Below are 144179 nucleotides of genomic sequence, written 5' to 3'. Positions count from 1 at the left end.
CAATCTTCATTCTGGTACTCCCCTAGGGGTAGTATCCTAGAGCCTCGCCGATCCATCCCGACTGGTCTGCTGATGTAACCGTCCTAGGGGGTTTCAACAGGCTCTTCCGTCGCGACGTCCCCCGAAGGCCCTTCTGCTAGCCTGCTAGCCCCAGCCAGCTAGCTGTTTGAATCGCCGTGTCTCCAGCTCGCCTTGCTACTCACTGGACCCTATGATGACCCGGCAACACATGCCTCTCCCTAATGTCAATATGTCTTGTCCAATGCTGTTCTGGTTGGTGATTATTGTCTTATGTCACTGTAAGCATCCAGCCCTGCTCAATATGCCTTAGCTAGCCAATTTTGTTCCACCCCCCACACATGCGGTGACATCACCTGGCTTAAATGGTGCCTCTAGAGACAAAACCTCTCTCATCGTCACTCAATGCCTAGGTTGACCTCCACTGTATTCACATCCTACCATACCCTTGTCTGTACATATGCCTTGGATCTATTCTTCCACACCCAGAAATCTGCTCCTTTTACGCTTTGTTCCAAACGCACTAGACAACCAGTTCTTATAGTCTTTAGCCGTACCCTTATCCTACTCCTCCTCTGTTCCTCTGGTGATGTAGAGGTTAACCCAGGCCCTGCAGCGCCTAGCTCCACTCCCATTCCCCAGGCGCTCTCCTTTGTTGACTTCTGTAACCCTAAAGGCCTTGGTTTCATGCATGTTAACATTAAAAGCATCCTCCCTAAGTTTGTTTTATTCACTGCTTTACCACACTCTGCCAACCCGGATGTCCGAGCCGTGTCTGAATCCTGGCTCAGGAAGGCCACCAAAAATCCTGAAATTTCCATCCCTAACTATAACATTTTCCGACAAGGTAGAACTGGCAAAGGGGGTGGAGTTGCAATCTGCTGCAGAGATAGCCCGCAGAGTTCTGTCATACTATCCAGGTCTGTGCCCAAACAATTCAAGCTTCTACTTTTAAAAATCCACCTGTCCAGAAACAAGTCTCTCCGTTGCCGCTTGTTATAGACCTGCCTCGGCCCCCAGTTGTGCCCTGGACACCATATGTGTATTGATTGCCCCCCATCTATCTTCAGAGTTTGTAATGTTAGGTGACCTAAACTGGGACATGCGTAACACCCCGGCCGTCCTACAATCTAAACCTGATGCCCTCAATCTCACACAAATTATCAAGGAATCCATCAGGTACTACCCTAAATCCATAGATATCATCCTGACCAACTTGCCCTATAAATGCACCTCTGCTGTCTTCAACCATGATCTCACCGACCATTGCCTCATTGCCTGCATGCGTAATGGGTCCACGGTCAAACGATCACCACTCATCACTGTCAAACTCTCCCTAAAACACTTCTAATCGACCTGGCCTGGGTATCCTGGAATGATATTGATCTCAATCCGTCAGTAGAGGATACCTGGTTGCTCTTTAAAAGTGCTTTCCTCTCCATCTCCATAAGCATTCCCCATTCAAAAAATGTAGAACTAAGAACAGATATAGCCCTTGGTTCACCCCAGACTTGACTGCCCTTGACCAGCACAAAAACGTCCTGTGGTGTTCTACATTAGCATCGACTAGCCACCACGATATGCAATGTTTCAGGGAAGTCAGGAACCAATATACTCAGTCAGTTAGGAAAGCTAAGGCTAGCTTTTTCAAACAGAAATTTGCATCCTCTAGCACTAATTCCAAAAAGTTCTGTGACACTGTAAAGTCCATGGAGAATTAGAGCACCTCCTCCCAGCTGCCCACTGCACTGAGGATAGGAAACATTGTTACCACCGATAAATCTACGAAAATCGATCATTTCAATAAGCATTTTTCTATTTTCCCCGGCCAACTATGAGGGTGCCACAGGGTTCAATTCTCGGGCCGACTCTTTTCTCTGTATAAATCAATGATACTTGCTGCTGGTGATTCTCTGATCCACCTCTATGCAGATGACACCATTCTGTATACATATGGCCTTTATTTGGACATTGTGCTAACAAACCTCCAAATGAGCTTCAATGCCATACAACACTCCGTCCGTGGCCTCCAATTGCTTTTAAATGCAAGTAAAACTAAGTGCATGCTCTTCAACCGATTGCTGCCCGCACCCGCCCGCTCGACTAGCATCCCTACTCTGGACGGTCCTGACTTAGAATATGTGCACAACTACAAGTACCTAAGTGTCTGGTTAGACTATAAACTCTCCTTCCAGACTCACATTAAGCATATCCAATCCAAAATTACATCTAGAATCGGCTTCCTATTTCTCAACAAAGCCTCCTTCACTCATGCTGCCGAACATACCCTCGTAAAACTGACTATCCTACCGATCCTTGACTTCGGCGATGTCATTTACAAAATAGCCTCCAACACTCTACTCAACAAATTGAATGTAGTCTATCCCAGTGCCATCCGTTTTGTCACCAAAGCCCCATATACTACCCACCACTGCGACCTGTATGCTCTCATTAGCTGGCCCTCACTACATATTCTTCGCCAAACCCACTAGCTCCAGGTCATCTATAAGTCTATGCTAGGTAAAGCACCACCTTATCTCAGCTCACTAGTCACCATAGCAATACCCACCTGTAGCACGCGCTCCAGCAGGTATATTTCACAGGTCACCCCCAAAGCCAACACCTCCTTTGACCACCTTTCCTTCCAGTTCTCTGCTGCCAATGACTTTAACGAATTGCAAAAATCACTGAAGCTGGAGTCTTATATCTCCCTCTCTAACTTTAAGCATCAGCTGTCAGAGTAGCTTACTGATCAATGTACCTGTACACAGACCAATCTGTAAATAGCACACTCGACTAACTCATCCCTTGTCCTCTTGCTATCTTGCACCCCAGTATCTCTACTTGCACATCATCATCTGCACATCTATCACTCCAGTGTTAATGCTAAATTGTAATTATTATGCCTCCATGGCCTGTTTATTGCCTTACCTCTCTACTCTTCTACATTTGCACACACTGTACATAGATTTTTCTATTGTGTTATTGACTGTATGTTTGTGTATGTGTAACTCTGTGTTTTTGTTTTTGTCGCACTGCTTTGCTTTTTATCTTGGTCAGGTCGCAGTTGTAAATGAGAACTTGTTCTCAACTGGCCTATCTGGTTAAATAAAGGTGAAATATCTATATATATATATATTTTTAAAATTATGCCTAAGTCAGCGAAAAATGTAATTGTCTTGCCTTAGAGCTTTGGTTTTCCACCTGCTGCCCTTCACTTCTATGGTAATAGATTTTCTCCTCCGTTTGTGTCCAATACACGGGTTGTGCATTTACTTGGATAGTCCAAGAGTTTTATGGAAGGGAGGGCCCCTCTCTCATCAATGTCTATTCCATAGGATAGTAGAGGCTACTATATTGGCTTAAAATAGCAAGGATTGAAGTCACCGGAGGGCCCGAGGGCTCATTCCACCAGAGATTTGGCTCCCGCTTGGGCGCAGTTCAAAGACATCTCCTTACAAAGAGATTTGTGATGCTACATGTTGGGCTACCCCTCATACTATGATGTTTTTACCAACTGAATGTCATTGCACTTTCATGGTACTGTTGGAAGACTACCCTGGCTTTGGAGAGCATATCTGAGATACGGGATTTGGCCATATCCCATATGTGATACAGTACATTGAAACAAGTATTTTAAAGAGAACTCAAGGTTACTTTTGTAACCCAGTGAGATATATCACAGCTGGTTCCTCCTCGCAGAGCGCAAGGAAGAGAGACATGCTTGAGAATGACCGGTGTCTCCAATAGACGCTGTGTGATTGGTTACTTCCTGTAGTGAATCCGCAAGGAGACTTCCCATATGTGATACATCTCACTAATATTATCAGAGCCCTCAGGTCTTCATGGGACCTCAGATCCTCAAAAGGTTCTACAGCTGCACCATTAAGAGCATCTTGACGAGCTGTCTCACCGCTTGGTATGGCAACTACTTGGCAGCTGATCGCAAGATGCTACAGAGGGTAGTGCTTACGGCCCAGTACATCACCGGGGCCAAGCTTCCTGCCTTCCAGATCCTATATACTAGGCGGTGTCAGAGGAAAGCCCTAAAAATTGTCAAAGACTCCAGCCACCCAAGTCGGTCTGTTTTCTCTGCTACGGTGCGGCAAGCGGTACCGGAGCGCCAAGTCTGGGACCAAAAGGCTCCTGAACAGCTTCTACCCCAAAGCCATAAGACTGTTTTTCACCCTCTACCTACAGTGCCTTGCCTTGCATTCGGCCCCCTTGAACTTTGCGACCTTTTGCCACATTTCAGGCTTCAAACATAAAGATATAAACCTGTATTTTTTTGTGAAGAATCAACAACAAGTGGGACACAATCATGAAGTGGAACGACATTTATTGGATATTTCAAACTTTTTTAACAAATCAAAAACTGAAATATTGGGCGTGCAAAATTATTCAGCCCCTTTACTTTCAGTGCAGCAAACTCTCTCCAGAAGTTCAGTGAGGATCTCTGAATGATCCAATGTTGACCTAAATGACTAATGATGATAAATACCAACCACCTGTGTGTAATCAACAGAGATCTACAGCTGAGGTGGGAGACTCTGTCCATAGGACAACAATCAGTCGTATATTGCACAAATCTGGCCTTTATGGAAGTGGCAAGAAGAAAGCCAATTCTTAAAGACATCCAAAAAAATTGTTGTTTAAAGTTTGCCAAAAGCCACCTGGGAGACACACCAAACATGTGGAAGAAGGTGCTCTGGTCAGATGAAACCAAAATTGAACTTTTTTGGCAACAATGCAAAACGTTATGTTTGGCGTAAAAGCAACACAGCTCATCACCCTGACCACACCATCCCCACTGTCAAACATGGTGGTGGCAGCATCATGGTTTGGGCCTGCTTTTCTTCAGCAGGGACAGGGAAGATGGTTAAAATTGATGGGAAGATGGATGGAGCCAAATACAGGACCATTCTGGAAGAAAACCTGATGGAGTCTGCAAAAGACCTGAGACTGGGACGGAGATTTGTCTTCCAACAAGACAATGATCCAAAACATAAAGCAAAATCTACAATGGAATGGTTCAAAAATAAACATATCCAGGTGTTAGAATGGCCAAGTCAAAGTCCAGACCTGAATCCAATCGAGAATCTGTGGAAAGAACTGAAAACTGCTGTTCACAAATGCTCTCCATCCAACCTCACTTTTGCAAGGAGGAATGGGAAAACATTTCTGTCTCTCGATGTGCAAAACTGATAGAGACATACCCCAAGCGACTTACAGCTTTAATCGCAGCAAAAGGTGGAGCTACAAAGTATTAAGTTAAGGGGGCTGAATAATTTTGCACGCCCAATTTTTCAGTTTTTGATTTGTTAAAAAAGTTTTAAATATCCAATAAATGTCGTTTCACTTCATGATTGTGTCCCACTTGTTGATTCTTCACAAAAAAATACAGTTTTGTATCTTTATGTTTGAAGCCTGAAATGTGGCAAAAGGTCGCAAAGTTCAAGGGGGCCGAATACTTTCGCAAGGCACTGTACATGTACATAGTACTTCAATCAATCACCTAACCAAACCTACATGTAAATACTACCTCAATCAATCATCCCAACTACAGTACCATGTACCCCACTGACTCGGTTTTGGTTCTCCTTGTATATAGCCTGTATATAACCTCGTTATTGTTATTTTATTACTATTTTATTTGTATTTTTTTTATTTTTTTTATTTTACCTTTATTTTAATAGGCAAGTCAGTTAAGAACAAATTCTTATTTTCAATGACGGCCTAGGAACAGTGGGTTAACTGCCTGTTCAGGGGCAGAACGACAGACTTGTACCTTGTCAGCTCGGGGATTCGAACTTGCAACCTTTCGATTACTAGTCCAACGCTCCAACCACTAGGCTACCCTGCCGCCCCGTATCTGTTTGTTAATTTCCATACTTTTTAACTGCATTGTTGGGAAAGGGCTCGTAAGTCTACACTTTTTGTATTCGGCGCATGTGCCAACCAGGGTTACGAAAGTAACCTTGAGTTTCCTCACCCCTTCTCCATTCATTTCGTAAACTGCTTCCGATTTTAGTCTTGCAGGCATTTGTCACTGCTGGTGCTCTCTTCCAACAACTCTGCACCATCATGGCTCACACAGCCATGCCAGTTTCATAACCAGAGCTGTTTGTCCCCTCTAATAGGCCCTGTGACAACCACTGAAGACTTTAATGTGTTGGTGTCATATCATCTTTGGCATACTATGGCGAGGGGACTGGAAATCTTCCAGCGACAATAATTCTCCTTTGCCGGGGCAGGCACAGAGAGACAGAGACAGTCTGGGCACAGGCGCTGAGGAGGCGGGTGGCTGGTGGTGACACGGGTGGTGCCAATGTTAGCAGACAGGACATGGGCACAGGGGGCAATGGGATGGCAGCAGCGCCCAGGATAGACGCGTGTCACTAACTCGCTGGGTGACGCGTGAGGACACCCAAGTGGAGGGAGACGCTAAGGCTTTGTGAAGGTGGAGGAGGAGGAGGAGGAGGAGGCGAAGGGATAGAAGGACGGAGGGATAGAGAGGGGCTTCAGTTTGATACCAGTAGACATGCCCAGCTTCTCTCTCCTACTGGTGGCCTGCTGAATCAGTCAGCCAGGCATGAGTCAGGCAGCCCATGATAGCAGCAGAGCTGTGAAGCTGAACCGGATATATAACCCTGCTCAGCCAGACGCCCACATGCAGGTACCCAGAGCAACCAGCCACCAGCACACCGCACTGGCGCCTGACCTTCTCAGCAACCCACTTCTCTTTCTCTTGCTCTCTCGCTCTCTCTTTCTCTGTCTGTCTGTCTCTCTGTTTCTCTCTCTGTCTCTCTCTGTCTCTCTCTCACTCTCACTCACTATCACTATTTAACCCTCTCTCCCAGTCTGTCTTTTCTTACACAACCAAGCCGTCAATAACAAAATAACATGAATGCCTTAGTACAGAGTAATACACAAATCACTATATTTTATTGTTTCATTTTACTCATGTCACACGATCCACTATGTCTACTTAGGCACCATGGATGCTGTTGACAGAAGCTGGCATAGTGGTGTGCATGGTGCAGTGTAGTGAGGATGGAGTGTGTACATGCAGGGTGAGAGGGTGCTGTGCAGGGAGCCAGAGTCATGTCAAAAAGGGGGGCAGGCATCACCCAGGGTGTGAGAAACAGGACTGGGACCACATGGCTGATATTAGCTGTGTCAAAACGACATGCACTCCCCAAATCAGATCCTTCGGTCACACAGAAGTCGCTACATGCAGCAGCATTTTAGCAATGCAGAGAAAATGAATATAAATGTAAAATAACTACACACTACACACAGGAACATTTTGAAATGTTTTGCATTGTTTTGAAGAGAGACGGAGTGACCGAAAGAAAGAAACAACTGGAAAATGACTAGCGTGATAAAAAGAGAGCGGAAACGTTGAAGGAAAGTGAGAAAAGTGAGAAATCAGCCAAAGCAAGTGATACTATAGCTGGCAGAGCTTGTGAGGATGGCGCGTGTGTCTCTACATGTCTACAAGGACAGCTCCAACAGCCCCTCTCTGTTTGCCAGCCAGTGTTCTCAATATAAAGTGCTCTAATTGCTCAGAAAATGACAGCTAACGATGATTACACATGGCATCGGCTGACATTACGGTGACACTCTGACGCCTCATGTGTCCCCTCCCATCCTCCTCTTCCCCCAAATCCGTCCCCTCCCCTTCCCCCCGTTCCTGTGTTGTGCCATCCCCCGTTGACCGAAGCCATGCCCCTCGTGACCGCCGGGTGCCCTCTGCTTGTTGAAGCTGTCGAGAGCAGAGATGTCCCAAAGTTCAATCTTGTCATGCTCTGGCATTGCTTCCTGCCACCCCCCATCCATCAGCCAAGCTGTTTTCGAACCGTGTGTGTGCCGGCCCCCCTGCCTCCACTGTGCTCTTTCCCCAGCTGTGAGTCGAGCAATAGATTTTGGTTTGCGTACGCATTGGTATTTTTTTTTAAAGCTTTTTATGTGTGTGTGTGTGTGTGTGCATATTTGTTTTTGTGCGTGAGAATATTTTATATCATTGTGTGTGTATACTGTCTTGAGTGTGTTTTGTGTATGAGTGTGTAGATGCCTGTATGGGTGTTTGTATGCGGTGCATGTGTGTGTATGCATGTGTGGGTGTATCTGCCGCTGCGGGCTGGGATGTGTCACCCCTTTGTCTCGTCAATGTTAATAGGAGCGTGGCCAGCCAGGCGTGGAGCTGTGACAGATCAGCAGACAACCCCTGCCACCTCCCCCACCCCCCTCCCCCTGCTCCCAGCATACAGCTCTAATATCCTTGCCTGCCCGGGCATCACCCCTGGCACACGTAAATCTTAATTTAATTTCAGGTCTGAACCTGCCGGGCTGTGTCTCTGGCACTGGGCTAGGATGCAGCACCATGCAACGCGGTGCCCGGCGGGTACTGCCAGGGTGGCAGGTAGGAGCAGCGATGATGTCTGGGATAACGAGGCACCTTTCGGCAGTATTACTCACCGCTAGGAGCCATAGTGTCACAACGAGCCGCTTCAGATTTTTGGGGTGATAAACTCTCATACAGTAGCGTGCAAATCTATGTGATTGAGAGTGAGCTTGTTAAACAATGCTTTAATAGATATAAACTCAGCAAAAATGAGACGTCCTCTCACTGTCAACTGCATTTATTTTCAGCAAACTTAACATGTGTAAATATTTGTATAAACATAACAAGATTCAACAACTGAGATATTAACTGAACAAGTTCCACAGACATGTGACTAACAGAAATTGAGTGGACGATCAACTGTCTGTCCTGTCTCCCTGTAGCACTGTCTTAGGTGTCTCACAGTACAGACATTGCAATTTATTGCCCTGGCCACATCTGCAGTCCTCATGCCTCCTTGCAGCATGCCTAAGGCAGTCAGTAGAAAGGCCTCTTTAGTGTCCTAAGTTTTCATAACTATGGCCTTAATTGCCCACCGTCTGTAAGCTGTTAGTGACTTAACGACCATTCCACAGGTGCATGTTCATTAATTGTTTATGGTTCATTGAACAAGCATGGGAAACAGTGTTTAAACCCTTTACAATGAAATCTTGGAAGTTATTTGGATTTTTACAAATTATCTTTGAAAGACAGGGTCCTGAAAAAGGGACGTTTCTTTTTTTGCTGAGTTTATGTGTTAGGTACTTATTGGCCTTTAACGAGCAGGTAGGGCAGCCTCAACAGATGTTGCCAGAATGTTTAAGTAACATTCCTCTAGCTCAGGGGTGTCAAAGTCAAATGGACGGAGGGCCAAATAAAAAATTTAGCTACAAGCCGAGGGCCGGACTGTTCGAATGTTCATTGAAAAATTTTTAAATGACGCATATAGTCTAGTGAACCTAATTGAACCTACTGAAAACCTAACAAATATATTCCAATATGATCAGATAAATAAAGCAATATTTTCTTATGGCTCTGTCAGTAATCTTTAATTTTCAACAGACACAAAAGACAAATTTCCTTTATATAAAAATCCCCATAACATGAACATTAAATGAAAGAAACCGGTATTCAAGGCACCATCAGTAGCCTATATTTTCTATTTTAGCAAAAGTGGGCTAAATTTACTTCAAAGAAAAAAACAATAATAGCAATTTTCTATCATCCACTCAACTGAAATATTTTTAAAATATAATTGGATTGAAATACAATAAAATAAAGTGCAAAAATCTATTAATCAAAAACAACACTTTGTTTAAGGAGAAGTAACATGCAGTGAAAACAAATATTAAACTTTAACTTTTAAACTTGAACTGAGTAAAAACTCTAAATATGTGATTTCTTTTCCCTTTTTCACAAGCTGCTCTTTTAGATTGATGGACAACTGGTCTACTCTCTCGGCAATGGTGTTTCTGCTCAGACTCACATTTAAAAAGAGTTGCCTTTTTTCTGGGCAAACTTCGTCACAAACTTTAATCATGCAGTTTTTGATGAAATCCCCTCCGTAAATGGCCGGGCTGATTTAGCGATCTCTTCTGCCAAAATAAAACTGGCCTTGACAGCAGCCTGGCCTTGTGATTTGGCTTTTTTGAACAGAGCCTGTCGAGATTTGAGGCCTCGTTTTAATTCCTCTGCCTTTTGTAGCCTTTGTTCCATGTCCATATTCTTGTTTTTGTCCGCGTGTTTCGTTTCATAATGTCGTCTCAGATTATACTCTTTCAGTACCGCCACACTTTCTCCACACAGAAGACACACAGGTTTTCCAGCTACCTCCGTGAACATATACTCCGACTCCCACCTTGTTTGAAACCCCGGTTCTCAGTGTCCACCTTCCGTTTTGCCATTTTTGATGGGTATCTGAAAGTTAATTTTACTGTGATGCTGACGACTGCTGTGCCAATAAATATTGAAATGAAGCAGCCTACTGCTCGGTGCGTCACCGTTGCATTGTGGGAAATGTAGTATTGGTGCGTGTAAAAGATCTGCGGGCTGCCGGCTTGCTGCGGTCTGCGGGCCGGTTCTAATAATAAATCAAGATCATCCCAGGGGCCGTAAAAAACCTTCTCGCGGGCCGGATGTGGCCCGCGGGCCTTGACTCTGACATATGTGCTCTAGCTCAACCTTTCCAATGCTTCTCTGCACAATCCTTATGCCCACAGTCAAGAGTGTTATTTTGCAGCAATTGGATTCAAAACTGTATAATTCTTGTTGTGCATGTTAAGTTGTCCATGCAAGCCAAGTGTGAGTATAATCATATTCAGATGCAGTATTTCACACAAAACACCACTTAGATATAATTGAGGTCAAGTGGGAACAGTGCAATCCAGGCCGAAATATTACCCTTTTCACATGCAATTCGTTCCTAAATGCTGATGGTAAAGCATGAGCTCATACGAAAGTGTAACACCAGCTTGCTGTTAGAAGGGAAATCCTTGTCATGGAAAGTATTAAAGTGACGCCATTTTAGTCTCCTACAAGATTGAAACGCTGTGGTTCTTTTCACACGTACATTTGTTGTTTGTAAAAAATAAATTACCCACAAAGATGACTGAGTCAGTGGAAGTCGAGGTATTATGCTGTCTTTCCTGCATGAGTAGAGACCTCACCGACATCCATTGCATCTCTCTCAACACACTATGGACTTTCAGAGACACTCTCGGCCTTCCATTTTTATGTTTTGTTCGGACGAACCTGTCTGTGTGTATTCTATGCTGTAGAATTGATATGTTCGTCCATATCATCTACGCTATCCTCCTGTTGAGGCTGTTCATGTTCATAGCAGTTGTTCACCCAAGATGTGAACTTCAGCCCACCTTGACAGTCTGCTCTGCTCTACCCAGTGTCCCCTGATGCTGGTGTCCATATGTATGCAGTGGGGCCCCTGCCATAGTGCTACAGTACACTGTCTGAGCTGTGGTAGCAGTGACAGTGTTGGTGGGGGATGTGTGATATATTGTGACAGCGGGAGCCAGAGCTGGCGGGCGGTGACCGTGCGGCACCATATTGCAAGGCTCCCTGGGGACGGGGGATCAGCGTGCCAGCCTTACCAGGAAGTGCTAATAGGCACAACACGTCTTGCTTTCGCACATTAGGGCGAGCGAAGGGTGACAGATCGGAGCTGTGATACTGCCGTGTGGGAAAAAAAGGGCCTACACCACCCGTTTGCCATGCGGCGCCGCCTAATGATGAAAAGGAACGGCCCTTGTCGATCAACATGCCTACCCGGCAATCACTGGGCTGATGTGTTCTCAGATGGACATTTCCCTATCTCTCTGTTGTCATCATACGTCAGCGGACATGACCCTACTTTTCCTCAAGTGACAGTCACTGACTGTACATACTGTATCTGAGAATAAAGTTACAAGTGTGAGGATAGGCCTACACTCCTGAAAACAAAGTGTTTGACTTCAAGTGCCACGCTTGAGGGTACAACACGATTATGATATCTCTTATTTGATACCCAAATAACGGTCTTTAAACCACTAAACCGTGTTTTTCACAATAGAGAAAGAATGGCACTCCTGGATACAGTATGGAGCTAGTTGTTCGTTTTGGTAGATCCCACTTCTTACACCAATTGTATTTAGCATTTTCACTCCCTCCACTTATTTGGCAATTGTTTTTGATATTAGGAATCTCATAGAGAACTGGGTCTAAGATCATTAGGTAGCTACAGTACCATACCCGAATGTTCCTGACACAAAAAAGATGAGGGCCAATACTAACCTTCTTCATAATTATCATTGGCCGGCAGTGTGATGTACATATGGGGTTGCTGGTGTGTCAATGTGTCATGGATATTGTGTTATTGAGGATACAGCGTTTCCCGGACTCTCTGTCTGTTTAATATTTCAGATAGAACTCTCGAGAATGACAAACATTGCAGCCAGCGCCTAATGCAAAATTTGAAAATGTACATGGAAATACAATTAATGATTCATAGAGAGAGAGAGAGGAGCTCACCTCTCTGTCAACTGTGCTTGTGTAGAGAAGAATCCCTGCGAGTCTATGGCTCTGAGTGGTTCAGACAGGCTAGCAGCAGAACCGACTGCAACAGGCACACACTACATTTACACACACACACACACACACACACACACACACACACACACATGCACGCACATGCACATGCACACACACACACACACACAACTTGTGATCAACCACACTTTTGTCTGATCATCCTAAGGCTATATTTGTTATCTTTGTGCTTGCTATGCCTTTCAAACGTCCTACAGTGCCTTCAGAAGTATTCATACCCATTAACTTTTTCCACATTTTGTTGTGTTACAGCCTGAATTTTAAATAATTACATTTAGATTTTTTTGCCAGTGAACTACACACAACACCCCATAGTGTCAAAATGGAATTATGTTTTTCAAAATGTTTACAAATTAATTAAAAATGAAAAGCTGAAATGTCTTCAGTCAATAAGTGTTCAACCCCTTTGTTATGTCAAGCCAAAAATAACTTCCGGAGTAACATTTTGCTTTACAAGTCACATAATAAGTTGCATGGACTCACTCTGTGTGCAATAATAGTGTTTAATATTTTTGAATGACTACCTCATCTCTATACCACACACATCACTTATCTGTAAGGTTCCTCAGTCGAGAAGTGAATTTCACACAGATTCAACCACAAAGACCAGGGAGGTTTTCCAATGTCTCACTATTGGCAGATGGGTAATGTAAACAGAAAAGAAGCAGATATTGAATATCCCTTTGAGCATGGTGAAGTTATTAATTACATTTTGGATGGTGCATCAATACACCCAGTCACTACAAAGATATAGGCGTCCTTCCTAACTCAGTTGCCAAAGAGGAAGGAAACCGCTCAGGAATTTCACCATGAGGCCAATGGTGACTTTAAAACAGTTACATAGTTGAATGGCTGTGATAGGAGAAAACTGAGGATGGATCAACTACATTGTAGATACTCCCAAATACTAACCTAATTGACAGAGTGAAAAGAAGGAAGCATGTACATAATAAAAATATTCCAAAACATGCATCCTGTTTGCAACAAGGCACTAAAATAATACTGATAAACATTTTGGAAATGCAATTAACTTTTTGTCCTGAATACAAAGCATTATTTTTTGGGAAAATCCAATGCAACACATTATTGAGTACCACTCTCAATATTTTCAAGCATACTGGTGGCTGCAGCATGTTATGGGAATGCTTGTAATCAACGGGAGTTTTTCAGGATAAAAAAATACAAGGAAGGGAGCTAAGCTCAGGCAAAATCCTAGAGGAAAATCTGGTTCAGTCTGCTTTTCAGTCTGCTTTCCAAAGCCAAATCCTGCTTACGAAGAAGACCGTTACAGTACATTGAATGTTACTGAATGGCCGAGTTACAGTTTTGACTTAAATCTACTTGACAATCTATGACAAGACCTGAAAATGGTTGTCTAGCAATGATCAAGAACCAATTTGACAGAGCTTGAAGAATTTTGAAAAGAACAATGAGCAAATGTTGCAAAATCCAGGTGTGGAAAGCTCTTAGAGACTTACCTAGAAAGAGACTTACCCAGAAATTCATAGTTCATATTTCATATTTCATTTTCAATATGCAAAAAATTCTAAAAACATGTTTTCATTTGGTTTTTATGGGGTGGGGTATTGCGTATTGATGGGTGAGGCAAACATCTATTTAATAAATGTTGAATTCAGGCTGTAACATAACAGAATGTGGAATAAATCAAAGGGTGTGAATACTTTCTGAAGACACTGTATGTTCATCCTCTGCTGCAGTATGTATTTCTGCCAAGCTTCCCCTCTCTACCCCTGCACCATAGCCCTGTTTCCTAGCTTTAATTTTGCATTTTGAACTGGGGACAGAAAGGCAGGGCATGAGTTTAAACTGTAGCATTATCCAGTTAACTTTCACTAACCCTGCCTGGGGGGCACATTGTGTGCTCATTGTTCTCTCTCTCTCTCTGCATCTTTTCTCTTTGCCTCAGTAATTATTACAGTGTAAAAACTGAACATATCAACCCAACTCTCCTCCGCTGGCAGACTGGCACTCCTGCCTCTGTTTGTTTTTGACTCGGGCTCATCTCTCTCTCTCTCTCTCTCTCTCTTCTCCATCCCTTCCCCACACGTCTCACTCCCCCTCCACTCTGACACCCATTGCCCCTTGGGCCATGCTGTGCCTGCTGAAGCGCTATGCTGTGAGTGAGCGAGAGCGTGGCCCGCCATCAATAGGGGTGGGTTACACAGGTCGGCGGTTCAAACGCAGGTCACAGCGTCACGGCGACGCTCGACATCTCTACCCAAGAGCTTCTGTGTGTGTGTGTGTGTGTGTGTGTGTGCGTGTGCGTGTGCGTGTGTGTGTGTGTGTGTGTGTGTAGCTCATAATTTATGCCAACGTGTGTTAACTGACTGAGTCTCAGCATCCAGGGTTCGATCCCTTCACTGGGCTAGTTTCCAATTAACATGCAATGAACATGTGTTACGGTTTTCTAGGTGTGAAGGAGAGTCGGACCAAAATGCGGTGTGTAGATTACGATCCATGTTTAATGAACTGAAGAAACACAAATCAAAATACAAACACTACAAAAACAATGAACGTAACGAAAACCGAAACAGCCTTATACTGGTGTAAACTAATACACGACAGCCAAAAGGACAATAAGGACAATCACCCACGAAAACACTCAAAGAATATGGCTGCCTAAATATGGTTCCCAATCAGAGACAATGATAAACACCTGCCTCTGATTGAGAACCACATCAGACAGCCATAGACTTATCTAGAACACCCCACTAAGCTACAATCCCAATACAAAACACACCACATACAAAACCCATGCCACACCCTGGCCGGACCAAATAAATGAAGAAAAACACAAAATACTTAGACCAGGGCGTGACAACATGTGACGGGGACACATCAGAGGCAGTGATTCTCCGATGCTGTGTTGTATATTTGCTGTTCATCAGAGATCTTAGACTTTAAAATAAATAGTAGGCTAACTTTTATAAGAACATACTGGGGGGCGGCAGGTAGACTAGTGGTTAGAGTGTTGTGCCAGCAACCAAAAGATTGCTAGATCAAATCCCTGAGCTGACAAGGTAAAAATCTGTCATTCTGCCTCTGAACATGGCAGTTAACCCACTGTTCCTAAAGCCATCATTGTAAATACACATTTGTTCTTAACTGACTTGCCTAGTTAAAAAAATTTAAATACTGACTGATAAAAGAGCAACGGTCATAATGTGAATGATGATGGACAGAATAACCATCATCACATCTTTCTCATCCTTATTACCATGATCAATATATTTGTGTCCTTTTGCAAATATAACTGTAACACTTTTGGGAAACCCTATTCTCTGATTTGTATAATTACTTTCTCATTACCATTGAAATAATACTGTTTTATATCCTGCTTGAAATTAAATGCTATTTGAACGTGTAAATGCTCCACGATGTACATGTTGTACGGGTTATGTTTGCCATTCAATAGGTTATGATGACAGTGGAGTTGGAGGTTGCCCTGTGTAAGGTGGTTGTTGTGGTCTGGATGGCCACCTAGTGGGCTGTGTGGAATGTTCTGGCCATGGATACAGGACAAGACAGGGATGCATTGGAACAACATCACACTCTTAGAAAAAAAAGGTGCTATATAGAACCTAAAAGGGTTCTTCTTTTGTCCGCATAGGAGAAGCCTTTGAAAAACCCCTTCTGGTTCCAGGTAAAAACCACTTTGGGTTCCATGTAAAACCCTTTCCACAGAGGGTTCTACATAGAGCCCAAAAGGGTTATACCTGCAACCAAAAAGGGTTCACTCTGGAAACAAAAAGGTTTCTCCAATGGGAACAGGCAAAGAAGCCTTTTGGAATCCAGGCATAATGCTGAATATAGCTTAACATTGAGTACATTTCCAGGAGAGTAGTGTACAGCAATCATTTTGCAACTAACTACTCATCTTATTTAACATTTCACCCAGTGTTGATCCCGCAGTGGTTTCTGTTTAAAGGTAGAGCCCAATGTGGCAGAACAGTCATGTCAGAAGTGAAAGAAGGAGCATTAGAGAGCAGAGACAGGGCAGAAACCGCTCACATTCTGCAGTGATAGAAAGTAACACTTTACAGTCCCTTAATTATCTGGAAATTACTTACAAATCAGTGCATTCGGAAAGTACTCAGGCGCCTTGACTTTTGTCACATTTTGTAACATTACAGCCTTATTCTATTTTTCCCCTAATTAATATACACACCATGCCTCATAATGACAGAGCAAAAACAGGTTTTTAGAAATGTTTGCAAAATTCTTATAAATAAAATACGGAAATATCACATTGACAAAGTATTCAGACCCTTTACTCAGTACTTTGTTGAAGCACCTTTGGCAGCGATTACAGCCTCGAGTCTTCTTGGGTATGATGGTACAAGTTGTTACACCTGCATTTGGGGATATATCCTATTCTTCTATGCAGATCTTCTCAAGCTCTGTCAGGTTGGATGGGGAGCGTCACTGCACAGCTATTTTCAGGTCTCTCCAGAGATGTCCGGGCTCTGGCTGGGCCACTCAAGGACATTCTGAGACTTGTCTCGCAGCCACTCCTGCATTGTCTTGGCTGTGTGCTTAGGGTCATTGTCCTGTTTGAAGGTGAACCTTCACCCCATTCTGAGGTCCTGAGCGCTCTGGAGCAGGTTTTCATCAAGGATCTCTCTGTACTTTGCTCCATCCATCTTTCCATCGATCCTGACTTGTCTCCCAGTCCCTGCCACTGAAAAACATCTACACCGCATGATGCTGCCACCACTATGCTTCACCTTAGGGATGGTGCCATGTTTCCTCCAGACGTGACGCTTGGCATTCAGGCCAAAGAGTTCAATCTTGATTTCATCACACCATAGAATCTCTTTCTCATGGTCTGACTCATGGTGCCTTTTGGAAAACTCCAAGTGGGCTTTCATCTGCTTTTTACTGAGGAGTAGCTTCCGTCTGGCCACTCTACCATAAAGGCCTGATTGGTGAAGTGCTACAGAGATGGTTCTGGAAGGTTCTCCCAACCTCTGGAGCTCTGTCAGAGTGACCATTGGGTTCTTGGTCACCTCTCTGACCAAGGCCCTTCTCCCCTGATTGCTCAGTCTATTAGAATACATAGAGAATATGGATGTAACGTAACGAAATGTGGAAAACGTCATGGTGTCTGAATACTTTCTGAATGCATTGTATACTGAACAAAAATATAAACGCAACATGCAAAAAATTCAACAATTTTACTGAGTTACAGTTCATTTAAGGAAATCAATTGAAATAATTTAATTGTGCCCTAATTTATGGATTTCACATGACTGGGCAGGGGCACAGCCATGGGGGGGCTTGGAAGGGGAAAGGTCCACCCACTTGCGAGCCAGGCACACCCACTGGGGAGCCAGGCCCAGCCAATCAGAATTGGTTTTCCCCCACAAAGGGCTGTTTTACCGACAGAAATGCTCAGTTTCACCAGCTGTCCGGGTGGCTGGTGTCAGACGATCCGGCAGGTGAAGAAACCGCATGTGGCTGTCCTGGGCTGGCGTGGTTAGATGTCGTGTGCCGGTTGGACATACTGACAAATTCTCTAAAATGACATTGGAGGGGGCTTTAGTAGAAAAATGAACATCCAATTCTCTGGCAACAGCTCTGGTGGTTATTCCTGCAGTCAGCATGCCAATTGCATGCTCCCTCTGTGGCATTGTGTTGTGTGACAAAACTGCACATTTTAGAGTGGCCTTTTATTGTTCCCAGCACAAAGTGCACCTGTATAATGATCATGCAGTTAATCAGCTTTTTGATATGCCACACCTCTCAGGTGGATGGATTATCTTGGCAAAGGAGAAATGCTCACTAACAGTGATGTAAACACATTTGTGCGCAACATTTTTGAGAAATAAGCATTTTGTCCTTGTAGAACATTTCTGGGATCTTTTATTTCAGCTCATGAAAACATGAGACCAAGAGTATACATTATGATTGTCACGATCGTCGTATGGAGTAGACCAAAGCGCAGCGTGAATCCATTATTTTATTGAATGACGAAAAACACTTAAACAAAACAACGAACGTGATACTATGCCACCGAGTGCAAACACAGGCAACTACACATAGACAATAACCCACAAACCACAATACAAAACAGGCTACCTAAATATGGTTCCCAATCAGAGACAACGACAAACACCTGCCACTGATTGAGAACCATATCAGGCCAAAACACATAGAAACAGACTAACTAGACATGAAACATAGAATGCCCACTCATATCACACCCTGACCAAACAAAACATAGAAACAAACAACTCAAATAATGGTGTGACAATGATTTGTCAATAATTAACAGTTATTCACTAACAATTACTTCTCGGGTACATAGGGACTTTTTGTTGACTCATTTCAAGTAATTGTTAATACCAAATGAGTGTAAAATTAAGGAATGTAAAATAAAACAAAATCATTTTTTTGCTGTACAGCTAAAAGCTAGGGCCCAATGAGAATAGATGATTACTCATTTTTTTGTTAGGCTGCATAGCTCTAAATTAAAACAGTGGCTGAATAAAATTAATATGTTATTGGCTAAGGTGAAATGTTGTAAAAAATGTGTCGAACAGCACAGCTTCTCTTTACTCAGTTCCTGTTTCCTTTTCAAGAGACATAAAAACATGTTTTCCTCCTCTTCTTTCTTTGCCATTTTAAAATGTTAAAATTTGTAATTCCTGCTACAATATTAATTTATTTAAAAACAACAAGTTTACACGACACATTTTATTTAATATATTTGCAATACTTGTGTGTTTCGACCAAATGTATATTTTGGAGCTGTGATCAATTTGGGCCCACATAAAAGTCGAACACTTGAGAAATGGCAATTGTTGTGCTTCGGCCCACTCTGTATTCTTAAAAAATTTGAAGAATCACACTTTTAGATATTCTTCGCACTTTAGGGTGCAAAGCTGACACACCACAACACAGTAAAATACTTTTACCGGTGTTAACCTCACTACGAGGTCTTCTTTAGTTGTTTTTTAAAGGAAATTGTGTAGTTTTAAAGCATCTAACCACAGCACACTTCAAATACAGCATTTTAAAAATGTTTTACAGATTCATTGATGTACTTGTCATACAGACTTTTATGAAGGTATACAAGTAGATAACATATATATATATATATATATATATATATATATATATATATATATATATATATATATATATACACACACACACACACACACACACACACACACACACACACACACACACACACACACACACACACACACACACACACACACATGTATGTGTATGTATATACAGTACTGTGAAAAAGTATTTGCCCCCTTCCTGATTTCTTATTTTTTTTGCACATTTGTCACACTTAAATATTTCTGATCAAACAAATTGAAACATTACACAGAGATCACCCAAGTAAACACAAAATGCAGTTTAAGTGATGATTTTATTTATTAAGGGGGGAAAAAGCTATCTGAACCTTCATGGCCCTATGTGAAAAAGTAGCCCCAGACCATCACACCACCACCATATTTGACTGTTGGTATGATCTTCTTTTTCTGAAATGCTTGTGTTACTTTTACGCCAGATGTAACAGGACGCACACCTTCCAAAAAGTTCAACTTTTGTCTCGTCAGTCCACAGAATATTTTCCCCAAAAAGTCTTGATGATCATCAAGATGTTTTTTGCCAAAAGTGAGAAGAGACTTTATGTTCTTTTTGGTTAGCAGTGGTTTTCGCCTTGGAACTCTGGCCCAGTTTCTTTCTTATGGTTGAGTCATGAACACTGACCTTAACTGAGGCAAGTTAATTTTATTCAGCCACTGCAGTTCTTTTAGATGTTGTTGGTTCTTTTGCGACCTTTTGAACGAGTCGTCACTGCGCACTTGGGTTAATTCTGGTAGGCTGGGAAGGTTCACCACTGTTCTCCATTTGTGGATAATGGCTCTCACCGTGGTTCGCTGGAGTCCCAAAGCTTTAGAAATGGCTTTGTAACCCTTTCCAGACAGATAAATGTCAATTACTTTGTTTCTCATCTGTTCCTGAATTTCTTTGGATCGCGGCATGATGTCTTGCTTTTTGAGATCTTTTGGCCTACTTCACTTTGTCAGACAGGTTCTATTTAAGTGATTTCTTGATTCAACAGGTCTGGCAGTAATCAGGCCTGTGTGTGGCTAGTGAAATTGAACTCGGCTTTCCAAAAAATGGGATTAACCACAGTAAATTCATGATTTAACAAGGGGGGGCAATTACTTTGTCACCATAGGGCCATGCTTTTTTCCCTTAGCTTTTTTCCCTTAATAAATCAAATGATCACTTAAAAACTGCATTTTGTGTTTACTTGGGTTATCTTTATGTAATATTAAAATTTGTTTGATGATCTGAAACATTTAAATGTGACAAATGTGCAAAAAAATAAGGAAGGGGACAAATACTTTTTCACAGCACTGTATATTTTTCACTGGTACTAATATATATATATATATATATATTTATAATATATATAATATAACATATATATCTTAGTACCAGTAAAAGGTTTAGACACACCCACTCATTCGAGGGATGTTCTTTATTTTTACTATTTTCTACATTGTAGAATAATAGTGAAGACATCAAACTATGAAATAACATATATGGAATCATGTAGTAAAAAAGTGTAAAACAAATCAAAATAAACCATCTTAATAAACCAGCTTAATCTTAACCAGCTTAATGAGATAGTCACCTGCAATGCATTTCAATTAACAGGTGTGCCTTATTAAAAGATTATTTGTTGAAATTCTTTCCTTCTTTATGCGTTTGGGCCAATCAGTTGTGTTGTTACAAGCTATAGGGGTGGTATACAGAAGGTAGGGCTATTTGGTAAAAGATATTATGGAGAACAGCTCAAATAAGCAAAGAGAAACGACAGTCCATCATTCCTTTAAGACATGAAGGTCAGTCAATACGGGAACATTTCAAGAACTTGGAAAGTTTCTTCAAGTGCAGTCGCAAAAACCATCAAGCGCTATGATGAAAGGAAAGGAAAGGAAGACGCAGAGGAAAGGAAGGAAGGAAGACGCAGGAAAGGAAGACGCAGAGTTACCTCTGCTGCAGAGGATAAGTTAATTAGAGTTACCAGCCTCAGAAATTGCAGCCCAAACAAAAGTAAGACACATCTCAACATCAACTGTTTAGGGGAGACTGCGTGAATCAGGCCTTCATGGACGAATTGCTGCAAAGAAACCACTACTAAAGGACACCAATAAGAAGAAGAGACTTGATTGGGCCAAGAAACACGAGCAATGGACATTGGACCGGTGGAAATCCAAGACGCAAGGTGAACGGATGATCTCCGCATGTATGGTTCCCACCGTGAATCATGGAGGAGGATGTGTGATGGTGTGGGGTGCTTTGCTGGTGACACTTTTTGTGATTTATTTAGAATTCATGGCACAATTAACCAGCATGGCTACCACAGCATTCTGCAGCGATACGTCATCCCATCTGGTTTGCGCTTAGTGGGACTATCATTTGTTTTTCAACAGCACAATGACCCAAAACAAACCTTCAGGCTGTGTAAGGGCTATTTGACCAAGGAGAGTGATGGAGTGCTGCATCAGATGACCTGGCCTCCACAATCACCCGACCTCAACCCAATTGAGATGATTTGGGATGAGTTGGATCGCAAAGTGAAGGAAAAGCAGCCGACAAGTGCTCAGCATATGTGGGAACTCTTTCGAGACTGTTGGAAAAGTATTACTCATGAAGCTAGTTAAGAGAAAGCTGTCATCAAGGCAAAGGGTGGCTACTTTGAAGAATCTCAAATCTCAAATATATTTTGTTGTGTTTAACACTTTCTTGGTTACTACATGATTCTATGTGTTATTTCATCATTTTGATGTATTCACTATTATTCTACAATGTAGAAAATAGTAAAAATAAAGAAAATCCCTTGAATGAGTCGGTGTGTCCAAACTTTTTACTGGTACTGTATGCGTGTGTGCGTGCATGTGCGGAGTGTAGGAGTTTTTCTTTCATGAGAGAGGAAGGTATGGCCTGTATCACTATTTGAATAGGTCAATACGTGTGGGATTTTTCTTGGTACTGTAGCTCTTCAGTCCAGACTATACATGGGTATGTGCGCACATCCTGTGCTCAGCTCTGCTAGGGGTTTGTGGTTAGTAAGGACCGGATGGGTGGATGCTTTGAGCATGTGAGTTCCTGAGGTATAGCTCGAGGTTAGCGGCAGAGAGCTGAAGCTAGGAAACAGGGCTATGGTGCAGGGGTAGAGAGGGGGAGTTAGGCAGAAATACTTACTGCAGCAGAGGATAAACATACAGTGCTTTCAGAAGTATTCACAGCCTTTGACTTATTCCACATTGTGTTGTGTTACAGCCTGAATTCAAAATGGATTAAATAGATGTTTTCCTCTCTCACCCATCTACACACAGCACCCCATAATGACAAAGTAAAAACATGTACATTTTTTTGCAAATGTATTTAAAATGAAATACAGAAATATCTCATTTACAAGTATACACATGAGTCAATGCATGTTAGATTCACTGTTGGCAGTGAGTACAGCTGTGAGTCTTTCTGGGTAAGTCTCTAAGAGCTTTGCATACTTGGATTGTACATTATTTGCACATTATTCTTCAAGCTCTGACAAGTTGGTTGTTGATTATTGCTAGACAGCCATTTTCAAGTCTTGCCATAGATTTTCAAGCCGATTTAAGTCAAAACTGTAACTAGGCCTCTCAGGAACATTCAATGTCATCTTGGTAAGCAACTCCAGTATATAATTGACCTTGTGTTTTAGGTTGTCGTCCTGCTGAAAGGTGAATTTGTCTCCCAGTGTCTGTTGGAAAGCAGACTGAACCAGATTTTGCCTGTGCTTAGTTCTAGTTTCTTTTTACCCTAAAAACTCCCTTGTCCTTGCCAATGACAAGCATACATATAACATTATGCAGCCACCATCAAACTTTCAAATATTGAAGTGTTACTCAGTGATGTGTTCAGTTGGATTTGCCCCAAACATAACACTTTGTATTCAGGACATAAACTTGATTTCTTTGCCACATTTTTAACAGTTTTACTTTAGTGCCTTGTTGTAAACAGGATGCATGTTTTGGAATATTTTTTATTCTGTACAGGCTTCCTTCTTTTCACTCTGCCATTTAGGATAGTATTGCGGAGCAACTATAATGTTGTTGGTCCATCCTCAGTTTTCTCCTATCACAGCCATTCAACTCTGTAACTGTTTTAAAGTCACCATTGGCCTCATGTTGAAATCCCTGAGCGGTTTCCTTCCTCTCCGGCAACTGAGTTAGGAAGGCCGCCGGTATCTTTGTAGTGACTGGGTATATTGATACACCATCCAAAGTGTAATTAATGCTCAAAGGGATATTCACTGTCTGCTTTTTTCTATATTTGTACCCATCTACCAATAGGTGCCCTTCTTTGTGAGGCATTAGAAAACCTTCCTGGTCTTTGTGGTTGAATCTGTACTTGAAATTCACTGCTCGAAAGGTTAGGTAGTCAATTCAAATCAAAATAAAATACAAATAAATGTTATTTGTCACATGCGCCGAATACAACAGTTGTAGACTTTCCCAGAAAATGCTTACTTACAAGCCTTTAACCAACAACGCAATTCAAGAAATACCGTTGATAGAATATTTACTAAATAAACTAAAGTAAAGAAAATCAAATCAATCAAAAAGTAACACAAGGAATGTACATAACAATAACGAGGCTATATACAGGGGATACTGGTACCGAGTCAATGTGCGTGGGTGCAGGTTAGTCGAGATCATTTGAGAGCTGCTCTACAGATGTTGGGTAGTCATAAAATAAAAGAGCTGAGATATTTGTGGTGTCTGTATATAAATAGGTATATGCTGTGGTGGAGTGTAGGCCTATGTGGTCCAGCAAAGCTTTTTGCGTAGATTCAACAAGAACAAACAATCACATCAGATTAAGAGTTGTAAATTGGAGGCAAATTAGCATAGAAAAAGACACTGGTCCCTAAACCCACTACAAATGCATTGCACTATCAATGCATACTAGTTATCACACAACCTTACTATAACCATAGAGGAATCATCTGAATTGTTTAGTGGGATACAACAGCAGAGCTCTCCTCAAAGTTGATTACTTCTGAAACAGTATGTTTTGGGTGGGGTGAGTAACATGTTTTCACAGTCAGCTCAGCTCTCTCTCTCACAGTATGTAGTCAGCACTGGGCTCGAATGAATGTGTCTGATTACAGCTGCTGATGACCCACTGCTCGTGACAGCTGCATGCACAGTGCAATACAGCCCACACAATTCACCACACCTTGTGTGTGTGCATGTAATCTTGTTCTTCTATCCTCGTGGGGACCTAAAATCCCACCAAAATCTCCACAAGGATAGTATAAAACAAGGAAAATTCTCCCTAGTGGGGACATTTCCCACGTCCCCACGAGGACAAAGGCTATTTTAAGCTTAGGGGTTAGGTTTAGGGTCCAATTAGGGCTAGAATTAGGTTAAGGGGTTAGGGTTTAGGGAGGATAGAAAAACAAGTGTGTGCGTGCGAGAGAGAGAGCACAATTGGGTTCATGCTTATCTGTAGTTTACAAAATAGACAGTAAAGAGAGCGGATTGTAATTCCCAATGTGATTCCGACTGTCTGCTTCCCTCTTGTGCTCAGATTCCGCTCTGCAGTTTGGAGTGGCTCTGGGAGGGATAGATAGAAATATGGGAAATAGACACTACAGCAGCCTGGTAAAGCTTAGCACTGACTGGCCTGGATAACTGTTCATCTCTGAATATTCATCACAGTGGAGATATAATTTTTTGAATGCACAATAAATGCTATCTTGACTACTAAATAGCATTCATTGTGTATCTCTACACATTTATTCTGTATCTCTAATATTTTATCTCCACTGTGGTGAATATTCAGAGATAAACAGTTATCCAGGCCAGTCATTGCTAAGCTTTACCAGGCTGCTGTGAAACCAACCAATTCCAAGAGTAATTTCAGTGCAAGTTACAGTTTATTCATCAGAGTATTTACATACTTACAGAAAAAAAGAAGTCCTTATGCATCTCTTTTTCTTATAATTTTTCACACATTGTTGAAAGTTCTTGAAAGCCAGCAGTGTACTCACAAAATAATGATTATTCTTCCTCGTTAGTGGCCCTTTAGCTTGTTAGACAGATCTGATGAGTTCTTATCAGTCAGTCGTCATGTGGTCCCCAGAGCCACAGAGAGGCCCCAAAGGGGAGCCATATTCACAAAGCTTTGTCCCCGGAGTCTTTCCAGACGAGGGTTTTCTGTTATCATCAGATCAGTCTCAAAGCTAGAAATCACAGGCTGAGGGATTGAAAATTGCTTTTAGACTGTCAACGCCAGAGCTCGATCTGATTTGATTCTTGATGGAGGATTTGAGGAAAAAGGAAAACGAAAGAGGAAATCTTTACATACTGTATCTCCCGAGTTAACTCTTTGTGAATAGTGGCTTGAGTGTCGGACTCCTATTCCAACGAAGTGTCTGTGTATATGTGGCCATTGAAATGACAACATACTGTATATACATTTCACTGCTTAACATTGTGAGCTGATAGGCATGTTTGCTATGTACTACAGCTGCTGGTCAACATATTTTGGCCATGAATGTGTTCGTTAGAACAGTATAATCTATCTATTCATGTCTACTGTATGTATCATCTCTCCATATCTGTGAGCATGATATGATTAGTTGGTACTTAGTCATCATCAAGAGAGATAAGCATGTATATGCTGTAGACATACTGTACAGAGCCTTCAGAAAGTATTCATACATTTTGTTGTGTTGCAGCCTGAATTCAAAACGGATTAAATATTTTTTCTCTCTCACCCATCTACACACAATACCCCATAACGTCAAAGTGAAAACATGTTAATAATTTCTTCTCTCAAATGTATTAAGAATGAAACACAGAAATCTCATTTACACAAGTATTCAAACCCCTGAGTCAATACTTTGTAGAAACACCTTTGGCGGTGATTACAGCTTCGAGTCTTCTTGGGTATGTCTGTGTTAGCTTTACACATCTGGATTTGGGGATTTTCTCCCATTCTTCCTTGCAGATTTTCTCAAGTTCTGTTAAGTTAGATGGGGAGCGGTGGCAAAGTCTTTCCACAGATTTTCAATGGAATTCAAGACTGGGCTTTGGCTGGGGCCACTCAAGGACGAACATTCTTATCCTGAAGTCATTACAGCGTTGCTTTGGCTGTATTATGCTTGGGGTCATTGTCCTATTGGAACATAAATCTTCGCCCCAAGTCTAAGGTTGTTAGAACTCTGAAGCAGATGCTCATCAAGGATTTGCCTGTATTCACCGCTATCCTTACCAGTCTCTGCCACTAAAAAGCATCTCCACAGCATGATGCTGCCACCACCATGCTTCATGGTAGAGATGGTGTTCGACGGGTGATGAGCTTCATGCATTCAGGCCAAATAGTTACATTTCTGTCTCACCAGACCACAGAATCTTTTGCTTTATGCTCTCAGAGTCTTTCATGTGCCTTTTTTGCAAACTCCAGGCAGGCTGTCATGTGCCTTTTTCTCAGGAGTGGCCTCTGTCTGTCCACTCTCCCATAAAGCCCAGATTGGTAAAGTGCTGTAGAGACTGTTCCTTCTGGCAGGTTCTGTCAGAGGTCATTTGGTTTTTGGTCACCTGCCATCCCTGGTCAACTCCCAAGGTCCTTCTTGATCTGCTTCACACAAAACGGCGAGCGTCACAAACACCAGGAATCTTCAACTTAAATTGCTCCAGCTCCATACTTAACGCTACCCCAGGAATCACTCCCTTCAACACTGCCCTGTACCTAAACGCAAAGCAAGATACAGGTCTTTCCTGAAGTTGATCAACAAAAAAGCCCTGGTTCCACCCTCTTCAAAAATCTCACTCGCACTGGCCCAAACGTATCCTTGCCATAACCATGTCCATCAATGCAAAGCTCAGGCTCCGAGCTCCACACAACACCTTCTACCCCTTCCATTACACCTCCAGACCTCGAACTGACGTCCGGCTCACTCCGTTTGATCTTGACACCAATCTTTCTCAACATACCCTCTCCCTTGTTATTGCTAGCTTCAACAGATTCAAACCTATCCTCTGCCTCCCTCAGTCTTTCAACCTCCTCTCAGTTTCCCTGCAATCTTCCTCCCTTAACTAATTACCCGACTCCTTCTGAAAATATTCAACTTTTCCAAGCCAAAATCTATTTTTAGCCTTCTCGAGAGTCATGCTAAACCCTGTACTCCCTCCACTTCAAACTCGAGCCATCCCTAGCAACAAAAAAATTGACCTGCACTGTCAACTGTCGGACCTTATATACATAGTTGTGTTTCATTCTATGAGATATTTCTGTTCTTAATTTTCAATAAAATTGTAAACATTTCTAAAAACATGTTTTCACTTCGTCATATATTTTCAAAATACACTTTGAATTCAGGCTGAAGCACATCAAAATGTGGAATAAGTCAGGGTTCTGAAGGCACTGTATCGGTTATAAAAGAGTAGTGACTGTTCCTTCAGTCAAAAGTAATCAACAGGTATACAATCTAATACGGAATTCTGTACACAGTCAATGATAGCCAATGTTGTCTGTGTGTGTCAGGATTTGGCCAGGGTTGTTCCGGGTTTTGGTCACTAGATGCCCCCATTGTGCTTTTTGACCTTATGTTTTTTCCCTTGTTCCCCATTATTATTTGCACCTGTGCCTCGTTTCCCCTGATTGTATTTAAACCCTTAGTTTCCCTCAGTTCTGTGCTCTGTGTTTGTATGTTAGCACCCAGCCCTAGTGTTCTGTGTTTTCTTGTCGATTCCGGTGGATGCTCTTGTGGAATTCTGTTTTTGAGTATCTCTTGAGGCTTTTTTGTGCTATTCCTACCACCTTTTGGATTTGCCATTTTTGTATTGAAGGACTTCTCCTTTTTACTTTATTAAATACACCGTCTTAAGTACTGCTGTGTCTGCCTCATCTTCTGGGTTCTGCTGACTATTCGTGGCTCAGTTGGTTAAGTGACTGTTTCTCACTCCGGAGACCCAGGTTCGTAACCGGGTCCTGGCAGTGTGGGCATGGAAGTAATTAATACTTTTAACCTAACTCCCCGATCACATATTGTGATATCGTTGTTAGTTTCAAATTAGAATATAGATGTACTATACTACCAGGTGTGGAAGTGGGCAGGAATGTGTGGGAACGGAGTTCTCAAAGTGAAATAATTTTGAGATTTAAAAATGCGTCGTTATTTTGTTTTACATAGAATCATAGGAATATACATCAGTAAATTCTCAGAAGCTGCATTTACACAGGCAGCCCGATTCTGATATTTTGTCCACTGATTGGTCTTTTGACCAATGACATCAGATCTTTTAACATCAGATCTTTTTCAGAGCTGATTTGATTGGAATTTAATTTTCCCACCCCTTTGTACTAGGTTTTAGGACATATAGTAACCAGAGCCATACACATACATATAGAACCAGTCAAATCTTTGGACACACCTACTCATTCAAGAGTTTTTCTTTATTTTTTACTATTTTCTACATTGTAGAATAATAGTGAACACATCACAACTATGAAATAACACATATGGAATCATGTTGTAACCAAAAAAGTGTTATACCAATCAAAATATATTTTGATTTGTTTAGCACTTTTTTTGGGGGGGGGTACTACATGATTCCATGTGTGTTATTCCATACAACACTCACTCTGATTTTTTTGGGTTATATTTGACATGTATATATATTAGATATAAAATGCAAAGTGTGCCAGCTTCAGACTGTAAGATTCAGAAATCTTATAAATACTTTATCAGATGTGTTTGCAGGTCGGATGTTCAGGAAGACTAAAGAGACTCCCAGTTGAATCATTGTTATCATATACAATATATTCCATTCCCTCTTCCATATACAAACTCCTGTCCCACTAGCTATATACAGTATTGTGCAAGCTTAGGAGGGGGAAATTTCACCAATATAAGACATGTTCAGCACAAAGATTTTTTTTTCCAGATTTTTTTGCCTCATTAGTTACAGATATATCAAATGATACATTATATATCAAATTATACATATTCATTATTTCCAGCACCAAACCAGTGTCTGCATATGTGAAAACAGCGCGTTTCTATGTGGTTGAAAAGATAAGAGCAAAGGTCCAAAAAATGCTTCTCTGTGACATCACAGGGTAGCATAAATAAACAAAAAACATTGATTAGCCAGAGGGCATTTTCTTGCTCCTCACTTCACTGTGCATCTCATAGTTGGAACTTTTGATGATGTCATCTGGGAGAACTTTTAAACGTTACATTTATTTCTACAAAGCATAGAAATGCACCATTTTCACATATGTCAACACTGGTATTGTGCTGGAGATAATGACAATTAGGTTAAAAAGTGGTGGAAATTGCCCTTTAACCCATTACAGTCTAAGCCTTGTCTAAGCCGGGGAGGTGGGGTGGGGTGGGGTTCTACTAAGCTACATGTAATTGTTTTAAGAAGGTCATACCAAGGATATTTTTGCTATTTGATTTTGAACTTCCAAACCCCTTGATGTATCCCCAAAAATATTACAAAATAATTTTGCGCTAAAAAATGTTTGGCCTTACTGCTATTAGCCCATACCAACGCATTGAATAACATATTCACTACATGGGACAACAGATAAAGGAAGTTTGTTCTAAAGTGTCTGTCCTATATCTGAAAGATAACATGTATTTAACCCCTTATTTTTGGCACTAAACAGTCTCCAAATATACAGTACTTCCATTTTTTTCAACTGGTACAGGGAGAACTTCAACCGACATGTTCATGAGAGTCTCACCTTTCCACAAAGGGGTCATATTAGCGTGTATCCCAAACTGTTCGGACGCTACAGACAGAAGTCGGCAGATCGGCTGAACCGACTTCAGACCAGTCCCAAGACGCTTGTGGGGGTCGTAGAGCAAAATAGTTCAGATGCTACAGACGATTTTGTGAGAAGACCACTGCTCGAGCTCTGTCACCTTTCACCTCAGATGCAAACGTGTGGCATTGGCTGATGCCGTTGAGACACATCCCATGCAAAAACAGATCTCTAGCTAAAATTGGTAGATTTTTATATGGGGCTTTTTGTATTGTGCCAATTAAATGTCCGTGGGGCGAGGACATCAACTCTAGGGGGTTAAATAAATAATATAGGGGGGACTATAGGCTTATATAGTGTAGGTTAACTTAATGTGCTCAGATTTATATGGATTTCTGATCAGGCCGCAAGATAATACAGATAATCTGCCTATGCGTTTCACCACAGCAAGGTTGTCATAGCAACTACATGCCCCACCCTGCAGGACAACTTCTTCCCTACATACAATCAGTCACAGTCACAACACTGCCAACTCTGAGCTCTGACCGCACATTGTCAAGCCCTGAAGAACAAACAAACTGGATTTATCCATCTGGCCCCCCAGATAATTCCAGGAATTAATTGTAGTTGGTCTGTATTTCACAAGCCTTATACTGTACATGGGTAGAGAGTCAAACTAAAGCAGGCCACTTTACAGCAAGTAGTAGTGGTAAGGTGTAAGATATAAAAACAAATGGACTGCAAGTGGCCTGGAACCCTCAGGACATTGTCTGTCATGAACCTCGAAGCCATCCTTGTCATTCCCTAAACCTTTTCCCATACATGGACTACTAAACACACAATAAGCCCTCTTGTCTTGTCAAACAAAAGGCACCCAGCTATAAAACAAAACCAAACCTAAAATACTCCACAATGTAAGTAAAGAATTGTTGCAACTAAAAAGAGGGTGTAGTGTTGCCGTGGCGATCAGATCTTGCTGTTCTCCAGGTGCGAGTCGATGTGCTTGATTAGGGCGTCGTCAGGGTAACCCATGGGAAAGATCAGCTGGCACAGAGGGCAGCTTCTCATGTCACTCTCTTCTGTCTCCATCCACAGCTGCAACGAAAACACGTGCACACACACACACACACACACACACACACACACACACACACACACACACACATTCAGGTCAACAAGCAGTGTGGGTCTATGGCAACAATCAATGATAATAGTTTGACCATTTAGGTCAGGAAGAAAATAAGCTTATATGTAGAGGTCCATCAGAACATACCGTAATTGCTGGACTATTAAGCGCACCTGAATATAAACCGCACCCACTGAATTATTTAAAAAATATGTATTTTGTACATAAATAAGCCGCACATGTCTATAAGCCGCAGGTGCCTACCGGTACATTGAAACAAATGAACTTGGTCACTATCTTCCTCCTCCTGTGCACTGAAACCACTGAAGTCATCTCCTTCGGTGTCGGAGTTGAATAGCCTCAGAATTGTTTCATCCGATGTTGGATTGTTTTCATTGTCGTTCTCGTCACTTTCATCCGGAGGCAAATACCCCGCTGAGCTCATGCTGCCCCTCCAGCCTTTCGAAACCCGTTGATGATAGTGAATTTTTTGACAATGCTCCACGCTGTCAGGACCCACTGGCAGACTTGACCATAAGTTGCTCTTCGCATGCGGCCCGTTTTAGTGATGGACTTCTCCCCACTTGTCATCCACTGAACACGGAGCACCACCTTAAATGCACGATTTACACTGATGTCGAGTGGCTGCAAATACTTTGGGCCATCTGCTTTTCTTCCCTCTGAAAGCTTTTGTTGTCTTTTTGCACTGAGTCAGTTCCTAACGCTGCTGTTTCCAACGTCTTATCATCGACTCATTAAGGCCAAGCTCCCGTGCAGCAGCTCTATTTCCTTTTCCAACAGCCAGATCGATCGCCTTCAACTTAAAAGCTGCATCATATGCATTTCTCCGTGTCTTTGCCATGATGAGGGTGACAAAATTACTACCGTAATCAGAATGATGGGAAGTTTGAGCGCGCTCGATTTACGTCACATTATGTTCACTTTTTTGGCTGCATGAATCTTGTGAAAGCGGGAAAAATCCATAAATTAGCCGCGTCATTGTATAAACCGCGAGGTTCAAAGCGTGGGAATAAAGTAGCGGCTTCTAGTCCGGAAATTACGGTATGTCATGTTACGCAGAGCATTTCCCATGAAATAGCACAGTGCAGGAAGACATTGGCAAGTCAAGGGCAGTTTATTTTCAAAGAGAGAGATTTTGACTGATCGGAATAGCAAGCTAACTGACCCATTTTACAATTTTAGAGAATGTTTTGATATAATAAATATATTATTATACAGTATATTTGGGATAGTGTGCGTGTGACTCACATTGATGGAGGGCCAGGACTGGGCATGCTCTGTGTGCAGGTAGTCTGGTGGGTGGCAGGTCAGAGTGTTGGGTCTGGATGGGATGGGGAAGGCCGAGCAGGACACTGGCCCCTTCATGACCCCATGAGCTGACACATTGTTGGGCACGCCCAGCGTCCGTGGGGGGCTGATGGGGTGCGGACAGATCCACTCTTCCTCGTCTTCAGAGGACTGCGGAAGCTGGGGGGCGGGCGTAGGGGGTGGCAGGGGCTCAAAGTGCAGGTGAGACCTGGGAGAGACCTCAGACAGGGGGAAGGGCAGCTCTCGAGAGTGGCAGGAACTTTCGTGGAGGCCCACCTCACTCCCTGCCCTCTCTAGCCCAGACTGGGAAGCTCGGAGCTGGCCTCCTCTGTGGGGTGACCCTCCATGCTGGTAGCCGGAGTCCCTGTAGGGCCGGGGCTTGGGCAGTGTGGACACGGGGTCCAGGCTGAAGCGCGGTGGCCGCTGGTAGGCCGAGGGGTCGGCCACCTCGGAGTAGCTCCGTCGGCCCTGGAAGCTGGCCCTTAGGTGGTGGCTGGCTGGCCGGCAGGAGTAGGAGGCAGGCCCATCGTTGACGTCCAGCAGGGGCGAGCGGCGGTGCATGTCCGGGGAGAGATGCTGCGGCTGGAGCACCGGGGAGCGGCACTGGGCAATAGGGGAGTGGTGCTGAGGAGGGATGGGGGAGTGGCGTTGGGGGATGGGGGAGTGGCGCTGGGGCACGGGGGAGTGGCGTTGGTGAGGGATGGGAGAAGGGGGGTGGGAGTGGCGTTGGACTGAGGAGACAGGAGAGACACGGGGAGTCAGAGAGCAGCACACGAGACAAGACTGCCTGTGGCTGTCTCTGGAAGATCAAAATGATAGATTCTCACCAAAATAGGACTAGAGCCTGTTGTTATTCATAATTACATATGAGAAGTAACTAGGGTCGGGAGGAGTTTTGGTCTGGTAAAATCTCTAGCAATATCAGATAGTGTAATATATTTTTGATAATGATGAAGAAAAAGTGTATCTTTCATATCTATTTTCTTGAATAACATTCCTGTACTTATCTCTACTGTGTGTCAGACATGCTGTGTTGCTATGGATTTGCAGTACAAATGTTTGTCTGATCAAGAGATCAATTCGCAAACAAGCGGCACACTCAACAAGATATGCAAAACAGTAACACCCTTGAATAGATTTATTTTCCGCTTTCCGAAGACACAGATCTAAGATGATGTAGACAATTTTTACAGTACATTATGTTGTGCTTCCTGTAATCATAAGATAACTATCAGCCATCTAGCTAAAAACAAGACTTGCATTGGTGAATCAGAAGCATCTCAAAGGTGAAACGTATGGTTCTGTGGTTGAGTGAAAAAAAATATTTAAAAAAGGAGGGGGTTGCTGTGCTCTCAAACTATCCACAGAGACTTGAAATACAGAGAAAACAGACTTAAGAGGATTTCTCTGTTTTGCAGAGTTACTGTATTTGTAACTCTGCAACCCCAGGAGAGTAAAAGAAAAATAGCTGCAGGCCTACTTTATATCCCAATATAGTCTAGTTCATTCTTCTATTTTTTATTATTATCTTGAAACAGGGCTGAGTATGAGCTGAGTATGTAGTTAGAGAGGCAGGCCAGTAACCGGAGGGTTGCTGGTTCAAATCCCTGAGCTGACTGGGGGGAAAACTGCAGGGAGTGAGCTGAAAGCCATAGTATACTGTACTTTGGGGTAACTTTTTGAAAGAAAAGCACTTTTTTTTTGTTCATTAAAATATCATCAAATTGATCAGAAATACAGTGTAAATTGCTTCTTTAATCAGAACAACTTATAAAATGATAGCTAGCTAACACAACGTGCCATTGGAACACAGGAGTGATGGTTGTGGATAATGGGCCTCTGTACGCCTATGTAGATAATCTATTAAAAATCAGCCGTTTCCAGCTACAATAGTCATTTACAACATTAGCAATGTCTACACTGTATTTCTGATCAATTTGCTGTCATTATGAAAATGTGCTTTTCTTTCAAAAACAAGGACATTTCTAAGTGACCACAAACTTTTGAATGGTAGTGTATGTCCCATATACTATCTCCCTCTGTTTTTCTTTACCCCTCATTTCTCCAGTGGTGTTGCTCTGCAGCAGCCAATGTCCTGCTCCCAGCCTGTGATGTGTGTGTTGTGTGTCAGGTTGAGTACTGTGACAGCACAAAATTAAGAATATCTGTGCAAATGGACCAATAAAGCAAGTATTGTATTGTAAGGTGAGCATGACAATGTTGATTTCAAGATGTATGTGTAAAGATTACTCATTTACCAGCCTGTATTTCAGTAGAAAATGCATAACAATATACTGTACAAATCATTAAGAACACCTGCTCTTACTATGACATAGACTGACCAGGTGAATCCAGGGGAACGCTATGATCCTTTATTGATGTCAGTTGTTAAATCCACTTCAATCAGTGTAGAAGAAGGGGAGGAGACAGGTTAAAGAATAATGATTTCTAAGCCTTGAGACAATTGAGACATTGTGTATGTGTGCCATTCAGAGGGTGAATGGGCAATACAAAATATTTAAGTGCCTTTGAAATGGGGTATGGTAGTAGGTGCAAGGTGCACTGGTTTGAGCATGTCAAGAACTGCAACGCTGTTGGGTTTTTCACACTCAACAGTTTCCCGTGTTTTTCAAGAATGGTTCACCACCCAGAGGACATCCAGCCAATTTGACACAACTGGGGGAAGCATTGTGGTCAACATGGGCCAGCATCCCTGTGGAATGCTTTCGAGTCCATGCCCCAACGGAATTCAGGCTGTTCTGAGGCAACAACGGAGGTGGCTGTGTAACTCAATATTAGGAAAGTGTTCTTATTGTTTTGTACACTCAGAGCATGCATTAGGGATAGGGAGCAACACCTTTTTGGATTGGGGTTTGCGGTAAAGAGATAGGTGAGAGAAACGTATTTTGATATGACACAAGAAGAGAAAGGTGTTGCTTGAATGTTTCCAGTGGACAAAACTGGTTGCAACAATGTTATTTTAGCACCTTTTGTGATGTCATGACAAGGTTGTATAGTGATTGTTGATGTTTTAAATATTTTTTAGATGTTATTAAGATGTAAACTTCTATAAGGATGCTGCTAACCTGGGCTAGCCTGTTAAATGTGGGCCATATATCATTTTCCAGGGACGTTACTAACCCGGGCTATGCTGCTCCTGAGAGACCATCCTCAAGATCTCTTTTTGTTTGGAGCTCAGTGCTTGGAGACGTCCCAACTCCTCAGTTAGCTCTGTGTAGGCTAACGCCAAATTCACCCTGCAGGGGGAAAGAACAGAGTCAATCAATCAATTGGAGAGATTGACTGCATCACTTCTAGATTTCATTAGAAATATGAACGTGTTAAATTAAAAATTGTCTATTTAATCAACTAACATACAGCTCTGACAGACCCCTGTCTTAGTCTCCAGTATCTATGCTTCAATAGTCTATGTGACGACTCCTGGCTGTCCCCATTCCCAGTCCACCTCATCGTGCTGCTGTTCCAGTTTCTGCTGTTCTGCCTGCGTCGATGGAGCCCTGACCTGTTCACCGGATGTGCTACCTTGTCGTGCTGCTGTTCCAGTTTCAGCTTTTCTAGCCTGTGCTATGGAACCCTGACCCGTTCACCGGAAGTGCTAGCTTGTCCTGGACCTGCTTTTTCGACCCTCTCTAACCACCCTGATTATTATTTGACCCTGCAGGTCATCTATGAACGTTTCAACATCTTGAAGAATGAGCTGGCCTTAATGGCCATGGACTCTTGACATTGTTACCGGGCACAGCCAGAAGAGGACTGGCCGCCCTCAGAGAGCCGTTATTGGTTTATTGTTTTTGTATGAGGTGTTCAGTACTTTCTTTAATTAAATATTCACTATGAACACATACCACGCCACATTTTGGTCCTCTGATCCGTCTCGCCTCTCCTCTTCAGATGAAGAGGAGGAAGACCGTGACATATCAGTCTAAACACAATACCCCATGAGGACAAAGCGAAAACAGGTTTTGAGAATTTTTTGAAAATGTATAATTAAAAAAAATTAGAAACAAATGATTTACAGGGGCAACGGGTGGTTAGAGCGTTGGGCCAGTAACCGAAAGGATGCTAGATCGAATCCCTGAGCTGACAAGGTAAAAACTGTCGTCCTGCCCCTGAAAAAGGCCGTTAACCCACTGTTCCTAGGCCGTCATTGTAAATAAGAATTTGTTCTTAACTGAATTGCCTAGTTAAATAAAGGTAAAAAACAACAACATTCACATAAGTATTCAGACCCTTTGTTATGAGACTCGAAATTGAGCTCAGGTGCATCCTGCTTCCATTAATCATCCTTGAGATGTTTTTACAACTTGATTGGAGTCCACCTGTGGTCATTTCAGATTTGTCATGATTTGTAAAGCTGTCTATATAAGGTCCCACAGTTGACAGTGAATGTCAGAGCAAAAACCAAGCCATGAGGTCGAAGGAATTATCCGTAGAGCTCTGAGACAGGACTGTGTCGGACACAGATCTGGGGAAAGGTACCAAAACATTTCTGCATCATTTAAGGTCCCCAAGAACACAGTGGCTTCCATCAATCTTAAATGGAAGAAGTTTGGAGCCACCAAGACTCTTCCATGAGCTGGCCTCCCGGCCAAACTGAGCAATCAGGTGAAAAGGCCCTTTGTCAAGGAGGTGACAAAGAACCTGATGGTCACTCTGACAGAGCTCCAGAGTTCCTCTGTGGAGATGGGAGAACCTTCCAGAAGCACTACCATCTCTGCAGCACTTCACCAACCAGGCCTTTATGGTAGAGTGGCCAGACGGAAACCACTCCTTTGTAAAAGACACATGACAGCCTGGTTGGAGTTTTCAAAAAGGCACCTAAACACAAATATTTTCTGTTCAGATGAAACCAAGATTGGTTTCTTTGGCCTGAATGCCAAGCGTCATGTCTGGAGGCAACCTGGCACCATCTCTACGGTGAAGCATGACGGTGGCAGCATCATGCTGTGGGGATGTTTTTCAGAGGCAGATGTTTTTCAGCGGGAGACAGGATTGAGGCAAAGTACAGAGAGATCCTTGATGAAAACCTGCTCCAAAGCACTCAGGATCTCAGACTGGGGCAACGGTTCAACTTCCAACAGGACAACAACCCTAAGCACACAGCCAAGACAATGTAGGAGTGGCTTCGGGACAAGTCTCTGAATGTCCTTGAGTGGCCCAACCAGAGCCCGGACTTGAACCCGATCAAACATCTCTGGAGAGATCTGAAAACAGCTGTGAAGCGACGCTCCCCATCCAACCTGACAGAGCTTGAGAGGATCTGCAGAGAAGAACTCCCCAATACAGGTGTCATACCCAAGAAGACTCGAGGCTGTAATCGCTGCCAAAGGTGCTTAAAGAAAGTACTGAGTAAAGGGTCTGGAAATGTCTAAAAACCTGTTTTTGCTTTGCCAATATGGGGTATTGTGTGTAGATTGATGTGAAAAACAAACAATTTAATAAATGTTAGAATAAGACTGTAACGTAACTAAATGTTGAATACTTTCCGAATGAGTAGATGACGGAATCAGTGCGTGTGTGTAGGGCCCTGTGAGTGTGCATAGAGACAGTGTGTGTGTGTAGGGCCCTGTGAGTGTGCATAGAGACAGTGTGTGTGTGTAGGGCCCTGTGAGTGTGCATAGAGACAGTGTGTGTGTGTGTAGGGCCCTGTGAGTGTGCATAGAGACAGTGTGTGTGTAGGGCCCTGTGAGTGTGCATAGAGACAGTGTGTGTGTGTAGGGCCCTGTGAGAGTGCATAGAGACAGTGTGTGTGTGTAGGGCCCTGTGAGTGTGCATAGAGACAGTGCAAAAATACAAATAAAAGATCAATAAAGATATAAGGTTAACTCAGATAGTCTGTGTAGCTATTTGGTCAGCTACAGTATTTATCAGTCTTATTGTTTGGGGATAGAAGTTGTTCAAGAGCCTGTTGTTCAAGGGCCAGACTTGATGCATTGGTACCGCTTGCCAAACGGAAGCAGAGAGAATAGTCTATGGAGTCTTTAACGATTTTCCGGGCCTTCCTTCAACACTGCCTGATATAGAGGTCGTGGATGGCAGGGAGCTCGGCCCCAGTGATGTACTGGGCTGTCCGCATCACCCTCTGTAGTGCCATGCAATTGATGGCGGTGCTATTTCCATACCAGGCAGTGATGCAGCGAGTCAAGATACTCTCAGTTGTACAGCTGTAGAATGTTTAGAGGATTTGAGGGCCCATGCAAAACTTTTCCAACCTCCTGAGGGGGAGGAGGCGCTGCTACGCCCTCTTCACAACTGTGCGCGTGTGTTTGGACCATTTTAAGTCTTTAGTGATTTGGCCACAGAGGAACTTGAAGCTCTCGACCTGCTCCACAGTAGCTCCGTCGATGTGGATGAGGGCATGCTCACCCCCACCCCCTCCCCATTTCCAGTAGTCCATGATCAGCTCCTTTGTCTTACTGACGTTGAGGGAGAGGTTGTTGTTCTGGCACCACACTGGCAGGTCAATGACCTCCTCCCTGTAGGCTGACTCATTGTTGCCGGTGATCAGGCCTACCACCATTGTGTCATCAGCAAACTTGATGATGATGTTGGAGTTGTGCGTGGCCACGCAGTCGTATGTGAACAGGGAGTACAGGAAGGGACTACGCACACACCCCTGTGGGGCCCGCGTGTTGAGGGTCAGCGTGGCAGAGGGGATGTTGCCTACCCTCACCACATGGGGTCGGCCCGTCAGGAAGTCCAGCCTCCAGTTGCAGAGGGAGGTATTCAGACCCAGATTCCTAAGCTTAGTAACGGATTTAGAGGGGACAGTGTTGTTGAAAGCTGAGCTGTAGTCAATGAACAGCATTCTCACAGAGGTATTCCTCTTATCTAGGTGGGTGAGGGCAGTGTGGAAAGCAATTGAGATTGCGTGATCTATGGATCTGTTGTGCCGGTATGCAAATTGGAGTGGGTCTAGGGTGTCTGGGATGGTGGAGTTAACGCATGCCATAACCAGCCTCTCAAAGCACTTCATGATTACAGAAGTGAGTGCTACAGGGCGATATTCATTATGGCATGAAGCCTCAGAGTTCTTGGGGACAGGAATGATGGTGGTCATCTTAAAACATGGGGGGGTTACAGACTGGGACAAGGGGAGATTGACAATTACAGTGAATATGCCTTCCAACTGCTCTGCACTGTGAGAACACGCCTTGGAATAACGTTGGGCCTTTCTTTGTTATCCGTAATGGACTGTAGCCCCTGCCACATGCAGCAGGCATCGGAGCCTGTGTAGTATGATTCCACCTTATTCCTATATTGTCCTTCTGCTCGTTTGATGACTCTGCGGAGGTCATAGCGGGACATCTTGTACTTATTCCTGTCCTCGGCCATAGCCTCAGAGTTGTCTATGATAGCTCTGTGTGTGGTAACCATGTCCTTTAGTTCAGCTCCAATTTCAGTGTTAATCCAGGGCTTTGATTAGGGAAGCAGCGAACCCTCACCGTGGTGACAACGTCACTGATACATTTTCTATATTCTCCCAGGGGTCTCTTCATAGACCCCAAGTCCAAAACAAATTCAAGGCAACGCACAGTAGTATATAGAGACATGATTGCATGGAACTCCCTGCCATCTCAAATCACTCAAGCAAACAGCAGAATGTGAATTAAAAACACATTAATAAATAGCACCTCACATCGCAACGCCTCTCCCGTTTCTGACCTAAATAATTTGTTTTGTATACTGGTATACAAAACTTTAAGAACACCTGCTCTTTCCATTACTGACTGACCAGGTGAATCCAGGTGAATGCTTTGATCCCTTACTGAAGTCACTTGTTAAATCCACTTCAATCAGTGTAGATGAAGGGGAGGAGACAGGTTAAAGAATAATGTTTAAGTCTTGAGATAATTGAGACATGGATTGTGTATGTGTGCCACTCAGAAGGTAAATGGGCAAGACAAACAATTTAAGTGCCTTTGAATGGGGTATGGTAGTAGGTGGTTGCTGGGTTTTTCCCTCTCAACAGTTTCCCGTGTATATCAACAATGGTTCACCACCCAAAGGACATCTTGCCAACTTGACACAACCATGGGAAGCGTTGGAGTCAACATGGGCCAGCATCCCGGTGGAACGCGTTTGACACCTTGTAGAGTCCATGCCCCGACAAATTGAGGCTGTTCTGAGGGCAAAAGGGGGTAATGCAACTCAATATTTAAAAGGTGTTCCTAATGTTTGGTATATGCAGTGTACTGTACAGTATATGTACTGATATGTACATGCTGTATTTACGCGTGTATTCTTATTTTACATCCATGTAGTTCGGTCCTTGAGCTGTTCTGGTCTATTAATGTTCTGTATTATGTTTTGTGTGGACCCCAGGAAGAGTAGCTGCTGCTTTGAAATCATGCTACTACATTGCTTCAAATGTGTACACACTAATGCGTGAGGTTACCTGACTTAATGCATTCCAGTTTTCAAATGTCTACAGTTATTCACACTTGACGTCTATCCAAGCATCTCCAGATTGACTGAATATCATTACGTAATATAAAGAGTATTTTTAGAATACTAATCATACAAATCACACTCGAATCACACTATTCTGTAGCAGTTAGCCGTACAGTTACTCTCGCAGGGTATATATTGACAGAGCAACTCTATTTCCAGCTGCCTAAATATTACACACAAGAATTTGCTTCACCATGGCAACGAGGCAGCTATTTCAAACAGCTCTGTTACAATGCAACACCAGTGGTAAATGAAAACATAGAGAGAAAGGGAGGTGGTTGTGTCAGATAAATGCCAGCAGTGTGTATCTGATATCCAGACTAAGATTTAACAAAAACATAGCCTATCTGAACTTATAAACCAACTTCCCAAAGCGTTTTGTTATTTATTTGGACTTGAACACTATCATTTCACACATTGATGATGGTGGTAGATAAAGATGGTAAAATGACTGGTAAAGAATGGACACCTTATTGAATAAGGTGCTACAGTAGTAATGGAAAATGTGATGCTCGGAGAAAGAAAGGAAAGTCTCACATTCTATGGCTGTGTTTACATGGGCAGCCCAATTCTGTATGTTTTTTCTCATTAATTGGTCTTCTGACCAATCAGATCAGCTCTGAAAAAGAGCTGATGTGAAAAGATCTGATGTGATTGGTCAAAATACCAATAAGTGGAAAAAAGTTCAGAATTGGGTTGCCTGTGTAAATGCAGCCTATTGGTCTTTGCTGTGTGATTTATTTATTTGATTGTTTAACTTCAGCAGCGTTTTAGTAATATTTTACAGACAATAAATAAAGCGGTGTGATAAATGTGACTGCAGTGAAAATGTTTGTCTCCTTTTCAGAAATACAAGACGGCAAAGAATAGTTTGTTTGGACTGGACCTGTAGAACATCTTTCTTTCTTTGCTTTCTTCTTGGTAAGCAACTCCATTATAGACTTGGCCTTATGTGGTAGGTTATTGTTCTGCTGAAAGGTGAATTCCTCTCCTAGTGTCTGGTGTATAGCAGACAAGCAGGTTTTTCTCTAGGATTTTGCCTGTGCTTAGCGCCATCCAGTTTCTTTTTATCTTGAAAAACTCCTCAGTCTTTGCCGATGTCAAGCATACCCATACCATGATGCAGCCACAACCATGCTTGAACATATGGAGGCAGTTCCTCTGTGATGTGTTGTTGGATTTGCCCCAAACTTAAGGCTTTACATTAAAGCCAAAACGTGTATTCCTATGCCTTGTTTTTTGTTGTTGCAGTATTACTTTAGTGCCCTGTTGCATACAGGATGCTTGAAATTCAATATTTGACTGAGGGACTTCTGAACTAATTTAGGCTTGCTTAAACAGAGGTGATCAATACTTATGCAACAACTATATTTTAGTTTAATTTGTTTAAAAATATATATTTTCACTTTGACATTATGGAGTATTTTGGGTAGATCAATGAACAAATTATACATTTTAAAATCTATTTCAAGCCCACTTTGTAAATCCATAGGGGGTGAATAAGTATGATGCCTTCTGTATGTACTGTAGATATGCTGTGGTAGATAGTTGCCAGTCTGTATCCAGACAAAGCTTATCTAAGCTCTCAAACCAATATCCATAAAAATCTGACTCAGCTAACTCTACATAGTGATAGCAACAGATATAGAGAAAGATTTTCAACGGACAAACAACAACTTCCTATTCATACTTCAACTGTACAACGGTGAATCTGGAAACATCTCAATTAATTTATATGGTCATGCCAATTAGAGAGCCAACACGAGAAGTCTCACATTGTCATAGGAAAATGATGAGTACTCTCCACAACCCACTGAATAACTTCATTGAGTCTTAATGTGTTAGGCTTTTTGTGTATAGGAGGGAGAGGGAGGCAGTAGAAAACATACCCGATTTTGCCTGGAGGTTTTTGACCAGGTAACACTGAACCATTAGATAAAGGAAATGGCAGTCATCATGAGTCATTATTGTTGAATCTTTTCCATGAACACATAACTGTCATCACAATATATTTCAGCCAGGAGAATGGTGTTGACACCAGAAATGAATTACAGCTAGATCTGTTTATCTAAGAAACATGTCATCACATTTCCATTTTAGGGTCTCGATAGAACCTCTATTTTAGAAAAATTGAGAATTCAACAAAATAATTTAGACCACAGACAACGCATTCATACATTCCATCACTTAGTTAGTCCTTCAGACAGGCCTACCAAGTCTTCCCACTACGTTTCTGTATGACTCAGACAGGGCTATTGAGCGGGCTATTGAAGCCCCTTCAACACCTTCACAACAACCTGAAAATAGAAGAGACCATACATAACTTACAGGAACCGTGGAAGCCATTGATGACAGTGAAAACCCTTATTCCCTCCTTCCTAACTGCCTCTATCGAAAGCTTTCATGAATATGGAAGTACCGGTATTCTATTTGAGAGCTGAAATCTCCTATCCTTCTTTTACAGTCCAAGGGGGATGTCTGAGTGACTATCTACAGTCTCAAGTCTCTTGGATTTTCTGTGCACCAAACTGTATTTATTGACTATTTTGACATCCGCGACTTCCTTTTCACACTTCTGCTCACACAATTCTCAACTTTGCCTGCGCCTCTCGACAATCTTTGAAAAGCACGGCTTGGAATGCAACACATTTCACTCACGCGTGTGTGATCTCTTATGTTTGTTCATCAAAGCTACCAAGACTTCAATTGCACTGCAGCCCCCTTTGCTTTGGAAAAGCTATTTGGAGGTGTGTGTTTGTGTGAGAGGAGAGATGATGAGTGTGTATCTAGCGAGAGGAGATTCATGACAGCCAATCTATATGCTGGTATGTGTGGGAAAGGAATTGTGTGTGGGCCGTATGAGCTGGAGCTGACCTCTGAATACACATTAGAGAGTACGGACTGTAGGCTTGCTGTTTCTGTAACTGCTACACAGCATTTTGTTTGTGTGCTCTAACATCTATTTTGCCATACTACTATTGAGTACAGCCTGTCTGCTGTCACTCAACTGTAAGAAACGCAGATCCTAAACATAACTCAACATATCCACTACCGTTCAAAGGTTTGGGGTCACGTAGAAATATCATTGTTTTCCATGAAAACCTACATGAAATGAGTTGCAAAATGAATAGGAAATATATTCTTGACAAGGTTCTAAATAATAATTTTTAATTGAAATAATAATTGTGTCCTTCAAACTTTGCTTTCATCAAAGAGTCCTCCATTTGCAGCAATGCGGTGTAAAAACAGGTGTAAAAATATACTTGATGTATTTTCACCGAAAATGTAATTTTAAAAATATATATATATATTTTTTATTATTTTAAGGTTATTTTTAGATGTATTTCATTACTTCCAAGAGTGAATTATTTTATTGTATTTCTTTTCTAAATTGTGTTAATGCTGTGATGTCATCAACGGGAGCCATGCTCTTACTCCTCAGTTAGCTCAGAGTGTGATGAGGAGAGGTAAATATACTTGTATGGAGTCCAGACAACAGCAGTAATTTTTGCCTTGTATTTGTATCCATTCCATGCAGTCATTAAAAGAGAGACAACCGGCTGAATTGTGTCCAGAGCCTTATCTTCCACCTACAACTTACCAGAACACAACGCAGAAAGGTACCGGTGCAGAAAAGGTTACATTGGTGCCGTGACCCAGATCAATGTGGGTCATTGTGAATCGCTGTTTATCAACACCAACTTGGTCGCTGGGAGTTGCTATGCTATTAACAGGTTTGAAGTGAAATCTCTTACACACGCAAGGGGAAAAAACAAATGTTTTGTTAGGTATATCTCTTAGATTAACTGATTCATTTGAAATTGTTGATACATATATTTCATTTTAGTTGTGTATATTGATAGTGAATATGACTTATGTTGTTGGAATATATTGTTGTTTATATTGTTGTTTTCAGTGATGAGCTTGAACTGGGTCTTGGGAGAGGGAGGTTTTTCAGGGAGTTGCCTCAGACCCCAGATAGAACTATAGATGTTGTAGATTCACCAAAGTTTTGCTCTACTCGGGTGCCTAACGACATACCCTCAGCTCCTGTAATTATGCCAAGTGACACTCACTCAGATAGTTCAGAGGTGGCCAGTCCTAACTTGGGAAATCTTATCACACAACTCGCCCATCAGATAGGACAGTCTATATCAGCTCAAATTAGGAAGAAAGGTGAGGGGAAGGAGGATAGTGGTGCACATGCTCAGAGCTCCAGTGCAAGCCAGACATTTACTGACACACTCTCCCTTAATTTATCTGGTATGAAGTTGGTCATGCGGTTAAAGTTCAAAACAGCTGATAAGTGGACAGCAACTGAGATACAAGAACGTCTAGACGAGAATCAGTCTGAAATAAAAGCCCAAATGTTGACCAAGTCAAAGCGCCCTGCTGCTGTGAGACAGGTGGTCACACATGTCCAGACGCCTATACTTGTAGATGAAGTGACATCTTGTCCAGTGTCTCCTCACCAGAGTGAGGTAATTGTCACACCCTCTAATCAAACTGAAGGAAACTGCATGCAACCATGATAAGCTTACTTGATCGTGTGCTAACGCAGAACACTCAGACAACAGTAAGACCGCAGCACCCACCTAACCAAGGTTACTCTTACAGGAAATATTGCATGGTGTGTAACGGTTCAAACCACTCTACACTTGCACACTGTAGAAGGGAGGGTCTGTGTTTGTCATGCTTTGAGTCAGTTCACTGGAAGAAAAACTGCCCGAAGTCTGGGCCTAGATACAGTGATGAGCACACACGAGCAACCAATGGAGCAGAGACGGACTAGCGGACCCGCATTTGGAGGGGGGATATGCAGAACAAGAGAAACAAGCCCTCGAGTGTGATGAAGACTTAGAACGACGATATGTGAACGCATGTAGTACAGCACCAGAAGGGGTTTGGGGAGCAGAATATACAAAGAGTAACACCATTTGATGAACTGTTTTATGCCCCAGTCACTGTAAATAACCATTTTCAATTGAAAGGAATGCTTGACACTGGCTCCATGGCCTGTACTTTAAGTGAAGCAGAAGAACAAAGAATGCTTGCGGAAAATATTAGTCTAGAGAAGAAGCCACGATCAGAGCCAGTCATTCTCGTTGGTGTCGGGGGAGAAAACGGCACAACCAAAATGCATGTATGAAATTGACCTTAACGTGTACGGGATTAGTTGTTTAGTCCATGTGCTCATAGTCCCAGGTCAGCAAACTTGATAAAACACCTTATGCATCAAATGAAGGGTACTGACGAGTACTGAAGACTCATATCAGAATGTACTTCGCAGCCATCACCTGCAGGTGAGTACTTCTTGAACATGATGACTAACCTGACATGTTGGCAGAGTGAAGACATGCCCAGAAAAATAGGGACAGTCAAACTCAACCAGGCTGTCACACTCCTCACTAAACAAAAGCATCTAGTATGGGGGAGGCTTCCCAACAGCGTGCCAATGTCTCCAGGGAGCACTATTGTGGTCGAACCCATTTCATCCAAGACAATGCCACAAAATACCATGGTGGGTCGAGTCATCACACCCATGTGGGGCGACAGGTGGATGCCCATGAAAGTCACTAACCTATCGGACAAACTCTAAAGACAAATTGCAAGCTGGCTGATGTGTCTCCCTGTCTGGCTGTGGAGGACTTCACCGTTTTCCAAGGCTCCTGCAAGATAGAAGGGGGAACTCTAGGAAAGCAGCCTATCACAACCGACTCCGTGGATTTGAAGCAGAGACTGCTAGATGTAGGGTTGGGAGAGATTGACATCGAACAATAAGTCAAGCATCAAGAGAGGAATTAGTTCAGTTACTTATTAACTACAATGGTGTGTTCTCCAAGAGCGCTCTGGATTGTGGCGAAGCCAAGGGCTTTGCTAAATGCAAGGACACTCAAAGATGCACGTCACTTACACACCAATCTGACTGTCATTCAGCCCTAGGGAGAAACACCTACTTCAGTACCATGGACTAGACGTCAGGCTTTTACAACATACCTACAGTTGAAGTCGGAAGTTTACATACACTTGGAGTCATTAAAACTAGTTCTTCAACCACTCTTGTTAACAAACTATAGCTTTGGTAAGTCGGTTAGGACATCTACTATGTGCATGACACAAGAATCTTTCCAACAATTGCTTACAGACAAATTATTTAACTTATAATTCACTGTATCACAATTCCAGTGGGTCAGAGGTTTACATACACTAAGATGACTGTGCCTTTAAACAGTGTGGAAAATTTCAGAAAATTATGTCATGGCTTTACAAGCTTCTGATAGGCTAATTGACATCATTTGAGTCAATTGGAGGTGTACCTGTGGATATATTTCAAGGCCTACCTTCAAATGCAGTGCCTCTTTGCTTAACATCACGGGAAAATCTAAAGAAATCAGCCAAGACCTCCACAAAGATTGTAGACCTCCACCAGTGTGGTTTATCTTTGGGAGCAATTTTCAAACGCCTGAAGGTACCACGTTCATCTGTACAAACAATAGTACACAAGTATAAACACCATTGGACCACGCAATCGTCATACCGCTCGGGAAGGAGAAGTGTTCTGTCTCCTAGAGATGAACGTACTTTGGTGCGAAAAGTGCAAATCAATCCCAGAACAACAGCAAAGGACCTTGTGAAGATGCTGGAGGAAACAGATACAAAAGTATCTATATCCACAGTAAAACGAGTCCTATATCGACATAACCTGAAAGGCCGCTCAGCAAGGAAGAAGCCACTGCTCCAAATCCGCCATTAAAAAAGCCAGACTACGGTTTGCAACTACACATGGGGACAAAGATTGTACTTTTTGGAGAAATGTCCTCTGGTCTGTTGAAACAAAAATAGAACTGTTATTATGACCATCGTTATGTTTGGAGGAAAAAGGGGGAGGCTTGCAAGCCGAAGAACACCATCCCAACCGTGAATCACGGGTTTGGCAGCGTCATGCTGTGGGGGTGCTTTGCTGCAGGAGGTACTGGTGCACTTCGCAAAATAAATGGCATTATGAGGAGGCAATTTTCTTTTTACCCCCTTTTCTCCCCAATTTACATTTACATTTACATTTAAGTCATTTGGCAGACGCTCTTATCCAGAGCGACTTACAAATTGGTGAGTTCACCTTATGACTTCATGGTATCCAATTGTTTAGTAGCTACTATCTTGTCTCATCGCTACAACTCCCGTACAGGCTCAGGAGAGACGAAGGTTGAAAGTCATGCATTCTTTGATACACAACCCAACCAAGCCGCACTGCTTCTTAACACAGCGCACATCCAACCCGGAAGCCAGCCGCACTGTGCACCTGGCAACCTTGGTTAGCACGCACTGCACCCGGCCCGCCACAGGAGTCGCTGGTGCACGATGAGGATGGATCGGGATTGGGGCACCACCAGTACAGAGCTTGCTCAGGAATGGTATCAGGCAGGCGTGAGTGCATCTGCACACACAGTGAGGCTGCACACACAGTCAGCACACACAGAAAACTTTTGGAGGATGGCCTGGTGTCAAGAAGGGCAGCAAAGAAGCCACTTCTCTCCATGAGAAACATCAGGGACAGACTAATATTCTGCAAAAGGTACAGGGATTGGACTGCTGAGGACTGGGGTAAAGTTGTTTTCTCTGATGAATCCCTTTTGTTTGGGGCATCCGGAAAAAAGTTGATCTGGAGAAGACAAGGTGAGCCCTACTGTCAGTCCTGTGTCATGCCAACAGCAAAGCATCCCGAGATCATTCATGTGTGGGGTTGCTTCTCAGCCAAGGGAGTGGGCTTTCCAGCATGATGGAGCACCTTTCCATGAGGCAAAAGTAATAACTAAGGGGCTTGGGAAAACATCGATATTTTGGGTCCATGGCCAGGAAACTCCCCAGACCTTAATCCCATTGAAAACTTGTGGTCAATCCTCAAGAGGCGGGTGGACAAACAAAAACCCACAAATTCTGACAAACTCCAAGCACTGATTATGCAAGAATGGACTGCCATGTGGCCCAGAAGTTAATTGACAGCATGCCAGGGCGGATTGCAGAGGTCTTGAAAAAGAAGGGCCAACAATGCAAATATTGACTCTTTGCATCAACTTCATGTAATTGTCAATTAAAGCCTTTCACACCAAGTAACATCTGACAAAAATATCTAAAGACACTGAAGCAGCAAACTTTGTGAAAATTAATATTTGTGTCATTCTCAAAACTTTTGGCCACGACTGTAAGTGATGTGTAGAATGGTGTCAAGGGATAATGTGATGTGAGGACGAGTGTTGTATGATGTACTTGGCATCATATTTGTCTAGGAGGTTCTCAGGCCTGATCAATCTTAGATTCCTCTGAATCTGCTTGCAGATAGCTTATGTAGCAGAGATGAGATCTTGGTGTTCACGTGCGCCACTTATAGTGACTTGTAGTTCGCAAATGTTCACAAATTCACAAGAAAAGACTAGCAAAAGTTATATAGTCACTGATTTAGTGTTGCATTATTGTTTATAGGAATATATATAATGTGAATGGGGATAATGTTCGAGTGCAACTTTGCAAGGCTAGCTCAACTATCGTTAGCTTTGTGGCGGGAGAGGGTCTCTTTCAGGTGCAGACATTGTGAGTTTTTAAAATTATTTTCTACTTGGTTTTCTGCACTGTCTTTTATCAGGCAACTTGTATGGAGTCCAGACTGCAGCAGTAACCTTTGCCTTGTATTTGTATCCATTCCATGCAGTCATTAAAAGAGAGACAACCGGCTGAATTGTGTCCAGAGCCTTATGTTCCACCTACACCTTACCAGAACACAACACAGAAAGGTACCAGTGCAGAACCGGTTACACAGACCTTTGGCATTCTAGTTGTCAATTTCTTGAGGTAATCTGAAGAGATTTCACCCTATACTGCCTGAAGCACCTCCTACAATTTGTATTGGCTTGATGTGCACAATTTACATACCATATGGACAATCTGCTCCCACAACAGCTCAATAGGGTTGAGATCCAGTGGCTGTGCTGGCCACTCCACTATAGAGAGCTTCTTCCCTAAAAAGTTCTTGCATAGTTTGGAGCTGTGCTTTGGGTCATTGTCCTGGAATTTGGCTCCAATTTAACGCTGTCCACAGGGTATGGCATGGCAGTGCAAAATAGAGTGATAACCTTCCTTCTTCAAGATCCATTTTACCCTGTACAAATATCTCACTTTACCACCACCAAAGCACCCCCAGACCATCACATGGTGTCAAGCACCTCTCCAGCATCTTTTCATTTTTTCTGCATCTCATAAATGTTCTTCTTTGTGATCCAAACACCTCAAACTTAGATTTGTCTGTCCATAACACTTTTTTCCCCCAATCTTACTCTGTCCAGTGTCTGTCTTATTTTGCCCATCCTAATCTTTTCTTTTTATTGGCAGTCTGAGATATGGCTTTTTCTTTGCAACTCTGCCTAGAAGGCCAGCATCCCAGAGTCGCCTCTTCACTGTTGATGTTGAGACTGGTGTTTTACAGGTACTATTTAATGAAGCTGCCAGTTGACAACTTGTGAGGCGTCTGTTTCTCAAACTAGACACTCTAATGTACTTGTCCTCTTGCTCAGTTGTGCACCGGGGCCTCCCATCTCTCTTTCTATTCTGGTTAGAGCCAGTTTGCTCTGTTCTGTGAAGGGAGTAGTACACAGCGTTGTACCAGATCTTCACTTTCTTGGCAATTTCTCGCATGGAATAGCATTCATTTCTTAGAACAAGAATAGACTAATGAGTTTCAGAAGAAAGGTCTTTGTTTCTGGCCATTTTGAGCCTGTAATTGAACCCACAAATTCTGATGCTCCAGATACTCAATTAGTCTAAAGGCCAGGTTTATTGATTCTATAAACAGAACAACAGTTTTCAGCTGTGCTAATATAAATGCAAAAGGGTTTTCTAATGATCAATTAGCGTTTTAAAATGATAAACTTGGATTAGCTTACACAACGTGCCATTGGAACACAGGAGTGATGGTTGCTGATAAGAGGCCTCTGTATGTCTATGTAAATATTCCATTAAAAATCAACCGTTTCCAGCTACAATAGTCATTTACAACATTAACCTGTTTAGTGTAGAGGGCAGTATTTTGATGTTTGGATGAAAAACGTACCCAAATGAAACTGCCTATTTCTCAGGCCCAGAATCTAGAATATGCATATCATTGTCAGATTAGGATAGAAAACACTGTAAAGTTTCCAAAACTGTCAAAATATTGTCTGTATAACATAATATAAAATAATCTTTGTGAAACAAAAGGAACATTTATTGTGTAACTGGGAGTCTCGTGAGTGCAAACATCAAAGGTAAGCGGTTCATTTTATTGCTTTTCTGACTTTCGTGACCAATCTACTTTGCTGCTAGCTGTTTGTAATGTTTTGTCTGCTGAGAGAGATGCCCTTACATAAACGCTTGGTTTGCTTTCGCAGAAAAGCTTTTTTGAAATCGGACACGCCTGGTGGATTAACAACAAGCTAAGCTGTGTTTTGCTATATTGCACTTGTGATTTCATGAAAATTAAATATTTTTAGTAATTTAATTTGAATTTGGTGCGCTGCAATCCAACGGATGTTGATGAAAATGATCCCGCTAAAGGGATGGGTGTGCCAAGAAGTTAACAATGTCTACACTGTATTTCTGATCAATTTGAGGTTATTTTAATGGACAAAAAGTGTTATTTTCCTTCAAAAACAAGGACATTTCTAAGTGACCCCAAACTTTTGAATGGTCAAATCAAATCAAATTGTATTTGTCACATACACATGGTTAGCAGATGTTAATGCGAGTGTAGCGAAATGCTTGTGCTTCTAGTTCCGACAATGCAGTAATAACCAACAAGTAATCTAACTAACAATTCCAAAACTACTGTCTTATACACACAAGTGTAAGGGGATAAAGAATATGTACATAGAGATATATGAATGAGTGATGGTACAGAGCAGCATAGGCAAGATACAGTAGATGGTATTGAGTACAGTATATACATATGAGATGAGTATGTAAACAAAGTGGCATAGTTAAAGTGGCTAGTGATACATGTATTACATAAAGATGCAGTAGATGATAAGAGTACAGTATATACATATGCATATGAGATGAATAATGTAGGGTATGTAAACATTATATTAGGTGGCATTGTTTAAAGTGGCTAGTGATATATTTTACATAATTTCCCATCAATTCCCATTATTAAAGTGGCTGGAGGTGAGTCAGTGTGAATGGTAGTGTACATACACCGTACAATTTCTCAATAAAAGTTCCATTGGTTAGTGATATTTAATAAAAGGTAATGGATGATTACAGGTACCGGTATCTAAAGTCACAGAGCAGTGGAGGCTGCTGAGGGGAGAACGGCTCATAATAATGGCTGGAATAGTTTTCATATGTTTGATGTATTTGATACCATTTCCAGTGATTCCACTCCAGCCATTACCATGAGCCCGTCCTCCCAGATGAAGGTGCCACCAACCTCCTGTGTCACAGAGGGAGTAGTAATGAGGCCCCATAGCCCCTTTAGGCCTCTGATGAAACAAGCACTAAATATGTGCGGGCTTTCGACTCTCATGTCCACAGCCTACACACCGTCAGAAGCCACTGTACAGTAATAACACATTTATAACACAGGAGGTCTATTCTCTGCTGTTCCTTTCTGTGTTCCCTTTTACTTTCTGAATTTGTTTGAGATTGAAAATGTGATCTCCATACTGTGGAACTGAACAAAGCAATTACAATTGTCAACAAGTATGTCAACCATGTCAAGTTCATTCCAAAATAGTCTACACAATTCAATTATCACATTTAATAATCTCTGCATTTTTCTGCAGGGGAATTACAAAATTTGAAGCCAAATATTATAATTGTCTGTGTCTCCAGAACATGCAACACGCGACCAGTTTCACAAGAATCTAAGAGCCATTTACATTAAACAAGAGCTCTTACAAGAAGTCAGCTCTCATTCAGAAAGAAAATAGGGTGAGTAAGGCAGTGAAACCAAGATGCGACTGAGGTCTGGAAAAGTAGTAGGCTTCCCCTCCCTGGCCTCTGCCCCACTCAATCTCAACCCCTCTACAGTGCAATTTACATCCACTTTCTTACCGAAACAGTATTCAAGTTTCACATGTTGGTTTTTCATACAGCGAGTGGGCGAGCTGTATGTGGTGTGACTGATGTGTGTAGGAGGATGGGGATACTGAATGGGGTAGAGGGGCGCATAGTCCCCACAGAGGTGTCAGTGCATGAAAAACTGCTGTCAGGAAACGTTGTGCTCACACTGCCCTCTACTGTTGTTTTATATATTACCACACAAGACAAAACTGTTCCCCACATTGAAAGACACCGAGGTCCACAAAATGATCCAGTGCAAGGTGTATGGGCACTAATGTACTAGTAATATCAATGCATAAAAATGCAATGGAAAGGCCATTATTCTAGGCAGAGTTCTACTTTAAGATGGGCCTGGAAAAAAGCTAATTTAGATTCTGAATTCCCTAGAGATGACCCTTTAGACCCTCTAATGTCTAGACCAGCGATGGGACTAATTTAAAGCATAGTAATAAATCAATAAAATAAAAATGTTTGGCGGGAGGGGAAGTCAGTCATGGTCCCAACTTACTGTTGAAAGTTAGATTAATAGAATACACAAGGTGCAATTTCGAAATTTGGTTGTGCATCAGCAGTCACTTAATATCAGCATTTTATTTTAGATTGGTAAATGAGTCTAGCTGTCAGCTACAAAGCTACACTCTGAATCAGAGAGGTTGGGGGGCTGCCATAATCAACATGCCCGGGGAACAATGGGTTATTGGCCTAGCTCAATGGCAGAATGACAGATTTTGACCTTGTCAGCTCTGGTATTTGATCCAACAACCTTTTGGTTACTGGCTCAACGATCTAGCCACTAGGCTACGTGCCACCTCAGGCCCATTATTCATCAGTTATCATATTAAAAACTGCAAATGTTTTCCTCTACCCTATGGAAAAATGTGAGAAATTGCAAGTAATTAGCTGTAAAACGGACAATGAACACAATTGCCTTTTATCGATGGCAATTTGAATGCACAGAGATACCATGACGAGATCCTGAGACCCCTTGCCGTGCCATTCATCCGCCCCCATCACTTTATGTTCAGCTTGATCATGCACAGCCCTATGTCACAAGGATCTGAACACAATTCCTGAAAGCTGAAAATGTCTTCTTCCATGTCCTGCATACTCACAAGACATGTCACCCATTGAGCCTGTTTGGGATGCGCTTGATTTACATGTACGACAGTGTGTTCCAGTTCCCGACAATATCCAGCAACTTCGCACTGCCATGGAAGAGGAGGGACAACATTCCACAGGTCACAATCAAGAGCCTGATCAACTCTATGCGAAGGAGATGTGTCGTGCTGCATGAGGCAAATGTGGTCACATCAGATACTGACTGGATTTCTGATCAATGCCCCTCCCTTTTTTGTAAAGGTATCTGTGACGAACAAATGCATATATGTATTCCCAGTCATGTGAAATCCATACATTAAGGTATAATGAATTAATTTAAATTAACTGATTTCCTTATATGAACTGCAACTCCGTAAAAAACTGTTTCATATTGCGTTTATATTTTTGTTCAGTGTAAATTATTGCCACCGTGGCCCGCCAGTGTAACTGCTAAACTGCTTACTGACTGTACACTGTACTGCATGATTGTAGCAAGTTTACTAACACGTTATTTCTATTAGACTATGTTGACTATGACATTACTTTAGCTAATATGGTGACAACAATGTAGGCCTTGTGTAGCGGTTATGATATGAAGGTTTGGCTTGGAAATGTTTTTTTCGCCTGGTCACAGACAGCTGATGTGTTGTGCATTAAAATCCACAAGCAAAGGGAAAAGGTGAGAGGAGGAGAGTACGTAGATGTGAGAAGGAATACGATGAGCTGTTTGTATGTGGCTATGAAAGTGAACTGTTTGCGTGTGTTCAGGGGTGTAATTCAGTCCGCTGATTCTGTTGAAAAACTTTTCTTAAATGGAAGCAAACGGGGAAAAACATACCTTAATTTGTCCAATAGATACTCTCCTTTGCAACCGTTGGACTACTGATTACAGCCTACATCAGCTAGATGCAGGTAAGAGTGTGCAAGGCATGACTGTTCTCTTGATCTGTGCGCACCTACGTTGTAAACTTCCATTCATTGGCTAGGTTGCAGCAATCATGATATAGCAGCCTCAACCTATCGATGTTACGTTGAACTGGGTGAATGGAATTTGAATGACAGTCATCCAATATGCTGTAATAGAAATAAGGCCTTGCTCATTAAAAAGCACTGAACTCCACTGGTGTTGTAGGCAGACCCACGAGCCACTGCGGCCCCCGTCCCCATCAAAGTTGCCCATCCCTGGTCTAGACCTTCAGATATGAGTCAGGTACAGATCCTAGTGAAACATTACTGTCTGCCACTATTCTCTCTCTCTGTCTCTCTTCTCCTCTCTCTCGGCCTCTGTATGTCTCTCTCTCTGCCTCTCTCTCTCTCTGTTTCTCTCTCTCTCTCTCTCAAACTATTTATCTCATACCTCTTTCTCTCCTTCTGTCCCTCCCAACCGCTCCCTCTCTCTATCCGACAGCTAAAAAGTTGCAGGTCTTATGGTGTCACATAGTAAATGGTTGTTGTCGTCACTTACTGCTCATCTCCCACCTTCTTTATCCACTCCACATCACACTGCTCACACGGCGAAGTCATTTCCTGCCGAAGTAGAGCATGAAATTACATTAGCATGCAGGTGCTCGAAGTGGATTGGACAAAATGTGACAGCAAGAGCCAGGCGAGAACAAGAGTTAAACAGAAGTGCCTAAGACTATGCTTAAGAAAATAGAGGGAGAATATATCAGTTTGCTATACATACCAGTGTGTTAGATATGTGTGTGTGTGTGTGTGTTGTTCACTGACCCTCCCTATGTGGTTGTTCTGGATCTGTCTCAGCTCCTCCTGCAGTCTCTCACACTCGGCCTTCACTTCCTCTTCCCTCTGACACGCCCGCTCGGCCTCATGCCGCGCCCTCTCTAGCTCCACCTCCAGACGCTGCAGCTTCAGGTCTGACAAAGTGTCTAGACTACGAGAGCTCTGCAGGGTCAGCGCAGGACAGTCCAGCACTGGGGAGGGGGAAACACACACACACACAAGCGCAAACACACACACTCACAGCATCAATCTAGAGGGACTTAATTATCCCAGTGTTTATAACATCCATCATTGTACTTTGATGTGAAGGGATAATTAGGGATAGAGAAGTGAACTTAAGGCCAGATAAGAACTCCACGTTTCTTAATTTTACACTTTGGCGGTTGAGCGTGTGTGGGCACAGCCTTGGAGCCAAGCTCATACCGACTCCGTTCTTAAATCAGTATGGATTGTTCAGCAGGAGACGTATTTATTTCATCTCACCCAGCCAGCCAGCCTCCTCACACAACACATAGGCAAACACATTGACACTGGAATAAAACACATACAACGCACACCGATACAATACACACATTTGTTTTTGTTTTTCTGTTGTTGTGTTTTTTAAGGGGTAGATCAGCTTTAATATTGCAGATACTGGGCTCTATCAATGTAATTGTCTACATCATTTCCTGTCCCCATCTATTTTTTTTCTTCTTTTCAAAAAACAGAAACATTACATTTTTGTTCTGAAGCTTTGGTGGAGCAACTGTGACCCGTTGCATGTCAACTACTTCACAGGAGTGGCATTTTAATGTTTTATTTTTATAAAAACATGTTTTTTTTGGAACATGTGAACCTTCACGTGCTTTAATAACAAACTTGAATGCCATCTGTAAATACGAATACAATTGTTTAATAACAACCCTAGTTGGTTTAGCCACGGAAGAAATACAGGAACCTTCCTGCTAGCCATGATTGTGTGATAATGGATGGTCTGGAAATGCAGAGATGAGTTTGGATTGGTCTGCCATGTAGCATGCTTCTGTCTATAACATAAGCTGCAAAGTATGTGTGGATAATCCTGTCTAGAACGATATCATGAAGAACTATGGAAGTAACCATTTAACTGTACCGTTTACACCTTCTGTATCCTGTGCATGTGACAAATAAACTTAGATTATATTTGATATAGTGTGTGTTTACCAGAGACAGTAAAGTGAAGAACAACATGACCTGCACCAAAATCAGATGATGATATAGGCCAGGGACTAGATATTGCTACTTACTTTCACCACTTTTAGTCTTGAAATCTTTGTTTGTTTACTACACCGTGAATCCTTATAGATATGGGTGGGGCTAAGGCTTAAGAGAGTGTGGACGATGCTGAATGGGTGTAGACAAAGAAGAGCTCTCCAGTAGCTGTACCAAAACATTCAAGGGCCATTTTCTCAAAAGTGGGGTTACAAGTTTATCAACTTTCAAAGCAGAATGACTTTCTCATTGTTCCTCAACTGCAGTGTATGATATACAATTTTCTAGCTCGGAGTTTTGACTTTTATCCAATGTAAAAAACACCACTTCAAATTTTGCTACATATGACCGAATCCAGGTGGTGGGTCACAAATGTTCCCCAATGCTAGAATGAGTGCTAGCCTGAGTGAAAACGTTTGGGAACTAGTTTGTGAACATACTATATACATTTTACGAACACGATACATTTTACACCATCTTGTTTTACTACCCTCAACCCATCCCATCTATCTTCTACTTGCCATTCTACTTTTCAACTGTGCTGTGATGTTTCACAAAAAAGCTTTCTATTCTCATAGTTTCTACAGATTGTACATTAAATATAAACATTCTTACTAAGAGTATTATTATATCATTGATCAAATGACTATGGCTTTTCAAGTCACCCAGTAGTGCTATATGCAGAATTAGCTTTGGGTAAATGTTCATTCCTGAACATGCGACCAAAAACAAGGTGGATATGGGCAGTACCAAAACAAGTGATGTAAGGATTCTGTCTCTTCGCAGCAAAACCTACAAACCTGGTTGTACAAACCTGGGATGATTGCAAGAGTTTTGTACACTACCGTTCAAAAGTTTGGGGTCACTTAGAAATGTCATAGTTTCCCATGAAAACATACATGAAATGAGTTGCAAAAGGAATACGAAGACGTTGACAAGGTTATAAATAATTATTTTTACTTGAAATAATAATTGTGTCCTTCTAAATTGCTTTCATCAAAGAATCCTCCATTTGCAGCAATTTCAAACTTGCAGACCTTTGGCATTCTAGTTGTCAATTTCTTGAGGTCATCTGAAGAGATTTCACCACATGCTTCCCACAAGTTGGATTGGCTTGATGGGCACATCTTACATACCATACGGTCAAGCTGCTCCCACAACAGCTCAATAGGGTTGAGATCCAGTGACTGTGCTGGCCACTCCATTATAGACAGAATATCAGCTCGCTGCTTCTTCCCTAAATAGTTCTTGCATAGTTTGGAGCTGTGCTTGGGGTCATTATCCTGTTTTAGGAGGAAATTGGCTCCAATTAAACGCTGCCCACAGGGTATTGCATGGCGTTACAAAATGGAGTGATAACCTTCCTTTTTAAGATCCCTTTTACACTGTACAAATATCCCACTTTACCACCACCAAAGCATCCCCAGACCATCACATTGTCTCCACCATGCTTGACAGATGGCGTCAAGCACTCCTCCAGCATATTTTCATTTTTTCTGCATCTCACGAATGTTCTTCTTTGTGATCCGAACACCTCAAATTTAGATGAATCTGTCCATAACACTTTTTCCCAATCTTCCGCTGGCCAGTGTCTGTGTTCTTTTGCCCATCTTAATCTTTTCTTTTTATTGGCCAGTCTGAGACATGGCTTTTCTTTGCAACTCTGCCAAGAAGGCCAGAATCCTTGAGTCACCTCTTCACTGTTGATGTTGAGACTGGTGTTTTGCGGGTACTATTTAATGAAGCTTCCAGTTGACGACTTGTCTAGACACTCTAATGTACCTGTCCTCTTGCTCAGTTGTGCACCGGGGCCTCCCACTCCTTTTTCCATTCTTTGTTAGAGCCAGTTTGTGCTGTTCTGTGAAGGGAGTAGCACACAGCGTTGTACCTTCATTTCAGGAGTTTCAGAAAAATGAGTTTCAGAAAAATGTTACTTGTTTCTGGCCATTTTGAGCCTGTAATCAAACCCACAAATGCTGACGCTCCAGATACTCAACTAGTCTAAAGAAGGCCAGTTTTATTGCTTCTTTAATCAGAACAACAGTTTTCAGCTGTGCTAACATAATTGCAAAATGTTTTTCTCATGATCAATTAGCCTTTTAAAATGATTAACTTGGATTAGCTAACACAAAGTGCCATTGGAACAGAGGAGTGATGGTTGCTGATAATGAGCCTCTGTAGATATTCCATTAAAAATCAGCCGTTTCCAGCAACAATAGTCATTTACAACATTAACAATGTCTACACTGTATTTCTGATCAATTTTATGTTATTTTAATGGACAAAAAATGTTATTTTGTATATGTTGTATATATACTGCTGCTCTTTAATTAATTGTGACTTTTATTTATTTTTCTTATCCATTTTTTCCCTTTAAACTGCATTGTTGTTCAGGGATTCGTAAGCGTTTCACTGTATTCAGCGCATGTGACTAATACCATTTGATTTGATTTGATTTGTAAGGTGCCAGTCAAATGTTTTGGACACACAAAACATACTCATTCCAGGGTTTTCTACATTGTAGAATAATAGTGAAGACATCCAAATGATGAAATAACACATTTGGAATCATGTAGTAACCAAAAAAGTGTTAAACAAATCCAAATATATTTTATATTTGAGATTCTTCAAAGTAGCCACCCTTTGCCTTGATGACAGCTTTGCACACTCTTGGCATTCTCTCAACCAGTTTCATGAGGTATATTTGTTTAACACTTTTTTGGTTCCAACATGATATGTGTCATTTCATAGTTTGTGACATGCTAAACAGCATGCTTTAGCATATCGCAAGCAGCAGGGCCAGAGAAATATATTTATTTACAGTGCCTTCGGAAAGAATTCAGACCTCTTGACTTTTTCCACATTTTGTTACGTTACAGCATATTCTAAAATGGATTAAATACATGTTTTTCTTCATCAATCTACACACAATACCCCATAATGACAAAGCGAAAACAGGTTTTTACACATTTTTGCAAATGTATAAATGAATACCAAACAGAAATACATTTTATATAAATATATACACTGCTCAAAAAAAATAAAGGGAACACTAACTCCTAGATCTGAATGAATGAAATATTCTTATTAAATTACCCTTTTCTTTACATAGTTGAATGTGCTGACAACAAAATCACACAAAAAATATAAATGGAAATCAAATTGATCAACCCATGGAGGTCTGGATTTGGAGTCACACTCAAAATTAAAATGGAAAACCACACTACAGGCTGATCCAACTTTGATGTAATGTCCTTAAAACAAGTCAAACTGAGGCTCAGTAGCGTGTGTGGCCTCCACGTGCCTGTATGACCTCCCTACAACGCCTGGGCATGCTCCTGATGAGGTGGCGGATGGTCTCCTGAGGGATCTCCTCCCAGACCTGGACAAAAGCATCCGCCAACTCCTGGACAGTCTGTGGTGCAACGTGGCATTGGTGGATGGCGCGAGACATGATGTCCCAGATGTGCTCAATTGGATTCAGGTCTGGGGAACGGGCGGGCCAGTCCATAGCATCAATGCCTTCCTCTTGCAGGAACTGCTGACACACTCCAGCCACATGAGGTCTAGCATTGTCTTGCATTAGGAGGAACCCAGGGCCAACCGCACCAGCATATGGTCTCACAAGGGGTCTGAGGATCTCATCTCGGGACCTAATGGCAGTCAGGCTACCTCTGGCGAGCACATGGAGGGCTGTGCGGCCCCCCCAAAGAAATGACACCCCACACCATGACTGACCCACCGCCAAACCGGTCATGCTGGAGGATGTTTTCATCTGCTTTCATCTGTGAAAAGCACAGGGCGCCAGTGGCGAATTTGCCAATGAGACTCAAAGTGAGCTCAGGTGCATCCTGTTTCCACTGATCATCCTTGAGATGTTTCTACAACTTGATTGGAGTCCACCTGTGGTAAATTCAATTGATTAGACATGTTTTGAAAATGCACACAATTGTCTATGTGAGGCAGAGAAGGTTACCAAAAAAGGGTCTGCAGCATTGAAGATCCCCAAAGAACATGGTGGCCTCCATCATTCATAAATGGAAGAAGACTCTTTCTAGAGTTGACCGCCTGGCCAAACTGAGCAATCTGGGGAGAAGGGTCTTGGTTAAGGAGGTGACCAAGAACCTGATGGTCACTGACAGAGCTCTAGAGTTCCTCTGTGGAGATAGGAGAACCTTCCAGAAGGACAACCATTTCTGCAGCACTCCAGCAATCAGGCCTTTATGGTAGAGTGACCAGACAGAAGCAACTCCTCAGTAAAAGGCACATGACAGCCTGCTTGGAGTTTTCCAAAAGCTACCTAAAGACTCTCAGACCATGAGAAACAAAATTCTCTGGTCTGATGAAACCAAGACTGAACTCTTTGGCCTGAATGCCAAGTGTCACGCCTGGAGGAAACCTGGCACCATCCCTAAGGTGAAGCATGGTGGTGGCAGCATCATGCTGTGGGGATGTTTTTCAGCAGCATGAGCAGGGAGACTAGTCAGGATCGAGGCAAAGATGAAGGGAGCAAAGATCCTTGATGAAAACCTGCTACAGAGTGCTCAGGACCCCAGACTAGGGGCAAAGCTTCACCTTCCTGAAAATGAACCCAGAGGCAGCCAGTTCCCAGGACCTTTTTGCCATGCTGTCCCACCACCAGGAGACTGTCCAACGCCACGAAGCCACCTTGGTTCAGCAAGAGGCCTTAATGGCTAGACATTCTCATCTTCTGTCGGAGATGCTGACTTCCATTAAGCAAATATCTGATCGTCTTACCCCGGCAACAGTTCCCGTCCCAGTACCTCAGATTCACGTACCCATGGCAGTTAACCCCCTGGCTGAACCTCGTCTTCCACCTCCCCAACGGTTCTCAGGTGATCCAAATGCTTGTAAAGGGTTTCTCACCCAATGTTCTCTCTCCTTTGAGCTACAACCCTCGTCGTTTCCCACCGACCGGTCTAAGATCGCTTATATCATCACCCTGCTGTCGGAAAAAGCCCTGGCCTGGGCTACTGCTGTGTGGGATGCCCATAGTTCCTGCTGTGCCAGCTACTCTGCCTTTGCTGAGGAATTCAAACGAGTGTTTCAAGGCCCAAGCAGTGGTTCTGACTCAGCCAAACAGCTCCTGACTCTCCACCAAGGTTGGCGCAGCGTGACGGACTATGCCATCCAGTTCCGCAGCAAGTGGCTGGAACAACGAGGCGCTCACGGTGTGCTTTCTGAAAGGCCTTTCCGACACTATCCAAGATGAACTGGCCACTCGGGAACCACCGGACAATCTCGAGTCCCTGATCAAGTTGGCCTCACGCATTGACCAGCGTCTGAGAGAGAGAGAACTCAACCGTAGACCTCTAGCCCCTATCAGTCCCAGCTCCGAGTCCCCACCTTTATCCTCGCTGGCTCCATCGGAACCCATGCAGATTGGACGCATCTCCCAGGCTGAGAGAGACCGCCGGATGAGGGAGCGACGCTGTCTATATTGCGGCAAACCGGGCCTTTTCCTTTCCACGTGTCCCGGGCTACAGGGAAACGCTCTGTCCCGTACAGACCGGGGGGAACTGTAACGGGAAACATAACCTCCTCCCATCCGTCCAACTCCCGTCTGCTCATTCCAGTCACCCTCTCCTGGGACAACCACAAGCTTCACCTTCAAGCCTTGGTAGACTCTGGAGCCGCAGGTAACTTCATGGATGGTGTCTGGGCGAAGGAGAATGGCGTTCCCTCTGAACCTCTAAGTGAACCCATGAGGGTCACTACATTGGATGGAAGCCCTTTGGGATCTGGACTTGTCACTCATGTCACTACCTCCTTGCGACTTTCAGTTTCACAACACCAGGAATTGATGAACTTTCATTTGATCTCCTGTTCCGAGTTCCCTCTCGTCCTTGGATACCCCTGGCTTCACAGCCATAACCCTCACATCGACTGGTCTGTGGGCACTATCAAGCAGTGGGGTCCTACGTGCCAAGCTACTTGTATTTTCCAGAATTCCCGAGTTCTACTCCCGAGTCTTTAGAATCCATCGACCTGACCCGAGTTCCCGAGTGTTACCATGACCTCAAACTGGTGTTTAGCAAACAGAGGGCCACCATGCTACCACCCCATAGACCTTACGATTGCCCCATCGACCTGTTTCCGGGCACTTGCCCCCCAGGGGTCGGATCTTTTCCCTATCTCCACCCGAACAAGCTGCTATGGATACCTACATCAAGGACGCTCTGGAAGCAGGCCTCATGCGTCCATCCACCTCCCCGGCGGGAGCAGGGTTTTTCTTTGTGGCCAAGAAAGACGGTGGATTACGTCCTTGCATCGACTACCGGGGACTCAATGCCATAACCGTCCGTAACCGTTACCCGCTACCCCTTATGGCCACAGCCTTCGAGCTGCTCCAGGAAGCAGTTGTTTTCACTAAGCTTGACCTGCGGAACGCATACCATCTTGTGCGGATCAGACCTGGTGACGAGTGGAAGACCGCTTTCAACACGCCTACTGGTCACTATGAATACTTGGTGATGCCCTTCGGCTTGACCAACGCCCCAGCGGTGTTCCAAGCGCTCATAAACGATGTGCTTAGGGATATGCTTAACATATTTGTGTTTGTTTACTTGGATGACATCCTCATCTTTTCGAGCTCCCTTCAAGAACACACTAAGCATGTCAGACAAGTACTCAAATGCCTCCTGGACAGCCATCTGTACGTTAAGCCGGAGAAATGTGAATTCCATTCATCCCGAGTACAATTCCTGGGATTTGTAGTGGAACCCGGTCGAGTCCAAATGGACCCCAGGAAGGTAGGGGCGGTAGCGGATTGGCCCACCCCCAAATCCGTTAAGGAAGTTCAGCGTTTCCTGGGCTTCACAAACTTTTACCGCAAGTTCATCAAGAACTTCAGCTTGGTGGCAGCCCCTCTCTCAGCTTTAACCAAGGGTGGCAATGCAAGGTTTTTGTGGGGAAGAGAAGCTGAGACGGCCTTCCAAGGACTCAAGCAGCGCGTTCTCTCTGCTCCCATCCTGATACTACCGACTACGGATGAACCATTTGTGGTGGAGGTAGACGCATCAGAGGTTGGTGTTGGAGCTGTCCTGTCTCAGAGGGGTGAAGACAAGAAGCTTCATCCGTGCGCTTTCTTCTCACACCGGCTTACCCCGACTGAGAGGAACTACGATGTGGGGGATCGTGAACTCCTAGCGGTTAAGATGGCATTGAAGGAATGGAGACACTGGCTCGAGGGGGCTTCTCACCCGCTTACGGACCACAAAAATCTGGAGTATATCCAGCAGGCGAAGCAGTTGAACTCTAGACAAGCTAGATGGTCTCTTTTCTTCAATCGATTCCAGTTTATCCTCACCTATCGGCCCGGGTCGAAGAATCTCAAACCGGATGCCCTGTCCCGAGTCTACGCTCCTGCCATTCGAGATGACACGGACATGCCTGTCCTTCCTGCTGCTAAGATTGTGGCTCCGATCTCGTGGCAAGTTGAGGATACCGTGAGACGTGCTCAAGCTAGCGAACCGGACCCGAAAGGAGGTCCTGCCAATCGGTTGTTTGTCCCCAAGGCAGTGAGGACTCAGGTCCTTCTGTGGGGGCACTCCTCTCGCCTCACCTGTCATCCGGGCGTAGGTCGCACCTTGGAGTTCATCCAGCGTAAGTTCTGGTGGCCTACCATAAGAGAAGATGTTGCCACTTTCGTCAATGCCTGTCCCGTGTGCTGCCAGGGCAAATCTTCTCACCTCCGCCCTCAAGGACTCCTTCACCCTTTACCTGTTCCCTACAGACCCTGGTCCCATATCTCATTGGACTTTATTACTGGACTTCCTCCATCCCATGGCAATACTACTATCCTAGTCATAATCGACAGGTTTTCAAAGGCGGCCAGGTTCGTCCCTCTGACTAAGTTACCTTCTGCCAAGGAAACGGCTGAGTTGGTAATTAATCATGTGTTCCGAGTCTTCGGCATTCCTCAAGATATGGTTTCTGACAGAGGTCCCCAGTTCGCCTCAAGGTTTTGGAAGGCCTTCTGCCAACTCATGGGGGCTTCTGCCAGTCTATCTTCAGGGTACCATCCGGAGTCCAACGGCCAAACAGAGAGGATGAATCAAGAGCTGGAAACCACCCTCCGATGTATGACTCGTGACAACCCGTCCACATGGTCATCCTTTATTGTTTGGGCCGAATACGCGCACAACACCTTGCGCTCCTCCTCCACTGGTATGTCCCCGCACGAGTGTCAGTTTGGCTATGCTCCTCCATTGTTCCCGGACCAGGAGGCAGAAGTCAGAGTGAAGTTCGAAGTTCGTCAGACGCTGTCGGCTTATGTGGAGGAAGACCCGTCTTAATCTTATGCGTTCCTCACAGAGGTACCAACAACAAGCCAACAGACGTCGCCGTCCCGGGCCTACCCTGCGCCCCGGCCAGAGAGTCTGGCTCTCCACAAGAAACTTACCTCTACGGGTGGAGTCTCGCAAGCTGTCCCAAAAATACATCGGTCCCTTCAAGGTTGCCAGGAGAATTAACCCAGTTTCTTATCGCCTACACTTACCCAGATCCCTTAAGATTAATCCCACATTTCACATTTCATTGTTAAAACCTGTTGTTTTTTCTCCCCTTGTCCCGGCAGACAGACCTCCCCCTCCGCCTCGTGTCATTGGAGGCCAGCCGGCTTATACCGTCCATCGGATACTGGATTCCCGCCGGGTGCAGCGGTCCTGGCAGTATCTGGTGGACTGGGAAGGCTACGGTCCCGAGGAGCGCTCCTGGGTTCCTGCCAAAGACATCCTGGATCCTGACCTCATTCGTCAGTTCAGGGCCCTCCACCCTGAGAGAGCTGGTAGGAACGTCAGGAGCCGTTCCTAGGGGGATTCTGTCAGGATTTGGCCAGGGTTGTTCCGGGTTTTGGTCACTAGATGCCCCCATTGTGCTTTTTGACCTTATGTTTTTTCCCTTGTTAACGAGGCCGAAAGGAAGAACCCGGTATTCAAAGTCCCCATTATTATTTGCACCTGTACCTCGTTTCCCCTGATTGTATTTAAACCCTTAGTTTCCCTCAGTTCTGTGCTCTGTGTTTGTATGTTAGCACCCAGCCCTAGTGTTCTGTGTTTTCCTGTCGATTCCGGTGGATGCTCTTGTGGAATTCTGTTTTTGTTTTTGAGTGTCTCTTGAGGCTTTTTTGTGCTATTCCTACCACCTTTTGGATTTGCCATTTTTGTATTTAAGGACTTCTCCTTTTTACTTTATTAAATACACCGTCTTAAGTACTGCTGTGTCTGCCTCATCTTCTGGGTTCTGCTGACTATTTGTGGCTCAGTTGGTTAAGTGACTGTTTCTCACTCCGGAGACCCAGGTTTGTAACCGGGTCCTGACACTTCCAACGGGACAACGACCATAAGCAGGCAGCCAAGATAACGCAGGAGTGGCATTGGGACAAGTCTGAATGTTCTTGAGTGGCCCAGCTAGAGCCAGTACTTGAACCCGATTGAACATCTCTGGAGAGACCAAAAAATAGCTACAGGTGTGCCAAGCTTGTAGTGTCATACCCAAAAGGACTCAAGGCTATAATCTCTGAAAAAGGTGCTTCAACAAAGTATTAAAAAAAGGGTCTGAACATTTTATGTCTAAAATATATTGGCCAGCTCTGGCCAGCGCTGACAATCTTTTTTTATGCAGTGGCGTGCATTCATAGATGCCAAGGGAAGCCAGGCTTCCCAAATATATGACCAATAGAAATATTAAAATGATAAAATAATTGATCTTTCGTCTCTCTGTTTTTTCATAATTTTCAGCCAATTTGCAAGTGGCTGAATCTTACAAATCAGAGCGAGGAAATCATTTGTCCTCTGTCTCAGTATGAGTAGTACATGTATCTGTCTGGACCAAAAGAGTATAACATGTTGCCGCCGTACCATTTGATTGATTGATGCCAGCAAGAATTTGGCCTCCCTTGATAAAAAATGTATACAAAATAATTTGCCAATTAGCGTTGAGCTGAGCTCAACTGTGGGTTGTCCTGGTGCAGCAAAATGCCCCCCAAGGGAGGCTAGTTTGGATTTGGCTTCAGACCAATCAAATCACTCCCTAAGCAAAACATATTTTTAAGAAAAACATCTCTGTTTCTGGTCAGCTTGTGTTGATGTCCTGCGGTAGCTAATTTGCTAAATTGTACCTTTTCTAATCTATGGATGACGATGGGGATTTGGATTTGTGGTTTTGACTTAAATCTCTGTACAGGCCAACGATTATGACGCCAATTCTGATCTAACGATACATTTATATGTTGCGCCACTGGCCTGAGATTATTGAAGTTCAATATGTAGCCTAGATGTAGCCTAGTAGGCTCACGTTAGCTAGCTAGCTAACTTAACTGGTTCATTGTTGTCCATGTGAGGAACTTCGGCTAGTAGCAAGCATTTTAGCTAGTTAGCCTCTGACAACAAAAACTACAAAGTCTACTGTATGACAGAGCCATAGGCCGTTTAGCCATTTACCGTGGACAGCCACATGATTTAGCAACATTGATTTGACTAAATTGTTTTTGGTATCTTTAAGTTTGTCTTCACTGTATTAAACTGAGCATGTATAACCTTGTTGATTTGTTTAAATGTTCAAGTTGAAATGGTGCTGGAATAGTGGAGGCAAGGGCTCCTGTTGTCTTTGTGCTGATTTGCTGTAACTCCTTGGTTCTAAATCAATAGCTGTTTAGTAAACTGTTCGAAAAATTGAACTTGCTTGACCATGCTGCAGGGGATATACAGTGCCTTGCGAAAGTATTCGGCCCCCTTGAACTTTGCGAACTTTTGCCACATTTCAGGCTTCAAACATAAAGATATAAAACTGTATTTTTTAGTGAAGAATCAACAACAAGTGGGACACAATCATGAAGTGGAACGACATTTATTGGATATTTCAAACTTTTTTAACAAATCAAAAACTGAAAAAGTGGGCGTGCAAAATGACTCAGCCCCCTTAAATGAAATACTTTGTAGCGCCACCATTTGGGGGTATGTCTCTATCAGTTTTGCACATCGAGAGACTGAATTTTTTTCCCATTCCTCCTTGCAAAACAGCTCGAGCTCAGTGAGGTTGGATGGAGAGCATTTGTGAACAGCAGTTTTCAGTTCTTTCCACAGATTCCCGATTGGATTCAGGTCTGGACTTTGACTTGGCCATTCTAACACCTGGATATGTTTATTTTTGAACCATTCCATTGTAGATTTTGCTTTATGTTTTGGATCATTGTCTTGTTGGAAGACAAATCTCCGTCCCAGTCTCAGGTCTTTTGCAGACTCCATCAGGTTTTCTTCCAGAATGGTCTTGTATTTGGCTCCATCCATCTTCCCATCAATTTTAACCATCTTCCCTGTCCCTGCTGAAGAAAAGCAGGCCCAAACCATGATGCTGCCACCACCATGTTTGACAGTGGGGATGGTGTGGTCAGGGTGATGAGCTGTGTTGCTTTTACGCCAAACATAACGTTTTGCATTGTTGCCAAAAAGTTCAATTTTGGTTTCATCTGACCAGAGCACCTTCTTCCACATGTTTGGTGTGTCTCCCAGGTGGCTTGTGGCAAGCTTTAAACGACACTTTTTATGGATATCTTTAAGAAATGGCTTTCTTCTTGCCACTCTTCCATAAAGGCCAGATTTGTGCAATATACGACTGATTGTTGTCCTATGGACAGAGTCTCCCACCTCAACTGTAGACCTCTGCAGTTCATCCAGAGTGATCATGGGCCTCTTGGCTGCATCTCTGATCAGTCTTCTCCTTGTATGAGCTGAAAGTTTAGAGGGACGGCCAGGTCTTGGTAGATTTGCAGTGGTCTGATACTCCTTCCATTTCAATATTATCGCTTGCACAGTGCTCCTTGGGATGTTTAAAGCTTGGGAAATCTTTTTGTATCCAAATCCGGCTTTAAACTTCTTCACAACAGTATCTCGGACCTGCCTGGTGTGTTCCTTGTTCTTCATGATGCTCTCTGCGCTTTTAACGGACCTCTGAGACTATCGCAGTGCAGGTGCATTTATACGGAGACTTGATTACACACAGGTGGATTGTATTTATCATCAGTAATCATTTAGGTCAACATTGGATCATTCAGAGATCCTCACTGAACTTCTGGAGAGAGTTTGCTGCATTGAAAGTAAAGGGGCTGAATAATTTTGCACGCCCAATTTTTCAGTTTTTGATTTGTTAAAAAAGTTTGAAATATACAATAAATGTCGTTCCACTTCATGATTGTGTCCCACTTGTTGTTGATTCTTCACAAAAAAATACAGTTTTATATCTTTATGTTTGAAGCCTGAAATGTGGCAAAAGGTCGCAAAGTTCAAGGGAGCCGAATACTTTCGCAAGGCACTGTAACTGTTTGTTACATGCATTATTTGCTTTGTGGACTTCACCGGACAGATGCTACTATCCGGTTTTGTGATGAAACAGACATACGTGTAGTTTAATTTTCTCCTCCTTTGTTTGACTGTTGTCTTTTTGTCGTCATGGCCTTATTGTATATCACGGGGGTATGGACGAACGTGTTATAGAGCAAACAACGCAATTATCACAACATAGGTTGCAATATAGCTTTTTTACTCGCTTGGCTTCCTCAGTGATTTTACCCACCCACCACTACTGTTTTTATGAGGACATTGACTAATCCAAATCAGCTCCTGAACTAAAGTGTATTGAAATTAACAATCTAATTCGATCCTGCAAGTGCCGGCTGACAATATAGAGTCTGAGAACAGTATCATCTATCCTACAAGTGCCAGTAGTAAAGAGAGAGTGAGAAGGGTATCTATCCTGCAAGCGCCAACATAGAGTGTGTGAGAAGGGTTTCAAGCCTTATGTCACACCAATAGGGACTCACTGTGATTGTCTGGGCTATGTAGCTGCAGGTATTGGATGTCCTTGCTGTGTAGCTGGGTGTTGAGCTTCTGTAGCGAGTTGTCTCTCTGTCTCAGAGCAGACTCCAGATCCACGATATGCTCCACATGCTTCTCCACTAGACTGGTCTAGGATCAGATACAGAAACACAAACAAGAAAGATATTCTGAAAATTTGGGTAAAGCAAATACAGATCTGGAATCAGACTAGTGGAAAGGTGGGTATAAGACCAAAGGTTTATTAGTGTCCTGGTTAGTGTTTGATATATAGCATACATAATGGCAGGTCTAACATAGTTGAAATCTTAGACAATGTAAAGTAATTTTATAGGATTTCACATTTACTGTAAATTGTTCAGGGCTTGACAGGCGATCTCTACAACCAACTTCTTTCGGACACTTGATCTAAAATCATTTGGAACACATGCAAAATGCTGAGACTGCAGTGTTGCTTTTCAATTTCAGATAAGATTTTATTAGATTTGTTTGTTTTTTTAAGTAATCTTGGGCATCTCTGCTTCATTGGGCTTATAGTTGGCTTATAACCAGGTAGAACACAGGTTGGGGGTAGAACCATGGCCTCAATCATAAGAGACGCCCTACTGATATACTGTAGGGGTTTCTGAACAGCTACTTAAGGTTAAGTAAGGCTCTAGCCACCCTGTCGCCATTGTAGCTTAGAGCTCAATAAATTATAAATGTTCATAGAAAGTTTTAAGGTGAATATTTAAGATCATGATATGGATGTTAAAAAAAATCATTTTGGGAACATTTGGGAGCATGTTTTAGATTGAATGGATGGAGGGGGATGGAGGGATGGAGGGAGGATGAACACGGATGGAATATTGGATGGATGGGAGGGTGGAGGGACGCAGGCATGGAGTTATGGGATGTCGGACCATTTTGTCCAGGTCTCTCTGGAGGTTGTTCTTCTCCATGTGGATCTTCTCATAGGCCTGGATCACATCCTCCAGCTGCTCCTGGAGCTCTTTCCTCTTCTGGAGCTGAGAGAGGGAGATAAGGAAAGAGAGGTCGAGAACGAGAGAGACGGAAAGAGAGAGAGAAAGATATAGAGGGAAAGGGAGAGACAGAAGAAAAGGTCCAGTCACCAGGACCATAAATACAAATTCCATCTAGATACTGATGCCCTAGAGCACACAAAAAACGATACATACCTTGGCCTAAACATCAGCGCCACAGGTAACTTCCACAAAGCTGTGAACGAGCTGAGAGACAAGGCAAGAAGGGACTTCTATGCCATCAAAAGGAACATAACATTGGAAATACCAATTACGATCTGGCTAAAAATACTTTAATCAGTTCTAGAACCCATTGCCCTTTACAGTCTGGGGTCCGCTCACCAACTAAGAACTCACAAAATGGGACAAACACCAAATTGAGACACTGCATGCAGAATTCGGCAAAAAAATAATCTGTGTACAACGTAAAACACCAAATAATGCATGCAGAGCCGATACCCGCTAATTATCAAAATCCAGAAAAGAGCCATTAAATTCTACAACCACCTAAAAGGAAGCGATTCCCAAACCTTCCTTAATCTTGAAACTCTGGGGGCGCTATTTCATTTTTGGATGAAAAACATTCCCGTTTTAAACAAGATATTTTGTCACAAAAAGATGCTCAACTATGCATATAATTGATAGCTTTGGAAAGAAAACACTCTGAATTTTCCAGAACTGCAAAGATATTGTCTGTGGGTGCCCTAGAACGGGAGCTACAGGCAAAACCAAGATGAAACGGCAACCAGGAAACCAGCAGGATTTTTGAGGCTCCGTTTTCCATTGTCTCCTTATATGGCTGTGAAAGCGAGAGGAATGACCCTGCCCCTTCTCTCGTTTCCCCAAGGTGTCTGCAGCATTGTGACGTATTTGTAGGCATATCATTGGAAGATTGACCATAAGAGACTACATTTTCCAGGTGTCCGCCCGGTGTCCTCCGTCGAAATTGGTGCGTCTTTTTCAGCTGCTGGTATTTTTCCATGCGATTCTGAGGGGAAAGCAGGCTTCCACGAACTGCATATCAATGAAGAGATATGTGAAAAAACACCTTGAGGATTGATTCTAAACAATGTTTGCCATGTTTCGGTCAATATTATGGAGTTAATTCGGAAAAAGTTTGACGTTTTGGTGACTGAATTTTTGGTTAGTTTCGGTAGCCAAATGTGATGTACAAAACGGAGAGATTTCTCCTACACAAAGATTCTTTCAGGAAAAACTGAACATTTGCCATGTAACTGAGAGTCTCCTCATTGAAAACATCTGAAGCTCTTCAAAGGTAAATGATTTTATTTATTTGGTTATCTGGTTTTTGTGAAAATGTTGCGTGCTAAATGCTACTCAAAATGCTAAGCTAGCTTAGCATACTCTTACACAAATTAGTGATTTGCTATGGTTCAAAAGCATATTTTGAAAATCTGAGATGACAGTGTTGTTAAGAAAAGGCTAAGCTTGAGAGCAGGCGCATTATTTTCATTTTATTTGCGATTTTCAGAAATCGTTAACGTTGCGTTATGCTAATGAGCCTGAGGCTTTATTCACGATCCCGGATCCGGGATGGGGAGTATCAAGAGTTAACAAAGCCATCACCTACAGAGAGATGAACCTGGAGAAGAGTCCCCAAAGTAATCTGGTCCTGGGGCACTGTTCACAAACACAAACATACCCCACAGAGCCCAAGGACAGCAACACAATTAGACGCCACCAAATAATGAGAATATAAAAGATAATTACTTGACACATTGGAAAGAATTAACGAAGAATTAAGGAAAGAATTACAAATTAAAAACAGAGCAAACTAGAATGCTATTTGGCCCTAAACAGAGAGTACACAGTGGCAGAATACCTGACCACTGTGACTGACCCACTGTGACTGACACAAACTTAAGGACAGCTTTGATTATGTACAGACTTGGCTCTCAAGACAAGACAGGCTGTCATGCCCTGACCTTAGAGATCCTTTTTATGTCTCTATTTGGTTTGGTCAGGGTGTGATTTGGGGTGGGTATTCTATGTTCTATTATGTGTATTTCTATGTTTTGTCCGGGTCTGGTTCTCAATCAGGGACAGCTGTCTATCGTTGTCGCTGATTGAGATCCATACTTAGGTAGCCCTTTTTCCCACCTGTCGTTGTGGGAAGTTGACTTTTGTTTATGGTACATTGCCTGTAGCTTCACAATTGTTCTGTTGTTTTGTTGGCGTCATTTTTTAAAATAAAATAAAAATGTACGCTCCCCACGCTGCACCTTGGTCCACTTCCTTCAACAACCGTGACACAGGCTATGTGCACACTACCCACAAAATGAGGTGGAAACTGAGCTGCACTTCCTAACCTGCCAAATGTATGACCATCTTAGAGACACAAATTTCCCTCAGATTACACAGATCCACAAAGTATTTGAAAACAAACCCAACTTTGATGAACTCCCATATTTACTGTGTGAAATACCACAGTGTGCCATCACAGCAGTAAGATTTGTGACCTGTTGCCACAAGAAAAGGGCAACCAGGGAAGAACAAACACCATTGTAAATACAACTAATATTTAAGTTTATTTATTTTCCTTTTGTACTTTAACTATTTGCACATCGTCACAACACTGTATATGACATTTGAAATGTCTTTATTCTTTTGGCATTTCTGTGAGTGTAATGCTTACTGTTAATTTTTATTGTTTATTTCACTTTTGTTTGTCATCTATTTCACTTGCTTTGGCAATGTTAACATATGTTTCCCATGCCAATAAAGCCCTTGAATTGAATTGACAGAGAAAGAAAGTAAGACGAGGAATTAAATGATCGAAGAGCCAGTCCCAATTTCCTGTTTTCATTCATTTCACTGCTGGAACATCTTTTTAGAAGCAAAATAAATAAACTTGTTCTATTATAGTTAGTTTTTTTTTCATCTAATGCTTCTCTCAGTCTAAAGCCTGAAGAAATACTCCATAGTGATTCTCATGCAGGACACAAATAACTTCAGACAGTGTCTGTGTCTCCCAGACAGTCTAGACAGCCATTACATGTATTTCCATTCCAGCAATTACTTGTAATATTGAGACAAGAACATTTACAACAATAGTATCTTGATGACTTTCACACCCACAGATCAAGGCTCGTATTTATAAAGCATCTCAGAGTAGATTCAGGCCCCGCTGTCCATATAATCATTTATTATTATTATCTAAAAGGCCAACCTGACCCCGATATCAGCACCCCTACTCTGAGACTCTTTATGAACATGGGCCCTGTCTGATATCAAAGTCATGGACACTCAAGACTGTAAATTATATCCAGTAATTTAAGTGGGAGACATGGTGGACAAATGGATAGATGACTGAGGAAGAAAACAAATGACTAAGATGGAAATGAATCAGGGTTTGGGGGTCACTGGGGGAAACGCTGACAAAGAGAGGGGAACTGAAAGGATCTGATGAGAAAGAAAATCAGAGAGAAAGAGGGAGAGAGATTGAGAGGGGATGAGTAGAGGACCAGAGAGAACGAGGGAGTGAGAGAAAGAGAGAGACAAAGTCACAGAAAAAGAGAGGGAAAGAGAGAAAGCAACTTAAGCAACTGAGAGATATGACAGTGCAAGATGCTTAAGCAGTGCAGAATTCAGCAGAAGCGTGTCTATGGTAACACATTGAAATCACGGCCAAGGTGAGCCAGGCAGTCAACATCGTGACTAAGAGCCAGGCAGTCAACATCGTGACAAAGAGGAGTGGAGACAGATTACACGTGAAGCAGACTCGCTCGCTACCCTCCTGGCTGTGTGGACAGAAAACGTGGTTTGCTAGGTGGAAGCCACTGTTTCAGGTTGTCAGGGGAAGCAAATATTGCCTTGACTGTGTACGGGCTTGTTCATTGAGGCGTGACACTAACAATCTTTATAAAGGTCTTTTTCGAAGCGCTCTGACCTTGTGTGTTCAAGGGACAAAGCGCATCCCTTGAACATGTTCCCATAAACCTCTTCCTCCCCCTCGCTCTTTTTTAATCACGGCTTCGTATTCTTCTTTCACACCACTCCCCCTCTCCTCACCTCTCCTCTCCTGCCTCTCCTTCCTCCCTCTCAACAATACACAAAGTGATATATAAATTGTTCAGGGAAGAATAGAGTAGTTCTTTCATTTTATAGCTAGCTATAGCAATGTTTACACTGTGTACTTGCTAACAGAGGTATGTTTTCACAGTACTCATCATCCTATGATTTTACATGCCACGGGAAGAAAATGATAGATACTGCGCATTGTGGGTGGGATTAAATGAAGCCCCAGGTGTTTTCTCACTCTCACCTCGTGGGTGAGGGTGCTGACTTTCTGCTGCAGGTTGCCGTTCTCTGACTGCAGTAGAGTTGTCTCCTTGGACTCAAAGCTGCAGTAGGAGTTCCTGTCCTCCCCAAACTCACTGATCATAGGGAACTGGAGAGGGAGAGAGGAGCATAACATTATTTATAATTCATACGATACAGGTCTTGTCATGTAACTTTTTTGCCCACACATTCTCCATACATAACAGTATACAATAATATTTCAATCTTATTAGACATTACTCTTATAACTCCTATATTGTTTGAGAAATACAGAGAAAAACAGCGCACCGAGCAACAGCATAGAGTGAGTTGAGCATCTGTTTACTTGGGGAAACTCATGGTCCAAACACACCAGGACAGTCGTGAAGAGGGCACGACAATGCCTATTCCCCCTCAAGAGACTGAAAAGATTTGGCATGGATCCTCAGATCCTCAAAAAGGTATACAGCTGCACCATCGAGAGCATCCTAATCATCAGCTAATCAAATGGTTACCCGGACTATTTGCATTGACCCCCCACACACTTTTTTTCCTTCTTCTTCTTATTTTTTCTCATTATTATTATAGATTTTTGGGGGTATAAATATTTACGTTGCTGCTACTTGATGTTTATTATCTATGCATAGTCACTTTACCCCTCCTACATTTACATATTACCTAAATTACCTAGACTAACCTGTACCCCCGCACATTGACTCGGTACCGGCCTCGTTATTGTTATTTTATTGTTACTTGAATTTTTTTTTTACATTCATTTATTTAGTAAATATTTTCTTAACTATATTTTCATAAAGCTGCATTGTTGGTTAATTAAGGGCTTGTAAAAGTAAGCATTTCATGGTAAGTGTAAAAACAGCCAGCTCATCTCCTTTCCAAGACCCCAACTTTCTTTTGGTTTTCCTATTAGCCAATCAGCAGCCTTTTTTCGGGACTTAGCATTATGCCCGATCAGGCAGGGCCTCAGGCAGTCTGTAGTGTCCATTCTGATAACCAACCTGGTTAGTTTGCGTACTCCCGCTAGCATTAGCATTAGCATTGTCATCCAGAATGCATGCATTTGTTCGAATTTGTCTGTTGTGCTAGGCTATTTTTGGTTGGAGATAGATCATGCTTATTATGTTTAGATATTTCTACATTGCTCTATTGTTCTTTGTGCATCCATCATGTGTTTGGGTCCACATATTTAGTTGTTGACATGCAAATAGGCATATTTTCCCATACTATGCTATAGCCTAAGTTCTCCTCTTTTCTTTACAGAACCACAATTAAAATCGAATCAAATCGAATCAAATTTTATTTGTCACATGCACCGAATACAACAGGTGTAGACCTTAGAGTGGAATTTTTACTTACAAGTCCTTAAACAACAATGCAGTTCAAGAAATAGAGTTAATAAAATATTTACTAAATAAACTAAAGTAATAAAAATTCAAATCAATCAAAAAGCAACACAACACATTTACATAACAATAACTGTAAATAGTAGCAGTCAAAAAACAAAGGAGGGGGGGGTTCAACGTAAATAGTCCGGGTGGCCATTTGATTAGTTTAGTTGTTCAGCAGTCTTATGGCTTGGGGGTAGAAGCTGTTAACTAGCCTTTTGTTCCTAGACTTGGCGCTCCTGTACCGCTAGCCGCACGGTAGCAGAGAGAACAGTCTATGACTAGGATGGCTGAAGTCTTTGACATTTTTTTGGACTTTCCTCTGACACCGCCTAACGTACGCTAACCCCATTCTGTACTTGTGCGCAACCGCGACATTCAAACGAGTCTGCAAAGAAAACTAATGGGACTGTAGCGTCTTACAGCCTCTCTCCACTAGGTGTAGCACTTCTCTCACCGTTTAAAAACAAGAAAGGGATAGGGTAAGGGGGAATACCTAGTCATTTTTTGCATCATCACTGCAAGCTATCATGACTCTCAAAAGCCGCTGTTTACTTCTGAAGATCACTTTAGCACCGCCAATTGACACAAATTCGACACAAACCTTCAAATAGGTATGTAAATGACTGTAACGACGTTTGTCTGTTGAAGGAGAAGCGGACCAAAATGCAGCGTGGTGGTTACTCATGTTCTTTAAATATGGTTCCCAATCAGAGACAACGATAATCACCTGATTCTGATTGAGAACCGCCTCAGGCAGCCATAGACTATGCTAGACACCCCACAAAAACCACAAGACAAAAACACACCACAATAACCCATGTCACACCTGGCCTGACCAAATAAATGAAGACAAACATAATATACTTCGACCAGGGCGTGACAGAACATCCCCCCTAAGGTGCGGACTCCCGGACGCACATCAAAACAATAGGGAGGGTCCGGGTGGGCGTCTGTCCATGGTGGCGGCTCCGGCGCGGGACGTGGACCCCACTCTATCAATGTCTTAGTTCCTCCCCCTCGCGTCCTAGGATAGTCCACCCTCGCCGCCGACCATGGCCTAGTAGTCTTCACCCAGAACCCCACTGGACTGAGGGGCAGCTCGGGACTGAGGGGCAGCTCGGGACTGAGGGGCAGCTCGGGACTGAGGCAGCTCGGGACTGAGGGGAAGCTCAGCACTGAGGGGAAGCTCAGCACTGAGGGGAAGCTCAGCACTGAGAGGAAGCCCAGCACTGAGAGGAAGCCCATCACTGAGAGGAAGCTCAACACTGAGAGGAAGCTCAGGCAGGTAGTTGGATCTGGCAGATCCTGGCTGGTTGGCGGTTCTGGCAGATCCTGGCTGACTGGCGGATCTGGAAGAGTCTGGTTGACTGGCGGATCTGGAAAAGTCTGGTTGACTGGCGGATCTGGAAGAGTCTGGCTTACTGGCAGATCTGGAAGAGTCTGGCTGACTGGCGGATCCTGGCAGACTGACGGATCTGGCTGCTCTATGCTGACTGGCGGCTCTGGCTGCTCCATGTAGACTGACAGCTCTGGCGGCTTCTTGCAGACTGGCAGCTCCTTGCAGACTGGCAGCTCTGGCTGCTCCATGCAGACTGGCAGCTCTGGCTGCTCCATGCAGACTGACAGCTCTGGCTGCTCCATGCAGACTGACAGCTCTGGCTGCTCCATGCAGGCTGGCAGCTCTGGCTGCGCTGATCAGGCAGGAGACTCCAGCAGCGCTGTAGAGGAGGAAGGCTCTGGCAGCGCTGAACAGGCGGTCAGACTCCGGCAGCGCAGGAGAGGAAGAAGGCTCTGGCTGTGCTAAACAGGCGGGAGACTCCAGCAGCGCTGTAAAGGAGGAAGGCTCTGGCTGCGCTGAACAGGCGGGAGACTCCGGCAGCGCTGGAGAGGCGAGGCGCACTGTAGACCTGATGTGTGGTGCTGGCACTGGTGGTACTGGGCCGAGGACACGCACAGGAAGCCTGGTGCGGGGAGCTGCCACCGGAGGACTGGTGTGTGGAGGTGGCACTGGATAGACCGGACCGTGCAGGCGCACTGGAGCTCTTGAGCACCGAGCCTGCCCAACCTTACCTGGCTCGATGCCCACTCTAGCTCGGCCAACACGAGGAGCTGGTATGTAACGCACCGGGCTATGCACCCGCACTGGAGACACCGTGCGCTCCACAGCATAACACGGTGCCTGCCCGGTCTCTTTAGCCCCCCGGTAAGCACAGGAAGTTTGCGCAGGTCTCCTACCTGGCATAGCCATACTCCCTGTGAGCCTCCTCCCAATAAATTTTTGGGGCTGACTCTCGGGCTTCCTAGCCAACCGTGTTCCCTCGTATCGCCGGCTCCTCTCTCCGGATGCCTCTGCTCTCCTAAGTGCCTCCACCTGTTCCCATGGGAGGCGATCTCTTCCAGCCAGTATCTCCTCCCAAGTGTAACAACCCTTGCCATCCAAAATGTCTTCCCATGTCCATTCCTTCTCTTGCTGCACCTTGGGGCGGCTAAACTCCCCTGGTTTAGCCCAGGGTTCTCTCCCGTCGAGGATTTCCTCCCAAGTCCAGAAAGTCTTGTTACGCTGCTCCTGCTGTTGCATGTTACCACGCCACTTGGTCCTGTTGTGGTGGGTGACTCTGTAATGACGTTCGTCTGATGAAGGAGAAGCGGACTAAAATGCAGCGTGGTGGTTACTCATGTTCTTTAATGAAATTGAACGAGACATGAAATAACTACTATACAAAACAACAAACGGAACGTGAAAACCTATAAGCCTATCTGGTGACTACAAACACAGAGACAGGAACAATCACCCACGAAATACTCAAAGAATATGGCTGCCTTAAATATGGTTCCCAATCAGAGACAACGATAATCACCTGACTCTGATTGAGAACCGCCTCAGGCAGCCATAGACTATGCTAGACACCCCACAAAAACCCCAAGACAAAAACACACCACAATAACCCATGTCACACCCTGGCCTGACCAAATAAATGAAGACAAACATAATATACTTCGACCAGGGCGTGACAATGACACATTATATAAACTCTTTATAGTGTTTTATTTGCATTTTAGAGACGATAAGGTGATAAGTTGGACAGATCGAGTGAAAAAAAACGTTCCCCCACACGACATCTCTCCATCTCACTATCACGCAATAGGTTTAGCTTCCCCATCCGCCATTTAAAAAAAGGCCCGACGGAGCTCATTGCCTTCTTCAATCATGCAGAGTTGGGCATCATGAAGGACTCATCATTGATTTTGTTGGAAAGGAGAGAAATTGTGTTTTACAATGATATTGATATTACAATTGATCTGGAAGTATTACGTTTTTTGGGCGCTAAAATAAGGTCAATTGTACGGACCAGCACGATGTACAAAGGTGACTTAGTTTACTTTAGTATATAGGTCCTGAATGTCAGGAAGCTTGGATCCAATGATGTACCGGAACGTATGCACTACCTTCTGTCGCGACTTACAGTCAGATGCCAAGCAGTTGCCGTACCAGGCGGTGATGCAACCGGTCAGGATGCTCTCGATGGTGCAGCTATAGAAACTTTTGAGGATCTGGGGACCCATGCCAAATCTTTTCAGTCTTCTGAAGGGGGAAAGTTGTTGTCGCGCCCTCTTCACAACTGTCTTGGTGTGTTTGGACTAGAGGCCGACCGGCATGTGTTTGGACTCGAGGCCGACCGGCATGGCCGATTAATTAGGGCTGATTTCAAGTTTTCATAACAATTGGTAATCCGCATTTTTGGACCCCGATTATGGCCGATTACATTGCATTCCATGAGGAAACTGCGTGGCAGGCTGACTACCTGTTACGCGAGTGCAGCAAGCAGCCAAGGCAAGTTGCTAGCTAGCATTAAACTTATCTTTTAAAAAACAATCAATCTTCACATAATCACTAGTTAACTACATATAGTTGATGATATTACTAGCTTGTCCTGCATTGCATATAATTAATGCGGTGCCTGTTAATTTATCATCGAATCACACCCTACTTCACCAATCGGGTGATGATTTAACAAAGGCACATTCACGAAAAAAAGCACAATCGCTGCACGAATGTACCTAACCATAAACAACTTTTGCTTTTCTTAAAATCAATACACAGAAGTATATATTTTTTAAACCTGCATATTTAGTTAAAATAAATTCAGGGTCAGGGTATATGCAACAGTTTCGACCACCCGGCTCGTTGCGAACTAATTTGACAGAATGTTCCATAATTATGACATAACATTGAAGGTTGTGCAATGTAACAGATATATTTAGACTTAGGATTGCCAACCGTTTGATAAAATACATAACTGTTCCGTATTTCACTGAAAGAATAAATGTTTTGTTTTCGAAATGATAGTTTCTGGATTTGACCATATTAATGACCAAAGGCTCGTATTTCTGTGTTTGTTGTATTATAATTAAGTCTATGATTTGATATTTGATGGAGCAGTCTGACTGAGCGGTGGTAGGCAGCAGCAGGCTTGTAAGCATTCTTTCAAACTTTACTGCGTTTGCCAGAAGCTCTTAGCAATGCTTGATCACAGCGCTGATTATGAATTCAAACCAATCAACTCCTGAGATTAGGCTGGCAATACTAAAGTGCCTATTAAAACATCCAATAGTCAAAGGTATTTGAAATAGAAATGGTATAGAGAGAAATTGTCGACGAGTCATAATTCCTATAATAACTGCAACCTAATATTTCTTTACTGGGAATATTGAAGAACTGTGAATATTGAACCACCAGCTTTCATATGTTCTGAGCTAGGAACTTAAACGTTAGCTATTTTACATGGCACATTTTCCAACACTGTTTTTGCATTATTTAAACCAAATTGAGCATGTTTCATTATTTATTTCAGACTACATAGATTTTATTTATGTATTATATTAAGTTAAAATAAGTTTTCATTGTTGTAAGTGTCATTATTTCAAATATATATATGTATATAAAAATCAAACGATTAATCGGTATCAGCTGTTTTTGGTCATCCAATAATCGGTTTCGGCATTGAAAAATCATAATCGGTCGACCTCTACTTTGGACCATGAGAGTTTGTTGGTGATGTGGACACCAAGGAACTTGAAACTCTCGACCCACTCCACTTCAGTCCCGTCGATGTTAATATGGGCCTGTTCTGCCCTCCTTTTCCTACAGTCCAAGATCAGCTCAATTTGTCTTGCTCACATTTTGAGTGAGAGGTTGTTGTCCTGGCACGACACTGCCAGGACTCTGATCTCCTACCTATAGACTGTCTCATCATTGTCGGTGATCAGGCCTACCACTTGTGTCATCAACAAACTTGATGATGGTGTTGGAGTCGTGTTTGGACATACAGTCGTGGGTGAACAGGGAGTACAGGAGGGGACTAAGCACGTACCCCTGAGAGGCCCCAGTGCTGAGGATCAGCGTGGCAGATGTGTTGCTGCCTACCCTTACTACCTGGGGGCAGCCCTTCAGGAAGTCCAGGATCCAGTTGCAGAGGGAGGTGTTTAGTCCCAGGGTCCTTAGCTTAGTGATGAGCTCTGTGGGTACTGAGGTGTTGAATGCCGAGCTGCAGCCAATGAACAGCACTCTCACATAGGTGTTCCTTTTGTCCCGGTGGAAAAGGGCAGTGTGGAGCAGTGATTTAAAAAAGTACCCAGTAAAATCCTACTTGAGTAAGAGTCCAAAAGTAATTGGTTTTAAATATACTTAAGTATCAAAAGTAAATGTAATAGCAAAAATATACTTAAGTATCATAAGTAAAAGTAAATGTATAAATAATTTCAAATTCCTTATATTAAGCAAGCGAGACAGCACGATTTTCTTGTTTTTTAAATTTACGGATAGCCAGGGGCACACTGCAACACTCAGACATAATTTACAGTCAAAGCATTTGTGTTTAGTGAGTCTGCCAGATCAGATGCAGTAGGGATGACCTACTGAATTATGTGCGTGAATTAGCCAATTTTCTTGTCCTACTAAACATTCAAAATGTAAAAAGTACTTTTGGGTGTCAGGTAAAATGTATGGAGTAGAACTTACATTATGTTCTTTAGAGTGTAACGGAGTAAAAGTTAAAATTGTAAAAAATATAAAGCACAGATCCCTCCCAAAACTACTTAAGTAGTACTTTAAAGTATTTTTACTAAAGTACTTTACACCACTTACACCACTGGAGTGCGATTGAGATGGCGTTGTCTTTTTATTATTTTATTTCACCTTTATTTAACCAGGTAGGCTAGTTGAGAACAAGTTCTCATTTGCAACTGCGACCTGGCCAAGATAAAGCATAGCAGTGTGAACAGACAACACAGAGTTACACATGGAGTAAACAATTAACAAGTCAATAACACAGTAGAAAATAAGGGGAGTCTATATACATTGTGTGCAAAAGGCATGAGGAGGTAGGCGAATAATTACAATTTTGCAGATTAACACTGGAGTGATAAATGATCAGATGGTCATGTACAGTTAGAGATACTGGTGTGCAAAAGAGCAGAAAAGTAAATAAATAAAAACAGTATGGGGATGAGGTAGGTGAAAATGGGTGGGCTATTTACCAATAGACTATGTACAGCTGCAGCGATCGATTAGCTGCTCAGATAGCACATGTTTGAAGTTGGTGAGGGAGATAAAAGTCTCCAACTTCAGGGATTTTTGCAATTCGTTCCAGTCACAGGCAGCAGAGTACTGGAACGAAAGGCGGCCAAATGAGGTGTTGGCTTTAGGGATTATCAGTGAGATACACCTGCTGGAGCGCGTGCTACGGATGGGTGTTGCCATCGTGACCAGTGAACTGAGATAAGGCGGAGCTTTACCTAGCATGGACTTGTAGTTGACCTGGAGCCAGTGGGTCTGGCGACAAATATGTAGCGAGGGCCAGCCGACTAGAGCATACAAGTCGCAGTGGTGGGTGGTATAAGGTGCTTTAGTGACAAAACGGATGGTACTGTGATAAACTGCATCCAGTTTGCTGAGTAGAGTGTTGGAAGCAATTTTGTAGATGACATCGCCAAAGTCGAGGATCGGTAGGATAGTCAGTTTTACGAGGGTAAGTTTGGTGGCGTGAGTGAAGGAGGCTTTGTTGCGGAATAGAAAGCCGACTCTTGATTTGATTTTCGATTGGAGATGTTTGATATGAGTCTGGAAGGAGAGTTTACAGTCTAGCCAGACACCTAGGTACTTATAGATGTCCACATATTCAAGGTCGGAACCGTCCAGGGTGGTGATGCTCGTCGGGCATGCGGGTGCAGGCAGCAATCGGTTGAAAAGCATGCATTTGGTTTTACTAGCGTTTAAGAGCAGTTGGAGGCCACGGAAGGAGTGTTGTATGGCATTGAAGCTCATTTGGAGGTTAGATAGCACAGTGTCCAAGGACGGGCCGGAAGTATATAGAATGGTGTCGTCTGCGTAGAGGTGGATCAGGGAATCGCCCGCAGCAAGAGCAACATCATTGATATATACAGAGAAAAGAGTTAGCCCGAGAATTGAACCCTGTGGCACCCCCATAGAGACTACCAGAGGCCCGGACTTCATGCCCTCCGATTTGACACACTGAACTCTGTCTGCAAAGTAATTGGTGAACCAGGCAAGGCAGTCATCCGAAAAACCGAGGCTACTGAGTCTGCCGATAAGAATATGGTGATTGACAGAGTCGAAAGCCTTGGTAAGGTCGATGAAGACGGCTGCACAGTACTGTCTTATATCGATGGCGGTTATGATATCGTTTAGTACCTTGAGTGTTGGTGAGGTGCACCCATGACCGGCTCGGAAACCAGATTGCACAGCGGAGAAGGTACGATGGGATTCGAGATGGTCAGTGACCTGTTTGTTGACTTGGCTTTTGAAAACCTTAGATAGGCAGGGCAGGATGGATATAGGTCTGTAACAGTTTGGGTCCAGGGTGTCTCCCCTTTGAAGAGGGGATGACTGCGGCAGCTTTCAATCCTTGGGGATCTCAGACGATATGAAAGAGAGGTTGAACAGGCTGGTAATAGGGGTTGCGACAATGGCGGCGGATAGTTTCAGAAATAGAGGGTCCAGATTGTCAAGCCCAGCTGATTTGTACGGGTCCAGGTTTTGCAGCTCTTTCAGAACATCTGCTATCTGGATTTTGGTAAAGGAGAACCTGGAAGGGCTTGGGCGAGGAGCTGCGGGGGGGGGGGGGGGCGGAGCTGTTGGCAGAGGTTGGAGTAGCCAGGCGGAAGGCATGGCCAGCCGTTGAGAAATTATTGTTGAAGTTTTCGATAATCATGGATTTATCGGTGGTGACCGTGCAACCTAGCCTCAGTGCAGTGGGCAGCTGGGAGGAGGTGCTCTTGTTCTCCATGGACTTCACAGTATCCCAGAACTTTTTGGAGTTGGAGCTACAGGATGCAAACTTCTGCCTGAAGAAGCTGGCCTTAGCTTTCCTGACTGACTGCGTGTATTGGTTCCTGACTTCCCTGAACAGTTGCATATTGCAGGGACTATTCGATGCTATTGCAGTCCGCCAAGGCGGCAATCGAACCGGAGGTGGTTCAGGGCCTCCGTGAGCCATGACCAGCCACCAAAAGCAACTCATGGCTACCGACGTGAGCGGGGCGGTAATCATTTAGGCAGGTTACCTTGGTTTTCTTGGGCCATGGCGGTCTACTTGAAACATGCAGGCATTACAGACTCCGCCAGGGAGAGGTTGAAAATGTTAAGGGTACAGGTCGGAGAGCAGTGAACTGTGGTTCACCCAGGATGGTGTGGAACCCCAAGAGCACACCTTTGGATTATGATGGTAATGTCTGTCTGACACTCTTGGCTACAAGCAAGGTCACATGGAGAAAGTTGAACCCATCATGCGTAACATTTAACATCCTTGCCAGCCAGTACGATCCACTTGGCCTCATTGCCCCATACACCACACAGGCCAAGGTTGTGGTCCAGAGGCTCTGGACCAAGAAAAGAGTGTAGGATGACCCAGACTTACCTGAAGGTTACATGAATCAATGCACCAATTTCCAGCTCCTTTCCAAAGAACAGAAAGAATCCTGGATCAAGACAAATGAAAGATGTTGGAAGTGTGGATGCGGACACCAAGCAGCTCAGTGTACTCAGTGTACAGTGTTCTGTGCAAGAAGTGCGAGAAGAAGCGTCTTGAGATTGTCCATGATGTCCATGACTAGCCCGACTGCTACAAAGAACGCTAGCACGAATGCTATGAAGACCGCCAGCACAAAGGCGCCAACAGAGTGCATTTGCCTGGGGAGCTCCACTGCAGGCTCTCTACGTTGATCGACCTTCCGGCAGCAGCAAATCATCTTGCAGAGCGGCCACAAGTCACTTGACACGTACGCCCTGTTGCACTATACTTCTACACGAAACAGCAGAGCAGCTAGCCCTCCAAGGCAATCAAGAGGACTTGGCACCTTGTACGGTGCGTCAAGATGTCAATCAACCATAGAGCTTCTGTGTCATTCTCTGTGGACCCTGTTACTCAACCAAACAGGTCCTTTGACATCCACAGAGCCTTCACAGCTGAAGAGTTGCGCCTTGCACCGCATACCTTCCCCGTCAAAGCCCTTCAGAAAAGATGTCGGCACCTCAAAGGCCTACCCCTCCAACCACTGGATCAGGTGCAGCCGTTACTGCTCATCAGATCAGACTATCCCCATCTAATCACTCCGGCAGAGCCAGTGCATTTGGCTCCCCCTGGCGGACCTGCCACCATCAAGACTCAGCTCGGATGGACCCTTCAAGGGCCTTCAAAGTTCCTGCAGCAAAGTCTTGCTTCACAACAGTGCCTTCATACATCCCTTATCTCTCCATCTGCAGAGCTCTTCAGGTATGTAGAGAAGCTCTGACAGTTGGATACGCTGCAGTACAGGAGTGAGAAGCTCGTCACACCGTCCTGACAAGATAGAGAAGACCGTCGGAGTCGAAGTTGACGGGGTTCAAAGGTACTCCACTCCTCCTTAGAAGCTCCGAAGGAGGCAGTACTGGCTCATCTGCGAGGGACAGAGAAGCGTCTGTCCAAGGATCCAGACAAGATGGAGAAGACCGTCAGAATCGAAGTTGACGGGGTTCAAAGATGACCCTGACTTATCTGAAGATCTTCTCCAAGCGTGGCTTATTTGTGAGAAAAAACTTTCACAGCTGTCTCAGGTCACACTACCAAGGTGTTACATCAGCCACGACATGGATCTCCCAACGAGCAAAAGAAGTGTTCAAGTCTTCAATAATGCCTCAGAACGTGCATACTGTGCCACCGCGTACCTCTGTACTGAAGACACCAATGGACAGATCCAAGTGGTACTCCTTGCAGCAAGATCAAGAGTGGCCCCGAAATGACAACAGTCGATGCCAAGACTTGAGCGCTGCGCTGCACTCACTGGTGCCCAGCTGGCCGTGGTCATCAGAAAATAACTCACCCTGGAAATCCATGAGGTCACGTACTGGTCGGATTCTACAACAGTCTTAACCTGGCTCCAGTCACACTCCTGCAGGTACAAAGTATTTGTAGGCACAAGAGTCACAGAAATACAGGAGCTCACGGACTTCCAGGCCTGGCATTGCGTGGACACAGAGAGAAATCCGGATGACGATATCACACGCGGCAAGATGCTGTCTCGGTTTTCAGAACACAACCGTTGGAGTCAAGGTCCTCCATTCCTGTGGGAGGTCCAGTCATCCTGCCGAGAAGACCAAGTACTTCTTGACAAAGCAAAGGAGCTGCGGAAGCCTACCTTCTGTGGACTCCTGTCAGCGGACTTCACGTTGTCTCTCTCTGATGTTGCCCATTTCAACACTTTCCATGAGCTGGTGGAAGCCACAGTGCAGTTGCTACACGGGGCGGCCAGTAGTGGAGACAGCCCTTCAGTCGAGGATTTCAAGCAAGCAGAACTTGAAGTACTCAGATATGCTCAGTCTGAGAGCTTCCCAGAAGACCTCTCCTTACTAGAGGCAGGGAAGCCAATCCCTCCGAGCAGCCATCTGGTGAAGCTGGCCCCGGAGTATGACAATGACACCAGACTGATTCCATGTTGGAGATTGCCTTTGGAGGTGGTTCTGGACCCAGGTCATCCACTCACCAGGTAGTAGATCAAGAAATATGATGAGCAGCTGAGGCACCCGGGACAAGGGAGGGTGTTTTCTGAGTTACGTCGAAGGTTCTGGATTCTGAGAGGGAGGGCTCCCATTCGCTGTTTTGAGCTTGGCTGCACTAGATGCGGGATGTGGCAATGGCCAGCCAGATGTGCCTAGGATGGTTGACCTGCCTCCAGCCTGACTGTGGCTCCACAAGCCCACATTTTATTCTACAGGCGTGGACTGCTTTGGACCATATATCATCAAGATGGGCCAAAATAAATTAAAAGAGAAGGGGCATCATCTTTAAGTTAGAGATCGTGCTACTTTTTTCAAAATTCTGTTTAAAATTTCGTAACATTTCAACGTCCTGCTACTGATGCCAGGAATATAGTATATGCATATGATTAGTATGTGTGCATAGAAAACACTCTGAAGTTTCTAGAACTGGTTCAATGGTGTCTGTGACTATAACAGAACGAGTTCCGTTGTCAAAATCGCAAGAAAACTTCATCCCAAAATCTACAAAGAAAAAATTCATCCGCCAGTGTTTGTATTGTCTAAGGCTTGTCATAAATGATGGAACTGTGTTTGCAATTCCTACAGATTCCACACGATGTCGCCAGTGTTGTGATTACCAGGGCACTTTATCCTTGGTTAGATTGGTCAATAACACATCCGGTCTTCAGGTGCGCCACAGAAAAAAATGTCAGTGAAGAACTGGAATTCGTTTTGTAAACTTCTAGCTATTGAAAACAGATCTTTCCGTGATCAATTTGATCGTTTATTAACGTTTACTAATACCTAAACTTGGATTACAGAAGTAGGTTGAAGTGTTTTGTCAAAGTTTATAGGCAACTTTATGAATTTTAAAAAATTACGTTGCGTTGGGAAAGGTGCCTTTTTACATGGATTTCACGGTGTTCATAAATGGACATTTTGGATATATATGGACCAATTTAATTGAAAAAAGACCCAATTGTGATGTTTATGGGACATATAGGAGTGCCAACAAAGAATCTCATCAAATGTAATGAATGTTTTATATTTTATTTCTGCGTTTTGGGTAGCGCCGGCTACGCTAATTTCTTTGTTTATACGTCCCCTTTGTGTGTTTCTGGGGGCTGCATGCTATCGGATAATAGCTTTTCATGCTTTCGCCGAAAAGCATTTTACAAATCTGACATGTTGGCTATATTCACAACGAGTGTGGCTGGAATTGAGTACCCTACATGTGAATTTTAATGAAAGTTTGAGTGTTAACGAGTAAAATTAGTTGGCGCTCTGGAATTTCCGCTGATTTGGTTCCTGTACAGGGAAGGCCCTTTAAGTTCCTGTCCGATCGAGGAACAAATTTCAAGGGAGTGGAGCGAGAGCTACAGTAGGCCTTCTTCACGAGTCTCCACCCACAGTTCCAGGAACAATTAGCCAGTCAGAAGATTCGCTTCGCCTTCAACCCACCAAGTGCGCCACACTTTGGAGGATGCTGGGAGAAAGAGATGAGATCCATCAAGACTGCCCTGCAAACCACCCATGGTGCGCAGAACATCTCTGAAAAGGTGCTGAAGGCTGTCCTAATCAAAATAGAAGGGATCTTGAACTCCAAACCCTTGGGATATGTGTCAACGGACATCGCGGATCCGGATCCAATCACTCCAAACACTCTTCTCATGGGGCGGCCAGACTCATCACTACAGCAGGTGGTCTACCCAGAGTCTGAACTGCTCAGTCACAAAAAATGGAGACACAGCCAGGTTCTAGCCCACCATTTCTGGCACGGCTTCACACGGAACTACTTACCTGCACTTCAAGGCCGCCATAAGTGGCACAAGGATAAGGAAGACCTTGCAGTTTGGACAGTTATGATGATCGTGGATGATCAGTCTCCTAGGGCACTCTGGCAAGTTGGAACTGTCAAGTAAGTTATCCCTGGAGCAGATGGTAAAATGAGGACAGCAGAGATCCAAGTCAAGGACAGAACCTACGTCAGGCATGTTGCTCGACTCATCCAGCTGCCCACCCTTCCTCAAGAAGCTACTGACCCTTAGCTGGCTTGTCAGTTGAAGCAAATATGTATAACACATTTGCGAGTGGCTGTACAAATGGCCAGCTCATCTCTTTTCCAAGACCCCAACTTTCTTTTGGTTTTCCTATTGAAATAAGGTCACGCCAATCATTATAATTTCATTAGCCTATCAGCATCCTTTTTTTCCCGGGACTTAGCATAATACCCGACCAGGCAGGGCCTCAGGCAGTCTGTAGTTTCCATTCTGATGACCAACTGGTTTTTCTCTCCTGCTTATTCTACTGCCTTAGAAGAAATTGCTTTTCTTTTTGATGTTTATTGTGCGTGCATCTCAATGTAAGTGCCAAAATCCTGATGTCTTGTTGTTTGGAGCTAAATAGTGTCTGTTTTAAATATGTACTATTTGTGTAAACTTGCTAGCTAGCTAGCTAGCTTGTATACTCCCGCTAGCATTAGCATTGTCATCCGGAATGCATGACTATTTAGCATGCTCATTAGCGATTAGCGATTTGGTTGTAGATCGCTCATGCTTGTTATGTTTTATAATGTGTAGATATTTCTACATTGCTCTATTGTTCTTTGTGCATCTAGCATGTGTTTGAGTCCACATAGTCTGTTTAAATGTTGACATGCAAATAGGCAAATTTTCCCATACTATGCTATAGCCTAAGTTCTCCTCTTTTCTTTACAGAACCACAATTAGTATCAGAGAGAGTGTGTATATGTGTGTGTGGATCTTCTGAACAGAACACAATGTGGTGGTTGCTACCGGCCAAAAATCCAGAACCTAGATTTTTTATTTATTTTTATTTGTCATGCCCTGACCTTAGAGATAATTTTTATTATCTATGTTTGGTTAGGTCAGGGTGTGACTCGGGTTGGAAAGTCTGTTTTCTATTTCTTTGTTTTTGGCCGTGTGTGTGGTTCCCAGAGGCAGCTGTCTATTGTTGTCTCTGATTGGGAATCACATATAAGTTGTCATTTTCCTTTTGGATTTTGTGGGATCTTGTATTCTGTTTAGTGTTTCTGCCTGACAGAACTGTGCGCTTTCGTTTTTTGTCTTTGTTATTTTTTTGGTGTCATCAATAAAATCACGATGTACGCCTAACCACGCTGCACCTTGGTCTCCTTCTCCCAACGAGAGCCGTTACATTATTGGTCCTTTTGAATTCATAAACAACCCATATTTTTCAGTATTCCTACAACTGTTGTATTCGGCACATGTGACAAATAACATTTGATTTGACTTCACACAAAGACGGAACAACACACGTTATACAATATAACCAGAAATCACATGATCGTTTCCATCTTAAAGTGCCTAAATTTGACTGACTTAAATCATCCAATGATATTGATGTGAGGACCAAACAAACATTTTCCATTTAGAGAAACACCTCTTTCTACTTAGACTGAATTAGCAGTGTGTTGTAGCTCTGGAAGGAACTCTTCAGGGCCACACAGTCCTCACACTGTGAGGCACCAGCCACTCTAAACTCTCTACTTGTCAGCCACCTTACTCTTAGTCAGTCTTAAAGTTGGAGAACATTTTCCAACATTTTTCATATCTGCTACTCAGATTCAGAACATTTATTCAATTTTGGAAAGACCAATCGCATTATCTTACATGCGAACTGGTCAGCTATTAAATTTAGTCTCTTTGTCTGTCACAAGAGACTAATCAGTACTAACAAAATCAATACATTCGTTTTTTTGCGTGATTCAAACTGAACATACTGTTACTTTAATAAAACATTTATAACCATTCCACTGAAATGCAACCTAGTGGCAAAGCTTTGAGTGCCAGCTGCTCTGTTATGGACAGGTGTGTTAGTGAGTGACTGAGCGTACACACATCTGGGGAGGCAGTACAGACAAAACAAGCAATCTGGAGGCCCGAGGGCACTCTCTTCATCACCCTCCCTCTCTCTTCTTCTCTTTCTCTCTCATGCCCTTCTCCCTCCATCCCTCTCTCTCTCCCTCAACTGTTCTCTCTCCTCTGTTTCATCTCATCTGTAGCGTTCTCGCCCACATTACAGTCACCCTGCCAGGTGGGACAGCTCAGAGAGTTCATCTGCTGCACCAGCTGTGTCCCTCTACACCACTACTCTGCTACTCCATGCACGTAGAGAGCATGGGTGGCACATCACTGACTCAGCACAATACAATACCACTGATGAGATACAGAGACGCTCGTCCCTCACACACAACATGCAACAGTGTTAGTCATCAATATAGGGAATATGGAAGCTAGATTAGCATGTAAGTGAGACTTATTCCACTCCTCTAACTCCTTTTACAAGAGTTTTTCCTTCCCAGAAAAATCTCAGACCTCTCTCTAACTAGAGTTTAGATTATTTCCTGGTCAAGTCACATGGTCAGGATCAGGAAAAGCTGATATGCCAATCGGCTCTTAGTCCTACCTTGATCTCGTAGATCTTGAGCTTCCTCTTGATGCCACTGTTCTCTCTCTCCAGGCCCGCGAGCCGTGTCTTGATGTCCTGGTAGGCGGTGATGAGGGCGAAGTGGGAGACGGAGTACATATCATCAGGGAGGGTTGAGGAGGACCAGCCCACGTCACCACAGCTGTCCTCCTTCAAGCCCTCGCCACCTCCCAGTAGCCTCAGCTCACCACCGAATAGAGATTCCATTGCTCAGAGCCTCAACCTGTCAGGATAGAATGAGACAGAGAGAGAGATGATTAGTATGAAGATACAGTATGTAGAAACACTATGTGTGGTGTGGGGCCAAGAGTTTTTTTCCTGACCATATTTCCTGGAAAGGAACAACTCTGGGCCCTAGTTATAGTCTGTTAAAGGGGTACGTGTCTCAGTCTTAAGGGCAATTGTGCAGCAGGAGGCAAAGCAATATTTTTCTTGCATATGCTTCAAAAGATATTAAAGTTAGGGGAGTTAGTGTCCTTGTCTGTTTTTAAGATTCTGATCGACAACACTGTTTGTGAAAGCTGCAGTTGTTTCAATTGCATCTGTAACTTGTGACACTTTGTCTTTTGTGTGTATTTTGTATTTGTTTTGTAATATTTCTATTTCCCTGTTTTGCCTTCTTGCCAGGTCACCCTCACAAAATAGCTTTTTAACCTCAGTGGGTCCTACCTGGTTATATAAAGGTAAAACAAATAAAAACATTTAAAGTTCAAGGTGCAAAATCTGGTGTAGGTTTATTAAATGAAAGGTGCTACAAAATTAAGGTGGGCAAAATATTTACAAAAACCCTCACAAAAGTACAAAAACACAACAACAAAAGAAGAAAACACTGAAAGGGTCCATAAAGGACTAGCCCTAAGCAGGCATTTCTGCCTGTACAACTCACTTAGCACAGGTGGGTCTACCAGGATCTGAGCACCCTCCCCATGAACAATGCTAACACTAGCAAGAACTACAAACTTCACCTAAACATTCCCTACCGTTCAAAAGTTTGAGATCACTTAAAAATGTCCTTGTTTTTGAAATAAAAGCAAATTGCCAACAAACTGAAGATCTCGTACAACGCTGTGTACCACTCCCTTCACAGAATAGTGTAAACTGGCTCTAACCAGAATAGAAAGAGGAGTGGGACGCCCCTGTGCACAATTGAGCAAGAGGACAAGTACATTGGAGTGTCTAGTTTGAGGAACAGAAGCCTCACAAGTCCTCAACTGGCACCTTCATTAAATAGTCCCCGCAAAACACCAGTCTCAATGTCAGCAGTGAAGAGGCGATTCTGGGATGCTGGCCTAGGCAGAGTTCCTCTGTCCAGTGTCTGTGTTCTTTTGCCCATCTTAATCTTTTATTTTTATTGGCGAGTCTTAGATATGGCTTTTTCTTTGTAAATCTGCCTAGAAGGCCAGCACACCGGAATTCCTGGCACCACTCCGCCAGGGCCCTTACCTCCTCCCTGTAGGCTGTCTCGTGATTGTTGGTAATGAGGCCTAAAGCTGTTGTGTAGTCTGCAAACTTGATGATTGAGTTGGATGCATGCATGGTCAAGCAGTCATTGGTGAACAGGGAGTACAGGAGGGGGCTGAGCAAGCACACTTGTGGGGCCCATGTGTTGAAGATCAGCGTAGTGGAGGTGTTGTTTCCTACCTTCACCACCTGAGGGTAGGCGTCAGGATGTCCAGGACCCAGTTATACAGGGCAGGGTTCAGACCCAGGGCCCCGAGCTTAATGATGAGCATGGAGGAGACTATGGTGTTGAAGACTAAGCTATAGGCAATGAACAGCATTCTTCCATAGGTATCCCTCTTGTCCAGATGGGATAGAGCAGTGTGCAGAGCAATGGCGATTGCATCGTCTGTGGATCTATTGGGGTGGTATGCAAATTAAATGGGTCTAGGGTGTCAGGTAAGGTAGAGGTAATACGATCCCTAACTACCCTTTCAAAGAACTTTATGGTGACAGAAGTTAGTGCTGTGGGGCGATAGTCATTTAGTTCAGTTACCTTTGCTTTCTTGGGTACAGGAACAAGGGTGGAGATCTTGAAGCAAGTGGGGACAGCAGACTGGGATAGGGAGAGATTGAATATCTACGTAAACACTCCAGCCAGCTGGTCTGCGCATTCTCTGAGGACGAATCTAGGGATGCCGTCTGGAGTGTTAGCATTAAATGTCTTACTCACTTCGGCCACAGAAAACGAGAGCCCGCAGTCCGTGGGAGCGGTGGCACTGTGTTATCCTCAAAGCGGGCGAAGGAGGTGTTTAGCTTACCCGGGAGCAAGGCGCCCATGTTCGTAACATGGCTGGTTTTCCCTTTGTAATCCGTGATTGTCTGTAGTACCTGCCACATACATCTCATGTCTGAGCCGTTGAATTGTGACTGTTTGATTGTCTTACGGAGGGAATAACTGCACTGTTTGTATTCAACCATATTCCCAATCACCTTGCCATGTTTAAATGCGGTTGTTTGCGCTTTCAGCTTTGCGCTAATACTGCCATCTATCTATCCACAGTTTCTGATTTGGGTAGGTTTTAATAGTCACAGTGGGAATAACACCCATTATCTACTTCCTGATAAATTCAGTCACCGTGTCAGTGTATATGTTGATGTTATTCTCAGAGGCTCACCGGAACATATCCCAGTCCGCGTCATCAAAACAAGCTTGGAGCATGGATACCGATCGGTCAGACCAGCGTTGAATAGACCTTAGCACAGGTACTTCCTGTTTGAGTTTCTGCCTATAGGAAGGGGTGAGCAAAATGGAGTCACAATCTGATTTGCAGAAGGGAGGGCAGGGGAGGGCCTTGTAGGCATCCCGGAAGTTGGAGTAGCAGTGGTCGAGTGTTTTACCAGCGCAAGTACTACAATCAATGTGTTGGAAGAACTTCGGTACCGTTTTCCTCAAATTTGTTAAACTTTGTTAAAATCCCCTGCTACAATAAAATGCAGCCTCCGAATATGTGTTTTCCAGTTTGCACAAAGTCCAGTGTAGTTCCTTGAGGGCTGTTGTGGTATCGGCTTGAGGGGGATATACACAGCTGTGTCTATAACTGAAGAGAATTCTCTTAGGAGGTAATATGGTCGGCATTTGATTGTGAGGTATTCTAGGTCGGGTGAACAAAAAGACTTGAGTTTATGTACGTTATCACAATCACACCATGAGAAGTTAACTTCTTTGGGGTAGGGGGCAGTATTGGATAGCTTGGATGAAAAACAGCCGTAAAAGCTAGAATATGCATATAATTAGTACATTTGGATAGAAAACATACAGTTTCTAAAACTGTTTGAATGATGTCTGTGAGTATAAGATAACTCATATGGCAGGCAAAAACCTGAGAAAAAATCCAGCCAGGAAGTGGGAAATCTGAGGTTTGTAGTTTTTCAACTCAGCTCCAATTGAACTTCTTGAACTTTTCGTCCGACGTTCGGCTCGACCTGAACGTGCTTTTGGAATTGTTTACCAAATGCCCTCACAAAAGAAGATATTTGGACATAACTGATGGACATTATCGAAACAAATCAAACATTTATGGTGGAACTGGGATTGCTGGGAGTGCATTCTGATGAAGATCATCAAAGGTAAGTGAATATTTAAAATGCTATTTCTGAGTAATGTTGACTACCCAATATGGCGGGTATCTTTTTGGCTGCTTTGTTGTCTAAAGGCTGTACTCAGATTATTGCATGTTTTTTTTTATCTGACACAGCGGTTGCATTAAGGAGAAGTTTATCTAAAGTTCCATGTGTAATAGTCATCTTGTATAATAGTATCTTTATCAATGTTTATTATGAGTATTTCTGTAAATTGATGTGGCTCTCTGCAATATCACTGCATGTTTTAGAACTACCGAACATAACGCGCCAATGTAAAGTCAGATTTTTTTATATACAGTGACTTGCAAAAGTATTCGGCCCCCTTGAACTTTGCGACCTTTTGCCACATTTCAGGCTTCAAACATAAAGATATAAAACTGTATTTTTTTGTGAAGAATCAACAACAACTGGGACACAATCATGAAGTGGAACGACATTTATTGGATATTTCAAACTTTTTTAACAAATCAAAAACTGAAAAATTGGGAGTGCAAAATTATTCAGCCCCTTTACTTTCAGTGCAGCAAACTCTCTCCAGAAGTTCAGTGAGGATCTCTGAATGTTCCAATGTTGACCTATATGACTAATGATGATAAATACAATCCACCTGTGTGTAATCAAGTCTCTGTATAAATGCACCTGCACTGTGATAGTCTCAGAGGTCCGTTAAAAGCGCAGAGAGCATCATGAAGAACAAGGAACACACCAGGCAGGTCCGAGATATTGTTGTGAAGAAGTTTGAAGCCGGATTTGGATACAAAAAGATTTCCCAACCTTTAAACATCCCAAGGAGCACTGTGCAAGTGATAATATTGAAATGGAAGGAGTATCAGACCACTGCAAATCTACCAAGACCTGGCCATCCCTCTAAACTTTCAGCTCATACAAGGAGAAGACTGATCAGAGATGCAGCCAAGAGGCCCATGATCACTCTGGATGAACTGCAGAGATCTACAGCTGAGATGGGAGACTCTGTCCATAGGACAACAATCAGTCGTATATTGCACAAATCTGGTCTTTATGGAAGAGTGGCAAGAAGAAAGCCATTTCTTAAAGATATCCATAAAAAGTGCTGTTTAAAGTTTGCCACAAGCCACCTGGCTCTGGTCAGATGAAACCAAAATTGAACTTTCTGGCAACAATGCAAAACGTTATGTTTGGCGTAAAAGCAACACAGCTCATCACCCTGACCACACCATCCCCACTGTCAAACATGGTGGTGGCAGCATCATGGTTTGGGCCTGCTTTTCTTCAGCAGGGACAGGGAAGATGGTTAAAATTGATGGGAAGATGGATGGAGCCAAATACAGGACCATTCTAGAAGAAAACCTGATGGAGTCTGCAAAAGACCTGAGACTGGGACGGAGATTTGTCTTCCAACAAGACAATGATCCAAAACATAAAGCAAAATCTACACTGGAATGGTTCAAAAATAAACATATCCAGGTGTTAGAATGGCCAAGTCAAAGTCCAGACCTGAATCCAATCGAGAATCTGTGGAAAGAACTGAAAACTGCTGTTCACAAATGCTCTCCATCCAACCTCACTGAGCTCGAGCTGTTTTGCAAGGAGGAATGGGAAAGAATTTCAGTCTCTCGATGTGCAAAACTGATAGAGACATACCCCAAGCGACTTACAGCTGTCATCGCTGCAAAAGGTGGCACTACAAAGTATTTAACTTAAGGGGGCTGAATAATTTTGCACGCGAAATTTTTCAGTTTTTGATTTGTTAAAAACGTTTGAAATATCAATAAATGTCGTTCCACTTCACGATTGTGTCCCACTTGTTGTTGATTCTTCACAAAAAAACACAGTTTTATATCTTTATGTTTGAAGCCTGAAATGTGGCAAAAGGTTGCAAAGTTTAAGGGGGCCGAATACTTTCGCAAGGCACTGTAAATATGAACTTTATCAAACAAAACATACATGTATTGTGTAACATGAAGTCCTATGAGTGTCATCTGATGAAGATCATCAAAGGTTAGTGTTAGGTGAGAATCATCTGTTAATTGAATGATTAGAATATTCCGCCCTGAAACATATAATTGTATGGAAGTGTTTAGAATGTATAAAATCATAATCAATAAATGTGTAGTCCTCGTCAGAATTAGGTAAAACAATACGTCTTTATGGTATTATAAACACAGACTGTCTGAGCTTGGTGCCGACCTGACTAGAGATTGGGAGAGAACAGGGAGTACGTGTCAAGAACAAGGTCACTAATCTCTGTCGGCTGGGTAGCAGGACATGTTTGTGTGCACGTGTGTGGGTATGGGTGTATGTGCGTCTGTTTGTGTGTGTGTGCGCATGGTTGTGTGAATGTGTGGGCGTGAGAAGTCAGTATAAAATGAATCGTTTTCTATTCTTGACTTTAAAACGTTCCCGTGAATAAACCTTTTTGACTATTTTAGCTGGGCCTCCGCCTGATTCATTTCAACCAGTTCCCTGGGTTTCAGGCTGAGAGTAATATAATTAAATTGGGTTATGTACCTGGAGAACATAATTCTCCTATCAGTTAATGATTAATTTTATCTCTATTTCTGCTTTTTGTGACTCCTCTCTTTGGCTAGAAAAAATGGCTGTGTTTTTCTGTGGCTTGGTGGTGACCTAACATAATCGTTTGTGGGGCTTTTTTTTTTTTTGTAAATCCTTTTTGAAATCAGACACTGTGGCTGTATTAACAAGAATTTTATCCTTAAAATGGTGTAAAATACTTGTATGCTTGAGGAATTTTAATTCTGACATTTTTTGTTGTTTTGAATTTGGCGCCCTGCACTCTCACTGGCTGTTGCGGGGGGTTCCGCTAGCTCATACACACTGCTTCCACTCAGATGATAAAACAGCAGATGAACAACATGAAATAATGGAAGAAACAAATGTTGACAAATGTTGACCCAGGTTGATGTTTATTGTCATGCATCTTGTCCTGGAGGTAGAACTGAGCGCTATATGCCAGCTGCAAAGTCAAAATTGGCTATATCGTAAGAATTCCTGAAAACTGACATTTTGCTTTTGGTCTTAATTTAAGGTTAGGCATTAGAGTTAACATGTGGTTAAGGTTCGGTTTAAGGTTAGGTTTAAAATCCGATTTTATGACTTGGCTGTGCCAGCTAGTGACCACTCTGCAAAGCTACCTCCAGGACATGAGTCATCCCAATAACCAAGCTTCAACACAAACTGGCAGAAGCTGAATTGACATAAATAGAGAACTTCATGCAGAATGTCTGTGTAACACCTGGTCTAGTATCCACTAATTATACAAAGAATACTCATGTTACAGTAACATTCATAACTGGAGCATTTGGCTGCTCTCAAATCATCGCTCCATGCATTCAGCATCCTGACGAAGACATTGCTAAAATGTCATTAAGGCTAATGCAACTCCTTGCATGTCTATAAACTATCTCTAACATGCTGGCCACACCGCCTGCGTCACGTGCGCGAGGGTTGCAAAATAAGTTTACACATACGTGTTATTAAATCACTGCTCGCAAAGGGTCAACGAGCGTCCGCGTAGCCAGGTGATAAAAAAATAGAACTTGGTTCTATTTGTGCTGCTTGACTCGCTGCAAGTCTTGCCTCTCCCCATCTCCTCATTGGTTTTTAGGAACTATGGTAGAAAATGACAAGATGAACTTATAATACTGTTTTCGCATCAAACAGCTTTGAGTACTCTCTTATCTGTGTCTGTGGGACTGAGTTGGGCCTCTGGAAATTGATTTATGATGGCTTGGTGATAAAACCTATACCCTGCATTCCATAGAATGAGTTGGTGTTTGTGTACTATGGGGTACCAGGGAGGAGATGTCTCTGGTGTGGATGGCTGACGGGAGGAACCTTGTCTTTGGGGCAAACCCCCTGACTTCTATGCAATTAGAACAGTCTTCACAGCAAATGTTATCTGGCTGGGGGGGTTACTTCTTTCTCACATACTAAACCTCACCTTTGACCCATTCCACACATCTGTTCTTTGTCACATACTCAGAAGGGTGTGCTTAGTCTATAGGTTGCAACCCAACTCTGCTCTTTGTGTTCTCAACAATCACCTCCCGAGGTGGTTGTTGACAGCTCAATTACTGCAGTAATGTTGTTGTGAATAAATCTAAAAGTCTATCTCCTTTGGTTAGAATTATTTCCACAACAGAGCATATACCCATGTGGAGTATTGAAAGATGAACTGGGGTCCACACTCCAGTCCAGTTGTTGGTGGTAATGCACCTTAAAGTTGGTTGCCGACTACCATATAAAGTCCAAAGAAGGAGAAGAAGCCTGAAGGAGGAGAGATTACTAGAAACAAACCTTTACCCCTTTATCTGTGGATTTATTGTCAGAGTAGAGGATCTTGTGCATTTCAGTTAAAATAACAACCCAATGTTTATATCCCCAATACACATTAGCTAGCAACAGCAAGCTAGCTAGTTAAATTGCCATACATGTTTAATGCTTTTCAACCTGTCCCCAAATTAATATAGTTGGTTCAGAGTTCATTTTGATATTTCAACCTGCGTGTCCTGATTACGTCTGATGTGGGTGGACAAAATCAACATGTGCGCGAGCGGTCTGGTCAGCATGTAATGGGAACATCCAGATTTTTCTGGCACAGACACTGTAAAATATTCAGTGAGGGAAAGGGAAGTGAGAGCCCTAGAAGTCAATGACGAGTAGACAAGCCGCCTCACCACAGTATGTAATGATATTGTAAGATTTGCCCTAGACATCCTATGCGAACACTCTAGGCTAGCCTCATGCTCTGTGCTAGCTAGCCAAGCTAACTGTCCACATGCTAATTCACAGTGACCAGCCCTCAGTCCCCTCACATTCCACCATGACTGTGGGCAGTTAGTTCAATCAATACCTTCTATTTTTTTCACTGCACAGGCATCACATTGCTACATAGGCCTACAGAGAAGGATGTGTAATCCAATCATTTTAAACAAACAGTAGGCAAGGGAGTGTGGGCATAACCAATGTGAAATCAAATAGAAATGTCCATTGAAGTTTTCAGAAATCAAGTCTTTGGTTGTACTGTATATCTACTACTTAACAAGAATAGTATAACTGGCAGTGAATACTGTAGTCCATTTGGCTTGTGATAGAGGTGTGCAAAAAGTGCTGCTTGCTTCCTGACTCAGGCATTGCCCACTGAGCTAGTTTGATCAGTCTATCTGCTTTACTGCTGTATCCCTTGTGTTTCCATTAAATAGCCTAAGCCAAGTTATTTTTCTATCTGGCCTTCGGAGTAATGCAGAAGCACACCCACACAGACACACATACTGACAGACTGGTTCCCAAACACAGACTCACGGCAAACACACAGACGCACCAATGCACACAGACCTTGCAGAGCAAACAGAACATTTGCACAGCAGCATCCTAGTCTACTTGCTACTGCTTGGACATGGATATCGACATTGATGTGTGTGTGTGTGTGTTTGAGCGATATCAAACTCTCTACACACTTTCAATATAAACACAGCTGGTGTCTTCAAACCTGGCTGTTATACACTGCTCAAAAAAATAAATGGAACACTAACATAACACATCCAAGATCTGAATGAATGAAATATTCTTATTAAATACTTTTTTCTTTACATAGTTGAATGTGCTGACAACAAAATCACACAAGAATTATCAATGGAAATCAAATTTATCAACCCATGGAGGTCTGGATTTGGAGTCACACTCAAAATTAAAGTGGAAAACCACACTACAGGCTGATTCAACTTTGATGTAATGTCCTTAAAACAAGTCAAAATGAGGCTCAGTAGTGTGTGTGGCCTCCATAAACTCCCTACAATGCCTGGGCATGCTCCGGATGAGGTGGTGGATGGTCTCCTGAGGGATCTCCTCCCAGACCTGGACTAAAGCATCCGCCAACTCCTGGACAGTCTGTCGTGCAACGTGGCATTGGTCGATGGAGCGAGACATGATGTCCCAGATGTGCTCAATTGGATTCAGGTCTGGGGAATGGGCGGGCCAGTCCATAGCATCAATGCCTTCTTCTTGCAGGAACTGCTGACACACTCCAGCCACATGAGGTCTAGCATTGTCTTGCATTAGGAGGAACCCAGGGCCAACCACACCAGCATATGGTCTCACAAGGGGTCTGAGGATCTCATCTCGGTATCTAATGGCAGTCAGGCTACCTCTGGTGAGCCCTCCAAAGAAATGCCACCCCACACAATGATTGACCCACCGCCAAACCGGTCATGCTGGAGGATGTTGCAGGCAGCAGAACGTTCTCCACGGCGTCTCCAGACTGTCACGTCTGTCACGTGCTCAGTGTGAACCTGCTTTCATCTGTGAAGAGCACAGGGCGCGAGTGGCAAATTTGCCAATCTTGGTGTTCTCTGGCAAATGCCAAACGTCCTGCACGGTGTTGGGCTGTAAGCACAACCCCCACTTGTGGACGTAGGGCCCTCATACCACCCTCATAGAGTCTGTTTCTAACCGTTTGAGCAGACACATGCACATTTGTGGCCTGCTGGAGGTCATTTTGCAAGGCTCTGGCAGTGCTCCTCCTGCTCAAAGACCTTGGCTGATCAATAGCCAAAGCCATGACCACAGACTCCCTCCGGAATAAAACAAAGCACAGGGAGACAGAGCATCCATCTTGTCCGTTCTGAATTTCTGGCAGTGGAGAGACTGAGAATTTACCAGACTGGCCATTTTCTGGCTGCTGCCTCCTCAGTTAGAAGGGTAGCTAGCTGTCTGTCTGTCTGTCTGTCTGTCTGTCTGTCTGTCTGTCTGTCTGTCTGTCTGTCTGTCTGTCTGTCTCTGTCTCTCTCTCTCTCTCTCTGTCTCTGTCTCTGTCTCTGTCTCTCTCTCTCTCTCTCTCTACATTGGGCTGAGATGGCACACATTGCACCGGCACAGAGACATAGCCGCACCTTCTACCGCCCTATATGACTGTACTACCACCACCATTAGAACCAGACACTGTGCATACTGGTTGGGTAGCACACTACACTAACACGCCAACATAATAGTAGGCCTGTGTTCATGTTCATTAGGCAAGAAGGAAATGCTTTATTGACAGTTACTGAAGAATGACGGTATCAGCATGCATAATATTACAGAATTAGTATCTGTCGTCGCCATCAGCCTGTTGTCTTGTGTAGTGTACCTGCTATGTGGGGTTAGATGTAAAATCATACAGTATATCACATATACTGTGCCGTATGTATCCCATAATATGAGGATCTGTATTAATCATGGGCAGCCATTCGGAGTAAATACATGAAGGATTTCTTCACATTTGTTTTTTTGTCCAGCACCTGAACCATTGGGAAGTGTGTACTTTTACATTTTTCATGGGTCATTCTGAGTAAAGTTGCTTTTAGTTTGTCTAGTTATCTCATGAAAACTCACAAAGGTCACAAAGGCATCTCCATTCCCCAGTGGCTTTGGACACTTTATCACTTGGGACCAGAAGAGAGATATTTCTGGGTATTTTGTCCAGATGCTGCAGCTCAGAATTCTGACATTAGAATAATTCATAAGTTATTCTTCCTCTAAGATGCAATCCGTTTAGTGTGTTGTTGGCTCCGGGCATAAATAATATGTGAAAGAAGCGAGAAACCCTCGCCAGACGGGTCAAGCTGAAGGTATTCCAATGGCAACAGATTCAGAATCAAAGAACTTTGGGAGTGAGTCACTGTGAGTGTGTGTGTGTGTTTGTTTGTGTGTGTGTGACTTTATGTGTATGCCAGAGATGGAAAAAGCAGGGATACAATGGCATGCAAATGTCCTGCATGTTCACATCTTTACAGTTCTTCATCTGGGTTAGCTGGTGTCAAGCATGAAAATCCCATTGATGGCTCCTGAGTGAACATATACTTGCAAACATTTTAATACTTTTTGTATTTGTTATGGATCCCCATTAGCTGCTGCCAAGGTAACTGACCACACGACTGAACAGTGGTCCAGTTGCGTCAAAACTAGAGCCTGTAGGACCTGTCTTGTTGATAGTGCTGTAAGAAGGTAGAGCAGCACTTTAGTATGGAAAGACTTCTCCCAATCTTAGCTACTGTTGTATAAATATGTTTTGACCATGACAGTTTACAATCTAGGGTTACTCCAAGCGGTTTAGTCACCTCAACTTGCTCAATTTCCACATTATTTATTACAATATTTAGTTGAGGTTTAGGGTTCAGTGAATGATTTGTCCCAAATACAATGCTTTTAGTTTTTTAATTATTCAGGACTAACTTCTTCCTTGCTACCCATTCTGAAACTAACTGCAGCTCTTTGTTAAGTGTTGCAGTCATTTCAGTTGCTGTTGTAGCTGACGTGTATTGTATTGAGTCATCCGCATACATAGAATGAAAAAAGTAAGGGCCCTACACAGCTACCCTGGGGAATTCCTGATTCTACCTGGAGTATGTTGGAGAGGCATCCATTAAAGAACACCCTCTGTTCTGTTCTGTTAGACAGGTAACTCTTTATCCACAATATAGTAGGGGGTATAAAGCCATAACACATACGTTTTGCCAGCAGCAGACTATGATCAGTAATGTCGCACTGAAGTCTAACAAAACAGCCCCCACAATATTTGTATCATCAATTTCTCTCAGCCAATCATGTAATTTGTGTGCTGAGCTTGTTGAATGTCCATCCCTATAAGCGTGCTGAAAGTCTGTTGTCAATTTGTATACTGTAAAATAGCATTGTATCTGGTCAAACACAATTGTTTCCAAAACCTTACTAAGGGTTGGGTAACAGGCTGATTGGTCAGCTATTTGAGCCACTAAAGGGGGCTTTTCTGTCCTTGGAGTGGAATTACTTTTGCTTCCCTGCAGGCATGAAGGCACACACTTTCTAGTATGCTTATATTGAAAATATGGCAAATATGGGTGGCAATATCGTTCTCTATTATTCTCAGTAATTTTCCATCCAAATTCAAAATTACAATTATTGTCTTTCATCATTTGGTCAGATATAAAAAAGAAATGTCCCTTTTTCAGGACCCTGTCTTTCAAAGATAATTCGTAAAAATCCAAATAACTTCACAAAAGAAAGATGTCCAAGTTCCCTGCTCATCTGCGAGAACGTGCCTTATGCATGCAGCAAGGAGGCATGAGGACTGCAGATGTGGCCAGGGCAATAAATTGCCATGTCTGTACTGTGAGATGCCTAAGTTAGGGCTACAGGGAGACAGGACAGACAGCTAATTGTCCTCGCAGTGGAACACCACGTGTAACAACACCTGCACAAGATCGGTACATCCGAACATCAAACCAGTGGGACAGGTACAGGATGGCATCAACAACTGCCCGAGTTACACGAGGAACGCACAATCCCTACATCAGTGCTCAGACTGTCCTCAATAGGCTGAGAGAGACTGGACTGCAGGCTTGTAGGCCTGTTGTAAGGCAGGTCCTCACCAGATATCACCGGCAACAACGTCGCCTATGGGCACAAACCTCCTGTCGCTGGACCAGACAGGACTGGCAAAAAGTGCTCTTCACGGACGAGTCGCGGGGGGTGATGGTCGGATTCGTGTTTATCGCCGAAGGAATGAGCGTTACACAGAGGCCTGTAACCTGGAGAGGGATCGATTTGGAGTTGAAGGGTCCATCATGGTCTGGGGCCGTGTGTCACAGCATTATCGGACTGAGCTTGTTGTCATTGCAGACAATCTCAACGCTGTGCATTAACAGGGAAGACATCCTCCTCCCTCATGTGGTACCCTTCCTACAGGCTCATCCTGACATGACCCTCCAGCATGACAATGCCACCAGCAATACTGCTCATTCTGTGCATGATTTCCTGCAAGACAGGAATGTCAGTGTTCTGCCATGGCCAGCGAAGAGCCTGGATCTCAATCCCATTGAGCACATCTGGGACCTGTTGAATTGGAGGATGAGGGCTAGGGCCATTCCCCTGAGAAATGTTTGGGAACTTGCTGGCGCCTTGGTGGAAGAGTGGGATAAAATCTCACAGCAAGAACTGGAAAATCTGGTGCAGCCCAAGCACTGCAGTACTTAATGCAGCTGGTGGCCACACCAGATACTGAGTGACAGTCAGACACATTATTACATTTCTGTCAGTTTATGTCTCAGTTGTTGAATTTTGTTATGTTCATACAAATATTTACACATGTTAAAGGCCCTTTGCTATGAGAAATTAAATTGAGCACAGGTGCATCCTGTTTCCATTGATCATCCTTGAGTTGTTTCTATAGCTTGATTGGAGTCCACATATGATACATTTAATTGATTGGACATGATTTGGAAAGGCACACACCTGTCTATATAAGGTATCACAGTTGACAGTGCATGTCAGACCAAAAATAAAGCTATGAGATCGAAGGAATTGTCCGTCGAGCTCAGAGACAGGATTGTGTTGAGGCACAGATCTGGGGAAGGGTACCAAAAATGTACGCAGCATTGAAGGTCCCCAAGAAGACAGTTTAAAAATCAATAAAAAAATGTACCCCTTTTTTTCCCCAATTTCGTGGTTTCCAATTGCTGTAGTAGCTACTATCTTGTCTCATTGCTACAACTCCCGTATGGGCTCAACGAAGGTTGAAAGTCATGCGTCCTCCGATACACAACCCAACCAGCCGCACTGCTTCTTAACACAGCGCACATCCAACCCGGAAGGCAGCCGCAACAATATGCCGAAGGAAACACTGTGTACCTGGCAACCTTTGGTAGCGCGCACTACGCCCATCCTGCCACAGGAGTCACTGGTGCACAATGAGACAAGGACATCCCTACTGACCAAGCCCTCCCTAACCCGGATGACGCTAGGCCAATTGTGCATCTCCCCACGGACCTCCCGGTCATGGCTGGTTACGACAGAGCCTGGGCGTGAACCCAGAGTCTCTGATGGCACAGCTGGCGCTGCACTACGGCGCCCTTAACCATTGCGCCACCCGGGAGGCCTGCATCCATCATTCTTAAATGGAAGATGTTTGGAACCACCAAGATTCTTCTTAGAGCTGGCCTCACAGCCAAACTGAGCAGTCAGGGAGAATGGCCTTGATCAAGGAGGTCATTCTGACAGAGCTCTAGAGTTCTCTGGTCTGATGAAATCAAGATGGAAATCTTTGGGCTGAATGCCAAGAGTCACATCTGGAGGAAACCAGGCACCATCCCTAAACTGACCTGAAAATAGCTGTGCAGCAACGCTCCCCATCCAACCTGACAGAGCTTGAGAGAATATTCATAGAAGAATGGGAGAAACTCCCCAAATACAGGTGTGCCAAGCTTATAGGGTTATACCCAGGAAGAATTGAGGCTGTAATCGCTGCCGAAGGTGCTTCAACAAAGTACTGATTAAAGGGTCATCGAACAGGCAAAGTGTTAAAACAGGACAAAGATCGAATTATACTACGCCGGCTCTGATGCTCAACAGATGTGGCATGGCTTGCAAAATATCAAGGATTACAAAGGGAAACATCCATGAGCTGCCCGGAGACACGAGCCTACCAGACGAGCTAACTGCCTTCTATGCTCACTTTGAGACGAGCAACACTTAACCATGCAGAGAGCTTACAGACAACTGTGTGATCTTGTTCTTCATAGCAAATATGAGTAAAACCTTTAAACAGGATAACATTCGCCATGCCACAGGGCCAGACAGAGTACCAGGACGCATACTCATAGCTTGAACGTAGCAGCTGGCAAGTGTCTTCACTGACATTTTCAACATATCCTTGACCCAGTCTGTAATACCAACTTGTTTCAAACAGATCACCATAGTTCTCATGCCCAATAATGCCAAGGTAACCTGCCCAAATGATTATTGCCTCAAAGCTCTCACATCTATAGCCATGAAATGCTTTGAAAGGCTGGTCATGGTACACATTAACACCATTAACCCAGACACCCTGGACCCATTCCAATTCACATTCTGCCCCAACACATCCACAGATGATGCCATCTCTATTGCACTCAACACTGCCCTCACCCACCTGGACAAAAGGAATACCAATGTAAGAATGCTGTTCATTGGTGTTGAATGCTGCGCTGTAGTCATAGTCCCCTACCAAGCTCATCACTAAGCTCAGGACCCTGGGACTGAACACCTCCCTCTGCAACTGGATCCTGGACTTCCTGACGTGCCGTGGTGGTGAGGGTAGGCAACAACACATCCACCACGCTGACCATCAACACAGGGGCCCCTTAGGGGTGTGTGTTGTCCCCTCCTGTACAACCCTGTTCATCCACGACTGAATGACCATGCAGAACTCAAACACCAGCATCAAGTTTGCTGATGACACGACGGTGGTAGGACTGATTACCGTAGACGATGAGGCAGCCTATAGCAAGGAGGTCAGAGACCTGGCAGTGTGTTGCCAGGAAAACAAACTCTCCGTCAATGTCAGCAACACAATATAACTGATAATGTACTACAGGAAATGAAGGGGAGATCATGCCCCCATCCACATCGAAGTGGCTATAGTGGAGCGGATTGAGAGCTTGAAGTTCCTCTGTGTCCAAGGAATTAACATGGTCCACTCACACCCATACAGTTCTGAAGATAGCACTACAGCTCCTCCTCCCCCTCAGGAGGCTGAAAAGATGTAGCATGGGCCCTCAGATCCTCAACAGGTTCTAGAGCTGCACCATTGAGAGCATTCATTTTCACTGGCTGCATCCCCACTTGGTACTGCAACTGCAAGGCACCCGACCACAAGGCGCTACAGAGGGTGGTGAGTACGGCCAAGTACATCACTGTGACATGTCAGAGAAAACCCAATCTAACATCTCTGGAGAGACCTGAAAATAGCTGTTCAGTGATGCTCCCCATCCAACCTGGCAGAGCGTGATTGGATTTAAAGAGAAGAATGGGAGAAACTCCCCAAATACAAATATATGTCAAGCATGATGGTGGTAGTGTAATGGTTTGGGGATGTTTTGCTGCCTCAGGACCTGGACGACTTTCCTTAATAGAAGGAACCATTAATTCTCCTCTGTATCAGATTATTCTACAGGAGAATGTCAGTCCATTCATCTGTGAGCTGAAGCTAAAGCTCAGCTGGAACATGAAAATAATTTTTCAAATTTTTTGGAATGGCCTAGTCTTAGTTCAGACCTAATCCCAATTAAGATGTTGTGGCAGGACTTGAAATGTGCAGTTCTTGCTCAAAAACCCGCAAATGCTGCTGATTTAAAGCAGTTCTTCATGCAAGAGTGGGCCAGAATTCCTCCACAGCGATGTGAGAGACTGATCAACAACTACAGGAAGCATTTTGGTTGCTGTCATTGCAGCTAAAGATGGCACAACCAGTTATTGAGTGTAAGGGGCAATTACTCTTTCACAAAGGGGAAGTGGGTGTTGCATACCTTTTGTTAATTAAATAAGTATTTTGGGGGGTTATTTGTAAACTCAGGTTCCCTTTATCTAATATTCGGTTTTGGTTGTACATCTGATAACATGCAATATCAAAAATATGCAAAAATAGAGAAAATCAGAAAGGGGGAAAATACTTTTTCACGGCACTGCATGTTCACATTGCACCACATGTAATGCTGTGCTGAGCCATTCCATGCCATGATTCATCCCTCTCTATCAGTGTAGGCAGTCCTGGCAAAATGCAGCGGCAGGCTCCATCCTTAGTGCGTGTGTATGTGTATGTGTAGGGGGTTTGTGTGAAAATGTAGAGGCGGGCGTCACCAAAGAAATTGATGGATGGAGCAGGGGGTAGACAATGTGCTCTCTCTCTCTCTCTCTCATTCATCCCCCCTGTCATACTGGAGGGAACCCGCAGCTCCAGCAGCAAAGCTCATCACCGCCCCCCAAGGAGGAGGAATTACTCTCAGCACCAAAGTTTCAATGAGAATTTTCCCGCAACATACATTCATCTCCTCATTATTAGCATTGCAGTCCCTTCTTCTCAAGGCTAGCTCAAAGTCTGCAGCAGTCTCCAAGTGCAAAGAGAAAACAATGAGATTCTGGTGTTTTAATGTCGTTTTTTCATCCAATCACAACCCGGCCCCCTCCTACACCTGCCACCTATAAGCTCTCCATCAAACTTGGGCACACATTCACACAGAAGCACACACATACAAACATGCAGACGCATACACACACACACACACACACACACACACACACACACACACACACACACACACACACACACACACACACACACACACACACACACACACACACACGTGCGTGTGTACACACCCACCAAAACACACCCACACACAGTATTGAGTCATGAGGCTCTAACCAGGAAACATTCCTTCCCCATCATTTCAACTGCTCAGCTGTTAAGAAGCAACATTAAGGACACCAAGCACAGCCACATGCACAGTAGGCATAAACACTGGAGTGAACAATTGCTACATGGAAGAGATAAGATGGAGGGATGAGATAGAGAGGAGCAGAATCACACAGAGAAGAGTGTTCTTTTTTTGGTATTTTATTAGGATCCCCATTAGCTGTTGCAAAAGCAGCAGCTACTCTTACTGGGATCCACACAAAACATGAAACATAATACAGAATGACATAATACAGAACATCAATAGACAAGAAAAAATGTAAAAGGCACATGTAGCCTACATATCAATGCATACACACAAACTATCTAGGTCAAATATGGGAAAGGTGTTGTGCCGCGAGGTGTTGCTTTATCAGTTTTTTGGAACCAGGTTTGCCGTTTATTTGAGCAATATGAGATGGAAGGACATTCCATGCAATTAGGACTCTATATAATACTGTACGCTTTCTTCTGTACGCTTACTGTTCGCTTTCTGAATTTGGGGACTGTGAAAACACCCCTGATGGCATGTCTGGTGGGATAAGTGTGTGTCAGAGCTGTGTGTAAGTTGACTATGCAAACAATTTGGGATTTTCAACACACTGATGTTTCTTATAAAAAGAAGAAGTCAATGCAGTCAGTCTCTCCTCAACTCTTAACCAATAGAGACTGGCATGATTCATATTTATATCAGCCCTCTGATTACAATTAAGATCAAAACGTGCTGCTCTGTTCTGGGCCAGCTGCAGCTTAACTATGTCCTTCCTTGCAGCACTGGACTACACGACAATAATCAAGATTAGACAAAACTAGAGCCTGCAGAAATTGCTTTTTGGAGTGTCATGTCAAAAAAGTAGAGCATCTCTTTATTACATACAGACCTCTCCCCACCTTTACAACCATTGAATCTATATGTTTTGACCATGACAGTTTACAATCTAAGGTAACGCCAAGTAATCTAGTCTCCTCAACTTGTTCAACAGCCACACCATTCATTACCACATTCAGCTGAGGTCTAGAACTTAAGGAATGATTTGTACAATGCTCTTAGTTTTAGAGATGTTCAGGACCAGTTTATTTCTGGCCACCCATTCCAAAACAGACTGAATCTTAACTTCGTTAAGGGTTTCAGTGACTTCATGTTGCTGATTCGTATATGGTTGAATCCTCAGCATACATGGACACACATGCTTAGTTTAATGCCAGTGGCAGGTCATTGGCAAAAATAGAAACGAGTAGAGGGCCTAGAGAGCTGCCATGTGGTACACCATACTTTACATGTTTGACATTAGAGAAGCTTCCATTAAAGAAAACGCTTTGAGTTCTATTAGATAGATAGCTCTGAATCCACGATATGGCAGAGGTTGAAAAGCCATAACACATACGTTTTTTTCAACAACAGTTTATGGTCAATAATATCAAAGGCTACACTGAAATCTAATAGTACAGTTCCCACAATATTATTAATATTATTATTATCTTATTATCAATTTCTTTCAACCAATCATCAGTCATTTGTGTTAGTGCAGTACAGGTTGAGTGCCCTTCTCTATAAGCATGTTGAATTTGGTCAAACACCAATTTTTCCAGCAGTTTGCTAAGAGCTGGCAGCAAGCTTATAGGTCTGCTGTTAGAATCAGTAAAGGCAGCTTTACCACTCTTTGGTAAAGGAATTATTTGGCTTCCCTTCAGGCCTGAGGACAAAGACCTTCAAATAAAACATGACAGATAGGAGTGACTATAGATTCAGCTACCATCCTCAGTAGCTTTCCATCTGTTGCCAATACCAGGAGGTTTGTTATTGTTGATCGATAACAATTTTCCCACCTCTCCCACACTAACTTTACAAAATTAAAACTTGCAAGGCTTTTCTTTCATTATGTTTTTTTATGCATGAATACAATTGCTCACTGTTTGTTGTTGGCATTTCCTGCCTAAGTTTTCCCACTTTGCCAATGAAATAATCATACAAATAATTGGCAACATCAAATGGTTTCGTGATGAATAAGCCATCTGATTCGATGAAAGACAGAGTTGAATTTGTCTTTTATGTCCATAATTTAACCTTTTGGGTAGGTAGGGGGCAGCATTTTCACTTTTGGATGAATAGCGTGCCCAGAGTGAACTGCCTCCTACTCTGTCCCAGATGCTAATATATGCATACTATTATTAGTATTGGATAGAAAACACTCTGAAGTTTCTTAAACTGTTTGAATGATGTCTGTGAGTATAACATAACTCATATGGCAGGCAAAAACCTGAGAAGAAATCCAAACAGGAAGTGGGAAATCTGAGGTTTGTAGTTTCTCAACTCAGCCCAAATTGAAGATACAGGGTGATATTAGATACAGTATGTTTCCCTTCCCAAGGCTTCCACTAGATGTCAACAGTATTTATAACCTGTTTTGAGGATTCTACTCTAAAGGAGGTGCTCATAAGAGCTCTTTGAGTGAGCGGTCTGGCAGAGTGCCACAGCCTCGGTCTGGCACGCTCACGTGAAAGGTAGCTACATTCCACTTCATTTGTACAGACAAAGGAATTGTCGGGTTGGAATATTAATGAAGTTTTATGTTAAAAACATCCAAAAGATTGATTCCATACTTAGTTTGGCATGTTTCTACGGGCTGTAACAGAACTTTTTGAACTTTTTGTCTGATGTTCGGCGCGACCTGAACCCCAAGGACAAACCATTCAGATTTTTAGGTCACTCTCTTTTCAATGGGTTTCATTGGGAATCCAGATTTCTGAAGGACCTTCTTGCAGTTCCTATCGCTTCCACTGGATGTCAACAGTCTTTAGAAATTGGTTGAGGTTTTTCCTTTGTGTAATGAAGAAGTACGGCCATCTTGAATGAGGGTCACTTGAAGTGTCCTGTTAGATAGAGGCGCGTGACCAGAATGCTAGCTACAGTTTGTTTTCCTCCTGTATTGAACACAGATCATCCTGTCTTTATCGATTATTTACGTAAAAAAATACCTAGTTGTATTACAAAAGACGCTTGAAATGTTTTGGCAAAGTTTACAGGTAACTTTTGAGATATTTTGTAGTCACGTTGCGCAAGTTGGAACCAGTGTTTTTCTGGATCAAACGCGCCAAATAAATGGACACTTTGGATATATATCGACAGAATTAATCGAACAAAAGGACCATTTGTGATGTTTATGGGACATATTGGAGTGCCAACAAAAGAAGCTCGTCAAAGGTAAGGCATGAATTCTATTTTTATTTCTGCCTTTTGTGTCGCGCCTGCAGGGTTGAAATATGCTTTTCTCTCTTTGTTTTACGGAGGTGCTATCCTCAGATAGTAGAATTGATTGCTTTCGCCGAAAAGCCTTTTTGAAATCTGACATGTTGGCTGGATTCACAACAAGTGTAGCTTTAATTTGCTATCTTGCATGTGTGATTTAATGAAAGTTAGATTTTTATAGTAATTTATTTGAATTTGGCGCTCTGCATTTTCCCGGGCTTTTGGCCAGGTGGGACGCTAGAGGTTAAGGGTCTCTTTTCCAAGCTTAAAAGGATAAACATTCAACATTGGCCATGGTGTCAATCCAGCATGATTTCTGCCACACTGAAAACAACTGGGAACTGGGAAATCTGATTTCAGTGAATTCAAGACAACTGGGAACACGGGAAAAAAACAAGCTCCAACTGGGAAAATACGTTTTGAACGGTCATCCAACTCGGAGTATCAAGTCGGGAACTGAGGCCTCTCTCTAGAGCTCCGACCTGAAGATCACTGACGTCATCATGATTCTATCTTGTTTTTTTCAGAGTTCCCAGTTGTCTTGACAGAACCATAGTTTGATGACTAAATTTGGCCACAAAGGACCACCTTCCTGTTCAAGTGAGCACAGCACCACAAGGTGAGTCCAAAACTGTCTTGCATGTTGCTGCATAAATGTGTAATATGTAATATGCCAGGGAGATAAGTATACTGTAGTTAAGAAAGTAATACTAAGTGTATGTTGTGTAGTAAGATGTTAGTAGTGTCACGCCTGCTCCCACTTCCCCTTTCTGGCGCTCAAGTGCACCAGGCAACCCTTCATTACACACACCTTTCACCCTCATTATGCGCATCTGCGCTCATTGGACTCACCTGGACTCTTTCACGTTTTGATTGCCTTCCTCTATATCTGTCTGTTTTCTCGGTTTCTACACCCGTCAGCATTAATGTTGTTTTCCTCTGTCCAGATGCTGACTGTTCTTGTCCGTGTTTCATTAAATGTTCACTCTCCATACTTGATTCTCGTCTCCAGCGTCTGTCCTTACAGAATGCTGACACCAATATTTGAAGCCTCAGGAAGGTTTTTTGTTTTGTTGGTGATGTCGGGTCCGGGTGCCGCTGCCATAGGAACTGGCTCGAGAGGTTTCCTTGCCTCGGTTGGCTCAGCAGGCGCCTATCCCACGTCATGCCTCAGCCAGCTCCTCGGGCTCCCACGCCTTAGCCGGCTCGTCGGGCTCCCACGCCTCAGCCGGCTCGTCGGGCTTCTTACGCCTCAGCCGGCTAGTCCAGCGCCCATGCCTCGGCCGGGTGGCGCCGCTGGGGGGGGGGGTACTGTAATGCCTGCTCCCGCTTCCCCTCTCAGGCACTCGAGGGCACCAGGCTGCGCTTCATTACGTACACCTCATTGGACTCACCTGGACTCCTTGACGTTTTGATTGCCTTCCCTATATCTGTCTTTTTCCTCTGTTTTATCCCCATGTCAGCATCATTATCGTTTTGTTTTCCCCTGTCCAGACGCTGTCTGTATTCTGTTCCTGTCTGTGTTTCATTAAATGTTCACTGCCTGTACTTGATTCTCGTCTACAGCGTCTGTCCTTACAAGTAGCCCATGTGCCTCACCCTAATAATTTGGTCCCATTTCCCGACCTAATTTCTCCCACTGTTCTGACTGGTGCACATGTAGCCTATAGCCTGTTTTAGAAAAATGTAATCATTGAATATTGTAAGAGCTTTCATTGTCTGCTTATGTTCCCCCTTTATTTATCTTACGGTTCTGACTTGGTGTACAGGGAGAATACTGTAAGAACGGCCCATGTTCTGAATTCTGTCGCTGTACATTTCAAAAGTGCTGAACAAATAGTTATATTGACTTCGTCCAGCCTAGCTCGCAAATTAATGTCTTAATTGAAATTACGGATTTCCTCTTATCCGCTCATCGTCCCCTTATGCCATAGGTTGTACATCTCAATTGTCAGTAGAAACCCCATTTGTTTAAGCAAATCAGCCATATCAGCGATGTTTAAAAAAAATAAAAGGCAGTAAATGAGGCTGAATGTTTCGCTGCCAAACAAGGCTGTAGCAGTAGTAAGGTGTTGGGACTGCTGTTGAGACTCTGCTGTTGGGACAGCTTCATGTGTCACCGTTATAGTGAAATTACATGTATAGAGTTGTGTTGTGTAGTGGGTTTGCTGACATGCATGTAAAAAAAACATTTTTTTTAGTTTGCCCCCTCAAGATTTATATGCTAAAATTCCCTGACACTTCGCTGTGCTCTCACTTTGTCTTCCGCCAGACCACATCTAAAGACATTAACTCCACTTGGTCTTCTCTGATGTCAGGTTCTAGCTCAGTGTGCACTCAAATGAGATGAGAAAAAACACACACTAAAACAAGTGTTGTAAAATTCTGGTCCTGGGGACTCAGAGGTGTACAGGCTTTTGCTCTAGTCAGTACAATCACACTAGAGTCAACTATTAAAGGAAAGATTCACCCATTTTGAATAATATATCATGATGCAAAACTTGTCATATTGGCTGTATTACTGCCTGCTTGAACAGCATTAATTCAGATACACATAAAAACATGAAATGACCCCGGGAAACAAACATCGCTCAGAGATGCAAAAAACTATATAACATAAAAAATGGGTGAATCTTTCCTTTAAACACCTGGGGATTAGTTAACTAATGTTTTTAAAACAGTGTTAGAACAAAGCTTGAACTCCCGGTGGGTCCTTAGCACCAAATATAGAAGATATTGCAGTCCAATATTGCAAACTCCTAAAGTACGATATTGCTGGCAAGCAATGATAAATGAGATTTAGTGAATCTATAACAGTATGTGTGATTTAATTGACTTTCAGTGCTATGACATTCTGCCTGCAGATTCATTAAAAAAGCACGTGTCTTACGCTCCTCTCTGGCTGGAGCAGCAGGAGAGAAGATGATGAGTGGGAATGCAGAGTATGTGTGTTTGCATGCAGTGCAGTGTTTCTGACTTTACATGTCGACGTCTATGTAGGTTTGTTAGTGAAACACAATGTATCCAAGTGTGTGTTTGTGTGTCTCGGAGTGTGTGTGCACACGTGTTCTCTCTGTCAAGGCGTTAGTCCATTACTGTGGTGAAAGGCCTGGAGTGTCCTTGTCAAGGACACATTGCTCTGCCTCCTCTCCCCCCACCACCATCCCTGTAATGCTCTGCTCATCTCCTTAGACTGGGGGAGGAGAGAGGGAGGGAGGGAGAGAGAGGGAGAGAGTCTGTGATGGAAGGACCCAAGGGAGCACAGAACACAAAGAGGAACCACTGCTGGAGGGATAGAAAAACACAAACCAGGAAAAGGTAGAGGAAAGAAAGAGCGAGAGTTATTGGAGAGAGAAAGAGAGGGATTAAGACAGACAGAGAGTGCGAAATATGGAGAGTAAGAGATAGAAAGGTTAAAAAATATATATATTAAGAAAGAGATAGAAGGAGAGATGAATGGATGCAGGCTAAACAAATGGGATGTGCCTTCTATTTAGAGCGACAGAACGACGAGATGTGCATGATAGACAATTATTACCCACAGACACAGAAACAAACACAGGCTCGTTAAGAACCACTGAATGCACATGTTCCTGTCCAGTCTCCACACACATTCAACTGGCCTACATACCCCTCACTCAAAATAGCACACTTGTTGTTAATTGAAGTTCATTAGTCACCAGACTCTAGGGAGAGGTTGCCATAAAGGGATGGTCTAGGATCAGTTCTCTACATTGTTTATAGTCTTACGTTATATCCTTAAAGCGTCAATCTGCAGTTTTTGGGTAAACCGCTTAGGGATGGGGCTAGAGAAATGTAACCACTCTCAAATTCATAGACGGGGCTATGAATACAAAGACTGACCACCCATGAGATCAAAGTGATAGTTTTGACCATGTTTTAAAGCTATACATTGTTTGTTTACAATTATATTGTTTACAAACAGAGTAGAACAAGATTATATTTTGGTTTCTGATGGGGTTAGACAGTTAAACTAAGCTCATGCTGCATTTATTTTTTATTTGTTTTAGTTCACCTTTATTTACCCAGGTAGGCTAGTTGAGAAAAAGTTCTCATTTACAACTGCGACCTGGCCAAGATAAAGCGTAGCAATTCGACACATACAATAACACAGAGTTACATGGAATAAACAAAACATACAGTCAATAATACAGTAGAACAAAAGAAAACAAAAAGTCTATATACAGTGAGTGCAAATGAGGTAAGTTAAGGAAATAAATAGGCCATGGTGGCGAAGTAATTACAATATAGCAATTAAACACTGGAATGGTAGATCGGCAGAAAATGAATGTGCAGGTAGATATACTGGGGTGCAAAGGAGCAAAATAAATAAATACCAGTATGGGGATGAGGTAGGTAGATAGATGGGCTGTTTACAGATAGGCTATGCACAGGTGCAGTGATCTGTAAACTGCTCTGACATCTGGTGCTTAAAGCTAGTGAGGGAGATGTGAGTCTCCAGCTTCAGAGATTTTTGCAATTCGTTCCAGTCATGGGCAGCAGAGAACTGGAAGGAAAGACGACCAAAGGAGGAGTGGGGGTGACCAGTGAGATATACCTGCTGGAGCGGGTGCTACGAGTGGGTGCTGCTATGGTGACCATTGAGCTGAGATAAGGCGGGGCTTTACCTAGCAGAGACTTGTAGATAACCTGTAGCCAGTGAGTTTGGCGACGAGTATGAAGCGAGGGCCAACCAACGAGAGCGTACAGGTCGCAATGGTGGGTAGTGTATGGGGCTTTGGTGACAAAACGGATGGCACTGTGATAGACTGGATCCAGTTTGTTGAGTAGAGTGTTGGAGGCTAATTTATAGACGACATCACCGAAGTCGAGGATCGGTAGGATGGTCAGTTTTACGAAGGTATGTTTGGCAGCATGAGAGAAGGATGATTTGTTGAGATATAGGAAGCCGATTCTAGATTTAATTTTGGATTGGATATGCTTAATGTGAGTCTGGAAGGAGAGATTACAGTCTAACCAGACACCCAGGTATTTGTAGTTGTCCACGTATTCTAAGTCAGAGCCGTCCAGAGTAGTGATGCTGGACGGGCGAGCAGGTGCAGGCAGCGATCGATTGAAAAGCATGCATTTAGTTTTACTTGCGTTTATGAGCAGTTGGAGGCCACGGAAGGAGAGTTGTATGGCATTGAAGCTCGCCTGGAGGTTAGTTAACACAGTGTCTAAGGAGGGGCCAGAAGTATACAGAATGGTATACAGAATTTATAAGTTCTGTTCTTCAATTGTCATGGATATATCATTTATTTAAAAGTTTAAAAAAAATTATGTAACAATCACAAATGTGATCCGATTCAGGAAACTAGGCGTATGTCGCAAGTCACGACTTCACAGGAGAGCCTTTTGAACATAATTCTTTAAAAAAATGTTGTTGTTTTTTTTTTTGCAGAAATGCCTTCTTGTATATGTGAACTTCATTGTGCCTTAATATCAAACTTGTATGTCATCTGTAAATACGAATAAAAATGTAAAATTACAAGCCTAGTTGGTTTAGCCAGAGAAAAAGGCAGTAACCTTCCTGCTAGTCATGACTGGCTGAGATAATGAGTGGGCTGGACATCCCGAGAGATGAGTTTGGATTGGTCTGTGGTGTTGCATCTTGTGTCTATAAAATTAGGTGGTCGTAGTAATGCAGTTTTTTTTCTCTAAATATATAACTTTAGCCATAGAGAACTGCAAATATGTTCCTACTGCTCTCAATAACATTGCTGCCCTGAATATATCAGGCGCTATCGACAAAGGTCAGTAGGAAAAAGTTGTGATGGACTACTTTCTGGAAGATGATCGTGCCATGCAATGCTGACTCTCAGTCTGAAAATAACACGTTTTGAAATTATTGGAACACAACCGGCCAAACAAGCTGTGCCAACTAAACAGAAACAACACAGGATATCTTGTAAAAGGGGTTGCAGTCTGCCATGAAGCTTTCATCCATGTATACAGGTAAGAATCTAGCTACAGATATTATATGATTCCAATTTTGTCAGAAAGTTGTTTTCATTGCAAGCTGAAGCTTGCTGTTAGCTTGCAAGCTGAAGTTCGATGGCTGGCTTGCTAACTAACAATGAACGTTATTTGGTTAACTTTAGCTTGCTATAACAATCAGTTTGTATTGCTAGTAACTTTACTCTGAATATTGGGATTATATTTCATATTTTAACGAAACTAAATACCCCAAGTTAAAGCTGGCTGTTAACTAGCTAACGTCAGCTGAGGTTAGGTGGCTGGCTTGCTAGCTAACATGAATTTATGTGTATGAAGTGTGTGCAACGTTAGTGTAGTTTTCTCAGAATGCCATTACACATTGCTAGTTATAGCCTAATGTTAGTTAGCTAACTAGCTAACATTGAACCCATTTAACCATAACTTTAGCTAGCTACGAAAACTGTGTGTAGTGATATCTCAGAATGCCATTTTGCATCTATGGTATAATAATGCTAAAATATGTTTATCTGGAATTTGTCTTTCAGCATCAATCAGTAGAACACGCCTGACTCTAATCCACCAGTCATAGTCATCAAAAAGAGAGCTGGCCCAAGCAAGCAAAGGCAACAGCAGAGTCATCAACAACATGCACCATTTCTTCACCAACTACAGAGTTGGGAAAACACTTGTGGACCTGAATTGTGATAACTGCAATGGCCAAAACAAGAACAGGTTTGTGCTCTGATATTGTGCCTGGTGGACCATGCTCAAGTTCAACCACAATCTGGACCTTCACTTCCTGATCACAGGCCACAACAAGTTTGCCCCTCACTGGTGCTTCGGCCTCATCAAGCAGCGCTTCAGAAAGACCAGATTGAACACTTTGTCTGAGATTTCTGGTGTTGTGAAGGACCGCACTGTGACAGGGGTCAACATCCCACAGCTGGTTGGACTGGAGGATGGTAAGGTGCTGGTGGAAAGCTATGGCTGGCAACAACACCTGACTCCTTACTTTAGGCCGCTGCCACAAATCAAGCAGTAACAGCACTTCAGGTAAAAAATATTTTCATTGTATGAAGTTATTCTTATCTAAACCTGGGAGGTGAAATGATGTTGTGCAGGGTTGTAATGTCTTATGAATTTTTGTTATTCCCTGTTTTACAGCTTCGAAGCTCTGGGGCCTGGAGTTGTCAATCAATCAAACAAATGTATTTATAAAACCCTTCTTACATCAGCTGATGTCACAAAGTGCTGTACAGAAACCCAGCCTAAAACCCCAAAACAGCAGGCAATGCAAGGAGTAGAAGCACGGTGGCTAGGAAAAACTCCCTAGAAAGGAAGAAACCTAGAGAGGAACCAGGCTATGAGGGGTGGCCAGTCCTCTTCTGGCTGTGCCGGGTTCAAATGTTCATAGATGACCAGCAGGGTCAAATAATAATAATCATAGTGGTTGTCGCCAAGGAGCGTTCGGACTGTCGGGACCAGGTTTCAGCTGCTGTGCAACGCTGACATCCTTCCTCCCACAGATGATCTGCTTGTAAAAGCATCACCTGGACTGGACACAGCTAGACAAACTTTATTTTTGACAAGATCATGGAGTTTTGCGATGAAGAGGCTATGGACATCACATACCTTGCACCAAAGTCAAGGGCAGGACAAAAACAGGCTCTCCGAATATAGATTCCCTTGTTCATGCGTGGTTCGGATGGACCAGTCATCAGCCCTATCTGCAGTGCCTCTATTCAAATGACTCTCTCCTAACACATATGCCATACGTTACTGCTACTATTTTTTTCTTCCTGCTGCTCAGCCACTTTACCCCTGATTGTATGCATATAACCTTGTCTATCACTGATATCGTTATTGATATTGTTCTTGTACACACTGTATTATGTTTTATATTGACACTATCTATTTCTGATATTGCTACTATGCAAGTGACCGTTTGGCTGTACCGTTTACATCTTCTGTAGAGACCATCCACTAAGCAAAATATTGATATACAGTTGAAGTCGGAAGTTTACATACACCTTAGCCAAATACATTTAAACTCCGTTTTTCACAATTCCTGACATTTAATCATAGTAAAAATCCAATGTCTTAGGTCAGTTAGGATCACCACTTTATTTTAAGAATGTGAAATATCAGAATAATAGTATAGAATTATTTATTTATTATTTATATTATTTATTTATTTAATGCTTATTTCTTTCATCACATTCCCAGTGGGTCAGAGGTTTAAATACACAATTAGTATTTGGATTTTATTGCTTTTAAATTGTTTAACATGGGTCAAACGTTTCGGGTTTCCAAAATAAGTTGGGTGAATTTTTGCCCATTCCTCCTGACAGAGCTGGAGTGAGTCAGGTTTGTAGGCCTCCTTACTCGCACATGCTTTTTCAGTTCTGCCTACACATTTTCTATGGGATTGAGGTCAGGGCTTTGTGATGGCCACTCCAATACCTTGACATTGTTGGCCTTAAGCCATTTTGCCACAACGTTGGATGTATGCTTGGGTCATTGTCCATTTGGAAGACCCATTTGCGACCAATTTTCAACTTCCTGACTGATGTTTTGAGATATTGCTTCAATATATCCACATAATTTCACTCCTCATGTTGCCATCTATTTTGTGAAGTGCACCAGTCCCTCCTGCAGCAAAGCACCCCCACAACATGATGCTGCCACCCCCATGCTTCACGGTTGGGATGGTGTTCTTCGGCTTGAAAGCCTCCCCTTTTTCCTCCAAACATAACAATTGTGGCCAAACAGGTATATTTTTGTTTCATCAGACCAGAGGACATTTCTCAAAAAAGTACAATCTTGGTCCCCATGTGCAGTTGCAAACCGTAGTCTGGCTTTTTTATAGCGGTTTTGGAGCAGTGGCTTCTTCCTTGCTGAGCGGCCTTTCAGGTTATGTCGATACAGGACTCGTTTTACTGTGGATGTAGATACTTTAGTACCGGTTTCCTCCAGCAACTTTACAAGGTCCTTTGCTGTTGATCTGGGATTGATTTACACTTTTCACACCAAAGTCTAGGAGACAGAATGCGTCTCCTTCCTGAGCGGTGTTTATACTTGCATACTATTGCTTGTACAGATGAAAGTGGTACCTTCAGGCATTTGGAAATTGCACCCAAGGACGAACCAAACTTGTGGAGGTCTACAATTTCTTTCTGAGGTCTTGGCTGATTTCTTTTGATTTCCCCATGATGTCAAGCAAAGAGGCACTGAGTTTGAAGGAAGGCCTTGAAATACATCCACAGGTATACCTCCAATTGACTCAAATGATGTCAATTAGCCTATCAGAAGCTTCTAAAGCCATGACATCATTTTCAGGAATTTTCCAAGCTGTTTAAACGCACAGTCAACTTAATGCATGTAAACTTCTGACCCACTGGAATTGTGAACAATGAATTATCAGTGAAATAATCTGTCTGTAAACAATTGTAGGAAAAATGACATGCACAGAGTAGATGTCCTAATCGACTTGCCAAAACTATAGTTTGTTAACAAGAAATTTGTGGAGTGGTTGAAAAGTGAGTTTTAATGACTCCAACCTAAGTGTATGTAAACTTCCGACTTCAACTGTACAATGAGTATTGATATGTGTGGTCGTAACATGATTCTGTGATCAAGTGCCCACCACAAAAATATATGGCGCATGCATCTGTTTATGTACTCTACACCTCACTCAGGTTTCAAAGTACTTAAGTAAAAATACTTGAAAGTACTGTACAACAGGTAGTTTTTTGTGGTATCTGTACATTACTTTACTATTTTATATTTTTGGCTACTTTTACTTCACTAGATTCATAAAGAAAATAATGTACTTCTAACGCAATACATTTTCCTTGACACCAAAAAGTACTTGTTACATTTTGGCAGGAAAATTGTCCAATTCACACACTTCAAGAGAACATCCCTGGTCATCCCTACTGCCTCTGATCTGACTGACTCACTAAACACAAATGCTAAGTTTGTAAATTATGGGTTAGGGTTAGGGTTAGGTTTAGTCTGGTTTAATATAAGGAATTTGAAATGATTTATACTTTTACTCTATGACAATTTAGTACTTTTTCCACCACTGGATGTGGCTGGGGGATTTTACATTTATTTCACTTGACCCATCAATTTAGCCAAGTTTGTCTGGGTACGTGTCTGATATTTATTTAAAAAAAATATCTGGACACTGTTTACCTCAAATCAAATCAAATTGTATTTGTCACATACACATGGTTAGCAGATGTTAATGCGAGTGTAGCGAAATGCTTGTGCTTCTAGTTCCAACAATGCAGTAATAACCAACAAGTAATCCAGCTAACAATTCCAAAACTACTACCTTATAGACACAAGTGTAAGGGGATAAAGAATATGTACATAAATATATATGAATGAGTGATGGTACAGAGCGGCATAGGCAAGATACAGTAGATGGTATTGAGTACAGTATATACAGTGCCTTGCGAAAGTATTCGGCCCCCTTGAACTTTGCGACCTTTTGCCACATTTCAGGCTTCAAACATAAAGATATAAAACTGTATTTTTTTGTGAAGAATCAACAACAAGTGGGACACAATCATGAAGTGGAACAACATTTATTGGATATTTCAAACTTTTTTAACAAATCAAAAACTGAAAAATTGGGCGTGCAAAATTATTCAGCCCCTTTACTATCAGTGCAGCAAACTCTCTCCAGAAGTTCAGTGAGGATCTCTGAATGATTCAATGTTGACCTACATGACTAATGATGATAAATACAATCCACCTGTGTGTAATCAAGTCTCTGTATAAATGCACCTGCACTGTGATAGTCTCAGAGGTCCGTTAAAAGCGCAGAGAGCATCATGAAGAACAAGGAACACACCAGGCAGGTCCGAGATACTGTTGTGAAGAAGTTTAAAGCCGGATTTGGATACAAAAATATTTCCCAAGCTTTAAACATCCCAAGGAGCACTGTGCAAGCGATAATATTGAAATGGAAGGAGTATCAGACCACTGCAAATCTACCAAGACCTGGCCGTCCCTCTAAACTTTCAGCTCATACAAGGAGAAGACTGATCAGAGATGCAGCCAAGAGGCCCATGATCACTCTGGATGAACTGCAGAGATCTACAGCTGAGGTGGGAGACTCTGTCCATAGGACAACAATCAGTCATATATTGCACAAATCTGGCCTTTATGGAAGAGTGGCAAGAAGAAAGCCATTTCTTAAAGACATCCATAAAAAGTGTTGTTTAAAGTTTGCCACAAGCCACCTGGGAGACACACCAAACATGTGGAAGAAGGTGCTCTGGTCAGATGAAACCAAAATTGAACTTTTTGGCAACAATGCAAAACATTATGTTTGGCGTAAAAGCAACACAGCTCACCAACCACAACACACCATCCCCACTGTCAAACATGGTGGTGGCAGCATCATGGTTTGGGCCTGCTTTTCTTCAGCAGGGACAGGGAAGATGGTTAAAATTGATGGGAAGATGGATGGAGCCAAATACAGGACCATTCTGGAAGAAAACCTGATGGAGTCTGCAAAAGACCTGAGACTGGGACGGAGATTTGTCTTCCAACAAGACAATGATCCAAAACATAAAGCAACATCTACAATGGAATGGTTAAAAAATAAACATATCCAGGTGTTAGAATGGCCAAGTCAAAGTCCAGACCTGAATCCAATCGAGAATCTGTGGAAAGAACTGAAAACTGCTGTTCACAAATGCTCTCCATCCAAACTCACTGAGCTCGAGCTGTTTTGCAAGGAGGAATGGGAAAAAGTTCGGTCTCTCGATGTGCAAAACTGATAGAGACATACCCCAAGCGACTTACAGCTGTAATCGCAGCAAAAGGTGGCGCTACAAAGTATTAACTTAAGGGGGCTAAATAATTTTGCACGCCCAATTTTTCAGTTTTTGATTTGTTAAAAAAGTTTGAAATATCCAATAAATGTCGTTCCACTTCATGATTGTGTCCCATTTGTTGTTGATTCTTCACAAAAAATACAGATTTATATCTTTATGTTTGAAGCCTGAAATGTGGCAAAAGGTCACAAAGTTCAAGGGGGCCGAATACTTTCGCAAGGCACTGTACATATGAGATGAGTATGTAAACAAAGTGGCATAGTTAAAGTGGCTAGTGATACATGTATTACATAAAGATGCAGTAGATGTTATAGAGTACAGTATATACGTATACATATGAGATGAATAATGTAGGGTATGTAAACTTTATATTAGGTAGCATTGTTTAAAGTGGCTGGAATTGTTCCTTATTGTAGGCTACTACCACTTTTTGTCTTAATCTTTACTACACTACTCACTGTTTAGCACATGACCTCACATGGGAATCCTTTAAGAGATAGATGGAGCTGGCTTAAGAGAGTATGAACAATGCTGAATGGGTGTTGACAAAGGAGAGCACTCCAGTGGGTACCAAAACTTCCAAAGGCCATTTTCTCAAAAGTGAGTTTACAAGTTGATCAACTTTCAAAGCAGAATTACTTTCCCATTGTTCCTCAATTGCAGTGTATGATATACCATTTTTTTTTATCTCTGAGTCTCTACTTTTATCCAATGTAAAAAACACAATTTCTAATTTTGCCACGTAAGACCGATTTGAGGAGCTCAGTCACAAATTGTCCCTTTAAGAGTAAAATCACCAAGCAGGTCCTGAGCCCGATACTACGAATGTAGTTTGAGGAGTTAGCAAGGTACCTCTGGTTAACTCTGAGCTAAAATCAAGATCTGAGTGTCTGAGTCGGGGACCAATGAAATCAAATTCACTCCCACTCGCAAATCATCTACTTCATTTGGGGAAGAAAACTGAATAAACATTTTATAAATCAAAAGTGTTTTTGTGTTACATTTTTTATGTTCACATATTTAGTCGTGACAAATGCATTTGAAACTTCACCCACAGTAAAACCTTTTTATGAGTTAATTAAATCATTTTATTGATAGGAGTGGGAAAAAGACGCTTGTGCATCAATGACCAAACCAAAGCGAACCAAAGTTATACGATAAAGACGGCACTTCACACGATGCCGGCTGAATTACCAAGATAACTTCTCTCTGTTTCAGGGTTGTCTCAATAAAGAGTTGGGCGTTCGACTAGCTATGTGAGACATGCACGCGCAGTCACAACCCTGCTAGAGTTAGCAGCAGGCAGGCAAGCAATATCCACCGTCGTAATACGGATGAAGCCTGAGCTGGAATTGTGAAGCTAACTGAAGCTAGCTAGCTTTAGAAAACTGAGTAGATCTAACTTGCTTTGTTGTATAACCCTCTGGGTGAGTATTTAGGGAAACAGCATAATCACCTAAATATATATGAGTCATTTGTTTCTTTCATGTAAGCACAATCACATACATTCAGGTCCATGGACAGTGGTCATACTTCACTGCAGGAAAGAACCGTTAAAAATGTATCCAGAATCAGATATTTTTACTCCACTTAACCTCAACCAATGTGATCAAAACTGCCCCTGGGTCTTTTGTTAAGAAGAACAAACACTAACACAGCTAGGAGGCACAAAGAGAGAGAGTCCCAGTTTTGACTCTTCTCCGTTTGACAAAACACTACAACAAATTAAATTTTAATACAAGCCACAGCTTCCACTTTTTATTTAACTAGGCAAGTCAGTTAAGAACAAATTCTTATTTACAATGACAGCCTACTGGGAAACAGTGGGTTAACTGCCGTGTTCAGAGGCAGAATGACAGATACCTTGTCAGCTCGGGGATTCGTTCTAGCAACCTTTCGGTTGCTGGCCCAACGCTCTAACCACTAGGTTCCTCTTAATCTCTGTTTTCTCTCCAGACACCAGCAGAACATCTTAGCAGCTAGCACACGACTGTCTCCCCAGCAAGCCTCTTTTGGAAGATATTTCTAAGAAAGGTATGGGCCCTGTTACAACCACAAATTATTTCCTCACAGATTTAAATACTGTTCGGCTTCTCTGAGTTGATTCAATGCCCGGAGAATTAGTTGAGCCTCATTTAGAGAAAGACCGTTTCTTGTTCTTTGAAGTGTATCTCTGTGTTGATAAACTGTCAGACTATTTTGCCCTTCCTCATGGATTATTCCATATGCAGTGCTCTGATGCTTTGGTGGCATTAGCATTAGGACTATTCACAATTAGCTGTCACAGCATTGCTAACGTTTGAAGAGTCCGCTGAAGGCTAAGTTGAAGGCTAAGTTGCTCCGTTGAATCCATCCATAGAAGGAAAGAGGTTTTCCAGCTTAACGCAGCTGGAGGGGCATTCTGGCAGCATTAGTGGCTATTTTTAGGGCCACCTGGGGGAATTTAGGCAGTCCAGCACAGCACCAAGTGACAGGCAAGTGGGTAACCTGGTTTTTCAGAGATACAAAAAGAACACTGTGAATCCCCAACGTGAATAAGGGCCTAAAGCAAACTCTATCTCACAACACATACTCCCTCACACTCTCTATCTCCCACACTATCGCTCTCTCTCTCTCTCTCTCTCTCTCTCTCTCTCTCTCTCTCTCTCTCATATACAACCCACACACACAACTGCTCTCTATCAATTTCCCCCTACCTCTATTACACACACTCCTCTGCTCTCTCTCTATCCCTCTCTCTTTCTTTTTACTGATGATATTACGTTATGCCTCCATGGACTTGCTCAGTGCCTTGACTGGGCAAAGAGAGAGGTCTGTCCCACAGTTCATTTGCATCACTCTCTCCCAGTCAGTCACAGATTGAACCAGGTGTTCTCTATATGGAGGTAGATTCATGACTTAATTATACAAGCATGTCAAGTATGATTTGCTCATGTAAAATATGAGTTGCACCAGTTTCCTGAGTTTTGTACTTGCAAGTGTATAACATGATGTGTGAATAAATACAAAAACACTTGCAAACAGGTAAGTTGATATGTGAATAAATTCAATAAGATTTACAAGCATGCAACTACCTTTGACAATGGATGCAACTCATTTACTAAACTTGTGACTGGTGAATCTTCTGTGAATCAAAACTACACTTGCAGATGTCAAATGTGTGCACTAAGTTTTGGAACTAATTTGGCGACGAACCTGTGTCAAACGTTTTGCAGTTGTAAAACAAATTCAGTAAGCAGGCAGCACATAAAAACACGAGCTTTGGTGAACAGGGCTTTATCTTCTGACCAATCGGGTTAGGTCTTGTCAAACTTTAACATGCTTTCACGTTTTATAGGGTTCAGTCTGGAAGCACGCTTTCTACTGTGCTAAATATGGATCAAATTTGTTCAAATTAATATACAAAAGTATGTGGACACTCCTTCAAATTAGGGGATTTGGCTGCTTACAGGTGTATGAAATCGAGCACACAGCCCATAGACAAACATTATCAGTAAAATTGTCTTACTGAAGAGCTCAGTGACTTTCAACGTGGCACCGTCATAGAATGCCACCTTTCCAACAAGTCAGTTCATCAAATTTCTGCCCTGCTAAAGCTGACCCATTTAACTGTAAGTTATTGTGAAGTGGAAATATCTAGGAACAACAACGGCTCAGCCGAGACGTGGTAGGCAACACAAGCTCACAGAATGGGACTGCCGGGTGCTGAAGCGCTTAACGCGTAAAAATCGTCTGTCCTCGCTTGTAACAATCACTACCAAGTTCCAAACTGCCTCTGGAAGCAACGTCAGTGCAAGAACAGTACGTTGGGAGCTTTGTGAAATGGGTTTCCGTATCAAACATCTTTGGGAAGAATTGGAAGACCGATTGCAAGCCAGGCCTAATCGCCCGACATCAGTGCCCGACCTCACTAATGCTCTTGTGGCTGAATGGAAGCAAGTCCCCGCAGCAATGCTTCAACATGTAGTGGAAAGCCTTCCCAGAAGAGTGGAGGTTGTTATTGAATCAAAAGGGGAAGCAACTCCATATTAATGCCCATGATTTTGGAATGAGACTTTGGACGAGTAGGTGTCCACATAGGTTTGGTGTCGTGACGTGGCTAAACATTATTCTGATGACTGTTATGTATCGAATCAACTAACTAGGTTTAATTGTTACTCGATTAAATTAATCATGTAACAATTAACTCATTAGGATTTGGGGCACCATGGAAAAAGTTGTTTAACGATTTACCATCTCCCAAATGAAACTCTCGGTAACAGTAATTTATTCATCATTACCTCATATCAGTGTAATAATTCTGAACGTCACATACGTTGCATAGTTTACAATTAGCTCATTCATCCCCCTCCTCTCCCCTGTAACTATTCCCCAGGTCGTTTCTGCAAATGAGAACGTGTTCTCAGTCAACTTACCTGGTAAAATAACAGATAAATAAATAAATAAAAAACTCCTTGCATCTGCACAAACCCCAGCTTTACTTATCATTCCGTACCACACAAATTGATTTAGTTATTTATTTACTAACTAACTTAATGATAACACAGGATACACACGGTATAGGTTATTGATTAGAAACTTAATAGGTTGGAAACAGGTCCTTACAGACTAGCTACTCAGCCATAACATCGATTGTTAGAGAGGCTACTTTGTCGTCTTCACCTCGTGTTGATTTTCAGGGTTGTAAACCAATGTAGACCTAAGCTGCCTCTTGAGTCCTTCTGGTCTGATATGTTAATTTTCAACTCATCCTTGATACACTGGTGAAAAGGGGGAGTTTCCATCATGCTGACATGCTCTCTGCGCTCCCTCAGGCGTGGTTACTTACTGGGGCAAAGTATCATCAAAACTATCATAATATCATCAAATGTATCATCATAGAAAACTAAAATCACATTCATATCTTAACAACAATACTATCTTCATTGATATTTCCTCACAACATAAAGAATGAAAACCTGACATACAGTATGAACACTGTTCAAGTTACCATATTTTTGTTATAACATTAATAAATCCCAGAGCTGACAAGGTACAAAATCTGTCGTTCTGCCCCTGAACAGGCAGTTAACCCACTGTTCCTAGGCCGTCATTGAAAATAAGAATTTGTTCTTAACTGACTTGCCTAGTAAAATTAAGGTAATATTTTTTTTTTTAAAGAATACCATTTTTAATGAAAATAGAAATTTGTTTTTCATAGATCATCTCTCAGCATTCCCCACATTCGGATGTAAGGAATATTGTTCCATTTTTCACTTTTGGACGTTTGAGTTTTTGGTTGGCAAAAAGTCTCTGTAACAAAGAGAATTCCAATCACCAACACTAAAAGGTAAAGTCCTATGCTACATACAATTTACGACTGGACGTGAGGTGTCACAAAAACCCCTCATCAATCCCTCCTCCCATCTGCGTGTGAGAGGGGTCTGGTAGAAATTGATCCATTGTAAACCTGATCTTTGTATACTCACAGGAGAGTCATGAAGTTGGTTTGACTTTGCTAGTTAGCAAGCTGAGAGCTCTGCTCAAGTTGGCTAATGTTAGCTAGCTTGTTAGTAATATTTTGAGGAAAACAGGCTAGCTCCCTCTAGAATCAAGACAAGAGGGATGAGGAAGAAGATTAGATGCAGTTGCTTCATCTGGCTGCTGCAGTGCCCAGGCGAGATGAGCTAGCTAGATGCCAATGTCAAACCAATGCAATTATATACATTTTATTGGCTTGCTTTAGGATCTGATTTTCCTGAAAATGTCTATCTCATATAGCTGGCTAGTTATTGTTATTGTTGTTCTAGTGTCCGTTAAATGTAACAGCCACAACATCATGATCATGTAGCCTGCTTTGGGTGAGCTAGCTAGAACAACATCAACTAACTAGCTATAATATCAGATTAACATGTTCAGGAAAAGCATGGTTAGAGCTTGCTATCTGTAGTAATTGTACTATTTGAAACCACCACATACACATCATCTGTATTTGTTTTTCATTCCGTATGATGTTTTAATCTATTTGTACTCTATTGCCACTTGTCTCAAGTTGTACAAATAATCAGCATGAAGAATACTGAATTTTGTTTGAATTATCAAGTGGACTGAATTCTCATTCAAATAATGTTGTGGCTCTCTTTTAGATCTGCTAAGCATACCTCTGCCTCTGCCAGCCACACAACCGCTATCTCAGAGTAGTTGGGTAAGCTTCTTCCTGGCTCGCCCTGTCCCGGGGTGACATTGGACAGGGCCACTGTGTCTCCCAACCCCCCTGTCTCAGTCCGCAGTAATTCTTTTTGCAATAGCTTTATGTGCTGAGGGCTAGGGTCAACTTGTCTTATCTGGACCCATATTCACTAAGCGTCTTAGGGTAGGAGTGCCGATCTAGGATCAATTTTTACTTTTAGATCATGGATTAATCAAATTATATTGCCTAATGGGACCTGACACGTGATTAATATTCCCTTGATTAATGATTAATATTCCCCTTTGTCAATAACATCTTCTACACATCATGGCAACATGCTTGACTGAAAATCTTTAAACATGGGGTGATGCTGTCGCCCATCAGATTTCACATTATACCAATCTGTCAAAGTTGCTTTTCAAAAGTTGCAGTGATTTTCAGAATGACATGTTCATGACTGTTGATGTTCACAGGACTCTCCTAATGCTATGTTGAACGAGCACCACAGATGAAGGGGGGGGGGGGGGACCGACATCTTCTTCACCAGCCCTTCACCAAGTCATCCAATATTTGCTTCATGAACAATTGTTGCGTCTTGTAAAACATTTTTTTCTTTGTTCTTTTATTGTAATTTAGCAGGTCTATAGTATAAAGTATTGTTTGTAAATGTTTCTTAAATATATATTCAGTCACGAGACACTTTGGATTATTTTATGTTGACAATTTAAATGTTTGCTAAGATGATGTATGTAATTGTTACTTTGTACATGCCGAAACAGTCTCATTAGTTTTGGGCTAGACACTGATCTGTCTCCTCTTTTTTTAAAGTTGAGTGAAATTAGCAGTCGTCAATCACGGATTTGTATTACGTATGGATGTAAAGTGGACTTGAGTGCTGAAAAACAAAACATATAAAACTTAATTGACCAGGAGTGATAGCTGATAAACATAACTGGATGGCAAGAATCATCACAGACATCCTAAAGTGTGGTGTCATATGTTTCTTGTTGAATATGTAATAAAGTGAACCAATTATGCTTCAAACTACTGATGTAAGGGCATTGAAGTGGTAAACATAATGTCATAAAAGATGAGAAGATACATTTACAATGGTTCTCTGTGTTAGTTTTAGCCACATCAGCCCATTAAAACATCATGGTAGAGCAGAGAGGACTTAGAGAGCATGTGGCTTTGCACATTTTTTCTCAACACTGGGATAATGTTAACAATGAGATGCCACACAGGTCTCATGCAGCTCAGGTAGGAGGGTAGCAGAAATAAATGAATAAAAACACAAAACGAATGAAAAAGAACACAGGGCCAAGGTACTTCAGGAGCACACAGACATCAAAAATATCCCTGGCATCAATATTTTCAACTGGCTCGGCTTGCTATCACAGCACCACCAATTTCCATTTATTAAAGGCGGATAGAATTCCTATTGCGAAAGGTGGCGGGAAACAGCCGATTCATCGGCCAAATCCTGTCAGAAGCTCCAGCACTGTGTTTGTTAAAGTGAAAATCAGGAGATACCCCATTTGTTTGAGCTCCTCTACAAAAACCTTTTTACAGAGTCTAGCCTTCCATAGTGTGGCTCTGTCGTCGACTCCCTTGTGAAGAGGAATAATTTGAGCACCATGATCATGGTGGAGTAGAGGATGGTAATGGCCACACAAATGATCTGCAGCTTGGTGAAGAAGTAGTGCACGTCGTAGACAAACAGGTAGACTGCCATGAAGAGACTGGTCAGGAAAGAATGCAACCACCAGGGAGTTCTATACAAAACACAACACACTCTTTAGGTTAGGCTTAATACTCATTTTTGACAATAGTAAGGTCTAAGTGCATGGATCAATGAGCAGAGATAAATTGAGTGATATGAGAAAGAAACATTTGCACGATAAAGAATGTTTTCTAAACTGAAATAGATTTACTGTTGACACGAAGACTTCACACTTGGTATCTTAACATAACGGCACACGTAATCTGGTCAACAGGAAATGTTGGAAATTAATTTTTACAAATATTACACAATGCATTTACTTGCAAAGAGAGAGAGAGCACAGTATGCCATTATTGTGATAACCAGATCCATGGCTCCACCCACCTCTTCACACAAGTGGAAGTAGCAGGATGGTGGCCCTGGACCAGGTGAAGAGGAAAATGATGAACACCAGGAACAGGAACCCAGAAGAGCTGGATGAAGATGCAGCCGAAGCGGTGGATGCCCCCCATGATGATTCCAGGCATGGGCTTGGTGAAGAAGGAATGTTCATGGATCTGTCGAGTGATCTTCTTAGTTCGCACTGGCTGCTCAATCACCTGGAGCACACAGAGCAGCATAGAAACTCGTCAAGGCATTGTTAGACCCTTGTTAGCGTGCCATGTTTTATTTGATTGTTATGTCAGTGTGAAAGAGGTTGCAAACACGGGGGAAAATGCACAGTATGTAAGATGACCTGATCGAGTTATTCATACAGACAGTATGATTGATATGTAAAACTCACAGGCTTCTTGAAGCTGAAGTAGGCAAGGGGCACGGAGGTAAGGGGCACGGAGATGCCATACTACAAATCCAAGATGGCCACCAGCATCCTGAAGGGGATGGCTGCCAAGAAGCCCTCCACCCACAGGATCAGGTTAACCAGGAAGAGGTCTGCAAACAAGATCCTGAGAAGGAGGGAGAGAAAAGTGGTCGGGGAGGGTGGGACAGTGAATATCTCAAAGGAAAAATTCGCAACCACGGCAACCTCAAAGTCTAGACATGTTTAAAGATTTTGCTGATCTAAGGTCAGGTCCCTCCAGTCAATATCATTTAAATTATTATGATCTAAAAGGCTAAACTGATTCTAAATCTTCATCGGGTCCAGATAAGACAAGCTGATCTTAGCCCACCGACACAGAATAATTACTGGGGACTGAGGCCGGAGGATTGCGAGACACTGTGGCCCCGTTCAATGACAGGGACATCTCGGAAAGAGCTTACCCAACTACTCTGAGGCAGTGGTTGTGTGGCTAGCAGAGGCAGATGCAGAGTTGTGCTTGGCAGATCTAAAAGAGAGCCACAACATTATTTGAATGAGAATTCAGTCCACTTGACAATTCAACAGAATTCAGTATTCTCTATGCCGATGATTTGTACAACTAGAGACAGATAGCAATACAGTACAAATAGATTAAAACATAATATGGAATGTAACGCAGATACAGATGTGTATGTGGTGGTTTCAATTTGTTTTACTACAGATAGCTAGCTCTGTCCATGTTTTTCCTAGAAAATGTCTGATATTATAGCTAGCTAGTTGATGTTGTTCTAGCTAGCTCACCCAAAGCAGGCTCTTCTCCTCCTTGCTGGTATGCAGATGCATGACTACATGATCATGATGTCGTGGCTTAAACATTTAATGGACATTGCACTAGAACAACAACGACAACTAGCTAGCTATATCAGATGGACATTGTCAGGAAAAGCAGCTCAGACCAAGCCATTAAATGTCTATCATTGCATTGGTTTGACATTGACATCATACTATCTATTTAAGAGAGAATCTGAGCGATCTCACCTTTTTATCACTGTAGCCGTTTGATGTCATCTCTTCTGGGTACTGCAACACCCTGATTGAAGCAACTGCACATCTAATTTTCTCCCCCATCCCCTCTTGATTGCACAGGGACCTAGCCCGTTTCCCTTAAAACATTGCTAGCAAGCCAACTAGCACACCAAACAACACACCAAATACACAGAGCAAACAATAATTTGGTAAATTAATGTTAGTTTTGACCAAATGACAAGTTCCTACATAGCAGTAGACCTATTGCACTGTTACACAACAAAGAACCTCTAGATACATGCTAGCCAGTTTTAATGCTAGCTAGCATCATCTCTGTAGCGGTTATACTGTGGAAATACCCTTTTTTAATTATTTCAACACGTTGCTCGAGCTTTCAACTAATTTGATTCATATTTAGCACAGTGGAAAGCGTGCTTCCAAGACAAGCCCTTGCCCCCTGTATGAAAGTAGGTTCCAGAAAGATATCCACAAAATAGAATGGAGGTATTAGGAAAGTAGCCTGTATGCAGTTACCAAAACAGCTTGGACAAGCAGTAGAGTTGGTTCTTATTAAGAGTAGAAAAACAGAGAATGAAGGAAAGGTGAGGCCTCTCCCTTCCAGAATGAATAAGTCATAACATAGACTCATCTGAAGCAAGCGCTCTGATGGAGGAGCACTGTGTCAGGGCGGCTGCCCGTGGCGAGCCCTATCCAGCTAGCACAGTGGATATGGGCCGATTCATTCTGAGAGTCGGGGCACTCGGCTGAGAGTCAGACTCGAACGATGTCATGTGGCCCGTCATGTGGCCCGCCATGTGGCCGCCTTTGGCAGTATTACTTATGGCTAGAATGCGGGGTTTGAGCTCGGGCAGACTTCAGTGTGAGTTATCTGGCCCAAATGTATTACTTAGTGCTCGGGCTGATTGAGGCTACTCTCTGGGACGGGCCGCTTTATGTAATTAAGATGTCATTATTTATTTTTCTCATTGTTTCTGTGACCAAAAAATACAATTAACATTTCAATTAAATTCTTTACGAGTCCTGTGTAGTATTTTACTGTTTTGATACTTTCTGTAAGACAATTGATAAGCATTAAAAACTTTGTGGATGGAGCCTCGAGTGGTGCAGCGGTCTACGACACTGCATCATTGTGCAAACTGCGTTGTTACAAATGCTGGAAAAAAGGGTTATATAGAGAGCGGTGGGCTAAAATGCTGATCATTGCTCGTCGGATCCTGGTCAAAATGTTGGGGTTGGGCCAGGATGGAGTTTGGGAAATCCCTGGTCTAGCTGGCCAAGCTGGTCTGAACAGCATGGTCTGGCTGCTAGTAGACCAGCATTTGTTATGTTTTCGCTGGTGACAAGCCTTCGTTGAGTTTTCACCGGTGATCGGCTTTCACTGTGATTTCACTGGTGACCAGCCTTTGTTGTTTTTTTCGCTGGTGACCAGGGTTCATTGTGGTTTTTTGTTGTTGATGACCACCCTTCCTTTTGCTTTAGACACTGGTGACCAGCATAAACTAAAGCAATACTAGCATCAATTCACATTATGCTAGCTTGCAAAGTGATGTTTAATTCCTATTGGAATCTAGCCAGAGTGGTTTCCCATAATCTGCTTTCAGAATGATTGTCAGGGTTAGAATTATGAATAAATGAGAGTACCTAATCAATGTAAATGGGAATAACCATTTCAGTAATGGGTGCGTTTAGAAACATGTATGTTATTTATCTTTGTGAAGCATGAGAAAAATAATGTATTAATCAATCAATAAATCAATGGAATTGCAAAACACAGACATTTAATCATTTTTTTTTATTAACTGCAATTGAGCATGCTGGAGTCAACCTCATGTGGGATTTGTGGGTGTGATACCTGAATTTCCCACTACACCCCTTGATTTGTGTGTGTGATAAAGATTGTTAAAAGATTAGAACCAATAGACATTTGCTCGTTTGTCCCTATGGAGGAACCCTTTTAGGTGCCACATAGAACCTTTTTATTTGTCCCTGTAGCTAGGGGAACCCTTTTGATCTCCATTTAGAACCTTCTTATGAAGAGCCTTCTTATGAAGAACCCTCTGGTTCCAGGTCGAACAAATGACAGGTTCTACAGTTATACTTACAGTGCCTTGCGAAAGTATTCGGCCCCCTTGAACTTTGCAAACTTTTGCCACATTTCAGGCTTCAAACAAAGATATAAAACTGTATTTTTTTGTGAAGAATCAACAACAAGTGGGACACAATCATGAAGTGGAACGACTTTTATTGGATATTTCAAACCTTTTTAACAAATCAAAAACTGAAAAATTGGGCGTGCAAAATTATTCAGCCCCTTTACTTTCAGTGCAGCAAACTCTCCAGAAGTTCAGTGAGGATCTCTGAATGATCCAATGTTGACCTAAATGACTAATGATGATAAATACAATCCACCTGTGTGTAATCAAGTCTCCGTATAAATGCACCTGCACTGTGATAGTCTCAGAGGTCCGTTAAAAGCGCAGAGAGCATCATGAAGAACAAGGAACACACCAGGCAGGTCTGAGATACTGTTGTGAAGAAGTTTAAAGCTGGATTTGGATACAAAAAGATTTCCCAAGCTTTAAACATCCCAAGGAGCACTGTGCAAGCGATAATATTGAAATGGAAGAAGTATCAGACCACTGCAAATCTACCAAGACCTGGCCGTCCCTCTAAACTTTCAAGGAGAAGACTGATCAGAGATGCAGCCAAGAGGCCCATGATCACTCTGGAAGAACTGCAGAGATCTACAGCTGAGGTGGGAGACTCTGTCCATAGGACAACAATCAGTTGTATATTGCACAAATCTGGCCTTTATGGAAGAGTGGCAAGAAGAAAGCCATTTCTTAAAGATATCCATAAAAAGTGTTGTTTAAAGTTTGCCACAAGCCACCTGGGAGACACACCAAACATGTGGAAGAAGGTGCTCTGGTCAGATGAAACCAAAATTGAACTTTTTGGCAACAATGCAAAACGTTATGTTTGGCGTAAAAGCAACACAGCTCATCACCCTGAACACACCATACCCACTGTCAAACATGGTGGTGGCAGCATCATGGTTTGGGCCTGCTTTTCTTCAGCAGGGACAGGGAAGATGGTTTAAAATTGATGGGATGATGAATAGAGCCAAATACAGGACAATTCTGGAAGAAAACCTGATGGAGTCTGCAAAAGACCTGAGACTGGGACGGAGATTTGTCTTCCAACAAGACAATGATCCAAAACATAAAGCAACATCTACAATGGAATGGTTAAAAAATAAACATATCCAGGTGTTAGAATGGCCAAGTCAAAGTCCAGACCTGAATCCAATCGAGAATCTGTGGAAAGAACTGAAAACTGCTATTCACAAATGCTCTCCATCCAACCTCACTGAGCTTGAGCTGTTTTGCAAGGAGGAATGGGAAAAAATTTCAGTCTCTCGATGTGCAAAACTGATAGAGACACACCCCAAGCGACTTACAGCTGTAATCACAGCAAAAGGTGGCGCTACAAAGTATTAACTTAAGGGGGCTGAATAATTTTGCACGCCCAATTTTTCAGTTTTTGATTTGTTAAAAAAGTTTGAAATATCCAATAAATGTCTTTCCACTTCTTGATTGTGTCCCACTTGTTGTTGATTCTTCACAAAAAAATACAGTTTTATATCTTTATGTTTGAAGCCTGAAATGTGGCAAAAGGTCGCAAAGTTCAAGGGGGCCGAATACTTTCGCAAGGCACTGTATAGGATACTTCAGTTGTGCTTATGGTACACACAATCATTTGACAGTAAATTACTGGTTACTGTTGCAGTAAAAATTCAGTTTTTTTGTCCAATGCCAGTTTTACAATCTTTGTAAGAGCTTGGAATGACCAAGCGCTGCACTGTTAAGAGGTTACTGTGCATTGTCCAGTAATGTAATAGCAGTTAGTAAATGGGAGTAACACTAGTGAGGTCCAGAAAACTGTCAACTTTCTGCAAGTAGTTATTGTAAACTTCACCATAACTTACTGTGGCTGATCTCTGTCACACTCACTGACCTGATGGTGTGGCAGGAAGGTCCTTTTGCTGCCAATATAGAGGTTGAGGCCAGGTGAGGCTGGGTCCCAAGTGTGCTCACCACAAATAAAGCAGTTGCCACCTAATGTCATAAGATTTCTTGTAATCAGAAAAGGTATTTGAAGGCACAGTGAGCTACTGCGGCTAGTTGCAAGTATGTTACTATGCATTTTGCAATAACTTACTGACGCTTAAGTTGTCAGTATGTTACTGGCAGTTACTGGCTATTAAGAGACTGTGAATTGTATAACAACTTATTGACAGCTGGTTGACAAGTAACACAAAATTCACAGCAACTTCCAGGCAACTAACTTCCATAAAGTTACTGTGAAATGCACAGTATCTTCTTAACAGTGCAGTTCTTTCATGTCACAGTGTTAAAACACTTCCACTGACGGTTGGCACAAATACACATACACTAAAATAGGGCATAATTGATTTTGGCCCAATAGGCCTGGCATATTCCCATGTTCAAGGAGCTTTCCATTTTGATTGAATTATTTTGCTTATAAACATTTAAGCCTACCTATAGATTTTTTTTTTTACAAACAACTCTGCATCTCTGCCCAGCCTGGCAAGAGTGGCCAAAGGGGTCTTTAGCGTCCTTAGTGGCTCTGAAAGTGTGTAGAGAATATTCTCAGCTGCTGGACTGCTCTCCAGGCACCATCGCACGAGCCTGAAACCACAAACTGGCCAAACTCATGTTTCTAAAAATGTATTTAAAAAAATGTATTCAAAAGGCACTCAGTAATTTTTAGTTTAATTCATATTTAATTCGAAGTAAGTCAAAGCCGATATATTAAACCATTATAGTCTAGAATTTGCATATAATAAAGTGTTGTTTAAATGTTGAGCGCTTTATATCCCTACCTGCCTATTGTGTCGCACTCGCAAATGCCTCACAATGTATTTCTTTGTAGGCTATAACCTTGAAATAATAGAAATAATATAGCCAAAATAATTCATTTTAGTTTTTTTAGCTTCCCTGTCTGGCTCCTGACCTATTTAGAGTGTCTATAATGCTGTTTAAAATTACATGTAGCCTATTTGAAATTATGGGTGCTTCTTACATTCATCTCATATTTATTCAAATGTTTTACATTCAAATCCAAATGGTTTGGTTTCAATGCTTCAAAACCAAACGGTAGGTCCAGGTCATCACAAGAATAGATGGGTGTTGGTTGTGATTTTAATGAATGGAGCGAACTTGGAGCGGCAGTTTTTTCTTCCTGTGAGCGTGGAGATGATTTTAGCAGAGTGGTTGGAATGGACATGGAGCGCCGGAGCGGTGCGGGATAGGCCCCTTAGTTCCAGTGAAGGGAAATCTTAACGCTATAGCATACAATTATATTATAGACGATTCTGTGCTGCCAACTTTGTGGAAACAGTCTGGGGGCCCTTTCCTGTCTCAGCATGACAGTGTCCCTGTTCACAAGGCAAAGTTCATACAGAAATGGTTTTTCGAGATCGGTGTGGAAGAACTTGACTGGCCTGCACAGAGCCCTGACCTCAACCCCATTGAACACCTTTGGGATGAATTAGAACGCCAACAACAAATACAAATCTAAAAAGTTAAAGAATGGAATTAAAAATATAGAAGTATTAGGACGAACAATGTTGGAGTTCATAGTATAAATACACTACCAGTCAAAAGTACTATTTTCTACATTGTAGAATAATATGGAAGACATAAAAACCATTAAATAACACACATGGAATCATGTAGTAATCAAAAAAGTGTTATTAAATTAGCCACTCTTTGCCTTGATGACAGCTTTGCACACTCTTTGCCTTCTATCAACCAGCTTCATGAGGTAGTTAACTGGAATGCATTTCATTAACAGATGTGCCTTCTTAAAAGTGAATTTGTGTAATATCTTTCCTTCTTAATGCATTTGAGCCAATCAGTTGTGTTTTAACAATGTAGGGGGGTATACAGAATATATTTGGTAAAAGACCAAGTCCATATTATGGCAAGAACAGCTTAAAGAAGCAGCGAAGAGAAACAACAATCCATCTTTACTTTTAGACAAGAAGGTCAGTGAATACAGAAAATTTCAAGAACTTTGTAAGTTTATTCAATTGCAGTCGCAAAAACCATCAAGCGCTATGATGAAACTGGCTCTCATGAGGACTGCCACAGGAATGGAAGACCCAGAGTTACCTCTGCTGCAGAGGATACGTTCATTAGAGTTACCAGCCTCAGAAATTGCAGCCCAAATAAATACTTCAGAGTTTACGTAACAGACACATCTCAACATCAACTGTTCAGAGGAGACTCTGTGAATCAGACCTTCATGGTCGAATTGCTGCAAAGAAACCACTACTAAAGGACACCAATAAAAAGAAGAGACTTGCTTGGGCCAAGAAACATGAGCAATGGACATTAGACCGGTGGAAATTTGTGCTTTGGTCTGGAGTGCAAATCAGAGATTTTTGGTTTCAACCGCCACGTCTTTGTGAGATGTGGTGTGGATGAACGGATGATCTCCGCATGTGTAGTTTCCCACCGTAAAGCATGAAGGAGGAGGTGTGGTGTGGAGGTGCTTTGCTGGTGACACTGTCTGTGACTTATTTAGAATTCATGGCACACTTAAACAGCATGGCTACCACAACATTCTGCAGCGATTCGCCATCCCATCTGGTTTGGAATTAGTGGGACTTGTGGGACATTTGTTTTTCAACAGAACAATGACCCAACACACCTCCAGGTTGTGTAAGGGCTATTTTACCATGAATGAGAGTAATGAAGTGCTGCATCAGATGACATGACCTCCACAATCCCCCGACCTCAACCCAATTGAGATGGTTTGAGATGAGTCAGACTGCAGAGTGAAGGAAAAGCAGCCAACAGGTGCTCAGCATATGTGGGAACTCCTTCAAGACTATTGGAAAAGCATTCCAGGTGAAGCTAGTTGAGAGAATGACAAGAGTGTGCAAAGCTGTCATCAAGGCAAAGGGTGGCTCTTTGAAGAATATCAAATATATAATATATTTTGATTTGTTTAACACTTTTTTGGTTACTACATGATTCCATATCTATTATTTCACAGTTTTGATGTCTTCACTATTATTCTACAATGTAAAAAATAGCAAAAATAAGGAAAACCCTTGAATGAGTAGGTGTTCTAAAACTTTTGACCGGTAGTGTATATTTGTATATGATGGGATGTATTGACATTATGAACAGTATATGGACAAAATATGTTGTATATATGTAGAATACGTAGGATATAATGGTGTATGTACAGCAAAAGTTAAATAAGATAGGCCGACTGGAATTCAGTATATACAATGCCTTCGGAAAGTATTCAGACCCCTTGACTTTTTCCACATTTTGTTACGATACAGCCTTATTCTAAAATGGATTACAAAAATTATAATTCTCAACAATCTACACACAATACCCCATAATGAAAAAGTTAAAACAGGTTATGAAATTTTTGCAAAAAAACCCAAAACAAACTGAAATACCTTATTCACGTAAGTATTCAGACCCTTTGCTATGAGAATCGAAATTGAGCTCAGATGCATCCTGTTTCTATTGATCATTGTTGAGATGTTTCTACAACTTGATTGAAGTCCACCTGTGGTAAATTCAATTGATTGGACTTGATTTGGAAAGGCACAAACCTGTCAGAGGAAAAACCAAGCCACGAGGTCGAAGGAATTGTCCATAGAGCTCTGAGACAGGATTGTGTCGAAGCACAGATCTGGGGAATGGTACCAAACAATTTCTGCAGCATTGAAGATCACCAATAACACAGTGGCCACCATCATACTTAAACGGAAGAAGTTTGAAACCACCAAAACTCTTGCTAGAGCTGGCCGCACAGCCAAACTGAGAAATCAGGGGAGAAGAGCCTTGGTCAGGCAGGCGACCAAGGACTCGATGGTCACTCTGACAGAGCTCTAGAGTTATTCTGTGGAGATGGGAGAACCTTCCAGAAGGACAACCATCTCTGCAGCACTCCACCAATCAGGCCTTTATAGTAGAGTGGCCAGACGGAAGCCACTCCTCAGAAAAAGGCACATGACAGACTGCTTGGAGTTTGCCAAAAGGCAAAGACTCTCAGACCATGAGAAACAAGATTCTCTGGTCTGATGCAACAAAGGATAACTCTGTGGCCTGAATGCCAAGTGTCACGTCTGGAGAAAACCTGGCACCATCGCTTCGGTGAAGGATAGTGGTGGCAGCATCATGCTGTTGGGATGTTTTTCAGCGGCAGGAACTGGGAGACAGAATCGAGGCATAGATGAACGTATCAAAGCGCAGATGAATGAAAACCTGCTCCAGAGAGCTCAGGACCTCAGACTGGGGCGAAGGTTCACCTTCCAACAGGACAATGTTAAACACACAGCCAAGACAACGCAGGAGTGGCTTTGGGACAAGTCTCTGAATGTCCTTGAGTGGCCCAGCCAGAACCCGGACTTGAACCCAATCTCTGGATAGACCTGAAAATAGCTGTGCAGCATCGCTCCTCATCCAACCCGACAGAGCTTGAAAGGATCTGCAGAGAACAATGGGTGAAAATTCCCAAATACAGGTGTACCAAGCTTGTAGCGTCATATCCAAGAAGACTCAATGTTGTAATCACTGAAAAGGTGCTTCAACAAATACTGAGTTAAGGGTCTGAATACTTATGTAAATGTGATATTTCTGTTTTTTATTTGTTATTAGCTGAAAATTCAAAACATAGAATAACTCCACTTTTACATTATGGAGTATTGTGTGTAGGCCAGTAACAAAAAAAATCTCAATTGAATCCATGTAACACAAAACATTTGGGAAAAAGTCAAGGGCTGTGAATACTTTCTGAAGGCACTCAATTAATTGATTTTATGTTACACAAAAATAAATAACGTAAATGTTTCTAAAGTAATCCAATCTGTTAGTTGAACTTATTGCACTTGTTACTGAAATGGTTGTTCCAGTTTATATGGTTTAGGTAGCTATTTATTAATCTTTCTAACCCTGGCAATCATTCTGAATGCAGATTGTGGGTGAATAAAATTTCCAATTGT

At 42.8% G+C, this 144179-nt stretch overlaps 1 protein-coding gene across 1 annotated transcript; it reads right to left on the bottom strand.

The window, feature by feature from the left end:
• Nucleotides 1–28833: 28833 nt before the first annotated feature.
• Nucleotides 28834–92709, bottom strand: LOC135523996 (TANK-binding kinase 1-binding protein 1-like). The gene is made up of 9 exons (XM_064951068.1): nt 92482–92709; nt 75599–75724; nt 71194–71298; nt 70279–70423; nt 56196–56398; nt 55930–55991; nt 35943–36058; nt 32742–33532; nt 28834–31441 (listed from the first exon to the last, which is right to left on the bottom strand). Exons 1-9 carry the CDS (start codon nt 92707–92709, stop codon nt 31313–31315), a joined length of 1905 nt encoding a protein of 634 aa, XP_064807140.1. The 3' UTR covers nt 28834–31312.
• Between the last annotated feature and the right edge of the window lie 51470 nt (nt 92710–144179).

The sequence above is a fragment of the Oncorhynchus masou genome, chromosome 31 (assembly GCF_036934945.1).
Source record: "Oncorhynchus masou masou isolate Uvic2021 chromosome 31, UVic_Omas_1.1, whole genome shotgun sequence".
Lineage (NCBI taxonomy): Eukaryota > Metazoa > Chordata > Actinopteri > Salmoniformes > Salmonidae > Oncorhynchus > Oncorhynchus masou.
Note: the sequence above shows the minus strand (reverse complement) of the source record. Positions and strands in the feature narration are given on the sequence as shown.

Coding starts and splice junctions, on each gene's coding strand:
- LOC135523996 (XM_064951068.1), bottom strand. CDS start 92,709: ATGGAATCTCTATTCGGTGGTGAGCTGAGGCTACTGGGAGGTGGCGAG. Junction 56,399..70,278: donor ACATAGCCCAGACAATCACA/GTGAGTCCCTAT, acceptor CCCCCTCCCCAG/TGCTGGACTGTCCTGCGCTG. Junction 36,059..55,929: donor AAGAAGGTGGGAGATGAGCA/GTAAGTGACGAC, acceptor TTCCCCCTGCAG/GGTGAATTTGGCGTTAGCCT.